Source organism: Sander vitreus, chromosome 5 (genome assembly GCF_031162955.1).
Source record: "Sander vitreus isolate 19-12246 chromosome 5, sanVit1, whole genome shotgun sequence".
NCBI lineage: Eukaryota > Metazoa > Chordata > Actinopteri > Perciformes > Percidae > Sander > Sander vitreus.
This window is the reverse complement of record NC_135859.1, coordinates 34880282-35024460: the sequence shown is the minus strand read 5'-3', so window position 1 is coordinate 35024460 and position 144179 is coordinate 34880282. Positions and strand designations below refer to the sequence as shown.

General features: G+C 41.7%; 3 protein-coding genes and 1 long non-coding RNA gene across 5 annotated transcripts; 1 reads left to right on the top strand and 3 right to left on the bottom strand.

Moving 5' to 3' along the window:
- Positions 1-10282: 10282 nt before the first annotated feature.
- On the bottom strand, positions 10283-22398 carry LOC144518753 (uncharacterized). Its single transcript, XR_013502027.1, has 3 exons — positions 21999-22398; positions 14709-15781; positions 10283-12463 (listed from the first exon to the last, which is right to left on the bottom strand). It is a non-coding gene; the product is annotated as an uncharacterized LOC144518753 (long non-coding RNA).
- Positions 22399-23064: 666 nt separating this feature from the next.
- Positions 23065-23960, top strand: LOC144518752 (dual specificity protein phosphatase 18). The gene has a single exon (XM_078251652.1). The coding sequence runs from the start codon at positions 23199-23201 to the stop codon at positions 23742-23744; it is 546 nt and encodes a 181-aa protein (XP_078107778.1). The 5' UTR covers positions 23065-23198; the 3' UTR covers positions 23745-23960.
- Positions 23961-30166: 6206 nt separating this feature from the next.
- tgoln2 (trans-golgi network protein 2) lies at positions 30167-39766 on the bottom strand. The gene is made up of 4 exons (XM_078251651.1): positions 39551-39766; positions 34139-35016; positions 32266-32349; positions 30167-32163 (listed from the first exon to the last, which is right to left on the bottom strand). Exons 1-4 carry the CDS (start codon positions 39603-39605, stop codon positions 32158-32160), a joined length of 1023 nt encoding a protein of 340 aa, XP_078107777.1. The 5' UTR covers positions 39606-39766; the 3' UTR covers positions 30167-32157.
- Positions 39767-52566: 12800 nt separating this feature from the next.
- On the bottom strand, positions 52567-123970 carry tcf7l1b (transcription factor 7 like 1b). Of its 2 annotated transcripts, none has more exons than XM_078251648.1 (12): positions 123036-123970; positions 122597-122669; positions 122333-122460; positions 86771-86854; positions 68490-68625; positions 65949-66051; positions 64657-64740; positions 59040-59177; positions 58176-58338; positions 56931-57038; positions 56218-56269; positions 52567-53388 (listed from the first exon to the last, which is right to left on the bottom strand). In XM_078251648.1, the coding sequence occupies exons 1-12, from the start codon at positions 123219-123221 to the stop codon at positions 52910-52912; spliced, it is 1734 nt and encodes a 577-aa protein (XP_078107774.1). In that variant the 5' UTR covers positions 123222-123970; the 3' UTR covers positions 52567-52909. The 2 variants fall into 2 exon arrangements, with proteins under 2 accessions (XP_078107774.1, XP_078107775.1); XM_078251649.1 differs by having other exon boundaries at positions 58176-58335.
- Between the last annotated feature and the right edge of the window lie 20209 nt (positions 123971-144179).

Genomic DNA, 144179 nt, shown 5'->3' with positions numbered 1-144179 from the left:
GCTGACCCATGAAGACCCCGGGCCCCGCTGCTCCTACCTTCGGACCCCCGTCATCTGGATCACATTGGGCTCAAATGGGGGACAGAGCGGAGCCCCCCCTTCCCCTTCAGTTTGACACAGGCGTAAGGTGTCTGTGTGTGTGTCTGTGTGTCTGTGGGTGTCTGTGTGTGTGTCTGTGGGTGTCTGTGTGTGTGTGTGTCTGTGTGTCCGCGTGTGTCATAAACATGTATGTCATTAAGTATAAGGAGTATAATACCGCTAGGGTAAATCAAATTATTTATTATGAATTGATAAAAATGGGTCATTAGGGGTGGGAATCAGCAGAGGCCTCACGATACGATATCATCACAATACTTATGTCACAATACGATATTATTGAGATTTTAAACATATTGCGGTATTCTGTTGCTGCAAAATGGGATTGTCAAGCAGATTTGACCAACACATATATAATAATAGATCCATACTTTGGCGTCTGTGTATCGATACAGTATTGCCATGGAAAATATGGCGATACTGTGCTGTATAGATTTTTCCCCACCCCTTTCAGTCATGGCTGTCCATATTGGTGGATCTAACGTAGGTGGACACTGCTGCAGTCTGCAGAGATGCCATTTTCTCACAAATATAAAGATTTGGGCGCCTGGGCTGCTCACCTGATAGAGCGCGCGCCCATATAGAGGTTTAGTCCTCGATGCAGCAGCCACAGGTTCAACTCCGACCTGCTGCTCTCTGCTGCATGTCATTCCCTCTCTCTCTCCCCTTTCATGTCTTCAGCTGTCCTATAAATAAAGGCCCAAAAAGCCCCCAACTATATGTATATGTACTCCTCCAGTCTGAGCTGATGTCTCCTGTAGTCAGGTGTGTTCAGCAGTCTGAGCTGATGTCTCCTGTAGTCAGGTGTGTTCAGCAGTCTGAGCTGATGTCTCCTGTAGTCAGGTGTGTTCAGCAGTCTGAGCTGATGTCTCCTGTAGTCAGGTGTGTTCAGCAGTCTGAGCTGATGTCTCCTGTAGTCAGGTGTGTTCAGCAGTCTGAGCTGATGTCTCCTGTAGTCAGGTGTGTCCAGCAGTCTGAGCTGATGTCTCCTGTAGTCAGGTGTGTTCAGCAGTCTGAGCTGATGTCTCCTGTAGTCAGGTGTGTTCAGCAGTCTGAGCTGATGTCTCCTGTAGTCAGGTGTGTTCAGCAGTCTGAGCTGATGTCTCCTGTAGTCAGGTGTGTTCAGCAGTCTGAGCTGATGTCTCCTGTAGTCAGGTGTGTTCAGCAGTCTGAGCTGATGTCTCCTGTAGTCAGGTGTGTTCAGCAGTCTGAGCTGATGTCTCCTGTAGTCAGGTGTGTTCAGCAATCTGTGATGCAGCAGAGCAGCAAACTGTAGCAGCTTGCAGTGTTTCTGTCACAGAAATAGACTGCGGTCAAGCTCGCCGTCCGTCACTCGTATCTCCGTGGTCAAACCAGCTGCCGCTAAAATTGGAGACAGACGCCGTCAAAGCAGAGCGAAGTCTCGGTGACCAGAGCAGACGTAGTCACGTCTCTTGCGAAACAATGTCTGATCATTTTAATGAAATGAGCTGGTTTGACCACTAGACCAGAACACTGGACCTTCTATTTACTTTCTTGCACAGATAAGAGTAAGAAAAAAAAGTAGATAAGGTTAAAAGAAAAAGGTGCCGCTACTGTATACAATGGGTGGTACAAATGCAGTTGGGGTACGGTGTGAACATTAATAAAGTCCAGCGTGACCTTAATCACGCTTTGACAATTTCTCACGTCAACAGCATACGATGGAAAAATCAGTCTGATAACATCTGCATTACAAACATCTGTCATACAGCGGATCAGAGAGAAAGCTCACACACGTAACTCAACACTCCTTCAGTCCAGGTGACAGATGTATAGAACTGTGCACGTCTTCAGTGCTGTGTCTTCAGTTTTAAGGTGAAAAGGTGTTTAATGACGATTGAGCAATGATTTCACTGCTTTAAAGCTTTAGTGCGTAACTTTTTGATATTAACCCTTACGTTTTGTCTGTTTTGTCTGTTTTTATAAAGCATAAAGTATACATTTTCTAATTCTAGCTACATCTTCTAAGCCAACTTCATTCCAACTTATCACTGCTAGTTTTACACTTATGTTTGGAATTCATGGTCAATAAACCTCATTCATATTAAAATATGCCTAATTTTGAGTTAAAAAACCCAGAAATTATGAATTACTTTAGCTAATAATTAAGATCAGAGGAACGTATGTTAATGCATAATTACAGCCTGTTTCGTGTATGGAACCATCCATGTTATTGTTGGGCAATTTGGTTGAAAGAAACCCGTATTATTGATACAGAGCTTTGAAAACGGGTCAAATGTGACCCGAGGACCACACAAGGGTTAATGAACGTCCGTTACATTCAAGCCGTCGCCAAATGAGTTGCTACAAAGCTAATTAAGACCATCAGCTCCCACCAATGGTTGAGAGAACTGGGCAATGTTATCCACATGGAAGGCCTTCGATATAAGCTTGCCAATCAAGAGAGGGTTTTTCTAAAAGTATGGAAACCGCTTCTTGACAAATGGTCGATAACCCAGCAGTCTCATGACTAGTCGTGTCAAGTTGTTGCCACGAGTGTATCGCCACCTTTTCTCTTTTCCCTGAATCATTGTTGTTGCCATGTTAGTTCAGGTGTTTTATTTTATTTATTTATTTATTTATTTTTTATATTTAAATCTTTTCTGTCCTTCTCTCTCAGGCCCAGTATAACACCCATCACTTCTAAGTGTATGTGTATGCATGTCTAGCTACACTGTGTGTGTGTGTATGTCTGTATGTGAGTTTACGAGTATACATGCATGTGGATGTTTGTACTGTGTATATGTCTATATATGTTGTGTGCGTGAGCGTGTGTATGTATGCGAGTACATGGCTATGCATGCACATATGGGTACATCTAAAGGGGGGGTGGGGGGGGGGGGTTTGGTTGTTCTATATTTCATTACTGGTTCTACAATGGTTTGCTTGTTTATCTGGACATTTCTTGTACTGCCACCACGTAGTATGTGGGGTGCTGCTGTAATGTATATTATGTTTGTCCTGGAAAAATTCAATAAAGAGATCTGGAAAAAAAAAACAACTCTCTCTGTGTTTCTCAGTATGACTATGTTCAGAAGATTGTGGCGTCTGGAGACTTTCCCGCGCAGAAACTCAAGTGAAAATAATGACCTCTTCTGAAGAGTCCATCATGTTTTTTTTAATCCTCCGTGTCCTTCTTGGCTACTAGCAGCTGTGAGATCACAGAAGGCTTGTATCATGTGGACGCGCCGACAGTGTTGTTGTCATTACTTAGAATTCCTCATGGGGAAGGCAGAAACTACGCACTATAGCTTGAAAATTGAGGATTTACTGTGCATATTTCTCAAAAAAAGAGACTTTTACACACTGATGTTAATAATCTCGCCCGTGGCACTGACAGCCAAATATATCTCAAGAAGTATTATGTGGAATGAATCATATTGTTAGAATTTTGATCGTAATCACGATTTCGGCTCCTAACGGCTAAAAACGGTTATTTTGCACGTTACGTTTTGCAAGTAAACTTTTATTTTGTCTCGTGTTCTGAATGAGGCGCGCACTGCTGCCTTTCTATTCTTTATTTTAAGGGGAAAACGTTTGACAGAGAAAAGAATGAAGGGAAATGTCACAGTTCAAAGTGTTTTCACTGTTGATTTGTTGAACTGTGTCGCTGATTTTTAACTTCAATAAATGCAACATCTTTCAAAAGTCAACGAGTAATAGGGTTAAATAATCATTTCAATATTGACCAAAACAATTGTGATTATGTTTGTTTTTCTCCATAATCGAGCGGCCTTACATATTGTAATTCTTTCACCCTTGTGTTGTCTTCTTTCTACGCTCTTTTAGATTTTTCTGTCTGGGTTTTTCGATGTTTTTGAAGGTTTTTTAGACACGTTTGTCAATTTTTGTGTTCTTTCACCATTAAATGCTATAAAATTGAATAAAACACCCAAATTCAATGAAAGTAGTGAACTGAACCATTTATTATTTCTTTTGACAATTTGGTTGAAAGGAACCCAAATTTCTGATGTAGAAACTTTTTGAAAATGGGTCAGATTTGAACCTTGGACAAGATTAAAATGTAGTTAAAACTGAATCAGAAAAGCGTAGTTTTTACCCAAATACAACAAATATACAGTCTATACTTCAATCAGATAGTAAACCGTATGAAATCATTGCACCTTCTCATCCATTTGTCCAAATATAAGCTTCAGAGCTTTCATTGCACCAAAAAACATCAACTCCTCCAACCTGATGAGTTGCTGCCCCCTGCTGTAACACTGCACACATCAACATGTATCACATATACAAAGAAGAATAAGGCAGTGGTGTAGTCTAATGTATTTTAGCAGGTATACTGTACTATATAAATATATGGACCAAAATGGACATATCATAGTGGGGGGGGGGGGGGTCTGGGTGTCCTCCCCCAGGGAAATTTTGAGCGTCAAAGACTTAATTTCCTGCATTCTGATACACTTTTTTTGCACCAATTTATGGTGGAAATCCCTTTATTTAGCCTATGTGAAGGAAAACACAGATGACAATTCAAAATATATCATAATTATAATGGAAAGCATGTTGTTACATGTCATTGCACATTTTTAAGTGGGTATATGGAAATCCTGGAGATTTCTTAGTGGGTATACTGCGTATACCTGCATATCACGTAGACTACACCACTGGAATTAGGGTACATCCCATGTCCCTTATCTGATAGCTCCTCAACGTCTCGGTCCTCGGGCTGAACCGGAAGTTGTTGTTGTTGTTGTCGCGGAGCGAGCATCAAGAAGGGATCACCGATGACCGAGGAGGAGCGAGGAGCAAGCATCGAGGGGGGATCATTGAGGAGCCAAAGGAGAGGATACAGAGAGCAGCCTTCCTGGAAGACGTGCAGCTGATGGAGTTGCTATCTTCGTCCAAACAGCTGACGTATTCATGTGAAGCTTCAGAGGAACGGACGTCTCATCTCTCTAAAACACACATTTGCTCGTTGCCTCTCTCCTCCCGTGATTTCCTCGCGTCTCTCCCGTGCCTCCTCGGTGGGAGGGACTAAGACGCGAGGAAGGGAGGCAAGCGGAGGACTCGAGGAGGCGATTCAACGGACATGAGATACAGCTTAAGTCTTAACCCTCGTGTTGTCTTCACGTCGACCATGAACCTGTTGTCCTTCCGGTCGCAATTGAAAATGAACTTTTTTTTGGCGCTTTTCCCGACGTTTTTGGCGCATTTTTGGGTTGCTTTTGAAAATGTTTTTGTCACTTTTTTCAACGCTTTTCTTGGTCATATAAAACCCCAAATTTAAATGAAAGTGAAGAATGTTGTATGGGTTCCATACAACATAGATCCATGCATCTCTGTTATTTTTTGGGGTAATTTGGTTGAAAGAAACCCATTTTTCTGAGATTTCAAAGGTACACAACATTACAGCGGTCCTTAAATCCTTGCACTGACTTCCTGTATGCCAGAGGATAGATTTTAAAACACTACCTAGAAAGCACTAAATGTCAATGGCCTTAATATAATTTATGTCTGATTTGAAGCACAAGAAATGAAGCAGCCTTCAGTTTCTGTGGATCAGGTTCTCTAAACACCTTGGTCTGCTAACACACTCAGGTTTTTTAAATCTGTGCGCAAAACCTTACTGTTTAAGGTGGCTTTCAATTCAAAGTTATTTTGTATGTACTGTATATATTTGTTTTATGCATTTATTGTTTATTTCATATTCATGTTTAAAACGTTTGTTTCTGTTTGCACCAATCACCGAGGCAAATTCCATGTAAGTGTACTTATTGTGGCAATAAAACCTTTTTCTGATTCTGCTTTCTGAATCTGAAATGGTTACATAACTTTATTTTACTCTGTAACTATTTATTTATTTATGTGTTTGCTTTGTTTTTATTGTCTTTCAACACATTTTCTTTAAAAAAAAAGTCGAAAAATGTCGAAAAAGTCATAGTATAGTAGTAAATCTATCACTAACTCTTGATGGGAATCATCCTCTCAACCTCGTTCCCCAACCCCTCATCTAACAACTGAGCTATAGTACCACATAGATATACAGGGTAAAAAGTCATATTTCAGTATGTCTAAAGAAGACATTAAAAAGTCATAGTATAATATGTCGAAAAAAGTTATAAAAAAGTAATAATATAGTATGTAAAAAAAAAGTCATAGTATAGCATGTCGAAAAAAGTTATAAAAACGTAATAATATAGTATGTAAAAAAAAAAGTCATAGTATAGCATGTCAAAAAAAGTCATAAAAAGTCATAGTATAGTATGTCGAAAAAAGTCAAAAACGTCATAGTATAGCATGTCAAAAAAAGTCATAAAAAGTCATAGTATAGTATGTCGAAAAAAGTCAAAAACGTCATAGTATAGCATGTCAAAAAAAGTCATAAAAAGTCATAGTACAGTATGTCGAAAAAAGTCACTTCCTCTGGACAATTGACTTCAAATATATCACTAACTCATGTTGGGAATCATCCTCTCAACCTCACAGTTTCCCAACAACTGAGCTATAGTACAACATACATGTACAGAGTAAAAAGTCATATTTCAGTATGTCTAAAGAAGATATTACAAAGTCATAGTATACTGTAGTATGTCGAGAAATCTCATAAAAAAGTCATAGTATAGTATGTCGAAAGAAGATTACAGCATTGTACGACTTCCTCTGGACAATTGACTTCAAATACATCATTAGGGCTTGATGGGAATCATACTCCCAACCTCATCTTCCCCAACCCATCTATCTAGCTACTGAGCTATAATATAATATAATATACACTTACAGAGTAAAAAGTCATATTTCAGTCTAAAGAAGACATTATAATTTCATAGTGTAGTATGTCGAAAAATCTCATAAAAAGTCATAAATAGTATGTCGAAAAAAGTTATAAAAAAGTCATAGTATAGTATGTCGAGAAAAAGTCATAGAAAGTGATACTATAGCATGTCGAAGAAATCATAAAAAGTCATAGTATAGTATGTCAAAAAAAGTAATAAAAAAATCATAGTATGTCGTCATAGTATAGTATGCCTGATATCATACTCCCAACCTCAGACAGCTAACAACTGAGCTACAGTACACCACAGACATACAGCGTAAAGTCATATTTCAGTATGTGTAAAGAAGACACGACTCCCCAACCAGTCAGCTAACAACTGTAGTATAACTTTAACTAAAGTACAGTACAGTTTATAAAATGAAAAGTCATAGTACAGTATGTTAAGGTCCATCTCTGTAGGCATTTTTTGTCTGTTACTTGTCACACCCCTGTATACTGCTCAATTGTGGTCTATCTAGAAGAAAAAGAGTATGCAGAGACTCAAGGTAGCATACAATGATGCAATGAGGCTGCTGCTCCGTGTCCCTAGGTGGCATAGTGCCAGTCATTTGTTTGTGTCCACTAGAGTGCCAACTTGTGAGGCACTTTTAAGACAACTGATGTTTAGTTTTATGCGTCGCCTGTACAAGTCAGAGAACCACGTAATTGAAGCTCTAGTCAGCCCTCTGAAAAGCTGTTAGAGATACACATCTAGGTTAAGCACCATTGGTGCAATAGCTTGTATATCCTATAGGCTAATATGCTATTTGTATGTATTATTGTATATCCTATAGGCTAAAATGCAATAGTTATGTATTTTTATATCTCTTTTTTATACTTCATATATTGTATTATGTGTTATATGGACCTGTGTCTGCAATAAAGCTTTATCATTTTAACGTTCTTTTAACGTTCTATTTTTAGTGAAAAAAAAACAAAAATCTCTTATTGATGATTTGAGTAATACATAAATACATTTTTCAACTAAAGTAGATTCTGCAGGACTGTGTTGAGCGTGTTGCGACGCTTCAGTGTGATTACAGCGGTCAAGACAGTGAAGATAGTCGGATGACGGCACTGCTGGAGTTGGCATAGAAATGAAATACCTTGTAACAAGAAACCATGTTCCTGGACACCACTCTGCTGTTCCTTCTGTTGTTTGAATGCTTGTCTGAAAGACATCTTATATGTTGGACTCTGTAGGTTGCAATTTTCCATTTAAATAAATGAGAAAAGCGACAATACAATAAAAAACGTCTTTTATTTATATGTCTATTACAAACGTTTGTAGCAAAGACAAGTGATAAATTAGCAGTAATGCACAAAAATAGTTTGTAGTGTACATGGAGTTTATTTTTCTTTACATGCATTATTCTTCCACACAGTCTTTTGTTTTAGAGGAATGAAAGAGTAATTGTGGATACATTTGGCTAAAACTGCTCTAATGAATATAATCTGCATCGATATGTTAAATTATTGTATGAGAACACACACACACACACACACACACTCTTGTGCTCTCTCTCTCACACACACACACACACACACTTGTGCTCTCTCTCTCACACACACACACACACACACACACATGCTCTCTCTCACTCACACACACACACACACACACATGCTCTCTCACACACACACACACACACACACACACACACACACACACACACACACACACACACACACACCCCCTAACTCTTAGAAACTTAATTCTGTTAGTACATTCAATAAGTGATGCGACTCCTCAAAATCAGGGTGCTTCCCTAATTCTGACACTCAGCACACAGTTAGTGATTTTAGTTAGTTTTTGTTAATTATTAGTGGGTTAGTTTGTTAGTTTGCAGAGAGCTAATACAAGCTCTTTGGTTAGTACTTTACCTTTAGATGTTAGTAGCTTGTGGAAAGAACAAAACGTGCCTGTTTATAAGGATGTTATAAGTGAGGCTCATAGGACCTAGTTCCCTTTGCTAAAATGCATCCAGTCATGGCACAGGAAGATATTTTGGATAAAAGCTTCCATGTCATTTAATAAGCATCACTTGTACCACGAGGCATGCTTTGATTTAATCAAAGATGAACAAAGAGACTGGATCATTTCATTACAGACGTCCAGATGTTTCAGTCAGAAAGAATACAGATGTTAGTAATACGCTGTTAGTATCCACACCGTGAGGAGTTGGCGTAGTTGCGGTTATGCTTGGCGTGTGGTGACAACAAGCCAGGCACTCACCTGCGAGGGTTGACCACACGCAGACATGACGCTCTCTCAAGACGGGAATTTGGTCTGTGAAGTGTGACACAGTGCGGCGGTACCGTTTGGGATCAGATCAGAATCGCCTTTGCGAGGATTCTTCTAAAGTGTGTGGTCAACCCAGCTGCTTCTGCTCCTCTTTTCACCTTAGTGGTTAATAACATTTCCCTTCCCAAGTCCTGAAACCCTTCTCCACTTGCTCACTTTGACACTTTTTATTGATTTGTTTTTCTTCGTTATTAAATCAGGGTTCAACAGTTAAGGTTTGCCCGATGGCCCGGGACGAGTAAAACGCCACGGCGGGCAAGTAAATATAACAATCATCGTCATCATATCATAAATGACGTTATCGTTCACTTTCCCCCGTCGGAGACCCAAATGAAGAAGTTTCAAGACCAAGAACATACTGTGTGAATCACACATTGTCACCATGTGAGAAAACTACTCCTTCTCACACACGTAAGCAGATCTCACAGGCTTTGAATATCAGAGCGTTCCAGTTCTGGATCTGGCCAAGATACACGCTGGCTTCAGTGAGACGCTAACACACGTTAAAACACAACTTTTTAGTGAATGTAAATGTCTAATACCAGGGTTTTTCAGACCAGAATAAGGCTTGGACGCAGCAACTTTCCCCCGTCGGAGAACTCTTGTTGAATGATTTGATTTGAATGGGCCATTGGCCAATCAAGAATTGAGTTGGTGCTAGTGTCGCTTTTTATATATATATATATATATATATATAGAGAATATATATATATAGAATATATATATTCTATATATATATTTATTTTTTTTTTATTTTATTTTTTACAGTGGTCTTTGAAACTTTTGACGTTTTTTAAATATTTTTTAGATATTTTTTTTAAATGTTTTTTTTTAAATATTTTTTGTTTTAAAATGTATTCATTTTTAACACTGTTTTGATGTTGTGTTTCGAAGTTTGACATCTGTTTCTGTGTTTTTTATGTTTTTTCCAAAACTAGGTGCCAGTAAAAACTTCTGGCGAGTAGAATTTCTTTGCACTTGCCCGACCGGACACGTGACATAAAACCTTAACGTTGAACCCCGTTAATCCATCTAACTGGGGATTTCCACCGAATGCAGAACGGCTGCGTGTAGGCTCCGCTGCGTGTAGGCTCCGCTGCGTGTCGGCTGCGTGCTCCGCCGTCCTTCAATACCCACCAGGTCCGGATTTGTTGCGTAACGGCTGCGGCCATGACTGACAGCTGTAGTCACGAGGACCCACGAGATCTCGCGAAATCACGTAGAACAGAACCACAAAACCAACATCAGTTTGTTTCCATCCAGAGGAGTAGAGGGGAAACAGCTCTGTGCTGTGTTTTCAAGGTGTGGTGCAAGGAAATTATTTTGCTTCTGTGCTCGACTTCCTGTCCATCTGCCGTGTGCTGAAATGCTGCGGAGCTCTTCGGCGTCCGGCAAAAACAGAAGCTCTGCGTATCTGCTCCGCAGGGCTGCGGACCGCCGGAGCTGGGACGGAGTAGGGACGGAGTAGGGACGGAGTAGGGACGCAGCCGTTCGGCAGTCAGTGGAAATTGGGGGTAAGTTTGTGATTTCTAGCAGAAGGATTGCAGGATCATGAGAGAGGAGTGTGTGCGTCAGACTGCGGGGGCATCAAATAAAGCAGAGGGTTAGTCGGGGGGGGTTAGATAGATAGAAAAAAAAGCCAGCCAATGAGCATTCAGAATACAGGTTAGTAATCATCCCACTGTTAGCAGACATTAGTATTGTTAGATATTAGTCAGATACTGTTAGTAGAATCCAGACCTGGGTAAAAAAATAAAAATAAAAAAAAAAGAAGCTATTTGCACATAATTATTAGCATTTGCTGTAATTTGCTTTAAGTATCAGACGATGGGGCTGTTGGCATCAGGACAGTTTAATTACCGCCAGCAGAGGTCATTTAGAAAGCCACACACCATTCATTTCCAGCGACATTCTTGTGATTATCTAAATCGCAAGAGCCCCCACCTAACTGGGACTTCAATGAGGTTGTAACAAATGCTAAGAATCATCTGTAAATACTATTTTTTATTTATTTTTTATCCCCGGTACATCCAGTGTGCCAAAAGAAAGAGATTCAGGCATTTGAAAACTAATGCAGCGATTAGAAAACCATTGGAAAGCAGCTAGAAGCTTCAGGCCTTTTACAAATGTGTTTAATCAGACACACACACACACACACACACACACACACACACACAGGAACAAACACACACACACACACACACACACAAATAGAGCACATGCACACAAACACGTGCACTCACGCGGACACACACATACACACACACGCCCAGACGCCCACACGCTACAGTAAAAATACACAGAGTGCTTATTAAAAGGTAGTTTCACGACCAACACATTGTCACTACTCCTTCTCACACACGTAAGCAGATCTCACAGGCAGAGCGTTCCAGTTCTGGATCTGGCCAAGATACACGCTGGCTTCAGTGAGACGCTAACACATGTTAAAACACAACTTTTTAGTGAATTTAAATGTCCAATACCAGGGTTTTTCAGACCAGAATAAGGCTTGGACGCAGCAACCGAGCCGTTTTGGGCACCACCTAATGTAAAATCAATGTGAGCATCAAAACTAACTAAATTACTTTTCTATTTAGCAAGTTCTGTCTTTAGGCTTGTTGAGTGTTGTTATTTCATTATCTGCTCTAGCTTTTCCAACGTTTTAGACCCAGGTATGGTTACAATAATGGTCTAAAATCATGTGAAACTGCATGTTGTTTTTGTAACATTTTGTTGAGGGAGGACCTCTGAACCCTCCGCAAAATATGTGCACCCAAGTCCTCTACAAACCCCGGTAAAAGACGGTCTTATGCAGGGAGAAGTGGCCAAAGTGTTCGACAGGTCACTGCACACGGCAACTGAAGAAAACAAGCATGAGAGGTGTTTGATAGCTGCAGTGTCTGTGTTTTTCATCAGCCAATAGACAAAACGTGAGAGTGGGGGTGGATGGAGCTATATTAGTAGCCTGTTACTCACAGCCGGCCGGGAAAACACGCACAGTCGAGAGAAACAGGAAGGAACGCTGCAGTACATTATTTGGGACTCGAAACACCACACGTGAAATACCTTCCTGCTAAATCGGATCTCGCCGACACTGACTACAAAGCAGCGGTGGCGTTCTGAACTCTTCTAAGCCATTTTCACGGACACACAGCAGCAGCAGAAGTCGTCTCTCGGCGGGGGAACACTTGGACGCGGATCGTCTCCTTCCGAAGGCGCAGGACAGCAGTGATGGCGCCGGGCATCCATCGCTGCAGGAGCAAGGACTAAGGAAGAAATACAGAAAAGATTTTAGGATTTTTAGGATTCCTGGAGACTGACCTCACCCCCAAAAAACACCCGCATAAGTCGGTTGTTCAAGCAGCAATTACAACCTATATTTACGTTCATAGTGGCGGCGCCCTCTGGTGGCCGTACTAATTATGAGGGGAGGAAAGCAGGAAGTAAAGCGACGAAGTACAACCCCTAAATCCCATAGCTAGCTACTAGCCAGCTAGCTAGTAGCTAGCGCTAGCTACTAAGTCCAATACCATGGACTGCAGCTTCATCTCTCACAGGTTACAGGCTTTACAGCATACATCCCTCGGGTGTATCATGAGATAATACTATGGATGTATTAACACATGGTGAATTACAACCATAAGCGATATCCATTATTACAGCTACAGGACCTCGGGAGAACAGTCATATGAGCATGCGCAGTGCAGGGCGACATGGGCAGTCCCGCGGGTCTGCTCACGTCCATTATGCGCGTTCATCATGCCTAGTTTAACAACTCTGGATTCGGCTACTAGTAAAAGTTAAACATTTAAAAAATGTTAAAAACGTGACGTTTTAAACAAGGACCCTTTAAGTGTTCGGGCTGGTAAGTTGATGTTTCCCCAAAAAAAGGATCCACTGAAATATAGACTTTTTTTCGCCATGCAAAGTCTATGGGCAAAGTCTTTCTGGGCCAGAGGGGTGCAGTTCCACCGTTAACCGCTAAGCCCATGGTTGCTTTAAGACATGGCGCTGTTCCCGGGGGCTTGCTAAATCCCAGCAGGCGTGTCTGTGCAGCGTAGGGCTGGGGATCGTTCAAAGATTTTCGATACCGCTGCCGATACAAATAGACTTTGATACCGTTTACTAAACAATACTTTTTTCAATACCATTTTTATAAAATCCATTTTAACAAAAAGAAATCATTACAGCCCAAATCTTTTTATTTATTTTTCAGCTCCTCTACACGACACCGTCTCTGTGTGACGTAGAGTTTTTCCTGCGTGTCTCTACACAACGTGTAACGTTAGACAGCCAATCACAGACATTGTCAGATCTTGGTAGAAGCATGCTGCGTGCTGATTGGCCTACTGACCGACGAGATTTACTCCTTAGGTATTGACATTGGGTATTGAATGATGAGGCTTTTTTCGATACTCTATACTTTAGCGGCAATTTGGTCGGTGCCTAAAAAGTATAACATTCGGTCCCAGCCCTAGCACGGCCTTCCGGAGGCAGCGCGGCTGCCGCCACTCAAGACAATGGTTGTGATTCCACCAGTGGCGATGCAGCGCGCCGTAGAAGCGCCCCAGAAGCGTCTCTCTGCTAAAAATACACGCCAGGTCTATTTTCGATGGAACTGCAGGGCGTTCAAGAGGCCGGGAAGGGAATGGAAGAGCTTGGGCTCAATTGGGCAGGCAAAACGCTCCGTTACTGCAATCTCCCTGCGTGGTACGACGCATCCGGACAACGGAACAATTTTCGTGTAGTAGGAGGTAGTTTGGGGAGATGGATGGGTCAAACAACCAAGGCACTTTCACCCAGGAGATTTTTTAGCCAAACCATCATCTTTTTCTGAACTTGACTAAGTCGTTTTGGCGCCTAAACCCAACCAAACTGCGAGGTTTCACAACGTTACAGAGGTGTTAAAAACCATGACTGGTCTCTGGTTTAGAGGGTTCGGGTTAGGTAGGGGCGCTAATTTATGAAACGCTCCTCTGGGTCGTGTTTGAAGGTAGGAACAAAACGGCCGATATGGTCGTATGGTTTTGGAGGACTTGTTGAATTCCAACACCTTGAACACATTTCCGTTGGCCTCTTATATAAGACATATTTTTTTTGTCCTGGTCTAACAACGAATCAGCAAGGCTGATTATGCTAAATCTGATTTGGTCTTGGGATCCACTTTCAGGTGGGTTTTTATCTCCCCTCTCAACCATAATCCCGGAGAAGGATAGCAGCATATAGTGTCAAATATGGCAGCGATTTCACACTCAACTAATCTCCCATGTTCTATCTGCTCCCCGTTTATCTGCACTCTCAGCCAGCACAGAGGCTTAACACACATTCACAGGGGGGGGGAGGGGGCACACATCCCGTGTGTGGGCAACAGGCAAGATAAGAGTCTGTAAAAATTGCCTCTGCAGTTTATATTCATCTAGACCGATATAACGAGTCACAGTGCAGAGTGTAAAGTGAATATGAGGGGAGTAAAAAGTCCCAGCGGTGTAAATCTACTGACAGATCCTGTACCAGTGTGTGAGGCGACGCAGCAGGGCGCGATGGAGTCGTGATGGCGCTCCGGAGGTCCAGCCGGCGCGTGCCTCCCCGTCTGCTTCCTCATCAGTGGAACTGGAGAGGAACACACAACACAAAGCAGCAGGAAAGAAAAGTGGGACGCAACCCAACCGTCCCTCCCAAGGTCACCCAGAGATAACTGCTTCTTGGGTTTTATTGTTTCTCCTTAGCGCTGCTTTATTTTAAGACACATTTCAAACAATGATATACAGCCACTGCTAACAAATATAAGTCCCGGTATCAGACATCAAGTCCTTGAAGAGGTTCCAGGGGGTCCACACCAAAAGGGGCATTATTTATTCTTAACTGTAAATCCATCAATAAGTAACACAATGTTGACTGTGTTGTAGCGCTGCAATTAACGATTATTTTCATTGTCGATTAAGCTGGCGGCTTATTTTCTCGATTAATCGTTAAGTCTATAAAATGTAAGAAAATAGTAGAAAGGGTCTATCCCAGTTTCTCAAAGTCCAGGCTGATGTCTCTTTAAATGTCTTGTTTTGTCAGTCCAAAACCCAAAGACGTTCGGTTTAATATGATATCAAACAGAAAACAGCAGGGAATGTCCATATGTGCCATGTTTGCATGAAAAATGACTTTAACGATTAATCGATTATCTAAACAGTCGGTTGTTTGTGTTTCTATTGATCCACTAATCGATTTGTCGACTTATCGCTACAGCTCTATTCTGTTGGTCATGGGTTTCATACATTTTTCTGTAATAATACATTTCAAAGCACAAATTCTATCAGATGGGGGACGCCGGGGGACGAAATCCTATCAAACGGGGGGTCTAGTTGGGTCAGTTTACGTGAACTAACCGACTCAGTAAAGCTATTCAATTCTCCATCTGATATTGTGTGCCGTTAAAAACTATGCTCCATTACTTGAATGAAGATAATAAACAGCCTGTACACATAACCTGTCCTGCTGCTGCTTCCCATCTGGATCCTCCCAGCGTCCCGACCGCCGACATGTCCGCAGCGCCAGAGATGAATCCGGAAACACCGACCCGAGGTTACCTGAAACTATAAAAACATACAGAATAGTGTGGAAAATTTTACATCTGATCATAAATATCTACAGTTGATGTTTTCTGAGAAAAAAGTCAGAATTCTGAGAATAATAACAATAATAAAAACTGAAGTTACCTTTTAACAATTTGAATAAAACATGAATAAAAAATAAATAAATGTAGATCATTTTTGGGGAATTTTAGGCCTTTGTTTTTATAGGACAGCTGAAGACATGAAAGGGGAGAGAGAGGGGGGATGACATGCAGCAGAGGGCCGCAGGGTGGAGTCGAAACCCGCGGCCGCTGTGTCGAAGAGTAACCCTCGAGATATGGACGCGCGCTCTACCAGGTGAGCTACCCAGGCGCCCTAGAATTCTGACCTAACCCTAACCCAGAACTCAAATACATTTTTCACATGGCCCTAATAGTCTTCTGTAGTTAGTTATTGATTGAATAATAGATATACAATGGCGGCGCGCATAGTCGCAGCGGCTCAGTGCTCCCTAAAACAATGCTGTATGTGGCTGCTGTTTGTATTATTCTTTGTTGTTAAGACAAGCCGGAGTACACCAAATATCTTCTACAACAGAGAGGAATGATTGTATATCGGGAGAACATGCGAAGCCCCTATAACAAGTGACTTCCAACACTCGCACAGCATTCCACCGGGAATAGCCAGAGCACCGGCGTCGCCATGGATTGCTTCACCGAGCGGCAAGCGCCGGAGACGGAGGAGGGATCGTAAACAAAAGCGGGGCTGCAGGTCTGGCACCTTGTCTAGGCTAAAGAGGGCTCCTAACAGACCACCATTGCCTAGCCTTTTCGTCGCGAATGCCCGATCCCTTGGGAATAAGATGGACGAACTACACCTGGATATATCAAGCCGGTCAACCATACGAGATAGCTCTGTGATAATTATCACTGAAAGCTGGCTACACCCGGGGATCCCGGACGCAGCAGTTGAGCTAGCGGGTCGCTTACTACATCGTAGCGACAGAACAGAGGACTCTGGTAAGGACTTTGCATGTATGTGAACAAGGACTGGTGTACAAACTCTTCTGTTATTGATAAGCATTGCTCACCTGATCTGGAGCTGCTAGCAGTTAAGTGTAGACCTTTCTATTTGCCACGTGAATTTTCTGTTACCGTGGTAACAGAGGTCTACATTCCACCAGACGCCAATGCTAATCTAGCACTTGGCCATGTACTAGCAGCTATAGACAAACAACAAAACAATTACCCAGAGGGCATTTTTATCGTGGCTGGTGATTTTAACCATGTTAATCTTAAAACTGTGCTACCCAGCTTTGATCAGCATGTCAAGTGTGCAACACGAGTAACATACTGGACTGCGTATACTCCAATATTAACAAGGCATACAGAGCCTCCCTCCTCGCACACCTGGGCCAGTCTGATCACCGGTCACTATCCCTGATTCCAGCGTATCGCCCCTTCATCAAAAAGCAAAAACCTACCGTCAGAACTGTTAAGAAGTGGCCTGGGGATGCATCTCTACAGCTACAGGACTGCTTTGAACGAACAAACTGGACCTTGTTCTTTAATCAGGATATGAATGAATATGCTTTTGCTGTCCTCTGTCATCAGGACCTGTGTTGAAAACATCACTATCAACACACAAATCAGGATTCCCCCTAACAGGAAACCTTGGATGACTGCGGAGGTCCATGCCCTTCTGAGGGAGCGCAACACAGCCTTTAAATCTGGGGACAGAGCATTATAGAGCACAGCCAGGCACAACTTGAAAAGGGCATCAAGCAGGCAAAAGCTGTGTACAAGGAAAAGATCGAGGGCCACTTCACCAACAAAGATCCAACACGGGTGTGGCAAAAAATACAACAAATCACCAACTACAGAGGCAGCCGTGAATCACCTACAAACATCAATGCCTCTTTGGTAGAGGAGCTCAACCATTTCTACGTCCGCTTTGAAACATCTGGACTAGATAACGGAGCCGCTCCTCCCCTTGTTGACACAGACCTCACACTTAAGGTAACAGCAGAGGAAGTGAGACGCACCTTTAGGTCTGTGAACACTAGGAAGGCCGAGGGACCTGATGCGATTCCAGGAAGAGTACTCAGAGAATGCGCCTACCAGCTCGCAGATGTCTTTGCAGACATCTTCAATATGTCTTTGGCCACAGCAACTGTACCGACCTGCTTTAAAACAGCAACCATCATTCAAGCAAAGCCACATTAGCACTCTGAACGACTACAGACCTGTGGCACTCACCCCCATCGTTGCCAAGTGCTTTGAGAGGCTGGTGATGAAGCATGTTAAATCTTCCCTCCCCCTCAACCTGGACCAGCATCAGTATGCCTACAGGGAGAACAGGTCCACAGAGGATGCTATCGTTACAGCCCTCCATAAAGCGCTGACACACCTTGACAAGGGGAAGACATATGTGAGACTGCTCTTCATAGATTACAGCTCAGCGTTTAATACCATCATTCCTAACCAGCTGGTCACAAAACTCCTTGACCTGGACCTCAGCAGCAGCCTGTGTATGTGGCTCAAGGATTTCCTGACAGATCGGCCACAGACAGTGAGGCTGGGCCCATACCAATCCTCGAGCCTGTCCCTCAGCATTGGAGCACCGCAAGGCTGCGTGTTGAGCCCGTTGCTCTATTCCATCTACACGTATGACTGCATCTCCACCCACCCCTCAAATACAATGATAAAATTCGCAGATGACACAACTGTGGTGGGAGAAATCTCTAACAGCGACGAGAACGCCTACAGAGATGAAGTTGACAGACTGACAGGATGGTGCAAAGACAACAATGTGACCCTGAATGTCAAAAAAACAAAGGAGATTATAGTTGACTTCAGAAGGTGTGAGGAGGACCCCCGACCCCTCATCTTGAATGGTGAGGAAGTGGAAAAGGTCTCCTGTTTTAAGTTCTTGGGGATCATGATCTCAGAGGACCTAAAATGGGAAATAAACACAACCGCCATGCTCAAAAAGGCGCAACAGCGGCTCTACTTTTTACGAATACTCAAGAGGAGCAACCTGTCGGCTGAGCTGCTTAAGATCTTCTACCACTGTTCTATCGAGAGTGTCATAACATAATGTATGACTGCGTGGTATGCCAATTGCACAGCGAAGGACAGGAAATCCCTCAATCGAATCATGAGATCTGCTGAAAAAAAACATTGGACTTCCCCTGCCCCCACTGGACGACATCTTTAAGACCCGCTGCCTCCGCCGAGCACACAATATTCTGCAGGATGAGACACACCCCTCAAACCATCTCTTCTCCCTGCTTCCATCTGGCAGGCGGTATCGGGCTTTTAGAGCACACACCTCCAGGCTGCAGAACAGTTTTATCCCCAGAGCCATCACAGAACTGAACAATCATGCCCCCCCACCCCCCAGCACAGTTGCACTTTCTAGAAAGGGATTCTATGAAATGCGACTATTCTATGATATGGCAATATTGGATGCCTTGATAATGTTTTTATATTTTTCTTATTTTATCTATTGTGTGAGTGTGTATATGAAAGTGTGTATTGTTTTAGAGGCTGCACAAGCAAATTTCGTTGTATGGTTCTGCTGCACAATGACAATTAAAGTCTATTCTATTCATATTCTAATAGTGAAAATAAATAATTCCCCTTACAAATTGTTTTTTTCGAAGAAAGAATAATAATTGAAAAAAACGTCAAAAGCGCCCAAAAAAAAAATGACAATCAGAAAAATTGCCAAAAAATGTTTAAAAAAAGTCGAATAATAATTCCCCTTTGGCTGGGGATTCCCTGAAACCTCTTCAAGGACCCTGGGGGGGGTCCCCAGACCCTACTTTGGGAACCACTGCTTTTGTCCATAGATAGAATAGGGTTGAGTTAAAGTTGTTTGACATTTCTATTGTCCAAGCAGCGCTGGAAATACAGTACAGTGGTGCAGCTCAGATACTAGCTTAGTTTCCATCCACTTAACACTTACAGACACTTCACGGAAACCCTTTGGTTGAAGCATTTTCGGATTTGAACTGTTGTGTAATTTCATTGGCCCGTCCCTTGACCCAGATAAGCCATGGACCTCCGGTTCCAACCGAGAAGTGTATCGCCATTGCGCTCTACAAACTGGCTACATGCGCAGAGTACAGAGTGGTAGGCGAAATGTTTGGGGTCAGCAAGACCACCGCGTGTTTACGGCGTGTGCAATGCCATACAAACGAGGAAGATGCGAAGGTATATACCTACCTGGAGTGGATAAGGCGCATGAGATCTTGCTGCGTAACTCCAGAGTGCACCTTGTGCCACAGGTGTATGGCCAACCCGTACTCACTCCGAACTCGTAAAATACGGACGTTTGGGCAGTGGCTGTCAGCGTCAGATACGACGTAAAAAGCGCCATACAGAGTGTTTGTAGAACGCACCGGGGCGTTTGAAGATGACGTAGCACTAAGAGCGACTAAGGTAGGGAGTAGTATGAAAGCCCGAAAATCCACATAGGGATGTTGGTTGGGGGAGTGGATGGGTCAAACAACACAGGACTTTCACCCAGGAGACCGGGGATCGTGTCCCGCATGTCACCTTCCCTAAACCCAACCGTCGCTTTCTTCTTTACCTAAACCCAACTGTCCCGTTCTTCTTTACCTAAACCCAACTGTCCCGTTCTTCTTTACTTAAACCCAACTGTCCCGTTCTTCTTTACCTAAACCCAACCGTCCCGTTCTTCTTTACCTAAACCCAACCGTCCCGTTCTTCTTTTCCTAAACCCAACCGTCCCGTTCTTCTTTTACTAAACCCAACTGTCCCGTTCTTCTTTACCTAAACCCAACCGTCCCGTTCTTCTTTTCCTAAACCCAACTGTCCCGTTCTTCTTTTCCTAAACCCAACTGTCCCTTTCTTCTTTACCTAAACCCAACTGTCCCGTTCTTCTTTTCCTAAACCCAACCTTCCCGTTCTTCCCGCGTGTCATACAAACACACCCACGACCTTTTCCTTAACCTAACTACGTCAAAAGTGACGCCAATAGTCCCGACCCAGCGCGTTAAGATAAAGTGCGTTTAAATCTGACACTAAAGGAGACTTTTAGCGCCAATAACAACGCCAAAGGCACCTGACCAAGCGTCCGTATTTTACGCGATGGGACTGAGAATGTGTTGCTATGGCACCTTAGACGGGACTCACGTCTGGATTAGATCCCCTGCTGAAGGCTGCAGTGATTTTGTCAATAGAAAGGGCTGGCTATCAATTGTATTACTACAGGCTGTAGTAGACGGTCGTTGCATTTTAAGGCACATTTGCGTCAGCACTCCCGGTAGTGCGCATTGGGCGCGCGGTCTTCACCACTTCTGACCCATACAGGTGTCAGGTGTGTCTGTTTAACCATAAAATGACCTAAAACTTTATCGCAATTCATTATTTATTCGGCAAATAACGTTTCCATCAGCGTTTATCGCATAAGCCGTATATGGATCGAGAGAAAATCCGATGAGACCGAACAACTTTGAGTCGATATTCATGAAATTCAATCGAATGTTACTGTTTCCATAAGCCATTTTTCATTCGATATCACTTAATTTGCATTAAAAACGTGTGGATGAAATTGGAAACATAGCTAGTGTCTACCATACTGTATACTGTAGTAGGGCTGCAACTAACGATTATTTTCATTGTTGATTAATCTGTCGATTATTTTCTCCATAGTTGTGTGGTCTCTAAAATGTCAGAAAATGGTGAAAATGTCAACCAGTGTTTCCCAAAAAGCCCAAGATGACGTCCTCAAACGTCTTGTTTTGTCCACAACTCAAAGATATTCAGTTTACTGTCACAGAGGAGAGAAGAAACTAGAACATATTCACATCTAACAAGCTGGAAAAAAACAAACAGATTAATCGATTATTAAACTAGTTGCCGATTCATTTAATAGTTGACAACTAATCAATTAATCTTTGCAGCTCTACACTGTAGCACTGCATGCAGAAACATATTGTCCGTGATTAAATAAATCTTCAGTCTAATCTGGCATTTGTCTAACAGAACCATATTTTCTATAAATAAGCATGTTTTTAATATCCATTAACACTGCAGGGCTGTCAGGTTGAGGAAAGACAGACTACAGTATAGGCCCTCCTCTGCAGGGCAGTACATGACTCCATGTGTATCTAATCTAACAACAGATTAATACGATTTAAGTTTGATAAACCAAGCACAACAGCGTTGGTTGTAAAAACCAGAAACCAGAATATTTTTCTTCCTACCAGATATTTCCAGGTTCCACATGCACCTGCCGAGCATCAAACGGCGCGAAAAGATCACTTCTTCTTCCTCTTTTTCCTTCTTTTACCTTCTTCCATTCTCGGGACAAGCTGCCGAAGCTGTAAACAGGTTCCACGCCGTGTGTGAGCAGTGATTAGCCCGCTGTAAAAGTGCTGGTCGTCGCCCCCCTGGACGTGCACGCTCCGCGGCGGAGCTTCGTCTACATGGCTGCCGAGCTGAGACAAGCAGATGTGGGAGTGCCGACAACAGCTGCGCACTGACGGGAGACCGGTGCAGGGAAAACAGGCTCAAGTGGAGACGAAAGCTGCGCAGGACAAAGAGAAAATGAAGTAGGTATTAAAAGAGAACAGAGACGCCTTTGACTAAGCTGGAGCAGCACACAGCTGAATTAATCAGCGGGCTCGGTCTCCAGCTGCCGCTACAGGTTTTACGGTCCTTTGTATGCGCGCCCTTCATCCACCATCTGTGTTTCCCGGGCAACCGAGGACTGCCTGCAGGCACCAGCAGATACACAGCAACCAGCTCAGAGCAAAAGGCAGTATACTGCTTTTAGTTGACTTAAAGCTTAAAAGGGACAAGAAAGAATATCAGTATCACGTTATTATGTGAACAGTTTTAGACGTGTTTCACGTTATAAGTTATTTTTAACGTAACGTAACACACAAACTTGAAATGTTTCACGTTATAACAATACATTTTGACATTATTGCGTGGAACTTCACGTCTTAAAATTGTAAAGTAGGCTGATATATAATACGAAGATCTTTTTTGTTTTAGTTTTTCATTATAATAAGTAGTAGTAAAATAAACTGTCTGGCATGTCTCCCTTTGAAACCTCCATCCAGAAGGAGGCGACAGCGACAGCGTGTGCGTTCACACCACACCAGGGTGGCGAAAGAATGTCCCGCCCCACTCTGCCTCTGATTGGTGTACCCGGTATTCTTACACTAACCCTAACCAATCACACTCCTCATGCCTAAACCTAACCAATCCAACCAACGAAGGCAACGAGTATTAGCCAATCAGAGGCGGAGTAGGGCGGGACATTCCTTCCCCATCCAAGGAAACGAAAATTGTCTTCCTGCGTTGTTTTCATTAACTTGTCCCGCGGAGGTTTAACTGTGGTACTTACAACATTTCGGTAAGACATCTTTGTTGCAGTGGTAACTTTCTCGTCGTGTATGCATCAGTCGGGTCTCGCAGGTCTGTCAGGCCTGTGCCGAGTCACCGACCATCTTTATCTCAGTAATGGCAGAGCGGCTAATGATGCCTCCCAGGTGGCTCGGTGCAAGATAGCGTGCATCGTAAACGTGACCGAGACCAAGAGCCGCCGCCGTCTTCATCCCGGGGTAGAGTACATCCACATCCCGCTCGCTGACTCCCCGGTGTCTCCCCTTAGCGAGCACTTTGACCAAGTTGCGGATAAAATCCAGCAGACTGCAGACCGCGGTGGCCGTACTTTGGTGCACTGCAAAGCGGGAGTGAGCCGCTCCGCCTCGCTGTGCATGGCCTACCTGATGAAGCACCGCGGCGTGTCTCTCCTGGAAGCCCACAGGTGGGTGAGGACTTCTCGGCCCGTGGTGAGGCCGAACAACGGCTTCTGGAAACAGCTCATCCGGTACGAGATGGAGCTTCGTGGGTGCACCTCTGTCCGAATGGTGTCCTCCTCCATGGGAGAGCTGCCAGACATTTATGAACACGAAACCAGAAATATGATGCCACTGTGAAGAAGCCACTGCACTGCTGTGTGAAGCATTAATATGCTGTTTTGTGTGTCGCATGTACAGGGATAGAGTGTTGTTTCAGGGGTCAACGTTGTTTTGTTTTTTTTAACTTGTCCGGTTGGGCAAGTGAAAACAAATTCGACTTGCCCAAAGAGAATTTTTACCAGACCCTGTACAAATGGTCTTTTTCAAAGAAGATAAAAAAAACATAGAAAAGAACGTTTGAAAAATGTCAAAAGGGCCAAAAAAGCATCGTCAAAAACGTCAATATAGTAAACAAAAACAAACATGGGAAAAAAAAAACACCATTAAAAGTCAAAAACGTTCAAAGCGTCTTATCAGTCCCTCCAGAAAAACGCGATGATGTGATCGCGTAATTCAATGCATAATCAGCCAAAGTCTGCATATTTATGCGGGGGCTGCATTTTTTTCAAATACGCCGCACTTTCGCCGCATAAATTGCCGATTTCCGCGCAAAATATGCGGGGCTTGCATAATTTCATAATCCCCGCAAGGTATCAAAGGTATAAACAAAACGTCAAGCACCAACTCAATTCTTGATGGCACATTCAAATCATTCAACAAGCGTTCTCCGATGTGACTAATGTGATAACTTAATTTATGATACGATGATGTGATATGATAATATGATATACTTACTTGCCTTGGGCCATCGGGAAAGCCTTACTGTTGAACTCTGTGTATAGTCATGTAGAGAAATATAGAGGTGTAAATTATTTTATATTTTACGCTGCGTAATGTGCTTACTAAAAAGTTAATATGGGCTCCACTACATTTCGAAAATAAATATTTTACTCCACTACATTTATCTGACAGCTACTAGTTTAAGATGGTTTAGCCCAGTCATTCCCAAACTGTGGTCCGCGGACCACTAGTTGTCCGTGAGGGTACTGCAGGTGGTCTGTGGAAAAGCCTAATAAAATAAGTGTTTTAACCTTCATTTTACCAGGAAATTCCCCTAAAAGTTAATATGTATATTGATATACAATTTAACTTTAAATTATGAAGTTATTGTGTGATTACTAAAATAGGCTAGTGGCGCTCGGCCCTAACCCTAAACTCGCCAAAGGTTTTGAAATTTGGACTACATCCAAGTGTTCTTATAACTATGTATTTAATACTCCATTGCTATGGAAATAAGCCTGTTGTTCAAATGAACCTGATTACGCCCTTGGGCGCTTGAGTAAATTAATAAATGAAATATGTGGCAGCCGTTGTGTGCAGTAAACCTTATTTTAACGAGCTGTTGTACTGATGAGATGACTCGTTATAGTTGTAGTGCCAGTAGGCCTATTAAGAGGTGCAGATTAATTCATGTAGAACTGTGTGTAGACACATTTTATTATGTGTATTATGAGGTGGTCCGCGAAAATTCTTCATTACAAATAGTGGTCCACACACACAAAAAGTTTGAAAACCCCTGGTTTAGCCTACATTAAAAACACAATACAAAACACATACGCTTATGAAATACAACGCTGATTAGTTGACTAATCTGTCGTTTGGGTCTTAGTTGTTTTTTTTTGTTTCATAATGAATTATTTATTTCCAAGTAACTTAAAAGCACATCTCTGGTAAAACAGGATTTACAGAAGTGGAGCTTTTGCATGATTCTTTGTGGAGAAACTCAGTTTCGCTGATCTCTCGATTGAATCAACTAATCGATCAGAAAATAGCGTTACCCCTATTTTTCACCGTATGCCCCTGCGCTACGTTCCGCGGCCCCTCCACGAGCAATCGCGACCATTCAAGTCAACGCTTAATATTCCACACAGAAGCGTGCGTGAAGCGGCCCCGCTAAAGATACACGCCAGGTAGGGCTGGTCGACACGGAGAAAATCAAATATCACAATATTTTTGACCCAATACCTCTATCAATACCGCGACGATATTGTGGGGTTGACAGTTGGTGCTTTCACAAAATATTTTTACAATAAGATTTTTGATATATAATCATCAGTAATGTATAATGACTACGTGGGTAAAGGCAAATAATAGAACAGCTAGAACACTCTATGTTCACAAAATGACATTTTACTGTAATGCAACTAGAGCTGGGCAATATATCGATATGATGTTGATATCGTGATATGAGACTAGATATCGTCTTAGATTTTGGATATCGTAATATCGTGATATGGCATAAGCGTTTGTCTTTTCCTGGTTTTAAAGGCTGCATCACAGTAAAGTGATGTACTTTTCTGAACTTACCGGACGGTTGTAACTGTTCTATTATTTGCCTTTACCCATTTAGTCATTATATTCACATTACTGATGATTATTTATCAAAAATCTCCATTGTGTTTGTGAAAGCACCAATAGTCAACACTACAATATCGTTGCGTTATCTATATCGAGGTATTTGGTGAAAAATATCGTGATATTTGATTTTCTCCATATCGCCCAGCCCTAAAAAAATCAGGAAAGACAACACTCCAAAATTTAAGATGATATCTAGTCTCATATCACAATAGATATAATATATTGCCCAGCCCTAGCGCCAGGTTTATTTTCACGTGAGCCGCGTGGCGTTCCGACAGCCGAGCAGGACAACCTGAGCATCCAGTCATTTTACCCAGAAAACAGAAGGCATGGAGTTTAACTGTAGGAGTGCTTGAAGTTGAAGGTAGATACTAGCTCAATAAACACAAGATGGTTCTGTAAAGTACTTGTAGAGACGATAAAATCTGCGAGTCGGGCAGCAAGACGCTCCGCTTCTGAGACGCTCCCGGTGTGGTATGGCGCGTGGCGGAGGACGCAACAAAACCTGAACGCAGCACAGACGTACCCAGTGGAAAATGGGGGTTAATCAAGTAAGAATTGCTTAAGTCGAGGACAGCCCCAATCCTTGTGGCCCTTTACAAGTTACTAGTTGCGGCCCCTTGTCACATTTCTTTAAGTTGTTAGACAAAAGAGTGATATCCACTAGACTTCTCTAGATGGTTTAAAAAAGGTAAAGCTATCCAATATTTCACAAAAAGCACAGAGTAGAAAAAAAAAACCCTGTCAGCTTTTCGGAAAGGCCCTCAAAACCTACCTCATGTTTTTATTTATCTCGCAATTTTACTCTTATTGTCTTTATTCAAATGTTTACTGCTCGTTTTTATTTGTATCCTATGTATAGCGTCTTCGACAAGCGCTATATGACTCTGTTTTTTTATTATTATTAAAAACAAATTTGAGTTTATTCTTCTTTCCTGCGTTAATCATCTCACAACCTGTTAGATTTATCTTGTGACCCTTTGGAGGGGCCTGAGCCCGAGGTTGGGAACCACTGGAATATATTCACTAAAGTAGATGAACTAGCTCCACCTTAACAGTAAACGCTATTTAAGAGTTGTAGCGTATAGTGTTAACCAGAGCTTTAAATTAACTCTTTAAAATGTTTTCCGCCAAAGTTAACTTGTACCCGCATTTGGTGGGTAACCAGTGGTGTAGTCTAATGTATTGTAGTGGGTTTACTGTACTATATGTATGTATATGTGTGTATATATATATATATATATATATATATATATATATATACATACACACACAATGTGATTTTCTGGATTTTTGTTTTAGATTCCGTCACTCACAGTTGAAGAGTACCTATGATAAAAATTAGACTTCTACATGCTTTGTAAGTGGGAAAACCTGCAAAATCGGCAGTGTATCCCCACTGTATGTATGTATGTATATATGTATGTGTATATACATATGTATGTATATATATATATGTGAGTATATAGATATATGTATATGTGTGTGTATATATATATATATGTGTGTATATATGTGTATGTGTATATATATATATATATATATGTATGTCTGTATATATATGTGTGTGTATATATGTAACTGTGTATGTGTATATATATATATATATATATATACACACAAGGCCTTTCCTTTTTAGAGTTTTGAGGAAATACGGTCTAGGTCCTGGCTTTGTTAAATGGGTCCAACTGTTATGCTCATCTCCAAAAGCATCAGTAAGGGTAAACGGGTGTTTCTCACAAAAATTTCAGTTGGGGAGGGGTTGCAGGCAGGGGGACCTTCTTTCGCCTCTCCTTTTTGCCCTCAGTATAGAACCCCTTGCACAGTTAATACGAGATAGCACAGATAGTAGTGGTATTGAGGTGAGCGGAGAGGAACACAGGTTGTCGCTATATGCAGACGATGTAATTGTGTATATCTCAGACCCTTCAAAGTCTGTCCCAAATTTAATGAAATGTACTGAGACCTTTGGATTTTACTCGGGTTACAAAATAAATGTGACTAAGACAGAAGCACTCCCCATGAACAATTTAGTTTCCCCACAGTTGAAATCTTTCTCATTTAGGTGGCCCAAGGAGGGAATTAGGTATTTGGGAATAAATATACCCTCTGACCTTACGGTCAGGGGGTCACGGAAAAAGTTTAGACCCGTTTAAAATGATTTAAAACTTTAGTGCGTAACTTTTTGATATTAATGAACGTCCGTTACATTCAAGCCATTGCCAAATGAGTTGCTACAAAGCTAATTAAGACGTTCAGCTCCACACAACTCTCTCTGTGTTTCTCAGTATGACTATGTTCAGAAGATTGTGGCGTCCGGTGACTTTCCCACGCAGAAACTCGAGTGAAGATGATGACCTCTTGTGAAGAGTCCATCGTGTTTTTAATCGTCTGTGTCCTTCTTGGCTACTAGCAACTGCATGGAGGAGGGGGGTGGGGGGTTGTGTGACCACGGAAGGCTTGTATCATGTGGATGCGCCGACAGTGTTGTCATTACTTAGAATTCCTTAGTTTATATCAAAGTAACTATATTAAAGTAATAGATAAAATTAAGCAGGATTTGAACCGCTGGACTGCACTTCCTCTTACTTTAATAGGCAGGGTGGAACTTGTACACCCTGTGACTATACAAATCACAACATGTAAATAGGAACATGTTGGCATTATTTTGTCACTTATTGGGAGCAGTAGGCTAGATGGAACTGGTTACCTTCAGGATCCGTGCTAGGCTAAGCTACCGGTGGAACCGTCGGACAGAGTTACGACACACACGGAGATGAGAAGGGTATGTATGGACTTATCCAACTCTAGGGGATACGGTGAATAAGCTAAAGTCCCAATAAGTCAGCGTGTTCCTTGAAGACCCAACATTTAGATTTTTGAAATTTTAGACTTTTTAAGTCCCTACCGAAACCCTGTTGTATATGACCGGCCCTGGAACTAAAGCAGCTGTGATACCGAAGGCAATCGAAAAACTAATTTAATAGAAAGTACAAAGAAAAAAGCTTTTATTTTAGAATCAATATTCATCTCAGTTGATTCAGAAGATACAGGTTTGTGCATTGAGACACGTTTTTTTATTTTTATGGACAGCCATTCCTAACAAACTGAAATAAATACGTGTATGTGTATTAAACCGTTTGAAAACATGCTGATTTCATGCTAACTGCAAAGGATGACTCATGACGTTTTCTATCTAAGTGTGTTTGTTTCACATATAAACGGAGCAAATTAATTATAAAAATGCTGCGTTTTCTTTGCAGATTTAACAATAAAATATATTTTATATGGACTTTAATTTCTTCCAAAAAACAACTGGGTTCTATTTAGTTTCCTTCTTTACAGAAATGGCTTTCCATTATATTATATTCTAATCAACCACCTAGTAAAACTATTATGTTAATTAAAGAAACAGGCACAATACAAGAATCACACATTGAATCACAGTAAAATTATTCACAATTTGGCACAAATCTGTCACATCTGAACATACACATCTACTCTAAAGCAAAAGATTAAATCTGACATTAGTGGTCAACATTTCCCCAGAAAGACTTTTTCTTTCATCTGCAGCTTTCTCTTACAAAACAGTTTTTAGGTTAACATTTCAGACTGAGGTTTCAATGCAAAGCAACACGTGGATAAGTTAGAGATGTTCATCTTAAAATAGGAAGCTACAGGTGTTGTGCAGCCACACAGGAACCAGACTGACAAGTTTCCAGAAACTCAACATTTCAACGCCAGTCCCGCCTCAGAACATTTGTCATTCAGTCTGGATAATTACGATAAGAGGCATTTAAATGTGTGACCCAACACCCTGGCAGCAGTTACAACGTCATTTAGGTTTATATTAAGGGGCTATAGTTCAACATTTGCCCCAAGAGTTAGATGAGAAGAGTTTTAATTAGTGTCACCTTGGGACAGAGCCCGGCTAGCTGGTTCCGGTTTTCCAGTCCTTATGCCAAGTTTACCGGCATCTGGCTGTAGCCTAATGTTATATTTACCGGAAATATTTAAGAGGAGAGCTGCAACGAGTAGTAGATCGATAGAAAATTATCTGCAACTATTCTGATAATCATTGAGGTAATTCTTTGATGCAAAAATGGCTGAGAATGCTGTTTACAGCCTCTCAAAGTTGGAGATTTTCTGCTTTTAAATGTATTGTAGGCCTATCACATTCAACTGAATATCTTTTGGCTTTGGACAAAACAAGACATATGCAGACGAGAGGCGTTTGCATGTGTCCAACACCCTGATGGCAGTTTAAACATCATTCAGTTTTTTCTTAAAGGGTAACTACCGTTTTTTTCAACCTGGACCCTATTTTCCTATGTTTTTGTGTCTAAGTAACTGATGGGAACAACAATCGCGCGTTCGCTAAACCCACCAGAGTCCATGTAAAATAACAGTAATTTTAGCATCGTAAAATACACTTAATTCAAAGTCGGCAGAAACTAAATAAAACTATGAAAAGCCGTTTTGGGTCGTCTATCCACTTTTCCAACCATCACAACTCTAGTGTGGGTTGAAATAAACAAATAGTTTACCGTTTTACATGTGAAAATATGTTGGCTCTATACACGCTAAAAGTATTGCTTTTTTTAAATGGTGTCTGGTGTGTTCAGCGCTAGCGACTTCAGAGCGGTTTCTGGTTAAACAGAAAGGTCTCAGAGAGGTTTTAAAGGTCTATCTCTGAAGGGATCCTTTCCATAATGTTGTCAGACACTTAGAATAATAATCTGAGTCTGTCAGCGGCAAAACGAACACTTTTGTAAAGGTAAATACAAGCTGGACAATTGTCCTATTAACTGACATTGTAGCTTGTTTCGCCGCTGCAGACTGCAGCGATCTCACTTAATACTGGACTAATGTCAGAAATTGTTGTTCCCATCAGTCACTTAGACACAAAAACATAGGAATATAAGGTCCAGGTTGAAAAAACAGTAGTTACTCTTTGAGGGGCTAGTTCAACATTCTTCTTAAGAGTTAGATGACAAGAGTTTAAATTAGTGAGCTTTAAAAAAGGTGGTGAAAGGCAGGTTTTACCACCTCTGCATAGAGCCAGGCTAGCTGGTTTCCCGTTTCCAGCCCATATGTCAAGTTAACCTGCATCTGGCTGTAGCTTAATGTTATATTTACCGGAAATGTTTGAGAGTAGAGTGGCAACGATTAGTCGACTAATCGGTTAGTCGATCGATAGAAAAATAATCAACTCTTTTGATAATCGATAAATCGGCAATTCTTCATGCAGAAGTGGCCCAAAAAAAGTTTTAAGCCTCTCAAATATGGAGATTTCCAGATTTTATTTCATTTATTATATTATATCATATTAAACTAAATATCTTTGGGTTTTGGACAAAAGGCATTTAAAAACATCACCTTGGACTTTGAAAAAATGGGATCGACATTTTATAGACGGAACGATAAATGGAGAAAAATAATCATAGTTAGTTGCAGCCCAATTTTGAGTGTGGTTTTGATCTTCTCGTCTAACTCTCAGCAAGTAAGCAAGTTTTCCCAAAACTGTTGCTTTAAGCACAGAGGTTTATTTATCATGTTAAAGTGGTTGAGCACTGTGCTCGCATCTCGTTTGGAAAATGTCGTTACATTCATCTGGCCAACACCATGTGGTTATAAACACTGGCGGAAATCCCACTGTGGTAATTTAGTACGTCTAAACCCTTGATATATATTTCATCTTTAAAACAACCTCAAAGTAATTGTACACAAAGATTCAGATGGCTTATTTAGTGCACAGTGCAATCACTAAACGTACTGTACGAACAACACTTATATTATTTTTCATCTGCTACTGAAATAGCCTGAGTCCGGACCTTAGTCAGGTCGCCTTAAAAGTGGAATTACGACACAAGTGCCAAAAACAGCATGCTTATTTTTACCTTCACTGCATTTCACTAGTTCCCTCAATAAGGCAACAGTGTCATCTGCATAGTCACACGATAAGCATCTACGGGTATAAAATAGAAGAATGTCCGTTTAGCAAAAAGGGTGAAATCAACACAGACTGCACCGGGGAAAATATCTAATGCCAGTATCCGTTCACTCTCTTCTCACACAAGCTCTCAGTGTGTTCAGCAGCGCGAGGCTCAATGGCTTCAAGACAGAGTCCAGATTACATCTGAAAGAAAAAGAAATCATTCAAAACTCACTAAATATTTAATAATAATGTATTGTAATTTAATAAAACGGGTGGATGTGTTTCCTCATTCCAACAGCTTACATGCTGCTCCAGCTTCTGGTATCCTGTGGATTTAGGTCGACGTGTGGATTTGGATTTCTTCCCCTCCAAAAGAAAAGCAAGTATCTGGGGGGGGGGGGAAGAGGTTTTTTTAATTTTATTTCTAAAAACACAAAGAGACACACAGAGAGAGAGAGAGAGAAAGACACACACACACACACACACACACACACACACACAATATATGTTTGTATGAAGCCGGACTTCAAAACAAATCTGGTTATAATTAAACTAGAGACAGCACAGAGGATTAATCTCTCTCGGTAAGAAAAAGTCCTTTGAGATTGTTCCTCTCTGTTGGCAGGTGCTTGTTAGGGTCTATCTGACTGAATATAAAACAAAAGTCTGCATCACATCTAGCTCAGCAAAAAAAAAAAAAAAATATCACAGACCAAAAAGGGTGACACATTTGCAACTCAAATCAGGGTCAGTGGAATCTGGATCTGGATAGTCTGGATCAATGGAACTACATTTTCCGGATAAAGCCTGACATCAGGCACAGAGCTCATGCGCAGGATGTCCGCTCTCTGTGTGTTGCTGTTCTCAAAATCCCTTGGCTTCGGGAGTTTCTTAAAGTTTTGAAGAAACTTTGGATTGTGCAACAAGGCAGGCCTGCTTGGTTCTTTCAGGGAATGATTTTAAAAATTCACTAAGAACATGTTTATGGTATTTACTCTCTAACTGTAGCCTCGCATTGCTAGACCTTCCTCCACAGCGCTGCGGAGGGGGGTCTGGCTAGTCCACACAGCATTCTGGGATGGGAGAGAAACAGGCTCTGGTTTATTGGCATTTTTTTAAACTAGGGCTGTCAAAATAAAGTTCATTTCAATTAATTAATCTGAGAAAAAAATAACGCGTTAAAAAAATTAACGCAGATTAATCCATTCCATATTGACGTTTGCATACAGACGAAAATCTGGTGCCACTGATATGTCTGCTCTTCTCTCTGATGCTCTGAAACAGACGTTACAGGAAACACAAACCCCGCTGCATGTGACGCTAGCTAACACAATACTCAACAGCAGCTAACGTTAGCCTACCGCTAGCTAGTAGCTGGATTAAACACGGTTAAAATGCTGACAGCTAACACTAAACGGTGTAAAGTGTGACTGTGTTTTACTGTAGAGGATTCAACACCGGGATGTAACAATCTGCAGCTGCCGTCGGAGAAACAACACAGACGGTGCGTTCAATGAAACTGGTAAACTACAGCCTCGTGGTGCATTTGAAGTTATTGTAAATGTCCTTTTCCTATCTGGTTGTTGTTTTTGTCGTTCAACAGCAATTTACTAGTGAAATTAGTTATTGTTATTGTTATACATTATTATTAAACATTTAATTTTGACCATATGGCCTTAGCAATAAACAAGCTGTTCTTTAATGTCACCAACTGTTGTTTAGTACCCTTTCTTTTTCTTTTCTTTTTTTACTTTCTTAAAAAGTATCGGTTCAGGCACCGTTAATTATGTATGCGATTAATTTCGATTAATTAATCACAGAGTATGTAATTAATTAGATTACATTTTTTAATCGATTGACAGCCCTACTTTAAACCAATCACAATTGACTTGGGCGTCGCTAAGCGAAGGACTTAATGGCGGTGCCTCTGCAAAATAGTCGGTGTTGGTGGAACATGTGTACGTTCAACGTTCATATTTTAGCCGCTGCGTCCGGAGCTTAGTGATGCCCGAGACGACTGACAGCGGTTTAAAAAAAAATGCAAACAACCCAGAGCGTTTTTTTTCTCCTATCCCAGAATGCATCTGTGGTGTAGCCAGACTTTACTCCACGGCGTTGTGGAGATAAAGGTCTGGCAATGCCAGACTAGTGGAAACACAGAAGTACGCTTCAGTACCTTGCGCTTGTTGTGGTAAGCGATGTAAATCACTGCTACCAGCACAGCCGTAGAGACCAGGTAGGCAAAGAAGTGACTGCTTTCTGCCTCGTTCTTTAAATCAGTCGGGTCATACGGGTTTCTCCCTCCTGCTTCTCTATTTCTGGTGTCCTCTTCTTTGAGGTTGTCCTTCTTGGCGTTGTCTCCTTCTGTCTCGTCCTTCTTGGCGTTGTCTCCTTCTGTCTCGTCCTCGTCGTCGCCTTCTGTCTCGTCCTTCTTGGCGTTGTCGCCTTCTGTCTCGTCCTTCTTGGCGTTGTCTCCTTCTGTCTCGTCCTTCTTGGCGTTGTCTCCTTCTGTCACGTCCTTCTTGGCGTTGTCTCCTTCTGTCACCTCATCTTTCCCTGCCGACTCTGCAGGTGTCGCTGCAGTAGCTGTAGGTTGTACTTTTGCATCCCCTGCGCCGGCTGTCAGTGTGCCTGCAGGCTCCTTATCATTGGTTTTCCCAACCTCCGTCTCTTTGTCAGAGGGACTTTTTGGATCGCCCGGCAAAACAGGCACCGGATTAGTCATGCTTTTAGTTTTGTTGCCGCTTTCACCCCCAGGACTTTCCAGACTTTGGGTCATTGCTAGCCCTTGCTTGCTGACTTCCGGCTCTATCTTTTTTTGTTCTGGTTTGCCATTTTCACCTGGAGCTTTCTTGACTTCAAGATCTGGTACGTTGTCCCCTTCTAGCTTTACTGTAGAATTCACATCAGTTTTCTCCATTTCTTTTTCATTAGGTTCACCTTCCATTTCATTAGAAGCAGAGAAGTCTTGCATCCCACCTGCACTGACTGCCATTGGACTCGTATTGCTATCTAGCTGATCTGGTTTGCTGATTTGCTTTGATACTGGAGCCCCTGTAAATAAAGACAAAATAAAATGTAACCAGCAGAACACAGGGCATGGTGACAAGAACAAACAATCAGAGAATATAATGCCAGCTTATAATTAGGGATGGGTATCGTTAAAAAAAAATGGCCATACCGATTAGGGCTGCACGATGTGAGAAAAATATCTAACTGCGATTATTTTGACTGATATTACGATTGCGATATGATCCACGATTTTGGAGGGAATTTGATTTTTGTATCATTATACTTATTTTCCTAGAAAAATATTAAAATTAAACAAAAAACTAAATGATTATAATGGGATTTTTTTTCAAGGATGTGTATAAAACTAAAGATTTTTTTCTTTAGTCTGGAGGATACAATTTGTAGGCTGAAGCACCACAATACTTAATTCAGAAGTGTTTGACACATAACAGATATTTCCCCCCCTGCGATTTGGATAAAATTGCGATTAATTTTGCAGCCCTAATACCGATACCTATACTGTGACTTTGATAACGGTAGATTATTCTAACAGTTTTTTTACTTGTTTGAACAAGAAAGAGCTTTTCGGTCTACAGGTTGTTCAGAACTCCGCCGCAAGACTTTTAAATCGCACAAGCAAACGTGGGTACAAGCGGCCAAAATGGGTTTCCTCAGGAGGGTAGCTGGCGTCTCCCTTAGAGATAGGGTGAGAAGCTCAGTTATCCGTGAGGAGCTCGGAGTAGAGCCGCTGCTCCTTTGCGTCGAAAGGAGCCAGTTGAGGTGGTTCGGGCATCTGGTAAGGATGCCCCCTGGGCGCCTCCCTAGGGAGGTGTTCCAGGCACGTCCAGCTGGGAGGAGGCCTCGGGGGAGACCCAGGACTAGGTGGAGGGATTATATCTCCAACCTGGGCTGGGAACGCCTCGGGATCCCCCAGTCGGAGCTGGTTAATGTGGCTCGGGAAAGGGAAGTTTGGGGTCCCCTGCTGGAGCTGCTCCCCCCGCGACCCGATACCAGATAAGCGGACGAAGATGGATGGATATTAAATGAATCTCCAACTATGTTGAGTAATTCTTTTACGAAAGAAAAGTAAAACATTCTCTGATTCCAGCTTGTTGAATGTGAACATTTTCTAGTGTCTTCTCTCCTCTGTGACAGTAAACTGAATATCTTTGAGTTGGGGACAAAACGAGACATTTGAGGACGTCATCTTGGGCTTTTTGGGAAACACCGATCCACATTTTAGAGACGAAAAAACTAATCTGTTAATCCAGAAAATAATCGACAGACAAATCACTATTGATTGTTCTGTCCCACTTTGTTAGTAATGTCCTCTATATTCTTCTCTTCAGCTCCCCCCCACACTTTAAATAAATAAGCCTAGAAGCTTTCATTAGATGATATATTAGTTATTAGAAAATAAAGGCTGGAACATTTAGGCCGAGGAAGCAGCCTCCGCGCACAGGAAACCGACTTGGAAATACGTAAACTAGGTGTACTGGCTGAACAGGAACAAATGACAATATAATGAGGCACAATTACTTAGTTAGGTTACACCTATTTCTGAGAGGGATTTTCTCAAACCATAGAAGAGCGATTTTTTTTTTTTATCTTAAAAGAGATTTCATTTTGACATCTTGTTTTTCTAATTTCACCAAATGTATATGGATAACAGATATTAGTGCTGATTATAATACAGGAAGAGGGCCATTGAAAAAAAGTGTCAACCAATGGAAGTTCATGCATTAGAATCTTCAGGCATAGGCGTAGATTATACCGGTCCCCCTCAAAAAATATGAAAGACAACCCACTACCGTAAAGGAGGTAAAAAAAAAAAAAACTCAGGTCATGTTGCCTTATGCTGAAGAGGAAATGCCTTTGAAATGGGTCTTTCAACAAGACAATGACCCAAAACACACCAGTAAGAGAGCAAAGTCTTGGTTCCAGATGAACAAGATTGACGTTATGGAGTGGCCAGTCCAATCCCCAGACCTCAATCCCATAGAAAACTTGTGGGGTGACATCAAAAATGCTGTTTCTGAGGCAAAACCCAGTAATGCAGAGGAATTGTGGAATGTAGTTCAATGGTCCTGGACTGGAATACCTGTTCACAGGTGCCAGAAGATGGTCGACTCCACGCAACACAGATGTGAAGCAGTTCTCAGAAATAATGGTTATGCAACTAAATATTAGTGCACTGATTCAAAGTAAAGCAAACCCTTAGGCATTTTTCAGTTTATACAGTAAATGTTTGAGTTGGTAAAGAAAAATGCAAATACTGCTATTCTTTTGAACATCCTAATATTCATTTTTCTTCACTTTCTGTAAAGGTATAACACAACCTTGATCTATTTTGGTCATGTTTTGATTTGGAATTGAATGTGCGGTGTTCCCAATGCATTGATATTATGGAATTAAAAGCTATTCTAAGGATTTTCAACATTATTCACTTTTTATACACACACACTGCTATTATTCTGAACACAACTGTAGATTTAAACTTTGGAGCTTACGGCTTTAAATAGGTCTCATTCTCTAACAGATTTCTTGTTGTAGATGTTCATGATTCCTAAATAAAAAAATCTCGAAATACGTGTGATGTTTTTTGGTGTTTTTTTTTAATATGAAGAAAGTTACTTTTACATAAATAAAAGACATTTGCACCGTAAATTGATGCATTTAAAATTCACCAGAATGCAGGAAATTAAGTGTCGCACTCAAAATGTTATGGGGGAGGAGGACTTCATAATTTCCATTCCACTCCATTATAGACAGAATACCAGCTGATCTGAGTGGGTGGCTGATCTTTAATGCAATATCTACATTGCCCATTATCAGCAACCATTCATCCAATGCTCCAAAGGCCCATTCTGTTTACTAATCTGATATCATTTTAAAAGGCTAACTGAGAAAACATTGGAGAACCCTTTTGAAATTATGTAAGCACATAATGTCATCTGAAAACTGCTGCCCTGGTTAAAAAAACAATGCAACTGATCTCAGCTGGTATTCTGTCTGTAATGGAGTGGAATGGAAAGTTAACACACAAAATAATTGTCTTATTGTAAGACAAAAGCTCTGATATTTACACTGGCTGCTGTGTAAACAGTATTGCCGGATTTACGTGTCAGAGGGTCTGGGACGCCACACCCTCATCCTACATCTGCTGATTTATGGATCCTGTCACTAAATTCTCCTTGAGTACAGAGCACACAACAGGCTACGTACAGCAGCTTCATTACACACCCAGATAACCAGTACCTTTATTTATAACTGGCCTCAGTTTATTTTTAATGTATCATTCAGTTTATATACCAATTTGAGTGAACACAACTTTAGTTGGGAATATGTTTGAGAGCAATATAAACTGAATTAATAAAGCTTTTAAAACTGGGATTTGTCTCTGCAAGACATATCACAGGATAAGCTTATAATGCAGGAACCACTTTAGTTGATAATATCCTCAAATGATCAACTCATCAAATGATCAACTGACATGTAGAAACCCAGGGACCTCTGGGCCCACGGGGCAGTTCCCTTCCTGCTTTGCGTGGTATATAATCCAGCCATGATAAGTAGGTGTATGAATCGTACGTATTGGACACAGTATGTCACAAACATAGACCGATTCATGCCACTTTATTTTCACCGTTCACCAGGTTTTTCACCTGTAGTATCTACATTTTGCAATCCATATCTTTAAAAAGGTTTTGTTCTCAGACTGAGCCAGAAATCTCCACTTCAGTAGCACTTACACACACCACACTTAACGGTCATTCCTATCTCTATTCTGAAGCTTTCTATACTGGGTTTTGTTCATAGATCATTCACAGTCTGATTTATACAACATTGTATTCATAAAAACATGGAGAAAAATTAGGTTTCTTTATAGCTGTTGACAGTATTTTCTGATTTATGGAGTGATAAAAAGATAGCAAAAATCCCCTCTGTAAAAAAACTTTGACTCTAATATGTCAACAACATAAAACAAGAATTTTGAACTTGGCTTTACCCAATGCTCATATTCCTGTTCTGGTAATGTATGCAAATGAGCACATATTTAACAAGATAATGCATCATTTGCATATCTAAACATACCATTTCAGAAAACTTGTAATACAAAAAAACAACTGTCCTTAAGTCAGTAATCAACTGGCGAAGTTGTCATGTCCATATCTCTTTATATTTTCCCTATTCACTTGTAGTGTAACGTTACCCTTAATTAGCTTATTATGCTAATTACTGAAATTGCCCACTTTTAGCAGCCAAGCTTAATTCAACATTTCAATCATAAAACTTCATAGGAAACATTTCTGGGTGCCAAGCAATGTCCGGTAGACTAATACAGACAGTGAGACACTGAGATTAGCGCATCTTCTCTCAGTTAAAACAAAAAAACCAAGCTTTTAGTGCGTTCCATTTTAGAACTTTCGAGTACAAAAGGAACGCACCGTTAGTGATACAGCAACAGCGTCAACTAACGTTAGCTGAATTGGCTAGCAAGGATTAGTGGCGCAAACATTTCTCTGAATAGCCTCATGAAGATGTAAATATCCAAATGAAACCAAACTCTACTCACCTCTGACAAGGCAGAAACACAGACATATTGTGAGTGTCAGGAAAGCCGTCCTCATTGTGTCCGCGCAGAGATAGAAAAACACAAACCAAATGTATTTAACCTGTCTGTCCTTTGAGCTCGCGCCACAATACGCGTTGATAAATGCAGATCGACAGGTTGGCTGGACTATGGCTATGGAGGAGGTGTTGACAACCTGTTCCTGCTTCCGTGTACAAACAATCCTGCTCTTCTTTTCTTGTGCAGAAGAACACACAGCGGTGTGGCTTACTGTCGCCTACAGGCTGTGTGCTGACATTGCAGGGCTATGGTTTCCATGGCATATGGGTGATGTGTGCTACACATTTTTGAATCAGTAGTTTTAGCTAATTATTTGAACTGTTTAGTCAGTAGTTTTAGCTAACTATTTGAACTGTTTAGTCAGTAGTTTTAGCTAACTATTTGAACTGTTTAGTCAGTAGTTTAAGCTAACTATTTGAACTGTTTAGTCAGTAGTTTAAGCTAACTATTTGAACTGTTTAGTCAGTAGTTTAAGCTAACTATTTGAACTGTTTAGTCAGTAGTTTTAGCTAATTATTTGAACTGTTTAGTCAGTTTTTTACACTCAAACATCAATCAACACGTAGTGTTTAGGTGTTAGGCTACTCTATCTTTCCATTTAGGCTACAACACACAGGAGCTATCACCTTTCTATGCATGGTCAGGTGCGTCAGAGGGGGGCAAGCAGGTCAAAAGTTGTAAAAAGAAAACTCCCGCACACTGTCTGACTTGCAAAAAATATATGAAGTTTAATAATAGGCAACGTGTTGGTACTAGACCATCTTCAGGCAAATGGTGTTACATCCATCTTTTGTAGGAGGTGACTGCTTTTGTGCACCATTCAACAACTTCCACATGAAATCAGGCATTATACATAACATTCATTCACATACAGTACTATAGATAGAGCTTAAACTTCAATACAGCCCCTCTAAAGTATAATAGTAGTAGATATATATATATATATATATATATCATACCAGAGCAATCTAAAATAAAGTAGATGGATGTTGATTTCTGTATAATGAATCCACACAGAATTATGTAGAGTATTCATATTTAGGTATATTTCCAAAACCTGCTGGTACCTTAACCATTAATAGATAAATAGAGGAAAAATATCACAATAAACACACAAAGAGTCCTCACAAAAAATCATTGAGTATCAGTGGTCAAAGGTTTCATATAAAACAAGTGTTAAAAAAGAGAAATACTGGCAGAGACACAGAAGTATTCACAGTATAAACAACCGTTTCTAAAAGAAAATCAAATTCTTTAGACAGAAGGGTATTTCTAAGACTATTTTTTGGAGGAACTCCATTAAATGTACTTTTTCATTCCAAAAAATAACTCCCCAAAATGTTATACAAAGGAAGATGAAGATAGATTGTCAGCCCGTCTAGTTTGGTAATTGGAGCAATTTCCTCTGAGGCGCTTGTTGTGTCAGTGTTTGACCTTATCAGCAGATGGCAGTGTTGATATGCAGTGCAATTGAAAAAAAATATCACATCATTGCCCCAGATTACTTTATGTATTTGTGGAAATGTGTGGGTATGCAAAAACTACCAGCCCAAAGTTATTATATTTGAAGCACATATAATTGTATTTATTCCAAAGAGTAAAATAGCATTGAGTAAAATAATGAACACAAAGTCACGTAACTTTACAGCAGAACACCATGAATAATATCTATCTATACACTATTGATTGAGTGCAGGTTGATGGCTTAAAACAGTGGTTCTAAACCTTGGGGGTCGGGACCCCTGAGGGGGTCGCGAGATCATTTCTGGGGGTCGCCAGATGCTTGGGGAGAAAAAAATGAAAACAACATTTTAGACTTGGGGAATGGTTTTTACATTACTGTGTGAGTTCGGTACATTTCATGTGTTGTATATTTAGAGCTTCATTCGTAAAGCAGGACGTCCTGGAACACAGAAAGGGGTCTGAAGGCGTGGGGGGGAGTCACAAACGCATCCAAAATCCACAGAGCCTGGGGCACTTGGACAAGGCTAGGTGCTAGCTGCTAAAACTAAAACTAAACTGTCATTAAAGCAAAGCATTATACAAAAGTCACCCAAAATCAGCAGGGGGAGGTGTGTAGAAACAGCTTTTTGCACCGGTTTGCAGCTCTCTTTCTCTCGTTCTGGGGGGGGGGGGGGGGGTCGCGAACACGAACCTCATTATTCTGCGGGGGTCGCAACTCGAAAAGGTTGAGAACCGTTGGCTTAAAACACTAGACAGGCTACAACAATGCAACACGTAAGCATAAAACAAGAAGACACAAGCATGGACATGGAGTAAAATGACACAACCACTGTTACAGATCATGACAGCTGGCAGGTTGATGGCATGAGAAAAACATAACACAAATAACACGAAAACACGTGTGAGGTTTTGGATATGCAATACAGGAGAATAATAATAATAATTTCCTTGACATAAATAAAGACATTTGCACCATAACTTGATGCAGAAAAGGCACAAATTGTTGCAGAAAAATTCAGCAGAATGCAGGTAATTAAGTGTTAGACAGCACAAAGTTTTCTGGGGGAGGACACCCAGACCCATCAGTTATAATGTGCTCCCCCACCCCCCAATTTTGGGTAGAGCCATACCTTCCTCAATGCCTATGTATATGTTATTCTATTTAACCTGAATTGAATGTGTGCAGTAGCTTAAGAGATGAGATAATCATCCAAATGTTAATTGGGTGTGTTTTACATCTCAGCTGGGTGTGTGTGTGTGTGTGTGTGTGTGTGTGTGTGTGTGTGTGTGTGTGTGTGTGTGTGTGTGTGGGGGGGGGATTCCTGGGGGGATTCCCTGTAATGAATGTGTCTTAATTGTGGCATACGGGCTATTTGACATTTGAAAAGTCTGATGATCCCTCTTCATTCTTCACAGCCATTTGCATTTCCGTCTTTAAGGTCAAATGGGTTTGAATAATACATTAAGGAGGTTGTTAAGCTCACAGCCAGCCATACCTGTCGCCACAAAGACACCAGCTGAGTGTTGCTGAGCTCACTGAATGTTACAGAAGCGGTCAATTTAATATCACATTGGGAAGCAAACACAGCATCCGGTTATTAACCGCAATATAAGGTCAAGAGTCAGTAGAAGATATTGTCATTTATTAGGGCTGGGATGATATGCTTTTGTTGTAACCCCCCCGCTGTAAATTACACCTATGCATAAAAAATACAAAATGACTCAAAATAAAACAGTACGTACAAAGTAGCCTACATACAAACAAGAACAAGTGCTGACAGGTCAACCAAAAAGCCTGTTTAAATGTTATTTTAGTGATTTATGAAACGACCATATTGTGCCATATTTCTACGTATGTATGTGAACTATCAAAGGGCTAAACCTGGAATAAATTCAAGATCAAAGGAAGGCCCAAATTAGAAACCTTGGCAGGAGATTGGAAGAATTTAATGAGCAAAAATTAACATGTATTAAATCTGACCCGGTGCTTACATGGCAGATGTTGAGCGGAGCAGCGAGCACACACGGTATCAGAGATAAACAGCGACGGGGAGCATGGGAACGTCCACATAACATACCTTTTATAACATTATACAGATACAGATACAGCGTTTGGTCTGAGGATGACACCAGTAGTCTCGTCTCTGCAGATGTTTCAATTACAATAATTTAAGATAAGTTTGTCTGTAATAATCCCACACTGGGGATATTCCCTTGTTATTATGAAACATTAAATATAATCGTGTCCTAAAGGAAGGTGTTCTGAGTAGTCAATGACCAAAATGAAAGCAACTTTTCAATTTCATTTGCTTTAATTATAAAAAAAAATTAAAAATGTTTTATTTGAGACAACCTAAAATTATCAGATTGATCCAACCTTCAAAAAATGGTTGCATGGAGTTCAACAATTCAGGTTAATGGATTATTCACGTTAAATCCATAAAGACAACTGTTGTTTTTTTAAATAATTGGTTTGCTCCACATTAAGAAAATAGTTTGCATGAAGTTAAAACATATAAATTAAACTGAATACAGTTTTTTTTTTACATTGAGTCAGCGTTTCGTGTGATTGATTACTTTGATTTCTTGTAAGTTTTAAGGTAGTTTTTTTGCCGTGTAGATATTGTGTTTCAAACTGAGCAAAACGCTGTGAAATCCTACTTGCTCGTATGTATTACGTCACTTATGATCAATGTCATATAGGGCTGGCTATCTAGCTATACTCAGATTCTAGTCAGAATATGAGTCTGATACTGCTCCATTGGGCTGTGATTATGGGGCGTGTTTCAACCGAACCAGGACAAAAAATGCCTCTGCACTCAATTGGATAGACCTCCAACCAATCAGAGCGTCCCATCTTCTTAGCGACCATCGGGGCCAGCTGATGAATTAAACTTTTGCCGAATCCCGTAGGAAGGACGGCAAAAACATCTTTCCAATCGACAAATGCCTTGATTGCGGTTCTCTGTTCCTCTTTTAAAATGAATGCGCTGTCGATATCTTCTATAACAGACGCCATGGTGGAATCTACACATCTCAATTCTCCAGCGGCAGCCATCTTTATTGTAAACAAATTCAACCCAAGCGCTCTTTGGTGACGTGGTTGATTCCGTTACTGTTGATCATCTGTCCATCATCGTATAAAGCCCGCCCTGACAATTTGATTGGTCCGAACAGCTCTGGTTTGAGCATATTTGCTCCCAAGCCCCCAGGAAGAGCACCATGTCTAAAAGCCACCATGGGCTTAGCGGATAACGGTGGTACTGCACCCCATGGCCCAGAAAGACTTTTCACATAGACTTTACATGGCGAAAGAAACGTCTATATTTCAGCGGATCATTTGTTTTGGGGTATATCAACTTACCAGCCCGAACAATTAAAGGGTCCTTGTTTAAAACGTCACGTTTTTAACATTTTTAACATTCACTGGTAGCGAATCCAGAATTATTAAATTAGTCATGATAAACGTGCATAATGGACGCGAGCAGAGCCGCGGACTGCGCCCACCCGCTCACTCACGGGACTGTTCTCCCGAGGTCATGTAACTAGCTGTAATAATGGATATAACTAATGGTTGTAATTCACCATCTGTTCTATTACGTCCATGGTATTATCTTATGAAGTTATGATACATCCGAAGGATGTATGTATGCTGTAAAGCCTGTTAGCTACGTGGATGTAACGTCATTAGCATTACCCAAACTGGCGGGCTATCGGCTAGCTAGCTAGTTGCTAACATCAGGGGTAGCTAGCATGGCTGTATTAAGATCTATAGCTACATAGCTAGCTATATGCCTACATAACGTTACTACAGACATAGTGATTACATCGCCTTGGTTCTCTCTTATGATACATCCGAGGGCCGTATGCTGTAAAGCTTGTAACGTGGATGAGAGCTGAAGCCATGGCTGAGCTTTGTTCACAAAACTGCAGGCTAACTGCTAGCGCTAGTTAATAGCTAGCTAGCTAGCTAGTAGCACAACATAATTATTAAATCTCCTTGGTTGTCTAGCTAAATACATCTATCATTTATTTAGCTAAGCATGTAAACAATCGAGAACAACGAAAACACAATGTTTAACGTTAGTGAATATTTTAGACAATGAAAACGGCGAGTTCGTGAGTTTGCCACTTGTAAGAGACACGAGAGATAAGCTCATGAACGAGCATGTTGCTACTGGTTGCTAAGACAACACAAACAAATTGTTGCTAGTGCGCGTGTCCATCGTGACATCATGGGCCAGCAATGCGAAAGAGCCGTGCTCCATGTTTGCTTTATGCGCTTTTGAGCACTCTCATTGGAATGTACGGGGCTTCCCGCCGAACACTGTATCCAGTTCTCTTAATACATCCATGGTTGCTCCACAACGGATTTTAAGTCCAGACCAAACTTCCCGACCTCAAATGTTGTGGGCGGGGCTAAGTTCTGCTGGCATCCAGGCTACTGGGTATCGCCACTGATTTCCTAAATCGATTTGATTCCGATTCACAAGGTCCCGATTTGATTCATTATCGATTCATCCATCCATTCATCCATCCATCTTCATCCGCTTATCCGGTATCGGGTCGCGGGGGTAGCAGCTCACACCTCACACACTGGGCAACTCCGGAGAAGAAAAGAGTCCAAACCACGGAGACTGGTGCGTAGAGAGTAAGCCCCACCAGATCCAACTGGTAGCGCTCCACCTCCCGCACAAGTTCCGGCTCCTTCCCCCACAGAGAGGTGAGATTCCACGTCCCCCAGAGCCAGCCTCTGCCGCCCGGGTCTGGTCTGTTGAGGCCCCCTGACTTTCACCGCCACCCATGTGACAGCGCACCCGACCCCAGCAGTTCCTCCCACAGGTGGTGGGCCCATGGGATGGAGAGAGGGTGCCACATAGCTTTTACGGGCTGTGCCCGGCCAGGTTCCGTGGCAAACCCCGGCCACCAGGCACTCGCTGACGGGCCCTCCATCTGGGCCTGGCTCCAGACAGGGGGCCCCGGGCTTCCTCCAGGCAGGGTCACTCTATCTCTTCCTCGTTTATTCATAGGGTTTTTTGAACCATTCTTTGTCTGGCCCCTCACCTGAGACCACTTTGCCATGGGAGACCCTACCAGGAGCACAAAGCTCCAGACAACACAGCCCTCAGGTTCATAGGGACACACAAACCTCTCCACCACGATAAGGTGATGGTTCCCAGAGAGGATTCAATCAGGGATATTTCAGTTATGCAATACCAAAGATTCTCAGAGATATAATGCTGTAAATTATACAAGGAAACCCTCTAACCTGCTGCATTATTACAAATATTAATGTTGTCATTAAGAATTGGGGCATCTTTGTTATTTTCCTCAGACTGCTGTCCGCCATCCCGTTGGAAACCTCTTCCTCTTCGGCTCATCAACTTCTGTTCCAAGTTTCCCTCGTTCATGTGTTGAGCGCCGCCACAAGGAGCCATAAAGCAGCGACGCTGGGCAACCCGTTCTCACTCCGAACTCGTAAAATACAGACGTTTGGACAGTGGCTGTCAGCGTCTGAAGCGACAAAAAAGGCGTCCTTCAGCGTGTTTGTAAAACATACCGGGGAGAGCAGCAGCTACCTGGGGTTTAGCGAGTAGTATGTAAGGCTGAAATTCCGCGGAGGGAGGTTGGTCGGGGTGGTGGATGGGTCAACACAGGACTTTCACCCATAGACCGGGGATCGTGTCCCACTTGTCATGTTTCCTAAAGTCGCTTTCTTCTTTAACCGTCCCGTTTCCGCATGTCACGGAAACGTAAACCCACCCACGACCTTTTCCTTAACATAACTGCGTCAAACAGGACGTCAAATAGTCCCAACCAAGCGCGTTTAGTTAAAGCGCGTTATATGACGCTAAAGGACACTTTTAGCGCCAATAACAACGACAAAGGCACCTGACCAAGCGTCCGTATTTTACGAGATGGGAGTGAGAACCTGTTGCACTGGGAGCAGGGAAATCTATTCAGAGCGCCTTATTTTATTCATTAAAATATTGATATTTGGCGCCAACGTATTGATTCTTGTATCGCGAGAAGGACAATGAGAAATTGCTGAATTCAGTGGCGTAACTGTTATTTCAGAAGTGGGGGAATAGAGACTGTTCAAGAGGAGGACTTTTATTGAAAAGATCCTCTCCCATTTGTCTCTCCAAAATCGCAGATTCCAAGTACGTTTCATTTATGATTGATGGAAACACTGACATTTCCATAAACTGTTCCATACTGTTTTACTGCTGCATCTCGCCCAATGGGAGCCCTGCTAACATTTTAATTTGACCAACGAACCAAATAATGTGTTACTAAGGCAGGGCTGTCAAAGTCAACTTCACTAAGGGCCACACTGGACAAAAAGAATCCCATCAAGGACCAGACATGTAGACTTTATTGACATGCTTTGATTTCATCGAAAAAGTCAAACATCTTTGACTGTGTTATTGCACGTCTCATATAGTCTTCTCACTTACAGTTTGGTCGACATAAAGTCCCAAAAAAGTATGTTAGCCGTCAAAGAAATAAGCTACAAAAAGGTTAAAAAAAAAGTGCTAAAACCATCAGAAAAAACGTCGGAAAAACGTTTTAAAAAAGCACCAAAAGCTTCGGCAAAATTGACAAAAACTTAAGTGTGTGTGTGTGTGTGTGTGTGTGTGTGTGTGTGTGTGTGTGTGTGTGTGCGTGCGTGTGAGAATAATTTGGCAACAATTTGGCGGCCTCTGGCACATTCTAATGCCACTATTCCATTATATACACTGATCTTAATTATTGCATTTAATGTCTTTTCCTCCCTATATTCTTTTGATTTATATTGTGTTATTTTATCATTGCCTATATCTGTATGCAAAATATATATACATTTTTACATTTTCGAGGAAAAATGTTGGAAAAAAGGCAAACTTCGGTAAAAAAAAACCACCAAAAATGAAAAGAAAAAAAAAACTCAAACGTTGAAAGCATCAAAAGTGTAAAATAAAATGCCGAAAAAAAACGTCAAAAGCATCAAACGCCAACACAATTCTTGATTGGCCAACGGTGCACTCAAATGAAATGATTATGATACGATGATGACCAAACGGGCCGGTGGGTTGTTATAGTTACTCGCCCCGGGCCATCGGGCAACCCTTATAGGCTGTATTGATATTTGTTCCCACCCCTAATAACGACATGTAAATATGTACTTATATATAGAGAGATGTAAACAGTTCTTAAGTGAAGTGTATAAAACAGATTTCATGATATTTCCTGGGATAAGATCAAACTAATATGAGATGAATATAAATGAATAAGCATGTACAGGCAGAGGGATGTATTTAACAAGTCGATCATTGGGGGGCTGAGTTTCATAATAAGGCTTCTGTCTTAGGAGGACTGAACATTGCTGTGGATGTATAGCCTTGAGGAGACAGATTTCTGGCTGTTTTTGACAACTCGTTACCTGTAATTTCACTGACGGATCGGTGAAGTGGCTCCGAGCGGGCAGACTGTGCTTTGTGCCTGGAGTGATGTAAGATGCAACAGCAAATAAGCAAACGATTTATTATGGTTAATGATTGCTTAAAACAGAGAGGGGGGGGGGGGGAGACTTGACAGTGTGGTGTCTCTACGATGAGGGGGGGGGGGGGGGCTGACACATCCTCAGATTAATCAACAATGAAAACAATCGTTAGCAGTGCTACTGATGGTGCTGTCTACTCTCTGGAGACACATACCGATTAAATACACAAACTGAATCTTCCAATCAGCTCCAATACTGTTGAGAGGTAATATTTCCCAGCTTCCCCACTAACCCTAACCCTGTTGGTTAGGCAACAGTGTGCGCATCCCCCCCCCCCCCACTCTCCCTCTTGCTCCGACATAATTGGTCCATCCCTGGCACTACTCCTCATCTCTCCAAAGCCACCAAAAACTATAACCTACCTTGTGTATTTTTCCCTAATTGAAATGCCTAATGAGGTCCCAGGGGCTCCATCCCATTACCTCGGAGTTAATTAAAGCCTAAGCAGTGTGCCAAACGGTGAATAAAGATGCAGTGAAAGTGCAAAAAAGAGGAACAGGGTTCGGTGTTCTGCTGGGATGGCACTGACCTGCTTTATTTTTTTGTCATTGTTGTGGGACGTTACACTCCGAGACGGAGCAGATGTCTATTATTTATTTCAGGGCTTTTAAATTTTCATTCAGGCTGTTGTGTTAGAGCGTAATTCTGCTTTATTAAACATTAAGCTGGCTGCCATACGCTAACATACAGCAGGTATGTTACGGGCTTTTATTTCATATACAGTGTGGCCACTGGTGGAAGAAGTATCCAGATCCTTTACTACTTTAGTAGAAGTACTAATACCACACTGTAAAAACATGCACGCACGCACACACACACACACACACACAGGCTACAGTAAAAATAAAAGTACAAAGTTACAAGTTAAAGTCCTGCATTTAAATTGTACTAAAAGTAAAAGTACTCGATGCAGAAAAATCCTCCCATTGTAGAAAGTGTAAAGGATCCAACCAGTTGTGTGTTTAATGGTCTGATCATGTCAGCTGGACTTGTAGGCCGTCATATTGTTGGCTAGTTTACTTTATAATAAAACATCAGATTTTATAAACTAAAGATGGTCCGATACCCTTTTTTGCTTCCTGAACTTGCGTATCGGCCGATACCGAGTACTGCTCCGACACCAGCGTGTCATATATATTATTATGTTTTAACATAATAATATGTATAGTATACTACTCTCCCTGTATGGATGTGATATGACTTTGTTGTCAGTCTGGCTCAGGTTAAACTCTTTGTGAAACATGAACAAACACAAACAATGAATGCCAAAGAACTTTCTTTTATTATCTAGTTTGACAGCGTGTAATAACGGAAAAACAACATAAATAAACTACTTTAACGTAGATTTTCTCCAGGACTAAATTACGTGGTATGAGATCGGTGCATGAACTCCAGTACTCACCGATACCGATGCCGGCATTTTAGGCCGTATCTTCTTTCTGATCCTGGTATCGGTATTGGAACATCTCTTTTATAAACTACTGTACATGTGTTTTGAGTAGGGATGCAGGAATCCAGGATTTGGACGAATATTGGGCTTTTTAACAGGGTTAAGAATTTTTTTCCACCGAACCAAACATTACTCGGCTGCTGCTCGTTAGCTAACGTTAGCTTTCTAGTTTCACCGACCCAACATGCCTTCTGTGGTGGAATGGCTTCGAATGACGACTAAAAACGCCTGTCTTTTACTGTGAACATTTACTATTCAATATGTCGCAGTTTTACACACAAGAAAGTGAACAACTGCTTAAAAATTTGTTTTTTTTAAACTATATTGCCCAAAAATAACATGGATGCATGGATGCATTCTATACAACGATCTTCGCAGGTAAAATCAATGATTACTTTCACTGAATTTTGGGTGTTTTTATAGCATTTGAAAAACAAGTTTCAATGGTTTCAATGGACAGATACCAGTCTGTGATTCACTCAACATCCTCTGATCTTAACTATTATGCAAAAATAATTCATAAGTTCTGCTTTTTTTACTCAAAAAATAGGTATAATGCCATTTGGACTAGGTTTATGGACCATGAATAAAAAAAAGCCTTAAAAAAGTGACAAAAAAGTTTTAAAAAGCGTCAAAAAACGTTAATATTCAATTTAGACCCGGAAGGTTCATGGTCGACAGGAAGACAACACAAGGGTTAAGCTTGACGGACATGGTTTACATCTACCGTCACGTTCATCTCAGTAAGCTAGCAAGAGTACCCGACAGACAACTTCCGTGTAGGCTACTTCAAAATAAAAGCACTTCCTGTGACGGTTCGCAGTAAAACTAAATGACTGTTAAACAAATAAGGTTGTGTACCTTTTCACATATCAGCTGTAAATCAAGTACTGTAAATAATGTAAATAGTGAGTTTTAATCACACTATAATTGACCATTTCCTTTAGACTGTTTTAAACTAAACAACATGAAGTTCTTATTTAACACCATCATACACTGGTTAGCCAAAAAATTGTCACTAATCTGGTGATAGCGACTTTCCTACGATGTGAAAAGAGCGTGTGGATTCAACATTAAGTTGTTACATTTAACTATTTTAGAGGCTGTGGACGTTGTTTACTTCATTAATGTGTTTACTGTGTTCATGGACTGAGGATGGGAGGAGGATTGGGTAATCGGTTTCGGATTCGGCAGAATCTTAACCAGTGGATTCGGTATTCAGCCGAACCCCAAAAATCTGGATTTGGTGCATCCCTAGTATTGAGTGCAAAACTCTTAATTTGCAAAGTAACTAAAGTTGTAACAGATGAATGTAGTGGAGTGAAAAGTCCAACATTTCTCTCTGAGATGTAGCGGAGTAGAAGTAGAAAGTGGCCTGAAAAGAAAAGACTCAAGTAAAGTACCTCAACATTTGTACTTAAAGCACCCATATTATGCTCATTTTCAGGTTCATAATTGTACCAGTAAACAGTAACCAATAAACCAGAATAGGTTTACATGGTTTATTTTTCATAACACCATATTTTTGTTGTACTGCACAGCTCTCTCTCACTGCTGCAGATCCTCTTTTCAGCTGGTCTCTGTTTTAGCTACAGAGTGAGACCTCTTTTCTTCTTCTGTACTATCTTTGATTGCACTCGCACATGCTCAGTAGCTCAGATGTAGATCATGTCAGCTAGCTAGCTCCATAGACAGTAAAAGAAAGGCTGTTTCTCCACCTTCAGTCAGTTACAAGGCAGGATTAGCTGGGAGACTTCTAAATGAGGGCGCACATGGAAGTAGTTTTGTAGATTATGGTGAACTTGTGTGTGTTGTAGCAGTGCTTTGCTATTGAGAACGAGGTAGCATGCTAGCGTTAGCGTTAGCATGCTAACACTACGAGCTAACGGTTGCGGTTAGCCAGCACGTTTTGCAGATGTTGACCAGCTGACCCAGAGACTGAAGGCAGGACACATTCAGAAACCGTATCTCACTCAGAACAGCATGGAGGGTTGTTTTTCAAAGTTGGTATGCGTGTGGAAGCACCAGAGACACAAAAGAACACCCCAAATCCCAGAAAATGTGTTTTTTTCATAATATGGGCACTTTAAGTGCAGTACTTGAGTAAATGTACTTAGTTACATTCCACCACTGAATGTGGCAGTAATAAAATGATACCGCTCATTAAATGTTCATTTGTAACACCTACGAAGGGCAGTTATCGAGTTGTTTAGCACTGCGGTCAGTAGCGCGAGAATATGAATCCAGACCACATGACCTCGTTAAAAAATGACAAACACACGGGCTGGTCGAAACGTGAAAAGACCAAGACGAGACATTTGCTTTTAAGAAACAATTTTCAAATGTTTATTTTAACATGTCAAAGAAGGGTGGGGGGGAGGGAGGCACACACTCGTGAATTGAAAAAAAGGGGGGGGGGGCCGGCTGCAATTATTGGCCAGTACTATGACTTCAACTTAACACTAACATTAATCAGCTTTTGGCTAAAAAGAAAACGTGTTTTTGTTCCTTTTTTTATATAAAGAAACGTTATGTACAATGGTTCTTTTATACAAGAGGTTCATTTGATAAATGTCTCATCATCAAAACAAAAAGAAAAGAAACCAGTTCTGCTGTAAAACTTTACAAAAAAATACATTTTGTTTTCATTGAGAGATGGAGAGAAGGAGACGGTCAAATATTGACCAATAATATTTTCTTCCTTTTCATTACATTTATTTTTTTTTAATTTTTTTTTTTTTTTAGAAAAAAAGCAGTTCTAATAGCTATTTTTTGTAAAGAAAAGCAACATACAGCACAACACGCGGGACAAAATGGCATTCTTTTTCTTCTCCTGATTCACTCAGTCGGATTGTTTGGTAACCAAGGAGAGGGGCTGCGACTGGAACAGGGCATGATGGGAGTGAAGGGCTGCCTGATGGAAAGGGGAAGGGGGGGAGAGCATGGAGGGGTGCAGAGAGCTGAAAGGGATTGGCCGGCTGAGGATGGGCGTGGTCGAGTGGCTCCCTGAAGAACCAATCGGGATGGAGAGATGGGAGGAGGAGGAGGAAGAGGAAGAGGAGGAAGAAGAAGATGTGGATCCAGAAGCCTTGCCGGGCAGGGAGAAGTGGTGGTGGTGCATGCGTCCCTCCGGTTTGGTGGTGAGCGACAGCGGCTGGGCCTGCTCCGAGTGCGTGGCGGCCGGCGCGGCCGGCGAGGCCAGGGCGGCCGAGGGCGTGGCGGGCGAGTCCAGCATGCTGCCGTGGGACGACGCCGGGCTGTCGCACATCTTCTCCGAGGGCAGGTACTGCACGCACTGCTTCTTGCTTCGGATGGAGAAGTCTGTGAGGAAAGAAAAGGAGAAGCGAGGACGCTGAATTATGGATCGGCTGCTGGCTGCAAAAATCTGGTTCACGTCCCTCAGGGCTGCCGCTGACAGACGCCAGCGAGCCGTTGTCACAACAGTGAAGACGATGGCAGTGAATGGGACAACGTTCAAATCAAGTTGGAAACACGTTGCAACAGGGAGCGGGTGAAGAAGATGTTAAAGTGCTCATATTATGCTCATCTTCACGTCCATAATTGTATTTAGAGGTTATATCAGAATAGGTTTACATGGTTTAATTTTCAGAAATCACCATATTTTTGTTGTACTGCACATTGCTGCAGCTCCTCTTTTCCCCCTGTGTGTTGAGCTCTCTGTTTTAGCTACAGAGTGAGACATCTCACTTCTGTTACTTCTTTGTTGGGAGTCGCACATGTGCAGTACCTAGGTAAGGACTACTAGCCAGTCAGAAGCAGAGTATGAGGGCGTGCCCTGACAGTAGCTAGGTAAGGACTACTAGCCAGTCAGAAGCAGAGTATGAGGGCGTGCCTGACAGTACCTAGGTAAGGACTACTAGCCAGTCAGAAGCAGAGTATGAGGGCGTGCCCTGACAGTAGCTAGGTAAGGACTACTAGCCAGTCAGAAGCAGAGTATGAGGGCGTGCCCTGACAGTACCTAGGTAAGGACTACTAGCCAGTCAGAAGCAGAGTATGAGGGACGTGCCCTGACAGTACCTAGGTAAGGACTACTAGCCAGTCAGAAGCAGAGTATGAGGGCGTGCCCTGACAGTACCTAGGTAAGGACTACTAGCCAGTCAGAAGCAGAGTATGAGGGACGTGCCCTGACAGTACCTAGGTAAGGACTACTAGCCAGTCAGAAGCAGAGTATGAGGGCGTGCCCTGACAGTACCTAGGTAAGGACTACTAGCCAGTCAGAAGCAGAGTATGAGGGCGTGCCCTGACAGTAGCTAGGTAAGGACTACTAGCCAGTCAGAAGCAGAGTATGAGGGCGTGCCCTGACAGTACCTAGGTAAGGACTACTAGCCAGTCAGAAGCAGAGTATGAGGACGTGCCCTGACAGTACCTAGGTAGGACTACTAGCCAGTCAGAAGCAGAGTATGAGGCGTGCCCTGACAGTACCTAGGTAAGGACTACTAGCCAGTCAGAAGCAGAGTATGAGGGCGTGCCCTGACAGTACCTAGGTAAGGACTACTAGCCAGTCAGAAGCAGAGTATGAGGGCGTGCCACTCTAGCAGCTAGGCGAGCATTATAACGTGTGTTCCAAAGTGACCACGTTTGTCTCTGAAGTAAAGGCTGGACTACAACAGAGCTGTTTGGAGCAGTTTGTGAACAGTGTTTTCTGTTGGAGATGGTAAGTCCCTTTGGGGGGGACTTTGGGCTTTTTCACTTTGTAAACCTATAACATGCACAAAAAAGATATATAACACAATAAAGGAAAGGGAAAAAGCCAAAAAGCATAATATGAGCACTTTAAACATGCTTGCAACCACGCATTATGTAATAAAATGTCAAAATGTGATAAATGTATACTTCCATTATGTAATAATCTGACGCATTTTGTAAACCCTGAACAAAATGTATAATACATTTAGTGATGAAAGATAATACTAATCTACTGAACAAATAGTTTATTTTTGAAATGAATTTGGAGTTGCCGTGATTCACGCTACAATTCATAAAATAAACCTGACAATGTTCTAAAAAAATGGAATGAAGACATCCATTTTGGTTTGTTATTACATAATACACCACGTTACATGTTTGTGCAACCCTCGCATTTTGTAGAAAGACATTTATAACATATATCGGGTTCAGGTATTTATTACAAAATGCGGCAGATTATTACATAATGCGTTGTTACAAGATGGTTTGCATTTTAGAGCTGCAAAGATGAATCAATTAGGAATCTATTAAATGAATCGCCAACTATTTTGATAAATCAGTTTGAGTCATTTATTATGATAAAAAAGTCAGAAATCTCTGCATGCAGCTTTCTTAAATGTGAATATGTTCTAGTCTCTTCTCTCCTCTGGGACAGGAAACTGAATATCTTTGAGTTGGGGACAAAACGAGACGTTTGAGGACGTCATCTTGCAGCCCTAGTGCATGTATGATGGGAAAAAAAAGAAACATGACATCTGAATGTGCACTGAAGGGTGGAAGGCTGTCTTATTTTGGACACATTACAGCAGACATACCTGCCACTATTAGCACTGAACCTCATAAGCTGCTTGTCAACGTACAGAAGCAGGGAAAGAAGTCAGGACGTGTTAGTGAAGGAAAAGAATCCATGCAGGAAAGGTAGATAAACAAAACAAAACATAAAGCCCTCGCTACAGTTATTACAAGGTAGCCCCAGGTTTCCACAAGTTCAATTCTAGACTTTTGAAGACCTTTTTAATACCATTAAGGCTATGTATAGAGAGAGAGAGAGAGAGAGAGAGAGAGAGAGGGAGAGAGAGAGAGAGAGAGAGAGAGAGAGAGAGGGAGAGAGAGGGAGAGAGAGAGAGAGAGAGAGAGAGAGAGAGAGAGACGGAGAGAGAGACAGAGAGAGACAGACAGAGAGAGAGAGAGACAGAGGGAGAGAGAGACAGACGGAGAGAGAGACAGAGAGAGAGAGAGAGAGAGAGAGGCAGCTAGCAGATAGTGAGGACATGTTTGCTGTATGTGACAAAAAAAATTTTAGCCTAAAAACGTGTGACATCGCTTAGAGCACCTTTAAGACATTTTTAAGACTTTTAAGACCCCGCCGGTACCCTGTATTATCTCTTATTCCAGTTTGTGAAGAATAAAATCCAAATAAAGAAAGAAGAAAAGGCCCCTTACCTTCTGGTTTCGAGTCAGGTTTGTTGTCTCTCTTCCTCTTTTTCCGCTTTCCCTGCACGGAGAAAACAATGCTGTTAAAAACATCATCATCATCATCACAGTGATAGGAAACCCCTTCAACCACCTTGACGTATAGACCCAATCACAGGGTTCGTTAACGATAACGTCCGTCCCGTGTGTATGTAGGAATGAGAACACGAGTCTGCCGTTTCCCAATCCTGTCTGACATTCAGTTAGAAGCCCATAGTTCCTACTAAAGACGTACTGTAGATCTAAATAAAGTGTCACAAATATGTAGTTTCATTATTTCAAAAGGCTCAATCATTTTAACAGCTGGGCTCTGTAGATTGAATCAAACGTTAAGACCCGCGCGGAAACCCTGATCAAAGCAACACAGAAATACAGAAAATGATCCCAGCAGAGACCACAGACAGGTCAGACCCCCGTGCTGAACTGGATCTCTTTAAACGGTACAGTTACGGCTGAATATGACAACAGAAATGAAACAGCCGATTTCACATATCTCCACGATTCAAATGGACGGCCTTTTGTCTACCCGGAAGTTGACTGTTCTTTCAGCGAGACGTCACGGTGATTTGGTTTAGAACAAAAGTGTTATTTCTAAAATGAACTAACAGAGTCGTGTTTGACTCAAACTAACTTCCTGTACTCCTGTGTGATATAAAAGCTGATGATGGAAACGTGCTACTCACATAGTTATCTCGTGCTGACCAGCCCGGGTAGAGCTGCGAGTGCAGTTGCCTCTCTTTTCTTGCCAGCTCGTAGTATTTGGCCTGTTCCTCTCTGGACAGGGAATGCCACTGTGGACAGAGACAGCACATATCTCAGGGCTGCTGAACACACACGTCACACAGGCAACCTATACACGCACGCACGCACACACACACACACGCACACACGCAGAGACACACACGCACGCACGCACGCACGCACATACACACACACACACACAGAGAGACACACACACACACACAAAGAGACACCCACATACACACACACAGAGACACACGCAGACACACACACACGCACGCAGAGACACACACACACGCAGAAACACACACACAGACACACACACACACAGAGACACACGCAGACACACACACACACGCACACACACACGCACAGACACACGCACGCACACACACACACAGAGACACACACACACACACACACACACACACACAAAGAGACACCCACATACACACACACAGAGACACACGCAGACACACACACACGCACGCAGAGACACACACACACACACACGCAGAGACACACGCAGACACACGGAGACACAAACGCAGAGACACACACACACACACACACACACACGAGACACACGCAGACACACGGAGACACAAACGCAGACACACACACACACACACATGCAGAAACACACACACAGAGACACACACACACGCAGAGACACACACACACACACACACGCAGAGACACACGCAGACACACACACGCAGGCAAAGACACACACATACACGCAGAGAGAAGGACACACACACACACACACACACACACGCAGAGACACACGCAGACACACGGAGACACAAACGCAGAGACACACACGCAGAGACACACGCAGACACACAGAGACACAAACGCAGAGACACACACACACACACACACATGCAGAAACACACACACAGAGACACACACACACGCAGAGACACACACACACACACACACGCAGAGACACACGCAGACACACACACGCAGGCAAAGACACACACATACACGCAGAGAGAAGGACACACACACACACACACACACAACCTCTTTTGGGGAGTGGGTTATCTTTCACATTTTTTGATGGGGGACAAATCTCCCTCTTCTAAATATTGGAGGAAGACATATCCCCCTGCAGCCCCCCCCCCCCTAAAAAAGAAATCGAGGCCTATGCTCCCACGGCCGTCCGTGCTACTCACCCGTCTGCCGAGGATCTGGTTGATGGCGGCGCTCTCCTTCAGAGTACACTCCGCCACTACTTTGGCTCTCATCTCCTTCATGTACAGCATGAAAGCATTCAGGGGTTTCTTGATGTGAGGCCTCTTGTCCTCTTCTTTCTTGGGAGGAACGGGGGATTTCCTGCTAATCCCAAACGTCAAAAAAAATAAAATGCCGTTAATAAACCCTGAGCGGTGGGAGAGGTGCGGTAGGGCTGCACGATACCAGGGAGAGGATTCTGTGAGCCGAGATGTAAAACAAACAGACTTAAAGTGCTCATATTATTATATTATGCTTTGTGGCTTTTCCCCTTTCCTTTATCGTGATATATACAGTATCTGTTTAGTGCAAAGCCCTTCCTTCATGTCCTACGATGTCTTATGTTGATCTTATGTTGATTTGACGTCAATTTTAGAATGTTTTTTTCTGTTACATGTTTGTGTTGTGAAGCAACATTGTCGGGGACAATAAAGTATGTTCTATTCTATAAAATATGGGATACGTGAGAACGTTGTTGAATATCGCGATAACTACATTACTAGCGAGAAATAAACAGATATTTAAGTGTACTCAGTTCTGCTGCTTTCAGTATTCTGCTCCAATATAACAAAGTGCTCGTTGACTTTAAAACAAATGAAAGGAAATAATATCTAACATCATTGCACTGAACACATTGAACATTGAATTGAACATAAAGGCTCCACTAAAAAAAGAATGACAGTTCCATTTTAATGTGCAGTTTTCTGACGATATTTTCTTTTGACTAACACCGCGACGTGTTGGTGTAAACGACATGTTGTGCGGCGATAACAGCAGGGTTTGAAACAGGTTTTAAAGGTTCTTACGCATGCATGGAGGGGCTCATGTCGCTGGGCTCCTGTTTGATGGCCGGGGACACGATGGCCGGGTGGGGGATGCCCGTCTGGTGGAGGCCGTGCGGGGGCGGAGTCACCATGTGAGGGGAGAAACGGCTGGACACCAAGCTGTGATGGAGACAAGGTTTGATCAGTCGGTGGGAAACGTATTCAGATGGTATGCATTTCAGAGCTGCAAAGATGAATCAACTGTTGAATGAATCGCCAACTATTTTCATAATCTGTTATAATCTTCATAGTCATTTGTTTTATGAAAAAAAACAGTCAAATGTTCTCTGATTCCAGCTTCTGTAATGTGAATATGTTCTAGTTCCTTCACTCCTCTGACAGTAAACTGAATATCTGTGCGTGTGCGTATAGGTTGCCTACTGAACATGTCATAAGGTGTGTGTGTGTGTGTGTGTGTGTGTGTGTGGGGAGGGGTTACATACTGAACATGTCATAAGGTGTGTGTGTGTGTGTGGGTTACATACTGAACATGTCATAAGGTAAGTGTGTGTGTGTGTGTGTGTGGGGGGGGTTTACATACTGAACATGTCATAAGGTAAGTGTGTGTGTGTGTGTGTGTGTGGGGAGGGGTTACATACTGAACATGTCATAAGGTAAGTGTGTGTGTGCGTGTGTGTGTGCGCGTGTGTCTGTGTGTGCGTGTGTATAGGTTGCATACTGAACAAGTCATAAGGTGTGTGTGTGTGTGTGTGTGTGTGTGTGTGTGTAGAGGTTGCATGTGTGACATGTTAAAAGAATTAAAATGGAGTCATTTTCCATACTGGAGTGTGTGCCAGTGCGGTTCGTTACAATGCTCCATTGTGCTAACAATTGGAAATAAAAGCGAGACACTTTTGTGAAAGGTGTTCTGTGTGTGCACGGGGCTGTCGGAGCGCTCTCTGGAACGTGGTAAGGAAAGTGGTTTCAGGTGTCACGGCCATGCTGTCGCCATGGCAACAACACACTCCACTTTTCCGCAGCCATTGCTGAATAAAAAGGGGCTTTTGAAGAACTCTTTATTTGGACAAAAAGGCAGGCATGTAACTCATTGTACGTATGAGTTTAGTCCGGACGGACGCAGTGGGCACTGATAACCCCGACCGATTAAACGTTGCCTCCTGTTGCCTTCACAGAGCCCTCCACACTTCAGTGCACGTTTTGATGTTCTTTTTTTCTATTATAAATGCATTAGAGCTGCAACTAACAATGATTCATCTGTTGATTATTTTATGGATTAACAGATGAGCTGTTTAGTCTCTAAAATGTCAGAAAATGGTGAAAAGTGTGGATCAGTGTTTCCTAAAAGCCCAAGATGACGTCCTCAAATGTCTCGTTTTGTCCCCAACTCAAAGATATTCAGTTTACTGTCCCAGAGGAGAGAAGAGACTAGAAAATATTCACATCTAACAAGCTGAAATCTAAGAATTTTTGACTTTTTTTCCATAAAGAATGACTCAAACCGATAAAATCTATTATCGAAATAGTTGGCGATTTATTTTACAGTTGACAACTAATTGATTCATGTTTGCAGGTCTGGAATAATTACACAAGTTTCCACGGTTTCCTTCTTAAAAAAGGGACTCAAACCGATTAAGTTTGAGTTTTCTATAATGACCCTGACTGATTCTAACCGTTGGAGTCCAGGCTGCAAACACTCACACACAGACTAAAGTTAGAAGCTCGTTTTGACTCCTCGTTCAACATTTACTCTCTGACTGAGTATAAAATCTGACCTAAAGGAAGAAATGGGTTTAAATACATGAGGTCTAATAGTATATCTGTTGCTAGGAACTGATATTTGGCTTTATTTTCCTCCTTTTGCCTTGAACCACTCAATAATTCATGCTGTATAAACAAGGAGGTGCCACATGGTTCCCTGGGTGATAAACCTATACCGACTAAGTCTGTAAACATCCCACTTGGTCCCTGATGAATGCTGCTCCAAGGGATGGCACGCAGTCAAAATAATGCTCCCAATGCAGTCTGGGTAAATTATAGTGTGGTCTAGACCTACTCTATTTGTAACGTGTCCCGAGATAACTTCTGTTAGGCTTTGACACAAGAAATAAAACTGAATTGAAATAAGATTGTATTCATTCTTTAATTCTTTCTTGCTTCATTTTATACCTCATTATATATTAACAACTTGAACGTTACATCTTCTAGATACAAATAATGTAAACAATTAACCATTCCGACTTCATAATAAAGTTGAAATTAGGTTTTTTATTCCTACTTTAATTGCTTCATTTTTTACTTAGTAATAATCACACTTTTAAAGTGGCCATATTATGCTCATTTTCAGGTTCATAATTGTATTTAGAGGTTGTACCAGAATAGGTTTACATGGTTTAATTTTCAAAAAACACCATATTTATGTTGTACTGCACATTGCTGCAGCTCCTCTTTTCACCCTGTGTTCAGGTCTCTGTTTTAGCTACAGAGTGAGACCTCTCACTGCTGTAACATCTTTGTTGGCAGTCGCACATGCTCAGTAGCTAGGTAAGGCCTACATGAGCTAGCTAGCTGTTTCTCCAACTTCAGTAGTACAAGGCAGGATTAGCTGGGAGACTTCTTCTAAACGAGGGCGTACTTCCACCTTTGTGTTGAATACCTGCAGAACAGGGACATTAAGTAGTTCTATACAATTTATTTTGTAGATTAGGGGGAATTTGTGTGTGTTGTAGCAGTGTTTTGCCATTGAGAACGAACTAGCATGCTAGCGCTAGCTTGCTAACGGTTAGCCCCCTAGCCCCCTCGTCTCGGCTAGTGACGTAGAAAGCCGTGCAGATGTTGACCAGCTGACCCAGAGACTGAAGGCAGGACACATTCAGAAACCGTATCTCACTCAGAACAGCATGGAGGTTTTTTTTTCAAAGTGTGTATGCGTGTGGAAGCACCAGAGACACTAAATAACTCCCCAAATCCCAGAAAAGGTGATTTTTTTTTATAATATGGACACTTTAAAGTGATATCTTTTAGATGAACAAATGCAGACAAAGTTAAGGACAGCTAAATATTGAAGTTGGTGCGGCATTTAGCTTGCACCAAATCTGACGCATTAACAAGTGTGAAAAAAAGCTTCTGTGAGGTGTGCTGTGATTGTTGTGAGTCCGTCTAAGGACGGTGCTGCACATCCTATTGATCACAGAGACGCTTCTGAATATTTCATCTCGTACCAACACCGGAAGGCTCGCTACAAATCTGCCCAATATAGAAAAAAGAAGAGGGTCAGAGAGTTTAGTCTGATTGGACATGCAGGTTCAGATGAGCTTTGATTTGTCGTTATCGATTCTCAGCCCTTTCATCTCTGCCGTGTGTGTGTGTGTGTGTGTGTGTGTGTGTGTGTTCGTTCTCAGAACATTGCCCTGACCACAGAAGTTTCGCTCCAGGAGAAAAGACTGGAGAGGAGTGCTGAATGCCAATAACACCTTCGCACTATTTAACAAGCTGAACTTGTGCTGCGATGGACTTAAACCTCGGATCCCTTCGTGCTCCCGACGCCGCTGCCTGTTCATGATCTGACAATTTTGTCAGAAGTCGAAAGTGTGTTATTCAAAAAAGAAGAAGATTTTTCTATAAAAATGTTGCCAACACATTTTAACAACAGGGGGTGGAAACCACAGAGGACCTCACCGATAACATCACGATGCAGCAAGTCTGCGATAATCAATATATTGCCTGACAATCCTATAAAGATCCATCACGGTATCGGTCTAAATATGAATATAAAATGCCTGTGAGAAGCTTAAGTGAAGGTTTTCAGTCTGTAAATTAAAATGACACAACTATAGATCAACTATGGGTTCAGACTTTTAGACTTAAAGTGCTCACATTATGCTCATTTTCATAATTGTATTTAGAGGTTATATCAGAATAGGTTTACATGGTTTAATTTTCAAAAAAAACACCAAATTTTTGTTGTACTGCACATTGCTGCAGCTCCTCCTTTCACCCTGTGTGTTGAGCTCTCTGTTTTAGCTACAGAGTGAGACCTCTCACTGCTGTAACATCTTTGTTGGAAGTCGCACATGCTCAGTAGCTAAGTAAGGACTACTAGCCAGTCAGAAGCAGAGTATGAGGGCGTGCCCTGACAGTACCTAGGTAAGGACTACTAGCCAGTCAGAAGCAGAGTATGAGGGCGTGCCCTGACAGTACCTAGGTAAGGACTACTAGCCAGTCAGAAGCAGAGTATGAGGGCGTGCCCTGACAGTACCTAGGTAAGGACTACTAGCCAGTCAGAAGCAGAGTATGAGGGCGTGCCCTGACAGTACCTAGGTAAGGACTACTAGCCAGTCAGAAGCAGAGTATGAGGGCGTGCCCTGACAGTACCTAGGTAAGGACTAGAGACACCGCCTACCAAGAGTCTGGGTCTGTCCGAGGTTTCTTCCTAAAAGGGAGTTTTTCCTCGCCACTGTCGCATTAGCTACTGCTAATATTTGCTCTTGAGGCAATCACTGTAATAGCTGGGGCTTTGTAAATTACAGAGTGTGGTCTAGACCTACTCTATCTGTAAAGTGTCTCGAGATAACTCAGATGCACGTTTGTCTCTGAAGTAAAGGCTGGACTACAATAGAGCTGTTTGGAGCAGTTTGTGAACAGTGTTTTCTGTTGGAGATGGTAAGTCCCTTTGGGGGGGGCTTTTTCACTTTGTAAACCTATAACATGCACAAAAAAAATATAAGATATATAACACAATAAAGGAAAGGGGAAACGCCAAAAAGCATAATATGAGCACTTTAAACGTAGCTGGGGCGTCTGTTATTTTCCTCAAACTGCTGTCCGCCATCCCGTTGGAAACCTCTTCCTCTCGACTCGTTAACTTCTGTTCAACTTTCCCTCGTTTATGTGTTGAGCGCCGCCTCGAGGAGCCATGAAGCAGCGACGCTGGGAGCAGGGAAATCTATTCAGCACTAGGGCTGGGTACCGAATTCAATACTTTTTAGGCACCGGCCAAATTGCCTCTCAAGGGTCGAAAGATGCCTCGCCATTCAATACCCACTTTCAATACCTAAGGAGTAAATCTCATCAGCATCGGTGAGCCAATAAGCACGCAGCGTGCTTCTGCCAAGATCTAATAATGTCTGTGATTGGCTGTGTAACGTTACACGTCGTAGAGACACAGAGCCGTACTCACGTAGTAGAAGCTGAAAAATAAAAAGATTTGTGCTGTAATGTGTAATGTTGTAATTTCTTTTTGTTTTATAAAATTGCTATCGAAAAAACTATCGTTTAGGACCCGGTATCAAAGTCACTGTGTTGGTATCAGTACCCATATTGGAAAACCTTTGATTGATACCCAGCCCTATTTAGAGGGCCTTTATTCATTAAAATATCCATATTTGGCACCAGGGTATTGATTATCGTAGCGCACGAAGAAGGAAAACAATATATTGCCGTATCGATATTTTGTACCAACGCTATTTAACAATGCAAACAATGGAGGTTTAAAAAATGCACAGCAGCCATTTCTTTTAGTGTTTAAAAAGGCTGGCGCAGAAAGCAGGAGAAACATGATTACAGCATATCATAGCAGCAGCAGATATTACATGTCTCCCTTTGGGAGGGGGGGGGGAGTGGCCGAACATGATCTGCTCACCTGGACATGGATGCATTCATCGCCAGCGCTGGGTAGGGGTGACGGAATCCCCCCGGAGGGATGGAGTACATGGGCTGGCCCTGCCTGAGAGACGGAGGGAGACAAGACAGTGATTATCTGGTTTACTTCTATCATTATTATCATTATTATTATATCAGATGTATGTACTCCTTGTTATTGTTGTTTGTTTGTTTGTTTGTTTATATGCTTTGGCAACACAGATGTATTGATTTTGTCATGTCAATAAAGCAAATTGAAAATGGAAAAAAAAAAAAGGAACTAAATTGACAGGGAGACAGACAGACGGAGACAGAGAGACAGACGGAGACAGACAGAGACAGAGAGACAGACGGAGACAGAAGGAGACAGACGGAGATAGACGGAGAGAAGGAGACAGAGAGACAGACGGAGACAGAGAGACAGACAGAGACAGATGAAGACAGAAGGAGACAGAGAGAGACAGACGGAGACAGAGAGAGACAGCGACAGACGGAGACAGAGAGAGACAGAAGGAGACAGAGACAGACAGACGGAGACAGAAGGAGACAGAGAGAGACAGAAGGAGACAGAGAGCGACAGAGAGAGACAGAAGGAGACAGAGAGAGACAGAAGGAGACAGAGAGAGACAGACGGAGACAGAAGGAGACAGAGAGAGACAGAGAGAGACAGAAGGAGACAGAGAGAGACAGAAGGAGACAGAGAGACAGAGAGAGACAGACGGAGACAGAGAGAGACAGAGAGAGCCAGACGGAGACAGAGAGAGACAGAAGGAGACAGAGAGAGACAGAAGGAGACAGAGAGAGACAGAGAGAGACAGACGGAGACAGACAGAGACAGTGTGCTGCTGACAGCTAACCCAGCAGCACTAATCCTCCACTCATCACCTCCAACCCTCTGCCTGTGGAACAGCAGCGTTGCGATTGATTACGAGAGCCGTACCAAAAGCCATAAATGTTCACAAAAATTCCTCCCGCTGAACTCAAATGTTCCCATTTATTTTTGTTCCGATACGGTGCACCTGCAGTCTAGTTTTAGCTCTAGATGGGGTGGGACAGGGGGACAATAATGTCTGTAGATTTGTATGACTTTATGCATCTGTATTGTATATGTTGAGCTGTAAATACTTTGTCTGTATTTCATTGCACCATCTACTTGCCCAGGGACTACGGGCGGAAACTAGCAACCTGGCACAAGACATCTATTCATGTATGTTTGTACACTGTCCCTGTTCAAAGAAATGCATTACAATTACAATCTGGCTGAGTGGACAGCTGACTATAAGCGTGACTTACTGCTGCATGAACCAGCCCAGAGGGTGTGCGATGGATCCGACCGCGCCGGGAGATAGCGGGTAGTACGGAGAGAGCTCTGACGGGTGAGGGGTCCGAGGAATACCTGCGGGGGGAGAGACGGAAGAAAGCAGCTTTAAAAAAAAAAAAATGCAGCTTCTTACATAGAGGACTTACTGAAAACAATATTTACCATCATCTTTGATTGATTGATTAACTGAGGAGGTTTTATTTCAAATATGTAAAGAACAGAAACAGCAGACAACAAATAAAACAAAATGCATGAATAATAATGTAAATAACTAAAAACGAAATGTTTCGAAACTGAACCGGACTGAACGTTGACATATACCCTTCTTTGATTATCCTTCCTTTAATATTAGTCTATATAATTCATAATTCCTGCTTTTTTAACTAAAGAATTAGGTACAATTCCCTAAAAAGGAGGTTTATTGACCATGAATTCCAAAAATAAGTATAAAACTATATAAGTTGGTGGTGGTGTTCATACATGGTAGTGAAAGTAATATATTTTAAAAAAGCGCCAAAAACATTGAAAAAAAAGCGGCTAAAATCGAAAAAAAGAGACAAAGACGCCAGAAAAAGTGTTGATTTTCAGTTTTGGAGGATGACGCATGGTCCAAAGGTTAAACTTATTATTCCACCCCCGTGTCCAAAAATCACTGATTGTTAAATCGGCCCTTTCTCATACCCAAAATCATTTTCAAATTGACATTTATTACAAAAAAAGAGGAACATAAAATAGGAAAGAATACATTTCAGAAACTCAAAAGACAACAATCGCTGTACTCTTGGTACTCCGTACTCTAGGGTTGAAAGGGTCGCTGTATAAAGTTTGTAGTTTCATCCTTTCACTCTGGGGATTACAATACTGAGTTTTCAAGGTGAAAAAAAGTAACAAAATGTCCATAGAAACTTGCTCTGTACGTTTCAAACAGAAACAGTTTCCTTTTCAGACGTCGTGACCCTGTCAAGCGTGCGTTTGTTGGTGCACGTCACAGTGTCTGCCTCCTGCTTTCTGCGGATGATTCAATATTTCTTCTCAGCTTGGTCACGTTGGTTACTATTTGAATTCATCTTAACTGATGCTTTGACAAAATGTAGCTTTTACAGCCACCTGTCGAGATTACTGACAGTCTGTATGTGGAATTTCACTTCGGAAGGTAATTTGAAAGGTCATTTTCCAATACTATGGTGTCTGAGTGACTAATGTGAAGAAAACATCTTTTAAATTGGTCCTGCGAGAACTGCAGCACCTGTAAACCAGGCTGAACACCAAACCCACCAGACTCCATTTAAATAAACAGCCATTTTAGCGTGTATAGAGCCAGCATATTTCCACATGTAAATGGGTGAAAAGGGTTTATTTCAACCAAACCAGAGTGGTGATTGTTGGAACAGTGGAAAGACGAACCAAGACGGCTTTTGATAGTTTTATTTAGTTTCTGTTGACTTTGAATGAAGTGTGTTTTACAATGATAAAATCACTGTTTATTTACATGGAGTCTGGTGGGTTTGGTGATGGGGATTTTCGGGGCTGTTTCATGTTAAACAAAAAGGATCTTTTTCATAATGTTGTCAGACACTTAGAATAATAATCTGAGCCTGTTGGTGGCAAAAACAGAACTTTTAGTGGACGGAAACTAAGTATGTATATTGACAAAAAAGCGATTCAAGCTCTACCGATTCAAAATCGATTCATATTTTTTAATAAAATAAAAATAAAAAATGTAATTGTATGTCCACTGCAATCACATGGAAAAAGTAACTACATTTACATACTGTGAATCGTTTTTTGAATCGAGAATCGATTATGAATTGAATCTTGAGCCTAAAAATCCAATCGTGAAAGTTTCTGAATCGTGCACGCCTAACAGCTTGTGCTGGGGGCTTAATACTGGACAAAGATTGTTATTCCCATTAGACATAAAAAGATGGGAAAATAGGGCCTAGGCTGTAAAAAACAAAACACAGTTACACTGAGAACAGTGGTTCTCAAACGTTTTCAATAATGTACCCCTTTTGAATTGTGTTTTAGTACCTCTGACCAGCGATAGATCTACCAAACAGCAGCCATGTGACTGAAAAACATTTAAACGCTGATGAAAAAAGGCAACAAAAACTGGAGTCGGTGGAAAGAAGGAAGTAAGGCAAGAATAGGTGGAAAATAGTATCAAAAACTTCGCAAAAAGCGACAGACTTGTAAAAAAAAAAAACACAGTAGAAAGAAGGAAGACAAACGTCGAAAAAAGTGACAAAAACCTTGAAAAAGGCGGAATTGTTTTTTGAAAAAAAGCGAAAAAAAACTTCGACAAACAAAAGGAAGGAAGGAAAGAAGGAACGAAGGAAAGAAGGAAAGAAGAGGTCGAAAATAGTGACAAAAAGCGACAAAAACCTTTTTTTTAAAAGCGCTCCCGTACCCCCTGCAGTCCTCCAAAGTACCCCTAGGGGTACACGTACCCCCATTTGAGAACCACTGCTCTGAGATGTACAGTGTGCAGTGAAGTGGATCCGAGCCATTACCTGTCTTTGGGTCGAGGATCTCTGGGGAGAGGTGTGACGGTGGCGTGCCGGGGGAGAAGTGTTCATTGCTGTAGGTGATGAGGGGCGTCAGAGGGTGGACGTGGTGGGCGTGCTGCACCACGGGGACCTTATTGGACTGTTGGTGAAGACAAAAACACAGACAAACACACACATGGCAGTTAGGAGCAAGAAGTGAGCAACGTGCAACACGTGTCTGACACATAACATTGACAACAGTTGGATTTGAGTTACCTAGCACATGTTGAAAAACACCAAACAATGATTCTTTCAAGACAGAGATATTCAAAAAGGGGTCTGTGACCCCTAGGGGGTCCTCAGAGTAAATGCAGGGGGGCCGCCAAATTATGTTTAAAATGTTTTTGAAAGTTTCTTTTTTCAAAAGTTCAAATATGTCTGGGGGGGGGGGGGGCTCGGCATGTTGGCTTCCCTGCAACTATTCAACAATACATGAAGAGAGAAACATAAAAACATATAGTGTTTACATATAAATAAATAAAAAAGGGACAGAGGAAAGAAAAAGAGGAGAGAAAAGGACAAGTAATCATAAAAACAAAACAAATATGATGTTAGGACACTGATAATGTAAATTCTTTTTCCCAGAATATTTGAATGTTAAAGGAGAAAGAGGGAATGTTATCCATCTACGCCAAGGCCAAATGAATGTTAAATCTGTGTGAGCATCAAAACGAACTACATGACTTTTCTTAGATCTAACTTAGACTTTTGTATTTAGCACATTTTGATTGTTATTTATTCATCATCTGCTCGTATCATTAACGTTTTAGACACACACGTGGTGATAATAACGGTCCAAAATGATGTACAATTGCGCATGTCTTTGTTCGTATACGTCACATTCTCTTGAGGCAAGAAACACCTAAGCCCCCCCACCAAATACATGCCCCTAAAGGCTGTTTGATGCTTCTGCGTCGAATCAACGGTGTACCCCAGCAGACCCCTCTGTGTCGGAGCTCGACGTGCACCTCCAAAAATGTGTAACTTTGACCGCAAGGACTGTGATTGGTCAGCTGGTCCTGTGTGTTGATAGTCGGTGTTTCAAGCAGCCTACTGTGGGGAGTAGCAACATGCTAGTTCACTGACATCAGCTTTTCAAATAAACTCAGACATATTGAGGGGGTTATCTGTTTGTAAAGTGTCTATATATGTCAGTAACGTTTTGAAATTAGCACTTGGCCAGCAAGCAGTACTTTGTGGGCAGTTGTGCTAAAGTTAGCTTGCTAACATAACATAAACTGGCTGGCAGGCACCTCGCAAATAACCTCAGACTTATCGCCCCCCTAGCGTTATGGCGGTGAGATGCACCGCGATGCAAAGCAACCCCGACGCAGAACTCTGAAAGGGTCACGACGCCGTAGGAGCGACGGCGTGGCTACGGCGTGGCGTTGACGCAGAAGCATAAAGCAGCTTTAAGTCTTCCTCAAACCTCGGGAAAACAATGAAAGCTATCATGCTTGTGGCTAAAAAAAAAAAAAACGAGCTTATAACTATCCCTCAGTGTAGACCACAACTCTGTTGCCCATTGTTCAAAAGAAACACACGGTGTAAGGAGAGGGCATCATGTGTGAATGCCCTCTCCGGTAAACATCACATCAGACTGTGTGCTGTGTGCGTGTGACCGGCCCTGTGATGCAATCTGGACCGGCCCCAAGGAACACTAAAAAGCCCTGCTGACACATGCCAAGACCATTACGGCTGTTTAAGCCGAGAACTGTTTGTTCAATCTGAGAAGAAAAACAACAGAGCCACGCAGTCCAAAAGTCACACCACGGAGCCACAGACCAACACAAGCAGCCGAAGGTAAACTGGACAGCCGTAAACAAGTGGAGACATCATCATCCCACTGTGTCTCACGGAAGTCACTTGATGGGGAAGAAGAAGCAGACGCCCATTGGGTGGATTACACCACCACGTTACACTGCAGACCACCCTAACTATTACAGTTAGAAAAACACTGTGTAACTTTAGATAAAGTGGGAAAGAACAGGAAATCCAGAGCACTGGTGGTACTACTACTCAAGTAGTACGTTCATGTGGATTTTTTTATTTTAGTGTCTTTTCTTTTATTGTCCATATTATTCATGTGGATTTGTTATTTTATCATCCTGTTTATGATGTATGTGTATCTTGTGTGTGATGTCTTTAAGCTACTGGGACCTTGAATTTCCCCTTGGGGATCAATAAAGTATCTATCTATCTATCTATCTATCTATCTATCTATCTACTGTACTTAAGTACATATGTTGAGGTACTTGTACTTTACTTGAGTCTTTTCTTTTCAGGCCACTTTCTACTTCTACTCCGCTACATTTAAGAGAGAAATATTGTACTTTTTACTCCACTACATTACTCTGTTACAGCTTTAATTACTAGTTACTTTACACATTAAGATTGCTGCACACAGAACACATGTAGTTTATAAAATCTGATGTTTTATTATAAAGTAAACTAGTCAACAATATGACGGCCTACAAGTCCAGCTGAGATGATCAGACCATTAAACACACAACTGGTTGGATCCTTTACACTTTCTAAAATAGAGTACTTTTACTTTTAATAGTAACTAAAACTAAATCGGTTTGAGTGAAAATGTTCTCTGATGTCAGCTTGTTAGATGTGAATATGTTGTAGTTTCTTCTCTCCTCTGTGACAGTAAACTGAATATCTTTGAGTTGGGGACATCATCTTGGGCTTTTTTTTTTTTCAAAGATTATTTTTTGGGCATTTTTAGGCCTTTATTGACAGGACAGCTGAAGACATGAAAGGGGGAGAGAGAGGGGGAATGACATGCAGCAAAGGGCCGCAGGTCGGAGTCGACGCCGCGGCCGCTGCGTCGAGGAGTAAACCTCTATATATGGGCGCCTGCTCTACCAACTGAGCCCATTTTTTGACATTTTTATAGACCAAACAACTAATCGATGAATCCAACAAACAACCCACAGATTAAATCTGTAAAATAATCAGCTAGTTGCGGCCCAAAATGCCGACGCACAGACTCCCCCAAACCCCCCATCACTGCTACGACCAACACGATGAAGACAATAATAATAACCCGCGTCTCTACTTTCATTAGGCAGCGCTCCGTCTCGCAGTCATTTCCCCTGGCTGCCCGGCTCAATGGAGCACTTGTTGGCTCAACTTGTCACATGGGAGGGTCAAGGGGAGGGAGGGGGAAGGAGGGAGGGAGGGAGCGGGGGGGAGAAAGGAGTCTTGTTCCTCCAGGCTAACCTTTCTTCAATATCCCTCCTCCTCCTCACACCCCCTTCTCAACCTCTCCAACGTGGTCTGCCGAGGAACAAGGTTTGCATTGAGACGTCCGTGCACTCTCTTGCTTCACGCTGCTAAGAATTGTTCCAAATCTTTTGCTTTTATTTTTTTATTTTTTTTCCTCTGCCCATTTTTTAAAAAAGAAAAAGAAAAGGGCCAACCTTTTCCTCCCTTTTTGAATCTGTAGCAAAGTGGTGTTTTTTTCCTTCCTCCCGTGTGTAAAGCACACTTTGATTCTGCTAATGCCAGACGGAGTGAGGGAAAATATTTACTGGTGTTTAAACACGGCTATATTAAGATCTCTTTGCTCTGGACTTTATTTTTTATTTTTTTAGTTTCTCCAGACTTAAAGAGCGCATAAGGTCATGACGACGACGCGCAGAGAAACACGGTTTCACCCAACACAGAGAAAACAGGCTTTGATGAAGCTTTCGCGGCAGAAATAGTGTTGACCTGCTGGCTCGAAAATCCCAACTCCCACATGTCATGTATATTTGAGTTGTGCTTTGTTGTTCTACTTAATGTACAATGTGCCTGGATTTTTTCTCCCTATATTGTGAGGGCTGTTTGAGACCTCTAGACCCTGGTGCCAACACATTTTTTGGAAAGCACTTCAGTGAGAATTTGAAATGACACTTATTAATTATTCATATCCTGGAATACACCAATCGTGTGCTCTACACATATTTTTCTAAGTTTGAAGGCACTAGTTTCAACCTCGGTGGGGGGAGGGGGGGGGCTGCCTTTTCAGTTCTGCAGCCCCGAACCCAAAATGTGGAGAGAGGAAAGAGATGGAGAACGCAGGTTGCACATATGCAAAACTATTCGGACCTGAATCCTACCTGCCAGAGTGTCTCCGTTAGGTTAGGAATAAAACATGGCTACTTCATCAAGCAACTCCCTCTCCTTAAATCACATTTCGGTGTGGAACCGATCAAAATCAGCGTCGTTTTCTGATCAAATTCAAATGTATAACGCCCTGCAGAGATCTGAAGAGAATAACGTGTGGTTTTGTGGAATCACAAAAATTAAATAAAAAGCCAGACTAATGGCTCAATCATGAGTTAAAACCAAACAGGGACACATCAATGCCTTCTTTCACTCGCTTCATGTGTGGAGGGAATATTCCTCCAGCCCATGAGAGCTCCATACGTCTGCTTTCACCATCCAACAAGCAGAGTGTAATAAGGAAACCGCGAGGAACACGAGCCGTGTTTTAAATATAAACAACATCTACGCGATAGGACGGATAAAGGGCAACCTGGAACCAGATGGTATCTACATCGACAGACGGAATCCGTGCTCTTTACATAGACGTGCTTGTTGCAAACAGGCCTGCAGTGGTGCGTACTTCTCCGCTAGCGAGTATTAAACACCCAGAACTGGTGTTAGAGACATAGGCGGGGTGGAGGGGGGGAAAACTGGCCAGTGCAACCCCCATCTCCCCTCCCGACTCCCAGAATACTTAATAATAACTACCTTTACATAAATAAGAAAAAGACATTTGCACCATAACTTGATGCAGAAAAAGCACAAACTGTTGCAGAAACATGTACCAGAATGCAGAACATTAAGTCTTTGACACGCTCAAAATTTCAATTTTGCTCAAAAGTGGAGATCTCAACCCCCCCCCAATGTTGAACCCAAAGTTACGTCCTTGGTTAGAGCGCATTGGACATAAGCCATACAGCAGGAAGCTTTCCTGTCATGGCACAACCGTCTGACAGTATTGTTTGACAGTCTTTTCACAATGCACTACAATAGCATTTGTACAATCCATTGTTTCAGAACCATTATCTTTTTTACCCTAATTTCACTTTGCTTTTACTTAACGTTTTTATTTCTTACTGTAGCTATGTTACTTTATGTTGCTGTATACCAGTGTTTCCTTTAGGATTTTTTTTAAGCAGTGGGGGCAGGTCTGTCCGAACAGATATCAGGACGATGAGCTGACAGAACTGACAAGTTGAACGTTGTCCAATTAGAACAGGGCCACCGCGGTGACGGTTTTGGTGGCGCTGTTTGTTTAATAGTCGAAGAAAGCGAACGTTTTGGCAACAAACTCCATCAACATAACAGTATGTGGAGTTAAACTGGACGGGCCCAACAACCTCTGAATAGTTCTACTAGTTGTTAAACTGGACGGGCCCAATAACCTCTGAATAGTTCTACTAGTTGTTAAATTGCAATGTGAGCGGCAGCCAACATTATGCATTATGTCGGCAGGATCATTTAAAAGGCAACCGCGACTACATTGTGCGTCTGCCCTTTTTCTGATACCGTGGCGGCAGAATTTGTGCCACGGTGGGCCGCCACTACAAAATCAACATAGAGGAAACACTGTTTATACACTTATTGACTCGCTCTTATTTTACCTTAAAGTTGACTGTTAGCAACTGCAACTAAACAATTTCCCTGAGCGGGATCGATAAAGTATTCTGATTCATTACAAAGAAATGATGTTGGTACTCCCCGAGTATTAAAAAAACACAATAAAAAACACTAAACATGGGGGAAAAAAGGCATTTAAGTAGAGCAAGAAGTGAAACGGTCCCAGCAGTAGATAATGCACATTAGAGATAAGAGATAAGGATAAGGTATTGCACATTCCTGAGAAGTTAGCAGCCTCAGTAATAAATAGATAAGGTGTAAACATTGGTTTGATAAACTGGACGTTTGATGAATTGGGACGTAGTAAGAGGAAGGTTTAAAAAAGGGGGCTGAGCCAGTGCAGAGAAAAAGATGTCTGTCTCTTAAGAGGGTTTGAAGCTTAAAAAGGGCCGAGGTGGCAGTACCTCGCCTTGCTGTCCAACTTGGAACGGCGCTAAGAAAAGCACAGTCCTTGGTCAGTGTGGGTGGAGGGGTGGATTTCATTCAAGCAAACATGTTTTTGGATCCTGCACATCTGAATTGAATTACTAGGCAAACAGCCGATGGGGAAGAGAGCTTAGAACAAACTGAATAACCCCGCAGCTTTGTGTGTCTTTATGCTCGGTGATTCTGGGTGGGAGGCTTCGGAGGCCTTTCAAAAACTCCAGGAAAGACGGGGCTGAAAAGAATGCCTGGCATGCTGAGAAATCCAAGCCTTGTGTTTGTCAACGCCAACAGGAAGCGGACGTGAGAGGGGACTGACCGTGTCGTATGTCTTTAAAAAAAAAATAAAAAATCCCAAACTCTGCCATTCATCCATCACAGACAATGTGTGCTTTGCATCTGGTCATCGCCTTTAAAAAAAAAAAAGGGGTTGATGGGAGAAATATTGTAGTTTAAAACAATGCAGCGCAGAGCAGCGTCATATCCTAGGGCTGCAACCAAGGACTGTTTTCATGGTTGATTATTTTCTGGATTAATAGATCAGTTGTTGGTAGGGCTGCACGATATTAGGAAAATATCTAATTGCCATTATTTTGACTGATATTGCAATATGATCCACGATATTGGAGGGAATGATCGTTTTTGTATCATTATTCTCATTGAAAAATATTTAAAAGAAAATCTGTACCAAACAAAGATGTTGTCATTAGTCTGTAGGATAGGACTGTAGGCAGGGACGTCTCTGCAGCACCACTATACTTTATTTTAGAATGGTTTGACACATATTTTGCCGTTAACAATTATTGCGCCCCCCTGCGATTTGGATATTGCACTAGTTCATATTGCGATTTCGATAAGATTGCGATTAATTGTGCAGCCCTAGTTCTATCAAAGGTCAGAAAATTGTGAAAAATGTGGATCAGTGTTTCCCAAAGCCCAAGATGAGGTCCTCAAATATACTCAAAGATAGTTTTCTGTCACAGAGGAGAGACGAAACTAGAACATCAGAGACATGTTTTTACCCAAACCGATGAATCGATTGTCAAAATAGTTTAAGCGATTCATTTAATAGTTGACAATGAATCGATGGATGGATCGAATCTTTGCAGCTCTACAATATCCCCAGTGATCATTAAATATACTTAGTGTTTTTTGACAAAATCAGCACGGGATATGGATGAACTTCAGAGGGAAATACTTTGTAAACTGACAGGTTGTCTGGTAAGTCTGCCTCTGATAAACGACATCTTGTGTAATTTCACAAACTCATTCTGCGCTCCTAAATCTCTTTACTTCAGACTCAAAGTGCTGGTTCCTCGTTTCCTATTTTCTGAAGAGGATCTAGCCTCTGCAGTGGCCCAGCAGGGCTGCAGACCTCAGATCAGTATTCAGTTCAGTCCTCCCAAAGCCTTTGATTTCATGATGGATCCCGGTTGTTCACTGCCGAATGCAAAACGAGAGAATCTCACCGGACGCCCACTCAAAGCTCCGTTGAAAGAAAATGGGTCAAAAAGCAAGCATATTTATCTCTTCGGGAAAGATTTTCAGTTAATATCTCAACCTAATAGGGGTGGGAAACAAATCGATTCACATATGTATCGTGATTATTTTTTTGCCACGATTTTTAAACCTACATTGTGTAATTCTGTTGAGTTGATTCTTAGCAAAAAAAAAACTTTGTTCTTTCACAAATATGTCCTCATTCATGTGTAATTACTTCCACCAACTAATCAAAGTATTCTCGTAAGCGTAGAATCTGCCATTCAGAATCATTCGCTGGAATGACGGCCGCCATGTAGCGCCTCCATCTTTAAAATACATCAGCCAAAGAGGGAGGACGTACCTCCATCTTTATAATACATCAGCCAAAGAGGGACATACCTCCATCTTTATAATACATTAACCAAAGAGGGACATGCCTCCATCTTTATAATACATTAACCAAAGAGGGCCATACCTCCATTTTTATAATACATTAACCAAAGAGGGACATACCTCCATCTTTATAATACATCAGCCAAAGAGGGCCATACCTCCATTTTTATAATACATTAACCAAAGAGGGACATACCTCCATCTTTATAATACATTAGCCAAAGAGAGACATACCTCCATCTTTATGATACATTAACCAAAGAGGGACATACCTCCATTTTTATGATACATTAACCAAAGAGGGACATACCTCCATCTTTATAATACATTAACCAAAGAGGGACATACCTCCATCTTTTATAATACATTAGCCAAAGAGGGCCATACCTCCATCTTTATAATACATCAACCAAAGAGGGCCATACCTCCATTTTTATAATACATTAGCCAAAGAGGGCCATACCTCCATCTTTATAATACATTAACCAAAGAGGGACATGCCTCCATCTTTATAATACATCAGCCAAAGAGGGCCATACCTCCATTTTTATAATACATTAACCAAAGAGGGCCATACCTCCATCTTTATAATACATTAACCAAAGAGGGACATACCTCCATCTTTATAATACATTAGCCAAAGAGAGACATACCTCCATCTTTATAATACATTAACCAAAGAGGGACATGCCTCCGCATTTCGCCCTCTTACGCCTATTGGCACCGTGACGAATGCCAGGGGGAGATTACTCGCCAGGGAAGCGAAAAAGAGAATTAAAATGACAACGTGACAGGCAAAGCAACAAGACCAAAGTTAACACTGCAGTGGCTAGAACAGCTGCGTGTAAACGATGGAGATACTAAGAGATCATTTTGGGTTCGGCCACCGTAGGAGGGAGGGCTAGAAAGTAATATTCAGTTGGTTCACATATATAATTTCACCGCTAGATGGGATAAATCCTTACTCAGTGTAGCTTTAACAGATTCTTTTCCCCAGAATCGATACTTTTGAATTAGGTTTTTACCAATGATTCACCTAAATATTTGACTTTATGTGGTACCGTCGACAGCAACCACATCATATCCGTTTCCAGCAAAATAGAGCGAAAGCAGAAAATGCTGAAAATCCACGTTATGTTCTTCTTTACGAATTAAATAAATGTCAGACTTATTGACTGACTGACGTGATGAGCATTCTTTTTAGAAATGTCTCATGATATATCGTCTCTAGAAGTGTTTTATTCAACTTTAGTTGTTGTTAACCCTCTGAGGTCTAAGGGCATTTTCTCGATTTTTACACATCTTAAATTCTCCTTTTAAAGGGTATTTCCATATAACCTGATCCCAGTGTGTTGCATATCAACTTGTTCAGAACAAACTCAGCTTGCTGCATTTTTTTTTCTCCATTTAATCCTCTTGGCCCCCTTGGGAGCATAGGGCGTCCACCATGGATCTCCACATCGCTCTCCTCTGCCCTAAGGTCTTTTCTTCTTGCCATGAGGTCCCCGTCTTGTTCAGTTCATCAAGCGTGGACCGCCTCCAGTTGGATTTAGGTCTCCCTAGCTTCCTCTTGTCTTGGGGATTATAGTCCAGAGCTTGTCTTGCTATGTTCCTCGGATCCTTCCTAAGTGTATGACCGATCCATCCCCACTTTCTGGATTTGATTTCAATGTGGATTTGCTCCAGCTTGCTGTATAGTGAGGCCCAAAGTTGTCCAAGAGCAATGTGTAAAGAGATCATTTGACCCTAAAGCCGAAAAAGTTAATGCTCGTTTTTTTTGGGGAATTCCTCAAATCTCATGAAGATGAAAACAAACCTTCACTCATGTCGATAAATTGTTTTGTTGCTTGAAATGAGTTTACCAAAGTCTTAGGTTCACAAAAGTGGCTTTTTGAATAATGTTTGTTGTCCAAACATCGCTGGACTCTCTGGCGCGTCCTTCGCCCTCAGAGGGTTAAAGAAGTAAAAGACAATCCCAATACTCAACACAAATCCAATCGGCGCCCATTTATCATTAAAGAATCGAATGGGGACAAAAGCATATCGTCCCAGCCCTACAACTTCAAGTGTCGTATAGTCTCCTGAGAGATAAAAATTGCACCGGACACATGCAGAGAGACAAACGGCATCTCTGGAACGCTGCTCTAGACCTTAACCACTTCAATTCACTTAAACAAAATCTGTGACTAAGTGACCTATGACACGCTGGCAGTCCCCTGATGCCTTGATTACTCCAGATGCTGATACAATATTGAAACAAAGAAGTGATTCTTGGGCGCCTGTCGAGTGGAGATCAGCCCATATTTGAGCGCTGAGTGTGCCGTGATCTGATAAGTAACGGAGGGACAGACACCCCAGGTCAGTTCCACCTCAGAGAGTCACAGCTCCGCAAGTAGCGCGAGTGACTGAGGGAGCTCAGAGAGGGAAGTCCGCAGCCTCGACATCATTATCAGCTGAGTGTTTAGGCGGATTCATGCTTCTGCGTTAAATCTACGTCGTGGGTACGTATGTAGGTACATGGAGATACCGACCCAATGCCGTAGCCTGACGTGCGCCTCTCAAAAAATTTAACTACACGTCGCTCAGCCGTGGCTTTGTAGCGTTGCATTTCCCCCGACTCATTTCCTGGTTCTCCTTCTCCATAAACATGAAATCAAGGAGAGGGTTAACTTCTCCTGCTCCAGATTTCCCACCGTGGTCAGAAAGAACAGGGGAGACTCTTTGTTTCTCTCACTATGACTCTAGAGTCATGTCTACTAATCACGTCACTCTCTCACTCACTCTACCACACACTCCCCCCCCCCACACACACACACACACACACACACACACAAACACACACACACACACACGCCGGCCCTGCTATTCTCTTAAAGAGATCGACACACACACCAAACGCACAAGTATAAACTTCAGGCCGCTTACGTAGGCTACGGAGAAAGCTCTGCGTGGAGCATCTGCAGAACCATAAGTCACGCACAGGATTCAGACAGCGTCTTGTTTCCTTTCTTCTCCTCTCCCGTTTCCTCTCTCCTCCACTTTCCCCTCCCCTCTCCTTTCTCTTCGTGTCCTCTTGTCTCCTTTCCTTTTCCTCTCATGTCCTCTCTCTCCTTTTCTGTCCTTTCTTTTCCTCTGCTCTTTTGTCCTCTTCTCTATCATCTTATCTCATCTCCTCTCGTTTCCTCCCCTCTCTTCTTTCCTTTGCTTTCTTTCCTTTAGGATTGAATGTGCATTGACTGTCCAATAAAGAGACTTTGAAAACCTCTCCTCTTGTTTCCTCTCCTCTTGTTTCCTCTCCTCTCCTCTCACTCCTGATGGCTGACATGTTATCCATACTGCATCACCTGGCCCTGCAGTGCCTTTGATGTTTTATTCATGAAGAGGCAGCCCCTCTGAACACAGGGGTCTTTTTGGCGGTTTTGGGGTGCTGTACTTCATGTGTGTGTGTGTGTGTGTGTGTGTGTGTGTGTGTGTGTGTGTGTGTGTGTGTGTGTGTGTATTGATGCTGGGGTGCGGCACGTTCACAGAAAAGCTTGTTCCCTTCTTCCCAGTGCTCCCACCACCACCATTCCTACCAAAAGCAATACAGCCTGAATGCTAAACAAACCTGTCTGTTGAATAATTGAGGCTCTCAGGCCGGCGCCGGCTCCCATTAGCATACAGGCCGTACGGACCCAATCTGCACAGCCAACAGGATGATCTTTCCCTGGACTTTGGTATCTACCAAACGCTCTGATTTCTATTAAACATCCTCGAATTCTTGTTCCACACGGAAAACAAGAATTAGCAGAAATGTCAAATCACCAACGCAGAAATAATAGACATGATATCATCTAGGGCTGCAACTAACGACTGTTTTCATCGGCGATTCATCTGTCGATTATTTGCTCGATAAATGGATTAGTTGTTTGCTCTCTAAATTGTCAGAAAATGGTGAAAAAATGTGGATCAGTGTTTCCCAAAAAGTCCAAGATGACGTCCTCAAATGTCTCGTTTTGTCCACAACTCAAAGATATTCAGTTTACTGTCACAGAGGAGAGAAGACACTAGAACATATTCACATTTAACAAGCTGACATCAGAGAATTTTTACCTTTTTTTCATTAAAAAAATGACTCAAACGATTAATCGATTATCAAAATAGCTGGCGATTAATTTAATAGTTGACAACTAACCGATTCATCTTTGCAGCTCTAGCAGAGTATTGATGCTGCTTCCTGTTCACACCGACACACGCATGGCCGGTATACTAAAATGGTCATGTGATATGTGTTTTAAGTGTTAAGGACGCAGATTACTGGATATAAAACTCCTTAATTAATCGGCAACTATTTTAATAATCGATTTGAGTCTCTTTTTCTGAAAAGAAGATTAAAACTTCTCTGATGTCAGCTTGTTAAATGTGAATATGTTCTAGTTTCTTCTCTCCTCTGGGACAGGAAACTGAATATCTTTGAGTTGGGGACAAAACAAGACATTTGAGGACGTCATCTTGGACTTTTTGGGAAACACTGATCCACATTTTATAGGCCAAACTAATCGATGAATCCAGAAAATAATGGACAGATTAACAGACAGTGAAAGTAACCGTTAGTAGCAGAAGTCCAGGTCTGCTTCAGGAGTCCCTGCTGGTGTCTCTCTCTCTCTCTGGGCAGTAATCCCCGGCCCCCCAGTGTGTGCCCATCCGCTCCCCCTGCTCTCATTAGTGCAGCGTTGGGGGCCTGGGGAGCCTGCAGGCCTGGGGGAGCCAGCCTGCCTCCCCCCCTCTCTCTCTCTCTCTCTCTCTCTCTCTCTCTCTCTGTGGCTGGCGTAATGAGCACATAATCAGCCTGGCTCGCTGTCAGCAGCAGCACACCAGAGGGGCATGTGGGCTCCTGGCCCAGAGCGGAGGACGAGCGCGGGTGGGGGGTTCACTTTCTAGCCTCCGTGCCCTGGGTACACCACGCCCCCGTATTAGCGCGCCCCACAACTTATCAAATGACCCTCTAGTCACAGGTCGTCAGATCAGGCTTGGCCACTTCCTCTTTTAGTTCACATACTGAAAGCTGTTAGACTTTTAGTGAACTTCCCTACCTTTGATTCTGCTTTGAAATAGGGCTGGGCAATAATTCAATATGATCATTTACTGTCTATGGAATCATATCCTGATGAAATCATATATGGAGATATCGTGATATACAAGTAGGGCTGCACAATTAATCGGGGGGACGACACATCGCTGTGGATCGATGTATCGATTCAAAGATCCACCACGATCTGATATTATGATACGATGCAGAGTGAAAATAGCGATACATATAGACGATGTGTCTACGTATATGCCCCCTTATTTTAGATTCCCCGCGTCATATTTACTCTTTTTACTAAAAAGAATAGTTTGTTGTTACTTTAAATGCCTGGAAGAGCAGCGTTATAAAACGGACAAATCCTATTTTAGTTGGTTTATTTTTTTGAGTTGCTAGAAATGGAACTGATTGTGTTGAATAGGCGTTAATGATATCGGCTCGTATTGATCGCAGGCCCCTGAAATGGATCAAATTGATATTGTGTCGTAACAGATATCAGTAAATTTTAGTGTCTAGAGAATCAATATGATATCCTACTGTGATACAACTTGTGATTTACACCCCTACTGTGGTCAGAGGTCGGCCACTTCCTCTTTTAGTTCACATTCTAAAAGCCGTTAAACTTTTAGTGAACTTCCCTACCTTTGATACTGCTTTGAAAATGAAAGCTACCTCGTATTCGTTTCCTGCCAATTTAACCCTTGTGTTGTTTTTCTGGGTCAAAATGTACACAAAATGTTTTGGTCGTCTTTTGACACTTTTGTCACTTTTTTCGAAGTTTCTGTCAATATTTTTCTGCGCTTTTTTAATGTTTTTTTTAAGCTTTTCCCATGTTTTTATCACTTTTTTTCGAAGTTTTTATCACTTTTTCCGATGTTTTTGTCACTTTTTCCGATGTTTTTGTCACTCTTTTCTGCTTTTTTGACATTTTCTTCCTACGTTTTTCAACGTTCTTTTATCAATTTTCAACATGCTATGAAGTTGAATAAAACACCCAAATAATAAAGAAAGTAGTGAACTGATCATTTATTTAACTCGTGTTGAGCATTGTATGGAACCATCCACGTCATTTTGTTTTCAAATTTGGTTAAAAGAAACCCACATTTCTGATATAGAAACTTTTTGAAAATGGGTCAGATCTGACCGGAGGACAACGGGAGGGTTTCATTGGAGATGTTTGGCCCGTTCTGTAGATACGTGTTATTCAACTGGAATAAAAATAGCTGAATGATCTAGAGCTGCAAAGATGAATCGATCAGTTGTTAGGTAAATTAATCGCCAAATGTTTTGATAATCAATGAATCTGTTTGAGTCATTTTTTATGAAAACAAAAGGTAAAAATTCTCTGATGTCAGCTTGTTAAATGTGAGTATGTTCTAGTTTCTTCTCTCCTCAGGGACAGGAAACCGAATATCTTTGAGTTGGGGACAAAACGAGACATTTGAGGACGTCATCTTGGGCTTTTTGGGAAACACTGATCCACATTTTTCACCATTTTCTGACATTTTAGAGAGCAAACAACTGACGTTAACACCGGCCATTACATTTAGGTTTAAATACAATAAACAACAGTATTTAGCTGATGTTTGGTTTTCAAGCACTTACGCATTATGATATCATTAGATATATAATTAGATATATAATATATAGATATATATATATATATATTAGGGCTGTCAATCGATTAAAAAATGTAATCTAATTAATTACATACTCTGTGATTAATTAATCGAAATGAATCACATACATAATTAATGGTGCCTGAACCGATACTTTTTAAGAAAGTAAAAAAAGAAAAGAAAAAAAAAGGTACTAAACAACAGTTGGTGACATTAAAGAACGGCTTGTTTATTGCTAAGGCCATATGGTCAAAATTAAATGTTTAATAATAATGTATAACAATAACAATAACTAATTTCACTAGTAAATTGCTGTTGAACCATCAGATGGGAAAAGGACATTTACAATAACTTCAAATGCACCACGAGGCTGTAGTTTACCAGTTTCATTGAACGCACCGTCTGTGTTGTTTCTCCGACGGCAGCTGCAGATTGTTACATCCCGGTGTTGAATCCTCTACAGTAAAACACAGTCACGCTTTACACCGTTTAGCGTTAGCTGTCAGCATTTTAACCGTGTTTAATCCAGCTACTAGCTAGCGGTAGGCTAACGTTAGCTGCTGTCGAGTATAGTGTTAACTAGCTAGCGGTAGGCTAACGTTAGCTGCTGTTGAGTATAGTGTTAACTAGCTAGCGGTAGGCTAACGTTAGCTGCTGTCGAGTATAGTGTTAACTAGCTAGCGGTAGGCTAACGTTAGCTGCTGTCGAGTATAGTGTTAACTAGCTAGCGGTAGGCTAACGTTAGCTGCTGTCGAGTATAGTGTTAACTAGCGTCATGTGCAGCGGTGTTTGTGTTTCAGAGCATCAGAGAGAAGTGCAGACATATCAGTGGCACCAGATTTCGGTAGCCAGGGTTGGCAGGATGAAGATTTATGATGAAGTAAATGTTCCAATTAATAATCCAGGCCAAACATTCTCGTCTCCGTCCTTCATTTTACAGTCCAATGGGGCTAGAACGGCTCCGGGTCAAACCTCAATATGGAATGGATTAATCTGCCTTATTTTTTTTAACGCGTTATTTGTTCTCAGATTAATTAATCAAAATGAACACGTTATTTTGACAGCCCTAATATATATATATGAAAAAGTTGCAGCCTTAAAATGATTATATTAAAAAGCATTAAAGTATCGTCTTTAATTTAATAAAACCAAAATACAAAGAAGCTTCTACCCACGCTAACATATAGAGCCTGTATATGCATTTATAAGTTCATATGTGCAGATATAAAAAGCATTCAATTGAATAACAGCAAAAGAACAAACTTAAAGTAAAGTACACATGTAAGCACACAAAAGTGAAGGCTACTTATTATTCTGACAATGCGAGTAACATTTTTTCCAGCGAACAGTTGGATCCCTCACATTCTCAGTCTTCTACAATGTTTCTTTCTGCATTGAGTTTTTTTGTATAGCTTTAATGACGCTCAGAGAGACGAAGGCCAAAAAAAAAAAAAAAAAAACGCCAACAGAGAGCCACATGAAGAGTAACAGCATCCGCCCAAGGACAGAACAGAAACAATTTGAAAAACAGGGAACTCAAACTCGGTCAATGTGCTTTCATTTCCTTTAAATCCAACTGCTATTATCCCACTCATTGTTTTGACTTTCTCTTAATTCCATCTCCCTGCTTTGTGGATTCACAGAGTCCATAATGTTACACATTGTCTAACTGAACTAAACAGATTTGAGCGAGTTTGCTGCAACCAAACGTCACACAGCAGCTGCTGTGTGCCAACAGGGTCACAGACAGGTCGGCGTTTATTCTATTAAAAATGGATTGAATTGGTTTCTATTGAGACTAAAGTCAGTCCTGGATTCAGCAAACACCAATTCCCCATTTGACAATGCAAACAATGAGGACGTTGTCATGTGCATCGCTGAGATCACGGGATCCAGGGAATCAGCCACAAACTCAGTCTACGTCTACACTGCTACGTTGTGGTCTTAAAAACATATATCTTTTGCTACGTTCACCCCTCGCGTCCACACTACTGCTGTGTTTCCGAGCCCCTAAAACGGAGACATTTGGAAACACTGCTGCCCTCGATTTGGTGTGAAAACTCCGGGGTTGTTTTGTAGTCTGGACGGACACAAACGGAGACCTTTGGAAATGACGACGACGCAGAACGCCGGCGTTCGTTCTTGACGGCCCTATCACGTGACCGTTCCCCGGAAGAAGAAAAAAAACACGCTGCAACGTCCTGGACTGACTATCGATGGATATCTTTCTGACTCTCAATCTGTTTTCCTCCGCCTTTATTGCATTGTAGTCACGCATTACTTTCAGTAACAGTTCCAACTAGTTGTTGCTCTGTCTCCGCAGTCTTTTCTGCAACAGAGCTACTTATAATGTAGAAAAATAACACACTGCTGGGCGGATTCTTGATTTTGAAGAAGGCCTCAGGGATGAAACGCAGTCCGAATAAATAGAGAAATGCATATATTTTGCTCGCAGCACCTGAGAAGCCCCGTGGGAGTTCGCTCAGAGTTGGAGTAATATCACTCCGCCCAAGTAGCAGAAGTAGCAGTGCTTCGCCTTCTGAGAATATAGTTCCCAGTTTGTATACGGTTAGAAGATGGCTGTGTCTCATGCAACCTTGTTATTTGTACACGCTGTGACTATACAAATCACAACATGTAAATAGGAACATGTTGGCGTTATTTAGTCACTTATTGGGAGCAGTAGGCTAGATGGAGCCGGTTACCTCCAGGATCTGTGCTAAGCTAGGCTAGCGGTGGGGGCGTCAGACAGAGTTATGACACGCACGGAGATGAGAAGGGTATGTATGGACTTATCTAACTCTGGGGGACACAGTGAATAAGCTAAAGTCCAAATAAGTCGGCGTGTTCCAGAGATGCAGCCTCAGCAAGCTCGTCTAGCCAGGATATGTGAGGACTTACCAGAACTTAGGAAACGCCCTGATACAATCAGGCAGGTGAGATGCCAGACAGATGCTCGTGCTATCTAAAAATGTTTTCAATCCCAAACACACCCATCGCTCAGCGAAGCCACAGAGCAAACAGGTCTGCCGAGGCCCCGCATTGTCTAACCCGAGTGAGACACCGGGGGTGACTAGTTCACACCTGTGTGGGAAGGTTCAAGAATGGCAAAGAGTTTGGAAAGTTGAGAGATTTATGGTGGAGACAAGGAGTGATTGTGGTAAAGACAGACAGACATGCGGGCGCTAAGGGGGGGGGGGGGGGGGGGTAGCTAACTGTGGATGGATGGGAACCAGCAGATTTACATGCGTACTATAACTTCATTATTGTGAAAATAACCACATTACGGTGATTGTGTAATTAAAGCATTTAATGTACGTATATGGTTCGCTGTGAATTGATTCCCCCCCCCCAATGAGTTGACATGATTTGTTTGATAATTAGGTTAATGTCCCGGAGGAAAAATCTAATTAGTGCCAAGAAATAAGGCGAGGGACAGTGCTTATCGTGTTATTTGTGTGTGAAATGTAAATGGGTTCCCTCCCTCCAACCGGCCACGTTGCTTTCTCTGGTTTGACTTCACAATCTTTTTTTTGTTTTTTTTAGCTTCATCTTGTCATTAATTCAATCCATTTGCGTTTTGTTTTCGAGTGTCCACTTACTAAATGCCCCGGCGTTGGAGAACGGGAGTCTTTTAGTCCTGCCGATCCAGGGACGTCCAAAAGAGGCCATTTCATCTGCAGGTACTGCGGGGGGGGGGAGACAGAAAAGGAGCCGAATGAAACAACACGTAAACATACACAGAAGAGCTGCAAAGACTTGTCAGCTAATGAATTTACTATAACTATTTTGATAACCGACGCATCGGTTTGAGTCATTTTCCACGACAGAAAGCTCCGATGTCAGCTGGTTGAATGTGAATATGTTCTAGCGTCTTCTCTCTCTGTGACAGCGAGCTGAATGTCTCCGAGTTGTGGCCAAAACAAGACATTTGAGGATGTCGCCTCGCGCTACGACTAATCCATTAATTGAGAATAACAATCAACAGATTAATCAGCCATGCAAATGACCGTTAGTTGCGGCCCTAAATACACAGTAACCAAAAACATCAAAACATACAAGATTTGACAAAATGCATTCAAAAGCAGACAGTATAGAAACCAAAAGGCATAATCTAAGGCTCTATGTTGCAGGGAAAAGGTATTTACTGTTACTAAACTGCCACATCATCGTGGGGTTAGGGTTAGAGTTAGGGTTCATGTGTCATGACTGTGACATGACACTGTCATGTGTTCATGACACTGTCACTGTGTTATGTAGATACCTTGGAGTAAAGTAAAGTGTAACCAAACTTACTTTTATAGGAAAGTGTTTAAGAATATTAAATACGCTGTTGGGTTTTAATCCTGCCCTGCCTTGCCCATTTAATGTATGTCTGTGTGCATTTACAGGTATATATGTATGTGTGTGTGTATACATGTATGCATACATATATACACATATATACATACAGTAGATGGTGCTTTATGACACCTCTGTTTTTTGTATTTTACTTCATTGTTGTTGGCTGTGTTGTTCTTGTTTTATTTGCTGTGTTTCTGGAAAGCACTGTGTAACCTTGTTAAGAAAAGTGCTACAGAAATAACGTTTGTTATTATTATATAAACCGTAGGGACTGAAGCATGCAAAAGTGTTATGACTGGGTGTGGGGCCCGCAGAGATCTCCGGCAGACACCTGTAGCTGCTGGAGTCAGACAGAGCCAGGTCCTGGCAGGGTGGGAGAACACAACGGACTGCTGGAGGACTGTGAAATTGCCGTTTGTCAAGGAAAAAAAAAAAAACAGAAAAAAAAAAAACCAAGAGGCCAGCTGTGGGCGCCCCGTCGCTGAGCCGGAGGTGGGAAGAGACAGCCGGAAGGAACCCGCGTTTACAGAGGTTGGGGCTGCGGACTCGGAGCTAACTCTGGCCTCCATCGCTTTGGCCTTTTGAACCCTGGGACACGGTCCCTCCTCCTTTTCTGTGTCAATGCTTTTTCACACATGTATCAAAGTTATCATACAGGGCTTGTGGAAGTGTTTGCTTTCCCTCTTTTTTTTTTTTTTCTTTTTTTTTCCTCTCACACGTCACAGAGATTTCCAACAAACCAAAGGATTTCCGCTGACCATCCTTTTGCCGCCGTGCCACCGCTGTGTCTTTTTGTGATTTACTGCCTCATGCGACAAGCTTCTTCTTTCTTTCTTTCTTTCTTTCTCTTTTTTTGTCCTCCAGCAATGGCGATAGCATGGAGCCCGAGCTTGGAAAGCACGGCTCAACCATCTGGTTTGTGAATCAGTTTACATACCAGACACGGCAGCTTGTCATGCATGTGGATTTTTCTCTCTGGTACAATTTGAAATTAATTAAAAGGGGGTTGATACGATAGGTTAGGTTATGTTTTTTTGCACATACAGGTCCGTGAAAATGACCCCTAAAGGTATCATAGTTTGTTATTTGAAGATTGCCTTTTGGGCATAGGAGCGTACTATGGGTTACACATTCTGTCTGTTAAGTGATGATTACACAATCTCACCGTGCATCCTCTGTTATTATTCTACAATGTACACAGTCCTTTTTATTTACATAGCTTTCCACTCGCAAATTCCTATGCCCAAACAGTTTGACGTCCACCCATAGCAAAACATCTGATGGACGGAGCATCATTTTTTCATTTTGTTTTTTTTTAAATGACTGACAAAAGCAGTTAAAGATAAATGACGACAAACAAGCAAAAACTGGAGGAGCCGTGCGTTCACGTTCGGATTTAAAAAGAAAACTTCATTCATCACTCAGGGGTTTGTGAGGAGGAAGGAAGCTTGGATGGCTGTGCAGGTTAAAAATGGAAAAGACATTATAGCAGGGGGTTGGGGGGGGGGGGGGGGGGGGGGGGGGCAAGGATAAGGGAGAGGAGGGAGAGAAAAAAAACATTTTCAGGAATGAGTTTGTCGGAGCAGGCAGAGGGTATTGTTTCCTGACAGCTGGGGTCCAACAGAGAACCGAGGCAGGGGGCGGGGGGGAGGGTGGTGGTGGTGGGGGGGGGGACCCTTTTTCCCTTTCGAAAAGAGGGGGAAATTCTTGGAGTTGACATCAGCCCTCTTCATTTTCACTATACTGCTCAAGGCTGAATCGTAGGTTCCCAACTAATGGGCCCGAGTCCATACAACTGTCAGGAGCCAGTTGCCTTTAGAGGCTGCTAGCTCCCACATTGAAACTTTACTCTGCTGTGTGCACGGCGCCTAATGAATGCTGCTCTCCGGAGAGAGAGAAAAATCCAAAAACAATGCCGTTTTTTTACTTCTCTGTCTAATCTATGTCAATCATGAGTCCTTCCACAAATGAAACGAGCGCTATTGTGAGCGTTTGGTCTTGCCCGGGCCGTGCCCACCACCGGCTCTGCCCCCCCCCGCCCAAATCCATCCTTTATTTTGACAGCTTCTGCCAGGACCGGGGAACATGCCCCCGGGCACTTTTTGGTTTCGGAGGCGCCTACTTTTCTTTTAATTGCCAGCGTTGCCCTATGGAGCAACTGTTTCGCACACACTCGCCGGAACATCCAGCTGGGTAATGCGAAGCCGCACACTGTCACATTAGCTCTAGTCCAGACTACGGCAGCAGCACACCACTCACTAACACATGAGACAGAGAGAGAGAGAGAGAGAGAGGGTGTTTGGGTCTAGGAGTTGTTTCAGGAAACAAAAGGCGAGGAATTGTGGGCCGTGCTGCTGAGCGAAAAACTTTCTCACTGTTACAGGAAAGAAAACCCAACCCAAGGGAAGTGTAAGAAAAAGAAAAGTTAGGACAGACGCAGCATTACAGTGGATGTTTCAAATAGTTATGACACGTGATATTAAAATGTTTGTAAAAGATTGAAACAGGAGATACGTTAATAACACTAACTACGTCTGATCTTGTTCTCTTTTTCCAGAAACTGCAGCTCAAGAGTCAATTTGAGTACGTCTGCTAGAAGTGTGTCTGAAAGTTGTTGGGTATTTTTTTGCTGACAGGGCACATTGGCTGATTGACTTCCTAAGAGCAGCTGACAGGCAGGAGAGGCAATGACACAATGATGCATGTAATATTCCGGTTTTTGCCCTTATTCCGTAAAAGACAATATTCCGCCTAAGCTGTTTAGACGGCTGATAAAATGTACTATTCCCCTAATATTCCCGTTTATATGAAGCAGTGTTAAATAGGATTATTTCATAGTTTTGCACCGGTGGTGGACTTGTTGGAGCGTGCGAACACAGCGTCCCTCTTTGATTACTTCAACCCCTTTCTTTAAAAAGGTCAGTGTGGCGATGTGTGAGCATAACCAAAAACCTGTTGATATCCAAGTATTTCATGACGTGTTCAAGTAGCTGTGTTTCTCCTTCTTTTCTTTTGGGCAGGCATCTCTGCCGCAGCCATGCAAACTGTCGGCTGGTTGGTTTGTGTCCAACAACCGTAGCAACGCACAGAGCTGACCGTAGGCCGTAAACAGGCAGGAAGCCGTAAACTGTCAAAAACTGCAGTAAAAACCCTAATTGAGACACAGATTCTGAATGCACTGTATGTCCAAGGAATGCCTCTTAAAACCAGAATATCATATACGTAATCTGAAAATGCTATATTTGGAAATTAGACCTTATTCTGAATATCCAAATAGAATATGCCGTTTAAATGACCTGTATCAAATTCAGAATATTAGTATGTTAACATACTCAATGTAACTGCGGGACATTAAGAGATGCTTTCCACATGCCCTTATTTTATTTAGAAACAAACACAGACATATGGTCGGGGCACATAGCAATGGGAGCTGGAAGCTTTGGGTAAACAGACTCGGACGGACTACTGAAAGAAACGAGCAACCAAAGGGAAGTTTAGCTGATCTATTTTCACAGCTTTCTCTAATTGTCTTCCAGCTTTCCCTGCTTGCCTCCAACACTCAGAATAGACATCAGTAGAATGTGCTACTTTTACAGGACCCAGATGCGACAAAGGTGGCAGTGATGCCACCGAAATTTTCCAAAAAAGCTACACTGGAGCCCTTTGGTTTTTTGAACACAGAGAATGCAACATATGCTCTGGGGCCTGTGGCCTGCCAGAGCTGGGTTCTAATTGTTACATCGCTCTCACAGAGCGAAGGAAAACACAGCCAAGAGTCTTTGTCATCTCTGAAGTGTGTGTGGTGCCATACTGCAGGCCAACATCAGAGCGCCGAGGAGAGACAGATGTCTGGACATTTTGCTGTCAAACTAAGTCAGAAACTCTGCCAAAGGGACGGAGAGAGAGAATAAAATCCCAAACTTTGCTAGCTGCTGTCTGTCGACGTTCAGGGCTGCATTGAGAAGTCATAGACCCTTACGAAGTAAACTCAGAAATAATATCAACGTAGAATTGTACTTACAGTTCTATATAATGTGCATGAAACATTTCTTGATTCTAGAAAACGGCAGATATGCGCAACAACTAGGGCTGCAGCCCTAGAAAAAATTAAAAATTACTTAAACCAATTAATCGATAAATAGTTGGCGATTAATGTCATAGTTGACAACTACTTGTTTCCTCTATTTGAGGACGGATCAATCAACTTTAACAAAAATAACAGTTAGTTGCAGCCCTATTATTATCTTAAACATTATCTAAATGTTATTGCATCTTATGCTGAATTGCATTAACTCAAGAAGTCAAGAGCAGACAAAGTCAAAGACAAAGAGCAGATAATAAAAGAGTGATTATGTAGGCTATAGAGCGGCAGCTCAGACGCTTGTCAAACGGCTTCTCCTGGCTTGTGTTGAATAGCAGAGCGGCAGGAATGCCTCGGCGGATCGCTCCGGCAGATAATGTCAATCACCTACTGTGTGGAGAGCCCCTCCCCATTGTTTTCTGTCACCCCCCCAACAGAAAACAAATGGGTCGCACAGCTTGCTGTTTGGCTGAGGTGTTAATTACCGTCCCCTGCCCCATATGAACAGCAACATTCAGACAATGGGCCCCGTCAGGCCCCCCGCTCGACTGTCCCTCCCTGGTTTGCTCTGCTGATATCACCTTCCCATGCGGGGCCACTGACACCTCAACCTGATCTATGCACGGAACACAATTAAAAGTTTTTTGGGGACAAAGACATTGTGATAAGTAGCCCCCGCCTGGCCGCAGAGTTTACATTAAGGCTCATTGTTTACCAACATTAGAGGCAATTACAGCCACAATTCTTAAGCAAACCTCGGCGGCCATTGTGCTAATTAGTGTGTAATTGATGGGGAAACGACAAGCAGCTCAGCCGCTCAGACCCACAATGCACTGCTGGGCCACTGCAAATTTTTCTGAATGGGGACCATGTCCCATTATCCGGTTCACTGTGAAGTAAGTAGATTAGTCAGGGAGGAAGTTATTAATTAAAGCTATCTTAAAGGAAGGTACAAAGAGATGAAAAAAAAAAAGAGATATATATTCAGTGAGGGTGTAACTTGTTCGGGGAAATTACAGACTTCGGTTTCTGTTTTTTCTTCTGTCGGTCTTTAGCTGCTGTCACGTCGGGCACCGGTCTCTAAAAAACTATGCAAACTACACTTTAGGGCCTTCGTCTACTAAAGAAATCTTTAGTCAAATCACACTCCTCCACAAAGAATCATGCAAAAAGTGACACTTTAAATCTTGTGTTGTCCAAAAATGTGCTCAGAAGTTTCTTGGAGATAAATCATAGGGCTGGGCTGCTAATAAGTTAATAAGTCTAAAAAGTTCAAAAAATGACATCACTTTACTGTAATGCAGCCTTTGAAACCAGGAAGAGACAACACTTAATAATCAAAATCTAAGACGATATTTAGCCTCATATCACGATATTGATTTATATTCATACACTGCCCAGCCCCAATAAATCATTCAGCAAGAAAAAAACATTTCTTTTAAATGGAGTGTGTGGTAGAGGGAGGGAGAAGTGAGAGAGTGACGGTGATTAGCCACGGCGTAGATCTTACGCAGAAGTATAAATCAAGCTTAACGCTCATATCGACTAAGTTGATTTAATCGACAGATCTGTAAAAACTCAGTTTCTCCACAAAGAAAACACTTGAAATCTTGTGTTTACCAGATATGTGCTCAAAGGTTTCCTGGAAACAAGTCATTCAGGATTTAAAAAAAAAAAAAAAAAAAAACGGATTAAAAAAAAGGACTAATCTTAGTCGACTGAGACCAAAATCTTCCGATAAGTCGACTAATTGCTCTCTTTGGTTCCTCTCATGAAGAGTTTAAAAAAAAAACATTTTCACAGAAATACTCTGGGACTTGTGTACATCTAAACTCAGAAGTTTAATGGAAACAAATCATTCAGCATGAAAAAGCTTTTTTTTTTTTTAAATGACTTATCGACTCGAGCAATCGTAGTCGACTAAGACCAAAACGACCGATTAGTCGACTAACCATTAAGAAGTAGCAGCCCGGCTACATTTGTCCGTTTTTCCGCTCTTCACTTGAGTTACATATACAGCCGAGTCTCTTAGCGTTATATTAACCCTGAGCAGCCTGAGCGGAGATAGCATCCTGCTAATGGCGAGCCCATTTGAAGTGTCCATTAGTCCATAGAGGAATGAAGTTAAGTGACTATGACAGGGCCACTCCCTCCGTTCGCCGGGGCCTCCATTGTGACCCGGTTGGTCTCCCTGCACTCTTATTCACAGCCCGGTTTAAAAAAAAAAAAAAAAACTGGGTCAAAGGTCAGACATCCAGAGTGCTGCAGTTTCTATGGCAACGTGGCCTATTAAGGCCAGGCTCATTGGCCTCTCAACATGCTCTTGTACACAAAGGAACTATTAGTGCAAAGAGGGAGAGAGGAGAGTGAAGAGGGGAGGCAGCGCCAGGGAGGTCTCGACAACACAGACGCAAGGTTTTTCCAACATTTCCAAGATGGTTACGCACTCTGCCCGCAGCTCCGTCCACGTCTATATGAAGTAGAGCTGCAGAGATTAATCAACTCGTCACTTTGCAACATTTGTCTTTTCTTATTATAACCCCAAAGTTCATTTTCACTCATGTCAAGAGTGCAATTATAAAGTTATAGGCCTCAGTTTAACAATGAGATCATTAAACTGTCTTTCTCCAGTGGAAACTTGTGTAATTATTCTCTCTCCCCTTTCATATCTCAGCTTTCCTATCTAATAAAGGCAGAAATGCCCAAAAAATAAAAAATATTTTTATTATATAAATATTGTTCTAGTTTCTTCTCTCCTCTGTGACAGTAAACTGAATATATCGGAGTTTGTTTTTTTTACCATTTTCTGACATTTTACAGACCAAACATCTAATTGCTTAATCCAGAAAATAATCGACAATGAAACCATTTAATAGCTGCAGCCCTAGTTGGATGGCAGCTCCACATAATCCCTCATCCATTTCCATGGCTTTATACCAACCCCCCCCCCGACCAAATGTGACTCATTTGCCTCACATTTAGAGTAGCTACATTAGGGGGAAAAAAAGATCTAATCAGCCTTATATGACATAGAGTAGGCCAAGGAGCATGGGAAACACACACCTTTTGTTTGACCTTTTTCTGACATTTTATGGACCAAATAACTAATGCATTAAGCGACAAGGATTTTCCAAGATTTCCAAGATGGTTGCACGAAGAATCACGCAAAAGCATCGCTTTAAATCTTGTGTTACTTGGAAATAAGTCAATCAGCACGAAAAAAAAGTATAAAAAAATGACTAAACTGACGCTTAAAGGATTCTTAGTCGACTGGGAGCGAAACGACCGATTAGTCGACTCAGAGGAAGCAGCCCTAGAGTTTAGACACTTAAAGCTTTAGTGCGTAACTTTTTGATATTAACGAACGGGGCTGTGAGATCACGGAAGGCTTGTATCATGTGGACGTGCCGACAGTGTTGTTGTCATAACTCAGAATTCCTCATGGGGGCGACAGAAACTACGCACTATCGCTTTAAGAGGAAACTGTCCGTGTGGGTTATGTATTAGGAAATCAAAAATAAAAAGGTTGAGCCGCATTTACAGTAGGGCTGCACGGTATGAGGACATTATGCGGTAACGTTGCTGAATATCGTAATAGCGATATTACTTGCGGTAAATAATCCGATATTAAAGTGTACTCAGTTCTGCAATTAAAGGAAACCATTTGGAAACCAAATGGAAAGTTGAGTTGAATATAAAAAGGAATCAAAAACTTTTTGTTTTTTAACTGATATTTTCGTGTGTTTCGCGTTGTGTCGCACTCTTCCCGATGCGTTTATTGCTTATCATTTCCAATATTCAACTCCTTAAAAGTCAACAAGCAACGCAGTCAGAGACTGTGTCCTCATGCATATTCTGTCCAAACTGGCTACTAAACTGGGTTTATTTAAAAGTGCTGGGAGTGAATTTACTGCCGTTTCAGTCATAAAACAGCATGTAGAGAAAACAAGGCCAAAACAAACGCCTCTAAAAAGATTCTTTAGCATTCGGTCCCAGTGAGCGAGCTGCCACTTCAGCAGGAGTTTGCATTTTTTTGCAACTCAAGCAATTATTTTGTATCAGGGTTGTTTTGTTTTTTTTTCCTTCTTCTTCCTTTTGCATGATGACATGATTACTGAGTTATTGCTTCCCGGATCCACAGCTTTTAAAACTCACGAGTCTCTGAATGAAGTCGCCATTGTTCTAAATCCGTCTCGTTGACTTCCAGGTACTTTGAATCAGACGTAGTTAACCCTTGTGTTGTCTTACAACTTGTCAAAATTGAAAACTGTTGAAAATTTGTGTCGCTTTTATCAACGATTTAGTCACATTTTCACAGTTTTAGTCACATTTTTCAACGTTTAGCCACTTTTTTCAATCATTTTGTCACATTTCTCAACGTTTTAGTCACATTGTTTACTGTTTTAGTCACATTTCTCAATGTTTTAGTCACATTGTTTACTGTTTTAGTCACATTTCTCAACGTTTTAGTCACATTGTTTACTGTTTTAGTCACATTTCTCAACGTTTTAGTCACATTGTTTACTGTTTTAGTCACATTTCTCAATGTTTTAGCCACTTTTTTCAATAATTTAGTCACGTTTTTCAATCTTAGTCACATTTTTCAATCTTTTAGTGACATTTTTCAACGTTTTAGTCACATTGTTTACTGTTTGTCACATCTCTCAATGGTTTCTTTTTTCACTAATTTAGTCACATTTTCCAATCTTTTAGTCACATTTTCAACAATTTAGTCACATTTTTCAATGTGTCAGTCTAATGTTCACTGTTTTAGTCACATTTTCCAATTTTTGTGTCGCTTTAATCAACGTTTAATTCACATTTCTCAATTTTTTAATCACTTTTTTACTTTGCTGCATGTCATTCCCCCTCTCTCTCTCCAATTCATGTCTAAGCTGTCCTCTCAAAAGTAAAAATAAAATGCCACAAAAAAAGCATATCACACCATAATCATTTATTTTACCTGCGAAGAACGTTGCATGCACCCATCCATGTTATTTCTGATACAGAACGGCTTAAAGGAAGCGTTCAGTCTCGCTGGGGTTAAACTTAGGAACAAGTGAGTAATTCTGTTACAGAGCAGCACAAACAGCAGGCCGTATAAAAAAACTCACTGTATAATTAGACACACAAGAAAATAATTACGCATCTGGTGAGAGCAAGGCCATCTCATAAAGACGGAGAGGAGGGTGCGAAGCTATTCAAGTCAATTATGTGCAGTCCGTTATGTGGTTTCCCGTACCTGGGAGATCTGCTTTCAATTGTCACAGACTGCTCCGTTTAATGTCAACGTGATCTGATGTCAGGACAGGCTACACCCCTAAAATGTCAACGGTGTCGTCCCTTCCCCATGTCCTGTGGCGTTGTTTGTCCGAAACGCACAGGAACACAACTTTTTATTGTTTGGGGAGTCGCCTCGTTTTCACTGAAACTCGCAGCCGTAAACGTCGGTATAATTAACTCCAGAACATGAGGTCGGCTGCAGTGGTGGAATGTAATTAAGTACATGTACTCAAGTACTATACTTAAGTGTAAATATTGAGGTACTTGTACTTCACTTGAGTCTCTTCTTTTCATGCCACTTTCTACTTCTACTCCGCTACATTTCAGAGAGAAATATTGTTCTTTTTGCTCCACTACATTACTCTGTTACAGCTTTAGTTACTTTACACATTAAGATTACTGCACACAAAACACATGTAGTTTATAAAATCTGATGTTTTATTATAAAGTAAACTAGCCAACAATATGACGGCCTACAAGTCCAGCTGACATGATCAGACCATTAAACACACAACTGGTTGGATCCTTTACACTTTCTACTATGGGAGGATTTTTCTGCATCGAGTACTTTCACTTCTAATACTTTTTCACATTTTCCTGATGATACTTCCAGACTTCCACTGAAGTAACATTTTCATAGCAGGACTTTTACTTGCAACAGAGTATTTTTAAAGTGTGGTATTAGTACTTTTACTTAAGTAAAGGATCTGAATACTTCTTCCACCGCTGGTCGGCTCGATGTTTACAGTAAAGACTGACTTAGAAATGAAGTGTCTGTGTGTGTGTGTGTGTGTGTGTGTGTGTGTGTGTGTGTGTGTGTGTGTGTGTGTCCGAGTCTACGCCAATGACACACAAGTGAGACCTGAATTTTTCATTTATGACCAAACACAAATTGACTGGAGACAGCATGGGTTAGCAATATAATGCAGCGTTTCCTGCCAAGGCATTTAGGAGGCAATAATCCAGAATGCACCCCTCACCCTGAACACGGCAAATACCACAGCGCAGCAATCACTCCAAACTCTGGGCAAAGACATAAAAATAATCTTTTTCTCTTCTTTTTCCAGAAACTGAAGATAAATATTTACCCCCACTGAAAGAGCAAATTTGAGTACGTCTGCTAAAAGTGTGTCTGAAAGTTGTTTTTATTCCTGACAGGGCACAGTGGCTGATTGTTTATTTTTTTTTTTTTTACTTCCTAAGTGCAGCTGACAGCGGCAGGAGAGGCGAGGTACGTCTACATGCACATAATGTTCCGTTTTCTGCCCTTATTCTGAAAAAGACAATATTCTGACTAAGCTTTTTACACGGCTAATGACGATGAATATTCCACTAATATTCTCGTTCATATGCAGTCGCGCAAAGTAGGATTTTTTCAAAGTTTTAAACCGGTGGAGGACTTATTGGACCATACAAAGACAGAGTCCTTCTTTCATTTCTTCAACCAGCTTCTTGAAAAGGTCGGCATAGCGGTGTGTGCGCATATCCAAAAAGCCCGTTGACATCCAAGTCTTTGATAATGTTTAAAAGTAGCTGTGTTTGGGGCGCCCGGATAGCTCAGTTGGTAGAGTGTGCGCCCATATATAGAGGTTTACTCCGCGACGCAGCGACCGCGGGTTCGACTCCGACCTGCGGCCCTCTGCTGCATGTCATTCCCCCTCTCTCTCCCCTTTCATGTCTTCAGCTGTCCTGTCAATAAAGGCCTAAAAATGCTCCCCAAAAAATTAAAAAGTAGCTGCGTTTCTCCTTTTCTTTCGGCTGTGCAAACTGTCGGCTGGTTGGTTTGTGTACAGTAGCCATAGCAATGCACAGAGCTAACCGTAAGCCGTAAACAGGCAAAGAGGCGAATATTCCAAAACTGATTCAGGTCATGTAAATAACATATTCCGTTTTGATATCCCGAAGAAGGCCTTTTTCTTCTATTCTTTGGACATGTGTTTGCGCTTTCAAAATCTGCATTTCTGGGGTTTTACTGCAGTTTGTGACACTTTATGGCCTCCTGCCAGCTGTAGAGTAGAGACGCATGGCCAAAGGAAAAGGAGAAACACAGCTACTTTTAAACACCATGACCAAAGACTTGGATATCGACAGGTTTTTGGGATGTAACATCGCAACGGCAAACATTTTCAAGAAGCCGGTTGAAGGAATGAAAGAGGGAGGCTGTGTTCACACGCTCCAACAAGTCCTCCGCCGCTGGAACACTTTAGAATAATCCTATTTTGCACAGCTGCATGTAAACGGGAATATCGGTGAAATATTCCCTTTCATTAGCCGTGTAAACAGCTTAGTGGGAATATTGTCTTTTTCGGAATAAGGGCAGAAAAACGGTATATTATGTGCATGTAGACGTAGTCAGTGAGGCATCTTGAAGGGGGAAAAGTCAGTTTTGAAAAGCCTGGAGGTGGGCGTAAGTGGGTGTAGTGGAGAAGACGAGAGAGAGAGAGAGAGAGAGAGAGAGAGAGAGAGAGAGAGAGAGAGAGAGAGAGAGAGAGAGAGAGGGCCTAAATTAAACACATTTGTTTCTGCTCTCACATACCACAAGTCTTATGAAAACAGAGGGCTGATTGTGTTCACTCCGCAAGTCCCCCCCCCCCTCCCCTCTCTTCACCACCACCCAGCTCCACACCCACCCCCACCCACCACACACACACACACACACACACACACACACACACACAGCTGCCCGCAGATGCCTCCTGTGTTTGCTCTCCGAGTGCAGGCGCAAACCTCGAGACCCCGCAGACTGCCGGGCCCTGCCTCATCTCACTTTTTACTACCTGACATCGCTATCACCCCACCGCTAACTCCACTCACTCCACTCTCCGTCTCCTCTCCTCTCCGCCCGCTGCTCCCCCCCCACACACACACACACACACACACACACACAGTCCCACTCAAACATGAAGACATATTCACACGCCACAGGTATGATTCAACCCCTCCTCGGCGCTGTTTCGCACAGGGACACACAGACGGACTGTTACAAATGAAAACCCATTCATCACAACGCTTTTAGAAACAATCAGAGACAAAAAAAGTATATAATATATATATATATATATATATATACACACACACACACACACACACACACCATCTGCATGAAAATGCATGCAAGAAAAGTAATGTCTGGTGTGACATGATGTATATCACACAACTATAAAGTTCCATATGCGTAAGAAAAAAATGGCCGCCAACTTTTATTGAATATTCCAAACAAAAAAAGCCATTAAGACCTTTAAGTTAATAAATGATTATAATATGACGCACATAACTGTGGCATTATAGAATGTAGAGGTTTTCTTTTTTGTTCCCGTTTCCTACGGTCTATGTATCTGCCTGTACCGCCAATACTAACAGACTAAATCAGACAAACTAAAACAAATAATTATCATTTCTGTTGACTGGGAACCATCTCATTTGACACAGAAAGCTCGGTCTGTTACCCGGGATCTAATTGAATAAGAAAATACTTTCAGAAGTCATTTTCAAACTTCCACAGTGTGCGACAAAGCGCACAACTTCCTACCATGACATTCCCCTGGATTAGTTATGTGTGTTGTCAGCAGACCGCGGGGAGGTCTGGAACGTCGCCAAACGCATTTTCATACCTTCATACCTTTGTAAAAGTCATTCCTCTGCAATCTACAGGTTTCATTTTCTCCCCGCTGGGCGTCGGAGCACTGAGAGCTAAATCATGAACTAGTGATAGCTTTGGCTGCAAATCCAGGGATCCTCTTACCTGTCTCAGACTTTTGTAAAGAATACATTTTCGGGGCCGGGTTGGTTCAGTGGGTAGAGCAGGCGCACATGTACCGAGAGGTTTATGCCTCGACGCAGAGGTCCAGGGTTCGAATCCGACCTGGGATGATTTCCTGCATGTCTTCCCCCCCCCCACCTAGCTGTCCTGTCAACTTAAAGTCAGAAAAGCCCAAAAAATGAATACATTTTCCAGTGAGAACGCACAGCGGTGGAATGTAACCAAGTACATTTACTCCAGTACTGTACTTCAGTCCAAATGTTGAGATACTTGTACTTTACTTTACATGCCACTTTCTACTTCTACTCCGCTACATTTCAGAGAGAAATATTGTACTTTTTACTCCACTACATTACTCTGTTACAGCTTTAGTTACTAGTTACTTTACACATTTAGATTTTTGCACACAGAACACATGTAGTTTATAAAATCTGATGTTTTATTATAAAGTAAACTAGCCAACAATATAACGGCTACAAGTCCAGCTGAGATGATCAGACCATTAAACACACAACTGGTTGGATCCTTTACACTTTCTACAATGGGAGGATTTTTCTGCATCGAGTACTTTTACTTTTAATACTTTAAGTACATTTTCCTGATGATACTTACATGTGTGTACATCTGTGTGTGTGTGTGTGTGTGTGTGTGTGTGTGTGTGTGTGTGTGTGTGTGTGTGTGTGTTTTCCTAATGATACTTAAATACTTTTACTTAAGTAACAGTTTTCCCTGCAGGACTTTAACTTGTAACAGAGTATTTTGATAGTCCCTGTATGGATGTGATATGATTTCTATCTTTGTTGTCAGTCTGGCTCAGTTTAAACTCTTTGTGAAACATGAACGCCCCAGAACCTTCTTTTATTCTCCACTTTGACAGTCAGTTATAATGGAAAAAGAACATAAATAAACTACTTTAACGTAGATTTTCTTTAGGGATTTATTACGTGGTATCAGATCGTTGCATTAACTCCAGTACTTCCCGATACCGATACCAGCGTTTTAGGCAGTATCGGCGCCGTATCGGTATCACAACATCACTAATAAGTATGAAGGGAAACGTCACAGTTCACTGTTGATTTGTTGAACTGTTTGTTTTTTAGCTTCAATAAATGCAACATCTTTCCAAAAGTCAACGAGTAATCAAGTTCAATAATCCTGATTTCAGTATTGGCCAAAATAATTGTGATTATGTTTTTTGTTTCCATAATCGAACGGCCCTAATATATTCTAGGGGACCTGACGTTGATTTATACGAGCTGTTCCGGTTTGCAAAGTTGCAGAAAAATGTCTTCATAACATAAACCAGACCTTTGACAGAACTCAAGGCTGGACACGCTTTTTAAAAACAATATATACAGCTGCTGCTATCTTTCAGTTCCAATCCAATCTAATGAGAACGGCAAGGTGATTACGATCAGGGGCTGCTGTAAATATCAGATTCCCAAGGACCGAGTTTTAGGAGAGGCCCCCCTTTTACAATTACACAGTATTCAGGAATGCAGAGCATGAACCACAGCAACATGGAGCTGGAGACAAAATGCTCACATCCCATTCTGGACGCTAAGCGCGCGCGCACACACACACACACACACACACACACACACACACACACACTGCATTCAATATGTTACTTAAGTGAAAATATGTAAGTATCGTTATATTGTTGGGAAGTTTCATTCATAATAAAACATCAGATTTTATAAACTACATGTGTTTTGTGTGCAGTAATCTTAATGTGTAAAGTAACTAAAGCTGTAACAGATGAATGTAGTGGAGTAAAAAGAACAATATTTCTCTCTGAAATGTAGCGGAGTAGAAGTAGAAAGTGGCATGAAAAGAAAAGACTCAAGTAAAGTACCTCAACATTTGTACTTAAGTACAGTACTGGAATACATGTACTTAGTTACATTCCACCGCTGGCACACACCACGTGACGGACGAGGTTTTACGAACAGCGTTAAACAAAAGTGGGAGAGTTGATCTTCGGTGAAGAGCTGTTTCTGCGAGGCTCAAATGAAATGTGCGCCACAATGCAACAAACTTTTTACTCAATGCAAACTGCACACTTCTGCAAACAATTAGTGTTAACCCCAGAACTGTACACTGCTCAGAGAGAGAGAGAGACTGAGAGAGAGAGACTGAGAGAGAGAGAGAGACTGAGAGAGAGAGAGAGACTGAGAGAGAGAGAGAGACTGACAGAGAGAGAGAGAGAGAGAGAGAGAGAGAGAGAGAGAGAGAGAGAGAGAGAGAGAGAGAGAGAGAGAGAGAGAGACTGAGAGAGAGAGAGAGAGACTGAGAGAGAGACAGAGAGAGAGTGAGAGAGAGACCGAGAGTGGAGAAAGAGAGAGAGAGAGAGCGCGAGAGAGAGAGAGAGAAAGAGAGAGACACTGAGAGAGAGAGAGAGAGAGAGAGAGAGAGACAGAGAGAGAGAGAGAGAGAGAGAGAGAGAGAGAGAGAGAGAGAGAGAGAGAGAGAGAGAGAGAGAGAGAGAGAGAGAGAGAGAGAGAGAGAGAGAGAGAGAGAGACAGAGAGAGACAGAGAGAGAGAGAGACAGAGACAGAGAGAGAGAGAGAGAGAGAGAGAGAGAGAGAGAGAGAGAGAGAGAGAGAGAGAGCGAGAGAGAGAGAGAGAGAGAGAGACAGAGAGAGAGAGAGAGAGAGAGAGAGAGAGAGAGACAGAGACAGAGACAGAGACAGAGAGAGAGAGAGAGAGACAGACAGAGCGAGAGAGAGACAGAGAGCGAGAGAGCGAGAGAGAGAGAGAGAGAGAGAGAGAGAGAGAGTGGAGAAAGAGAGGGGTGCTTGTGCACAATTACAGCAGGGATTTATGGCCTGAGAAACAATTTATAAATCACAGCGCCTGAGCTAATGTGCTCCAGATTGTTCTCCATGCAGCTGCAATTTTGGTCTGCGTGAAACGGCATAATAAACCTGGCTGGAGGACATGTTTGGGTGGGGGGAGAAAAGTTGAGCGTGTGGGTGTGGGGGCTGATGCGAGCGAGGCTGTGGGCTCGCAAACTTTTCGAAGGTGTTTGGAACAAAGAAAAGAGAACTCGTATGTGTTTTTTTTTTTCTTGATGGTTAATGTCGACGGAGAGAGAGAGAGAGAACGAGACATCTCATCCGTCGTCGAGTATATAAGCCGATTCAGTGATTGGGTTCTGTGGCACAGTAGTCGGACAGTAAACGCAACAACAACAACTGTTCCAAAACTGTAACTGAATAATTACACAAGTTTCCACTGAGGAACAGTTAAAGTTTCAAACCGTAAAAGCTGAGACAGTTTTAAGACCTCATTGTGAAACTGTGAACTATAACTTTACAATTACACTCACTGCAACTAAACTATTATTTTCATTGTTGATTAACCCCCGTGTTGTCCTCCCGCCCACTATGCAACTTTTTCTGCCGCTTTTTCTGACGTTTTTGTCACTTTTTTCCCCTTTTCCAGATGTTTTTGTCACTTTTTTTCCCCCTTTTTCTGACGTTTTTGTCACTTTTTCCTCCTTTTTCTGACGTTTTTGTCACTTTTTCCCCCTTTTCCAGATGTTTTTGTCACAACAAAAGTGTTTTTCTTCTGCGCTTTATTTATTTTCGACGTTTTTGAAGCTTTTTCCGTCATTTTTTTCAACATTCTTTTATCCATTTCTTTTCAAATGCTATACAATTGAATAAAACACCCAAATTCTAAGAAAGTAGTGAACTGATCATTTATTTCACTTGTAAAGAGCGTCGTGTGGAACCATCCACGTTATTTTTTTGGACATTTTGGTTGATAGAAACCCAAATTTGTGAGATAGAAGGACAACAGCGGGGCTAATCTGTTGATTATTATAAAATGTCAGAAAATGGTGAAAAATGTGGATCAGTGTTTTCCCAAAAAGCCCAAGATGACGTCCTCAGATGTCTCGTTTTGTCCCCAACTCAAAGATATTCAGTTTACTGTCACAGAGGAGAGAAGACACTAGAACATATTCACATTTAACAAAGCTGACATCAGTTTTAAACCTTTTTTTCAGAGAATGACTCAAACCGATTAATCAATTATCAAAATAGTTGGTGATTAATTTATTAGTTGACAACTAATTGAATAATCTCTGCAGTCTTGAGAATAATTACACAAGTTTCCACTGAGAAATAAAGTTTCAAACCGCAAACCTAAGACAGTTTAATGATCTCATTGTGAAACTGAGGCCTATAACTTTATAATTGCACTCTTGACATGAGTGAAAATGAACTTTGGGGTTATAATAAGAAAAGACAAATGTTGCAAAGTGAGCGCGCCGTTGCGGCCGCAGGCTGGCGTGGAGGTAGAGATCGGATGTGCCGAGGGGAAGCCTGGGCTTTTGTGGCCACTCAGCCAACTGGCCCCGAACCTTGACCTGTAACCCTTCACCCTGTGGGGGGAGGCAAACAAAGCTCTGAGTGACATCTGAAACTAGACACTCTGTGGGGAGAGAGTGTCTGGACGCGACTCAAATAGGCCCATTAACTCTGCAGAAAAAGAAAAAAGATGGATGGCTTTTTTAAATTTTTTTTTTATTCTGCTCTTGCAAATCTCAACGGTGATGAGTCGCGCACATATCTGTCAAAAATAATCAAGCACTTAAGACGTGTGTGCAGCACGTTTCGTCTTGTTTACTCGCCAGTATTTCTATCTTGCACGGAGATAAGCACACAAAGACACACAAAAAAACGTTCCATAATTAACGACTCGGAGTGGAGTTGTGATTAGGGGAGATGCACACACATGCCAGCAGTTAGGGTGTATCCAAATGCTTAATACGAACAACATGGAGCGGTTTTTAAGAGAGTCACTGATGCATATTCACGCGCACCTCGGATGGATTCTATACAATGGATAATAACCTAAAAACAAAAGCTTTTTTTTTTGGCGTTAGCACACTGTAAACAAAAACAGGGAGAGAAGTTGATTGGTAAATGTGCTGCGGGTGAATGCGAGCCTCCGTCGCCAGAATGCTGAAAGCCACTGTAGTATTTAAATCAGGCAAGGAGGGAGGACGACTGGGCCAAGCATTCTGTAGCTCAGCTGTGAGGCTCTAAGCCGTTGCCCTAGGGTCTTTGTCCTGCCTTTTCAGGGCAAGTCTGAGGTAGTCAAAGACCCTATTCATGACCGGCGCTCCCCCTGCCAACACACCCATACAGCCCCAGTCAAGTCAGCCGAGAGCTATAGAGCCTTCCCATTTCACACGAGAATCAGACCTGCCCCTAAAGCCTGCTTCAGGGATTTCCAATAGCCTGCCCCTCCAAGCCATGTACAAATCAAACAAAAGGGCTCCTTGGCCTACTCTATGTCATATAAGGCTGATTAGATCTTTTTTTCCCTCTAATGTAGCTACTCTAAAATTTGAGGCAAATGAGTCACATTTGGTCGGGGGGGGGGGGTTGGTATAAAGCCATGGAAATGGATGAGGGATTATGTGGAGCTGCCATCCAACTAGGGCTGCAGCTATTAAATGGTTTCATTGGCGATTAATCTGTTGATTATTTTCTCGATTAATGGGTTAGTTGTGTGGTCTCTTAAATGACAGAAAATGGTGAAAAATGTGGATCTGCGTTTCCCAAAAAGCCCAAGATGACTGTCCCAGAGGAGAGAAGACACTAGAACATATTCACATTTAACAAGCTGGAATCAGAGAATGTTTACTTGGTTTTTCGATAAAAAAAAAACAACATATTAATCGAATATCAAAAATAGTTGACAACCTATTGATATATCTTTAGAGCTCTACTTGAAATGGGATGCAAGATGCCTGCTAAAAAAACAACTCAAACGATAAGGCAATGAAATTCCAAACAATGTACATGAAATGGACACGAAACTAAACTACACTCAAAGGCCAAGGTATACTGTTTTTCACAAACAAAACTGAATGAGAGAAAGTAAAAACTGGAGTACTTTGACTTTTTTTTCATAAAAACAACTCAAACTGATTATAGTAATAATAGTTTTAGGCGATTGATTTAATAGTTGACAACTAATCGATGAATCTCTGCAGCTCTGGCTCCGACCCGCCTACGTCCATCATCGCTATCATCCAATAACAAGGTTCACCTCGCGCTGGCGCACTTTTTTCAGGAATGACAGACACAAACCTGAGTGTATCAAATGATTAACTCTGTCAGAACAAAGACGTCTAATCAGGCTGGTCATCTGAGGACGGGCCCAAGGGGGGAATCCCTCTATCACTACACAGTGTCTTTATGACTGAGGAGCACAAGGCCCTCCACCACGGCCATTACTCAAAACGTATCAACATTTCATTAGCTCATAACTTTAAATTGAGCAGATAAGGTCAGGAAAGAGTGACATTCGGTTGCCGAGGCAAATGTAAACAGATATCAGAAGCTTTTCTGCGGGTTTATTCTAACAGCCTACACCCTTTGAATAGGGAATTCCAGTATCTCCCCTCTGGACGGAGGCTAATAGTCCCTGGTTGTAGAAACACAAGATGTAAAAGCAGTTTTGTCCCAGCGGCAATCACTAAACAAACTGTAGAATTACTCGCACACAACGCACAAGCACCTTGGTCATGTACTAGCTGTAGAATGTCTGCATATGTACCGTTTTTATATCCATGTTATACTGTCTGTTGTATATGTTTGAATGTTTTGTGCGTTACATGGTATGTGGTGGTCTACAAAGTTGGAAGGATGTCCTGCCTCTTAGACTGTACCAATAAAGTAACCTGAGCCTGAGGAGTCTGCTTCCAGATAAGGAGGCTACACATTTTTAGATGACTTTGCTCGCCTTTAATCAAATTTGTTGCTCAGCGGAACATTGTGACTTCCTAACAAGTACAATTGGTTTATGAGAGTAACTAAGGGAAGCAGGGGGCACCCAAAGGTTACGCTCTTAGCAATATTAGAACGAGCAGGCGGATCTCGTGGGAAAATGGTGCTTATGCGTATGATATGTAACAAAGAACGACAATTATCCCAAACCGAAAAAATTGTTTTAAATCAGCATGACTTGAAATAAACAGACTCATGACTTAATCCAATAAGGCAATTCCAAAGTTGTTGGACAAATAAACACATTTATAGAAATGTTACCGATAACATGGCTATGTTTTGTAGAATATAAACCAGTACTACGTACAGTATGCAACGATAACAGCTAAAGAAACTAGGATTCTTATTACTGGTTTTACTTGTAAGACTTCAGCTCATCCTTTCCCCTTTTGTGTTTTAGACAAAGCGAGTAAAAGTAACCCCAAAGTAGCATGTGTCCTGCTTATATAAATGTATTAAAACATGGAAAAATCCCCCTGTGGCGCCCTTTGAGATTTATGTATATACGATGCATTACACACTCTACTTGTGTTTTTAGAGCCGGGGCTAAATTCAGATTACAGATGGCATGTCAGTCTCATCGGTTACATCATCGGTTACAGCTGGAAGTTTTTATAGCATATGCTAAGTTTTAATCTATAATCAGAGGTATTAAAAAGGGAAAGACAGATCCATGCTGCAACTTCAAATTCAATGAAATAGGCAGACGGACAATCAGGTTAAGTGTAATAATCTACACAAATGAAAGCAAAGTTAAATCAAGCATACACTGGTTACGGTCTGTGTGCCGCACGTGTACGCAGGTGCAGTGTGTGTTGACGTGACGCGCGTCCGTCGGGGGACCCGGGTCCGAACTCGGTGCTCCATAACAGGGACAACGTCAGTGGGAAGCAGCCAAACTGATTTATAACTCCAACCAGAAGAACAGCTGCTCTGCTCGCGGTCAACTAACCTCGTTCTAGACGGATATCCATCCACTTCTTAATTTAGTATGACCATTACAACCTCACTGATACGACGCACACACTGTTAGACGTGGCCTTTAGCAGACCAGGTGCACTGAGAACACCTTTCTTTCTTAGTAGTACTCAAGGGCGTAGGTTTTGTTTCAACACTGGACACTTTATAACCGGGGGATCTGGGGGTCGTCCTGGGGATTTTATTTTAAGCAACAATTTGTGTGGCACAAGTAGACACGATTATGGTTTTCCGTCAGATCGTTTATAGATCTCCACACTTGCTACCGCACTTGAAGGCAGCTTCATTTTGACGGAGAAAGAGAAAGAAAAGACACGCAGGGACTGTGCTTTTTTTTTTTGCCACTGCAACATAAACATGCAGTGCAAAGGTTAAAAATGGTACGGTCCAGTATAGGGGTGTCTGAAAACATGTGGAAACACATTTACAGGTAAGAAGGATAGATACATGTTTTGAGCCCCCTGAACTGTTATTTTTGATGATGTTTTGAGAGGGGGACAGAATCTACCTCTAAGTATTGTGGGGGGAACATATCCTGCATCCCCCCCCCCCCCCCCCCAGAAATCTACGCCTATGGTAGTAGTGATGGGCTAGATCTGATAACCTCCTGCTGTTTGCTGATTGGGCTGTTACTGTAAAGGAATGGCAAAGCATTGTGGGCTACGGTGGAGAAACTGTGTGCTCTGTGGGAGACAGAATCCCTCCGATAAGTGAGTGCCTCAAGGTCTGGAAGCCGGCCCACCTCGGGATAACAGGCAAAGGAATAGCAGGACCCGTATCTGCCCCAGTTCTCTCTCTCTCAGTTCTCTCTCTCTCTATCTCTCTCTCTCTCTCCTCTCTCTCTCTCTCTCTCTCCTCTCCCCCCCCACCCCACAGTGCTTAAACTGAAAACAGCTGCTCGGAATACCAGACTGATGAAACCCTGTTTAGAGCTTTTCTTTTTCTTCCTGCTGTACAATCTCGTTTTATTAGCATGGAGTGAAGCATTTAAGGTACAATTACAGAGGGGAAAACATTTCTTTATGTGAGCTGAACAGTAGTGGTTATGGCAATGAGGGGGCTACATATATACACTTGTGTACTTATATATGACAGTCCAACAGCACATTAAACTCCCCCCCCCCTCTGTCTAACATTACGTGTCAACAGTATGGCTGAATACAGAACTTTGATACTTTTAAAGGCACAGACCGTATTGCCTCCTTTGTATCGAGTATCGACAAATGCCTCCTCATTCAATACCAAATTTCAATATCTAAGGAGTAAATCTCAGAGTCAGTGAGCCAATAAGCACGCAGCATGCTTCTACCAAGATCTACTAAGGCTTTTGATTGGCTGTCGTCGTAGAGGCATGCAGGATAAACTCTACGTTAGACAAGGATGGGGCTTACGTTGTAATTTCTTTTTGTCAAAATGGATTTTATGTACAGAATGGTTTGTTCAGGAACTGGTATGGACACCAGTGGCGATTTCTGACGGCAGGGATCGCCCCGCTTCCCAGGATTGGACGCTTGATGGGATCGCCACTAGCAGGTATCAGTTTCTCTGTAATGAACACTGACAAGCAAAGAAAACAGGCTCCACCCTCTTACAACCGCAATGGCTACACCTGATTGGACGATTGCTTTCACTCGTGGCCTGTCTGCTCCCAGACATCCCATTTCAAAACAGACCAAGATGGCGGCCTGCTTCGAAAAAAAATTGTTCACCAACATGTGTTTAACAACGGTCAGCTGAAAAGAATTTTCGGGAGTACTCGAGAGGCGGTGAGTCAAATGGCAAACGAGGAGCAGGCAACTCGACGCCACGTTTCTCAAAAGTCGCCTCAACGCTCCCAGAATGCATTGCACAGCTGCTTACAGAGACAACGAATTTGCAGCGTGGAAATGACGTAGCCAGTGGACACGTAACTGAAGCGTTCATTCAAATGATGCCTTCGACTAGTCCATTGATAAGAAACTCAAAAACTCACCCAAGTTCACCGCTTCCAGCTTCATAACTGTGACAACTTGACTTGGAAAATCTAATGGCTGTTTTCCAATATTTTCTAATATGTTACAGCCTAAACGATTAAGCAATTAATTGACAAAATGATCATTGGTTGCAGCTATAATGTTTTCAAATCACTTGTTTAGACTGACATAAATCAAAATATACACAGGGAAGAAGCTGCAGAGAGCTTGTTTGTTTTTACGGGTCAATTATGAGTTAAATGATTAATCCATGATCAGAAAAAGTTTCAGGACTGTGGTCGCCTGGGAGTGAGTCTGTGCTGATAAATCCCTCCCCCCCTCTTGCACCGGGGCTCCAGGTTAAGACCACAGAACAGACATGACTAAGCTGGTATTCACATGACACATGATACGTGTCTCCCCCTCCCACATCTCCATCCCCCAGACTAGGGTTGCAGAATTCCAGAAATATTCAAGGTGGAAACTCCCCATGTGAATTAACTAGGAAAATTAATGGGAATTAACAGGACAAAAACACAAAATACAAAGGGTTATTTGCTCAGGCTGTGTGGACTATGTCATAAGCAGACATAATCCATTCATTTGTCAAATACATAGCCTACAATGTGTGATGTGTCCATTGACAGTAAAAAGAATGGACACAGCGACCCCATAGACTCTGGATGGAGACCAGTGAAGGATATTAGAAGCACTTTTCCGGTGATGGCTGAGCGTTACTGAGCAGCCTCCAACTGAGAGAGACGACGTAAATGTGACGTGAGCAACCTGTCTGAAAGTTGGAAGTCTTCTGGTAGCTGTGCCAAGAGAAATCTCAATCATTCCCAATCTAGCAGAGACGGAGAGCGTAGGTATATGTAAGGAGATAACATAGACACAGGCTCATTATTGATCACTAAAATGATAGTTAACATTAGTAATTACACTTAAACAGCTGATGGAAGTCCAAACTGCCTGAGAGCTTCTCCTGTACTATACGGTAACTCCTCTACTATGAGACAGTAAGTCTCGTGGTTATGACACAATCGTTAGCCTATTTTTATAAAAACGTCTGCTACGGAGCCATAACGTGAGGTACAATGTAATGGAGCCTTTTATACGTTGTCGTGTTTCTTTAGAAATAAACAACGGACAAATAGAGTCTTTAAACGCTTCAGATGTAAAGTTATTCTCTGTCAAAGTGTCGTCAAAATGAATGGCAGTCAATGGGATGCTAACGGGGGGGGGTGATGGCTTGTTAGCATCAAAATGGCGCCATAGGAGGTACGCGTTGTGAGGAGAAGCTTACCCCGTTGGGCTTACCCCATTGGATGTGCCATGTGGGGAGATAGCGAGCTAACAAGTTAGCTAACCGGGAAAGGTACTATAAAAAAAGATTTGAGCCGACAATGTGAGCAGTGTGCAAACTTTGAGGTTTTAAAGTGGACAACGAATTTATAAAAAGAAATGTTTCACGATAAAGAATGAACGGAAATAGATTCATTAAAACAGCCTCCATTGGCATTAGCATGCTCAATCAAGCTACATCCCACAGGCTAACAGCTAGCTAGCAAAAACTAGCAGGTGTTACACAAAGAATGGGACAGTTAAAGCTTTGCCGTCTCATTCTGAAAAGCACCAAAGTTAAATATTACCTTGTTCATACAACAGAAAAACTAGCAGGTGTTTAAAACGGTGTAGCCTACTTTGCTTTAGGCCACTATCTGAAATATCAGACTGGGTGATCTTTATGTATTTATTTATGTATATATTATCTTTATCTTATGTATACCTTTTGCAACCCTAACCCAGAGTTTCATTTCGTGGCAAAAACGTTGACTTTTTTGATAATGAGCAGCTGTGGAGGATGAGAAATAGCAAGAATTTGTATTTCCATTGCTTTAACCTCGACTCCTCTGTTTTTTGAGTCTCTGAATAACTCGACTCAAGTGACCATCCACTACACAAGGATTGCGATTGTTTGAAAGTGGAGACCGAACACGTGTAGACCAGCAGTTTCCTCTATAAATAGCTTGAGATTTCGTTGTTTATTGAAAAGGCTTTAATATGTAACTCTGCAACTGTTTTGCTTTTGTTTGGAATACACCCAGACGTGGTCATCTCTAAACGGTTTTTCGAAGCTATAAAAATATTTTGGCGTGAACTCAGGCGTGTTAGAGATGTTCACCTTTGGCCACAATGTCTCTCAACTCAACACACAACTTTGCCCAAATTTTCACAAGGCAAAAAAAAAAAAAAAAAAGAAGAAGCAATGTACCAAACTGCGCCGCTCTGTAACGCCGGCCAAACACAGCCAAAGAGAAAAACACATTCATTGATTAAAAAAAAATAAAACCCATTTGCACACATATTCATCTTGGCACATCAAAGGGATTCATTGATGTCGCTGAACACGGGGAGCCTGCGGCGGGAGAGTGGAAGACGTTGGATATCCTTTCCTCAAAGGGCGCTAGGATGCTCCTGATGGGCCGCGCGCTGGAGAAGCCAGAGAGCGCTATAAACAGAATTTGTAATGCCGGGCGCGCGGGTGGGTGGGTTAACGTAGTGAACTAGCGGAGCATGGGGTAGATGGAGGAACTGACGCCAGCTCATGCTTTTCCACAGAGACCGGAGAGGGAAGGATACAGACCAGGACTGACACCATTTGACACGGTTCTTTACAAGTGATGTTAGGAAGTCAGCGTGAGCGTCGACGGTCTGAAAACGACACGCGTGCTCCTGTAGGACTCCATTAGAAAGGATTTATGTGGAGCTACTAAAGCTGCAGATTATTATCATCTTACTACTGATATTAGGGCTGCAACTAATGAATATTTTCTCCATTAACTCTCCTGTTGTCCTCGGGTCAAATTTTCCATTTTCAGAAAGTTTCTATATCAGAAATTTATCTTTTAACCAAATTTAACGTGGATGGTTCTCTATAACGCTCTTCACAAGTAAAATAAATGATTAGTTCACTTCTTTCATTGAATTTGGGTGTTTTATTCAATTAAATAGCATTTGGAGAAAAGAAATCATAAAAGAACGTTGAAAAAAAGTGTCAAAAATGTCGGAAAAGATTCAATAAAACACAAAAACGTCAAAAGGCGCAGAAAAAAAAGAAGAAAAAAAAAAATCGACAAAGACACATGCGTAGAGGGATGTGTAGACACTGGTGTAGTTACAAACTTCCTAATGCCTCGTTTTATAAGTACAGGAACTATTTGTACTACAGTAGAAGTTTGGTGTCATTCCAGGCATTATTAGTGGGGTAATTTACGAGACACATACGTGGAACCATTAGCGCCTGCACTAAGCTAACCAGCTGATAACGCTAACTCGACCAACGTTATAACAAGGGGAAAAAGCTTATGGGGGGGGGTTGTTTGGCTCGAGGTCAAGGTGCAAAGCAGCCTAGGGTGAAATTACTCCGAACCATCACTGTAATAGTAACTAATCAATTCATCTTTGCAGCTCTGGATTTATACATAGTGTAAAGGCACGCAAAGTGGAACATTTGTAACAAGTTCTGGTTGTATAATCCTCACTACGTACTGCTTTGGTTTGTGTTGCACTAATTAGACCTGACCTCGATTATTTCTGTGTAACATGAAAGTAATTGCTGAGACACACAGTTGCCTAAAATACACAACAGTTTCAACTGTAATCACTTAAAATGCTTCCATTTTGAAACGTTAAAGTGCCATAACATCAGTCCAAACATCTGCCCCCTCCCCCCTCTCCTTCTTAAACTAAATAACGATTCATCTAATATTTCAAAACCAATTTTTGGCCAAATTTAATTTAATTTCCTCCAGCCTCTAGCACTGAGTTGATTACCGAAATGAATCACTCCAGGCGGGCGCTCTCAGCCAGCGATGGCATTTCTGCGGTCGCTCGCAATCTGCTTTTAATTGAACGCTGTCACAAAATTGATGTAGATGTGTTTTTCCTTTGAAAGGAAAAAAAAAATAAAAAATCTTTTAAAAAAAACTACAAACCTAGTCGAAAATATGTTAGCTCTGTTGACACAGCGCTTGGTTGAAAAAATATTTGTGCGCTTCAACATTCAGGAACACAACACTGAGGGTTGTCAGAATGTGAGGCCTTGCACACTGTTCCCTCTGTTGCAAAGTATCCACAGAGCCTCACCTGAACAACCCCCGCCCCCCCTCCTCCCCTACCCTCCCGCCCTCACCCCCCCCTACCCCCCCCGACACTCGCACACTTTACACACACACAAACGTGCGGCACGCATGGCTGCACATGTGCACATTCGCACACACATGCGCAGCAAGGCGAGCGAAATGCCAAAGTGAGCCACCTGATGAAAAGACACCTCCACACAAACAGCAGTTTGCTTATGCAGGGAGAGGCTCTTTTATTCGGCGGGACAATGTCTGTGTTGACTTTGTCTTTGTCTGCACATTTTTAAAGCACCGAAAGCAGCAGAAAAGAACGGAAAAAAAGAAGTCAGAGAGGCGTGCAACCGTAGCCGTCGACATGTTCGGACTCATACAAGCTGAGGTTCGCATCTCAATCTCAAACAATCTCCCACTCAACAACCGTGCTCGGGAGAAGAGCTGCAAAGATTAATCGATCAGTTGTCAACTATTGAGAGAATGGCCAACTACTTTGTGTGTGTGTGTGTGTGTGTGTGTGTGTGTGTGTGTGTGTCTGTGACACCCAGACCCATCAGTTATAATGTGCCCCCTGCCCCCCAATTTTGGGTAGAGCCATACCTTCCTCAATGCCTATGTATATGTTATTCCATTTAACCTGAACTGAATGTGTGCAGTAGCTTAAGAGATGAGATAATCATCCAAATGTTTATCTTAATTGGCTCAGCTGTGTGTGCGTGTGTGTGTGTGTGCGTGTGTGTGTGTGTGTGTGTGTGTGTGTGTGTCTCTCTCGAGCCCTGGCATTTCACAGCACAGGTCTGTTACAATCAAGTGAAAATGAAGGATTCTGACAAACCATTTCCTACATATGTTTGGAGCTGCAAAGATGAATCGATTAGTTGTCAACTATTAAATGAATCTATTTATTATATATATTTATAATTTTGATAATCCATTAATCGGTTTGAGTCATTTCAGGTTGTTTGTTTTTTTTTACTGGCACCGTTGAAAAAAGGTTTAAAAAAAAAAAAAAAATCGGGGGGGGAAAAAAACTTCAAAAAACATCGAATAAAAGTCAAAAAAGTGTTTAAAAAAACCCCAAAAAAACATCAAAAATCGTCACAAATGCAAACAAAACCGTCCAAAAAAAGTAAAACGTTAAAAGCATCAAACCTGTAACACTCATTTCTTTATTGGCTAACGGCACATTCAAATATTATGATTGTGATCGATGACGCTGCATGATATGAGGAAAATATGTAACAGCGATTATATTGACTGATATTGCGATTGCGATATGATTCATGATATTGGAGGGAATGTTCATTTTTGCGTTATTATCATTTTCATTGAAGAATATTAAAATTAAAATGATCATAGTGTGATTTTTTGCGAGGATCTGTACCAAACAAAGATGCTTTCTGTAGTGCGTAGGATGGGATTTGTAGGCCGGGACGTCTCTGCAGCACCACAAGACTTATTTATACTTACACATATTTAGCTTTTAACAAATATTGACCCCACCCCCCACCCCTTGAGATTTAGATATTGCACTAGTCCATATTGCGATTTCGATACAATTATGATTAACTGTGCAGCCCTACCCCGAGCCATGCATTTTCTATGGGAAACAAGTTCAAAATCTCTGCTGTCAGCTTGTTAAATGTGAATATGTTCTAGTGTCTTCTCTCCTCTGGGACAGGAAACTGAATATCTTTGAGTTGGGGACAAAACGAGGCATTTGAGGACGTCATCTTGGGCTTTTTTGGGAACCACTGATCCACATTTTTCACTGTTTTCTGACATTTTAGAGACCAGACATCTATTCCATTAACGGAGACAATAATCCACCGATTAATCGCCAATGAAAATGATCGTTGGATGCAGATCTACTCGGGAGGGTTTGATTGTCCCGCTGCGTATTTGATGAAGATATATTTGTGCGGCTAACCTCGCTCTCGCTAACGTGCCACCTCTCACACACAAGAGGCATTTCACTCCTCGGCGCCGATGATGATGATGATGTACTCGCCGAGTTATCTGAAAGTGCTGATGAAGCTGACAAGCGGTGGCGTCAAGCACAGGGTTTGCTCGCCAATTAAATCCGGCAGTAGTCTGTCACTACGGGAACAATGAGGCGATAATCACATCAATGAATAGACAAACAATACGCTGACTTGGTAGGGGGACAAAAACACCGGTGGAGGAAGTATTCAGATCCTTTACTTAAGTAAAATAAACACCACACTGTAGCAATACTCTGTTACAAGTAAAAGTCCTGCACTGAAAATGTTACTTGAGTAAAAGTCTGTAAGTATCGTCAGGACAATGTACTTAAAGTATTAAAAGTAAAAGTACTCCTCCCATTTTAGAAACTGAAAACGATCCAAACTGTTGTGTGTTTAATGGTCTAATCATGTCAGCTGTTGGGTCTATATATCGTTGGGTAGTTTAACTTATAATAAAACATCAGATTTTATAAACTGCATGTGTTTAGAGTGCAAAAAACTAAACTTGTAAAGTAATTAAAGCTGTAACAGATGAATGTAGTGGGGTAAAAAGTACAAATCTTCTCTTGGAGATGTAGCGGAGTAGAAGTAGAAAGTGGCATGAAAAGAAAAGACTCAAGTAAAGTACAAGTGCAACTCCACATTTGGAGTAACTGTACTTAAGTTACATTCCACCACTGGAAAAAAGCTCTCTGGCCCCCGCTCAGCACAGCAGGCAGAAGTCTGGTGGAACATCTCTGCAGACATAAAACCTCCTCCTCCGCTCTCAGTGGATTACAGCAGAATGTCAGCTCGGAGCAGGCTTTAAATCAGTTATGCTCGGCCCCTCGGGGGGGGGGGGAACTCTGCGCTGATCCCATGTACGCCTGTCCCTCATTGCTCATGATAGGGTTGCCACATCCAAATTTTTAAGTTCTCGGGCCTCAAATCCTTCATCATGTTGCACATCGCAGATTCAAATCACTGCTCGGTGACTCTTGTGCAACACCTCCTATCTAGTTTTGAGCAGTTTTTTTTAAATATATATATAATATATAGTTGTTTGGTCTCTTAAATGTCAGAAAACAGTGAAAAATGTGGATCAGTGTTTCCCAAAAAGCCCAAGATGACGTCCTCAGATGTCTTGTTTAGTCCCCAACTCAAAGATGTTCAGTTTACTGTCACAGAGGAGAGAAGAAACTACAACATATTCACATTTAGTTGAGTTAAATGACTCAAACTGATTAATTGGTTATTAAAATAGCTGCAGATTCATTTAGCAGTTGACTACTAATCGATTCATGTTTGCAGTAGGGGTGCTGCAATCGATGCATGGCGATGCGGACGTGGACGACTCTGCATCGATGCAGTGACAGACCATAACGGATTATTGCCTACTGATGTTGACAGCTGATTTTTCCGCTCGCTGCGTTTTTGTTTCTGCCTTTTGTCTGCTGTGTTCAGACTCCGCTACATTCAGGAAGTGTCTTTTTTAACAGCAGATACAATAAAAAGGGAAAAGGGGAGTTCATACATATCCGATAACTTGAGTTTGTTGATGAAAACCATGTGCAGTAATGCATAATAATAGTGAGGAGGTGATGCATCAGGATAATCGAATCATGACACAAAAGAAGCCGGCAGCGTTTTGGTTCCAAAAAGCAGCCGAGAGCGTCTTCTGTTGCTATAACAACAGCTACTGCTACAGTATCCTAGAGCGCTATGTGGAGCGGTGCTAACGTTAGATAAAACAAAGTGGTGGAGCGAGCTAGAGAAAGAACAGAGAGAAAGAGAGAGAGAGAGAGAGAGAGAGAGAGAGAGAGAGAGAGAGAGAGAGAGAGAGAGAGAGAGAGAGAGAGAGAGAGAGAGAGAGAGAGAGAGAGAGAGAGAGAGCGGTGCTTACGTTACATAAAACAAAGCGAGTTCCCCCTCTTTGTCACTTACTCGACTAAGAGGAAGCAGGCCTGAAAAGTACTAAGATGTCAGACCAGAAGGGGGAGTTGTAAGTAGACACATGCAGAACAACAAACAAAAAAAAGACAGTGTTCCATCTGTAATTACAGAAATATTTACACCACGCTCAAAGCTATGAAACTGAAAGAGAAAGAAGTGGATTCTATCGACCTGGCATGAATCCCATAATCGGTTTGGGAGCCGTAACTTTTATGTGTCTCATGCAGCACAAGAACAACAACAACACCACACACACACACACACACACACAAACCAAATCTGTCAGACCCAACAGGGCCTTCCAAGACACACACTACAATAAACTGGGACTGTTTGGGGAGCGGTGACGACACCAATGAGCTTACCCTGTGGACAAATATTGATCTCGCGAGCCAATTAGAGCTGCGATGATTAGTCGACTGATCGATTAGTCAATCGACCGGAAAAATGATCAACTATTTTGACAATGGATTAATCGTTAAAATGAATTATCACACAGAAATAGCAGAAAATGCTGTTTCAGCCTCTCAAATATGGAGATTTCCTGCCTTGTTTTGTTTTATATTATGTTAAACTTAATATATTTGGGATTTTGGACTGACAAAACAAGACTTTTAAAAGACATTTTTCACTATTTCGCGACATTTTATAGACCAAGCGATTCATCGATTAGTTGATCGACAGAAAAAGAACCGCCTGAAACTATTCTGATAATCGTTAAAGTAATGTTTCACGCAGAAATGGCAGGTCAGACGTGGGTGTGAACGGCTGGTAAATATCATCTGACTGTATTGAACTTCGTCCACAGGTGTAAACAAACCAACCCCCCCCCCCAATGCGATCCTTAAGAGGTGCTAAATCGAAGCTCTCCTCATCAATCAAACTCACTGCGTTCGCACTAAAAGCCAAGAGCAATATGGAGGACTTTAAGACGTCTGCTGTGTAAGCCGGCCATTGTCTGCCTGCATGTTTTCTGCAACGCTGATGATTGACACAGTCAGCTCACTCTGTCCCGTTGACCTCATTCTTTTCTTTTTCCAATATTGGGGCTTATACCTCTGAATTCGTAAGTCCTCTCCAATTATTTGCTACTTTGCCTCAAGTAACAAGAACAACGGATTTTTTTTCCAACTCTACTATGCTGCATAAAAACAAAAAGGAAGAGTGAGAGGCTTTCATACCAGAGACACAAGACAAAACAAAGCACAGACGAGATAATAGGCTGCTGAAAATTGTGTCAATTTCTTCAGTGTTCGGTTTGTTCCTCGATTATACCAAAAAACTAGGGCTGAGACCAGACCGATTAATCTGTCGATTATTTCCTCGATTAATAGATTAGTTGTTCGGTCTATAAAATGTCAGAAAAATGTGGATCAGTGTTTCCCAAAAAGTCCAAGATGACGTCCTCAAATGTCTTGTTTTTGTCCCCAACTCAAAGATATTCAGTTTACTTTCCCAGAGGAGAGAAGAAACTAGAACAATATTCACATTTAACAAGCTGACATCAGAGAATGTTTTTTAATTTTTTCATAAAAAAATGATTCAAACCTATTAATCGATTATCAAAATAGTTGTCGACTGAACGTTTGATCTTTGCAGGTCTACCCAAATAAAAATGTTCCTGCTAAAAGTCTTTCAGAAAAAGCACAGAATACGACAATGCCTTTGCATTCCTTCATGTTCATATCTCGAACAACATTCCTGCCAAATTATGCCGGCCCAAAAGCAACGAGATAGACAATCTATGTATCACCAGAGTAGCCATTTAGTTAATGAGCCCCAACGGAGACCTCCAATGAAGCCATCAAGACTGCTCAGAATAACAATGGTCAACTAACGCCTTTCTAATTGAATGGAAGGTGGAGAGAGGGAGGCGAGGGGAGTGGGCCAGGAACAGTGAAAAGGAGACAGAAGAGAAGGGAGGGAAAGGGAGGCGTCTTTTCAGTCAGATGCCTGCCAGGCATTAACGAAAGTACTTGTTTTTTTTTTTTTTTTGGGGGGGGGGGGGGGGGATGTGACATGGATTGGGGGATGGACGAGCTCCAAAGAACACAGCTCTCCAGCAGGGATTATTTCAAGGAAGTTTGCATAGTTCAATTGTATTTAGTAGGTTAGCATTCCAAATATTCCAATTGGTTAAATTGCTTAAAATCACGCACGTTTGTTTGGAATCGGTATTTGTTGTCACTACGTTTATACCCTCTTAGAGTGGGATTTGTTTTTTTATCATGAACTTTCTTATAGAGCTGCAACGATGAGTCAATCGACAGAAAAATAATCACCAACTATTTTGATAATCGATTCAGCGTCAGCGTAATATTTCACACAAAAAATGGCAGAAAATGCTGCTTTCGGTCTCATAAATATGGAGATTTCCAGCTCTTTTTTCTGTTCTATATATCATATTAAACTGAATATCTTTGGGTTTTGGACAACACGACATTTAAAGACATCAACTTGGAGTTTAAGAAACTGGGATGGACATTTTTTCCCTTTTTTTCTGACATTTCGTAGACCAAACAATTCATTGATAATGAAAATAATCATAAGTTTCAGCCCTAGTATTCGTCACTATGTTTATAACATGTTCTTTGACCTTAATGTTGGATTTTTTTTAATCATGAATTGTCTTATGTGGCTCATGTTTGCAGCATTGCCAACTATTGTAAGGTCTCCATGCTTTATTAACTGGTTGTATGGGCATGTTTAATATGTGATAGGTATGGATTAAATTGCAGAAAACCAATGCTGCATTTACAGCTGACAGCTGGTGCAATGCAACAAGTTTGGTTAAACAAAACACAAAAACTCTGCATCAACAACACTTACTTAAGACTGTCAACCTTATCTAGACATTTAAAAGTCTCTGAACAACAGTTGTCACAGACACTGCAGTGAAATGCCTCCCGTGTGTGTCAGAGCGAGATATTACGTTGTTGTTACTGTAGGATATGACTACAGGGACAGCTTTGTTTTCTTTTTCAATTTTCTGCAGAGAAATGTGTGCAAACAGCCTGCAGGGTTTTAGAGAGCTGATAGTTACTACCCTGCATGCTGAAGAAAAGCCTTCATTACAAACACAAGTACTAAATGGAAAGCAATTCAGCGACCAACTTTAAAAAATATCTTGCAATTCTAAAATACATTTTAGAAGAATACTAGCCTCTAGACTGCAAAATGTAAGTCCATATAGGAAACTTACAGTGACGTTTAGGGCTGCAACTGTTTATTTACATCATCGATTAATCTGTTGATTAGTTTCTGGATTGATTGATTGCTGTGTAAAATGTCAGAAAATGTGGACGACATCCTCAAATGTCTTGTTTTGTCCCCAACTCAAAAGATATTCAGTGTACTGTCCCAGAGGAGAGAAGACACTAGAACATATTCACATTTAACAAGCTGACATCAGAGAATATTTTACTTTTTTTCATAATAAAATGACTCAACCCCATTAATTTGATTATCAAAATAGTTGGCGATTAATTTAATAATTGACAACTAATCGATTAATCTTCGCAGCTCTAGCCTATACAATCAATATGCAGCATGAGTATGAGGGGATTTTCGACAAGGAAATGCCATAAATCCTTCAAAAATGACAAAGAAAGGCTAATGTGTCTGAACTTTGAGCCGAATGAGAAGTTGTCAAATGCGAGGCTTGTCGAAAGGGAGGGGGTGGTGGCAGCCAGGGAGAAATTTATATCCCCAAAAAAAAAGAACAAAGAAGTAGTTAGTACTCCTTGAGAGGCCACTCGGAGGGAATATGGCGGTCTGGCAGTGCACAGGGAACTTTAACGCACGGCCAAACAAAGTTTTTCACGGAGTGAAAGAGGCTGTAACGAAGGGAAGAGAGCGAAGAGAAACATGTCGACGACAAGGGGACACTTACTGTTCTTGCACTCGGAGACAGTGAACCGTTGGATATGTATGGGTTGCTGAGGTCTGGGATCATGAGAAACGGGTAGCCAGGATAGTGAGGACTCTTAAAAAAGCCACCATCTTGCTGCCTCCTCAGGGCTGCAGAAGGAAGGAGAGAGAGAGGAAAAGTCAGGTTTTGATAGAGACACAAACGCGATACATAAATGCTAGCTAAAGCACACACAAAGTAGCCTACCGAGGGTGTTTGTGTGTGTCTTTTTTTTTTTTTTTTTACCTTCACTGAAGTAGTCTCTTGCTTTCTCGTAACTTTCTAAGTCGGGTCTGGTTTGGGGGCGCCTCTCTGCTTGCTGACAGGGAAAGAAATGTACACACAGGAGGGGAAGAAACTATTGAAACTTTCAACAGCATTAAAGCAAATCAAGTCAACGTTATTGTCAATTCCCTATGTGCATACAGAGGAGTCAAAATACATTTCTCTCCGACCCACGGTGCAACATGTAGCCTAAGCTATGCACAACAAGTGACGTTAGCCTTTAAAAGATAGCCTAATGTATACAATATAGCCTACATACTAAATAGTGCAGAAGTCAGGCAAAACATAACAGTAGCCTATAGAAAAATTAAAGCAATTTAAAAACGTGCATTATAAAGAACACATATAAAAATAAAAGTGTCCCTATGGTTCTTTTATAGCCTATTTGCAGTGTGCTTACCTCTGAGTCCGACGAGCTGCTGTTGTTTTCCGACTCGTTCACTAAGGAGGATTTCACATCATCTAAATCCCTTTCCGCTGACACATTCTCGGATATCTTTTCCTCCGGCTCCCCTTCGTCTTTAAACGAGATCATCTCATCATTGGCCCCCAAATCATCCCCACCGCCTCCGTTCAACTGTGGCATTTTTGCAGAATAACGTTAGATATCAAAAGAAGGGAGAGGGGGAAACAACCGCAATAAGAAATGACTTTTCTTTTCTATTTTTTCTTTTATCAGAACAGTGTAGTCCAGACGAGTCCCCGCCGTAGTAGTGAACTATAACTACAAGAAAGTGTCGATGTTTATTTTTTTTTTAAAAGACCCTTTTCATCCTCTGAACGGGCTCCAGTAGTCCATGACGAGCCTCGCGATGATAATCCACAACAGTTAAAAGTCGCGACAGAGATCGAAAAATATCGATATCGAGTGTTTGGCGTCTGCGGCCGGATGCGCAGCAACTTGGCAAAGTTTGGTCGCCTTTCGCAGCCTGTGGACAACTTGTGGCCCCTGCGTGTCTCTCCTGGTTGTGCTGCCGAGGAATAGGACTCTCTCTCCTCCTCCTACGGAGCCCGGGGACCACATAAACTACACAGTCCGAGAGGGTTACTCAAGCGAAAGCAACAAGAAGACGCACGTCCGATTTCATCTCCTAGTATCCATGTGTGAGAAAACAATGGCTCGAGTTATGAAAAAAATAAAAAATAACAGGAAAAAAATAAACACGAGAGGGTCAGGCACTCGCTTGTTTTACCCCCCCCAAAAAAAAGAACCGCTAAAGTTTACAAAATAGGAAGAAAGAAAAAACGATGCAAACGTATAAAAATAAAATGTTCAGCTGGATGTAGTCGCCCTTTCCCTCCACATTGCTGCCGGGGAATGCGCCCTGAAAAACTACTTGGTTGTTCAAGTGGAAGAAAAAGCGCAGCCCCGTCCGTAGGGGAGGAGTTTGCACTGAAAACCGACACTTCATTCAACGCCATGTAGATCAGCTATTCTTTACCCTCAAGCCACCACACCACGCAGGGAAATGAGTACATTCAGAACAGAAAAGTGGAGGTTTGCACATGGAGAAAATAGAGATGCAGATTAATGGCATTATTATGTATTCATTAAGACGATGATTCTTCTATTATTGCAGAATATATCAAGAATAAATTGGAGAAATCAGCCAATGTTGTGACTTAGAAAATAAACACAATTGTATGTTTCTATAGTTTAAAGGTTCCATATTGTAAAAAAAAAAAAAAAAAGACATTTCCATGTCTGATTTGATTTTAAAGCAGGTCGAGGTTGCAAAGATTAATCGATTAGTTGTCAACTGTTAAATTAATCGGCAACTATTTTGATATTCGATCAATCGTGTTGAGTCATTTTTTTAATGAAAAATAAGCTAAATGTCTCTGATTGCAGCGTGTTAAATGTGAATAGTTTCTAGTTTCTTCTCTCTGTGACAGTAAACTGAATATCTTTGAGTTGTGGACAAAAAAAGACATTTGAGGACGTCATCTTGGACTTAAGGAAACACTGATCCACATTTTTCACAATCTTTTTTGACATTTTAGAGACCAAACAACTTTATTAATCAAAAAAAATTATTTAGTTGCAGTCCCATATATACTGTAAATACTCAATCCACAGAGATATGCTCACAGCCCATTTAAAAAAAAAGTGCCTTTAAAGGAATCGTCTGGACTTCTGTACGGTTGTGATGTCACAACTATGCTATGTGTAGGTAAAAAGTGTAGATACAGCGGCGTTACATTCATTTCCCGGCTGCAATGACGGAGCAGAGACTCCGAGAGCGCAGGTGCGGAAGACCTGGAAACGCTGACCAATCAAAGCAGACTGGGCTTTTTTGAGAGGGAAGGGGGTCTTAAAGAGACAGGCGCTAAAACGGAGCGTTTCAGACAGATGGTGATTACAAGTATATTCAGACAGACAGTTTGAGAAAAATGATGTGTTTTTTTAACATTAAAGCATGTTAACATGTTCAAGTAAAAATCCAAAATACGAGTATGAACCTAAAAATGAGTGTGATATAGGACCTTTAAGTCAACTTGAGCAGCAGTGTATCATGTGGTGCCCAGCTGATATCTCCTGTATTGTCAGGATACTGTAAGAGACCACACTGCCTCCATCTGTGTGAAAATGACAGACTAGGATTAAGTGAGAAAGTCCTAATTACACACTGCCGTGTAAATTGCACGTCTGCGTGTCCTGAAACAATACCCTGGGAAAGACAAAGCTCTATAACACCTGGGATAAGCACGGGCCCATTATGGCACAACTGTAGGCATGACAGAGGGAGGCAACAAGCCTCTGAACATCCAGGCCTCCCCTCTCTCTGAGTACCGATCAGAATGGCTGCAGCAGAGGAGGTATTCCTGATAGTGTCATCAACAAACTTGAAAGGAATGTAACTTAAAGGTAGCTGTTAAACAATTTCATGCAGTGAATGTGAAATATTTACTTGTCTTTAGCCACATAACGTTAGCATAATTTTGCTAGCCCTAAATAGTTTTTTTGTGAGAACGAGAATCCCATGTCCCTTTAGGGGCGCCGTAATATACTAATAGTATTATTATTATATTAGTTATAATAATATAAGTGAGAACTGTGTAAACAAGGTATCTGTAGAGTGTGTCTATGTACAGAGATCAGCACAGTGCAGATGGTCAGTGCAGGATTACACAGATGACTGTGTTCATGGTGGTTTTATTCCACTGGATGTCCTTTTCTTGTCACAGCAGCTCTCTCTCTCTCTCTCTCTCTCTCTCTCTCTCTCTCTCTCTCTCTCTCTCTCTCTCTCTCTCTCTCTCTCTCTCTCTCTCTCTCTCTCTCTCTCTCTCTCTCTCTCTCTCTCTCTCTCTCTCTCTCTCTCTCTCTCTCTCTCTAGACTGAAATACATGGCCCCATTGTTGATTTGAGGAACAGGATTGGAGGCCCTGTTTTGCAAGCAGTCTTGGAAGAAGGAGGAAGGGATGTGGTTACAACTTTTTTTTTCGTCCGTTCGTTCCTGTCGAGTAACCTGCACATAAATCACAACCATGACTTAAAGCATTAAACGTTTAAACCAGAGTTGGGTGTAACCATAGACTGTAAAATAACGGACGCAGCGTCCGTGACGTCACACATTGGTTTGTCACCATCTTGGTTTTTGGTAACCTTACGTGATGATTTTTGAAGAGAGGGTGGAGCTGGGGAGGATGACGCGGCAAAGCCAGTGTTATGTATGGTTTCATGGCGCTGCGCTAACCTAAACGCTAAAGTGGGAAAGTTGCTGATTTTCAACCCTTCTGAAGCGAGTCATCCAGCGGAGATTTACCGGCGGACCTCCGGGTACTGGTGCCATTAGTCTGCATTGACGCCAGAACAGAAAATCTGCAAAACGTTCTCTTAAGTTACCAGCTAACGCTAGTGGTAGCTAGGTAGCTAGCTTGGTTGGCAGAACAAGACATTTTTAGGCGACCAAAATGTTTCAGTTAACTTTGATGAAGTGAAAATACACAGCGGGGGTCAAAGTTTAAGATGAAAACACGGACAACACCCAAACACAAGTTGAGGTCTATTTTAATGTCCACAGTGTTAGCATGGTTAGCATCGCTAAGCCTCTGTCCTGATTGTCATTTTAAAATAAATGGGACCATCATTTACTAAATGAACATCATGCTGTATTGAAGAAGACTTGAAACTAGCGATTGAGACCATAAACTCGTTATGAAAATGTTTACTCAGGTAATAAATCAAGTGAAAAGTAGGCTCATTTTTTCATAGACTTCTATAGAGACAGACTTCTTTCTGTTTTTTAATAAACAAAATTAGATAGAATGCAGCTTTAAGGAGCTTCACGTTTAAGGGCCGGAAGCTTCATCCATTATTTTTACAGTCTAAGGGTGTAACACATAAGTTAGCTGCTATACTCTTGTGTCCCTGAAGCTCTTTTTGGAACATTTTTTTACCTCGTCCTATCTTCACCTGTCTCAGTCCGAGTCCAGTGGACCTCAGACTTCTGATGCAATCCGACAGGCTTCCCCCGTTTGAGAAAAAGAAGTCATTGATGTTGTCGACTGCGTGTCAGCAAGCTGAGGGTTGACTGACAATTCAGCAGAGTCTCCACGGGCCTCATTAGATCCACACTCCTCCTGGATGTCAGTGTGTGTGTGAGTGTGTGTGTGTGTGTGTGTGTGTGTGTGTATGTCAGTGTGGTATTTGTATTCAGTTAAAAGCAACATACTGTAGTTGCATACCGCATCTTCTCTGAATTGCATACGAGGTGGTTGTGGGTTTATCGTACACAGAGATACTCATGTTTGCACTTGCATGCGCACACAGGTGAATATTTGCCCTAAGGGCTACATATCATTGTTTTTTTCCCCTGGAATACAGTATGCAGAGAATTCATTCTCCCAATGATTCACAGACATTTGTAATGCAACCCTGTAGTTTGACACTGAGCTACAGTACAGTTTCCTACGCACAAAATTCCTCAGCGTATCACATATCAGACAAGTAATGGACCGTGTCCCGGCAGGTGTAATTACAATTATGCAGTGCTCATGCACCATAGCCTTATGAAAGATTAATAAAGAAATCAAATATTAAAACACGTCAACACAGAGAAAAATAATAATGACATGCATAAGCAGTTGCTGAACAGGAACATCTCTAAAACCGTGCTTTTTCTGTTGCTGCTCCCCGGCACTAGACAGCATCTCGTCCCACATTAAGTCATGTTCCATAATTTAAAATGTTGAATCAAATTTAAAGAGCTACCTTTTTTCACTCGCTTTTAGTTCAGTTTGAGGCTGCTTGGCTTCTGTCATGTCCCCTCTTGACTTACCCTATAGAGAGGTGAAGACCCTCCCCCTCCGGTGGACCATCATGGGACATTATTTCGTAAAAAATATGCACGGTAGTGAACGGGGAAAGACAAATTATTTTTTGATTGAGCCAAAATTACACGTATGATGTTCGTCAGTCTAAAAGATAATTTTGCAGGTCGAGTGAGTCGCAGTTTGTTGTAAAACTGTTAAAGTATAAGACTGTGAAAATACGTAATAAACTAGAAAGAGTACTCAGCCCAAAGTCGCATAAGTGACGTCTCAGTCTCGCTGAGGCTGCGATGCTTCTGTGTTTGGTACCGGGATGTAACGTTACTCAAAAAACCAACGGGTCTTGCCAGTTCTTTCGCTTCCCGGCTGATAAAAAGACGCTGGATAAAACACAGCAGGTAAGATAACGTAACGTGTTGTGGAACAGAGCTAAGCTTAGCTCTGTTCCACAACACGTTACGTTATCTTACCTGCAACAACAAGCAGCTGGCAAGGTGGCGTATATTGTGTGAGACGAGATGTAGTTCACGGAGCGGTTTTGGCACAAAACTGAGTGGTACTACAACAAACCTACGACAAACTGAGACTTTCTTGACTTGCAAAATGATCGGTTAAAATCGACAAACATCATATGTGTAATTCATGGCTCAATTCAAACGGGATCAAAATATTTGACTTGGCCTCTCTATACTGCTTTCTATCTGTTGTTTATTTTATTTCCTTCTCTCCTAACTTTCTATTTCTTTACTTGAGTTTGCCATTATCATGTCAGTTTACATTTTGTGTTGTTGCTTTCATCTTTGTGTGGTTTATCTATTTAAAGGCAGAACTTAAACCATCTGCCTCGACTGGAAAGCCCTTTGGGTCAACTTCTGTTGTTTTAAACGTGCTACAGGCTATAAATAAAGATGTCTTGACTTGACTTAAATACTGACACTTCTCACACACTCACAAGTTTCAGCAGTATGCTATTAAGCCCCATTGGCATGCAGTGAGTAGACTGTTGTTCACAGTAAGCTGTAGCAGCGCAGTGAAATATAACACTTCTGTGATAAATATATTTAAAAAAAATCCAGTGTGAGAAAAACAAAAGGATGCCTTTATTTGTTACAAAATGGTTGCAGGCATTAAAATAAAGCACGTTAATTGTTGGCTTTTAGCTTCAATTTTATTAAAGATTATTATTTGGGCATTTTAGGCCTGTATTTATAGGACAGTTTAGACATGAAAGGGGAGAAAGAGGGGGAATGACATGCAGCAAAGGGCCGCAGGTCTGAGTCGAAACCCGCAGCCTCTGTGCCGAGGAGTAAACCTCTATATATGGGTGCGTGCTCTACCAACTGAGCTACCCAGGCGCCCCAGAAAACATAATTATTACATATTTACTCAATGATAAATTCCAGGTGTCTGTTCTGTGTTGTTTGTTGGTATGAAGCCCCTCACTTGTTGTGCTGATTTATTCATCAAAGCGGGTGACAATGGAGTATTTGATGAAAAATAATTTCTTCATACCTGCAACACATGAGAGAGGATTTTATGTCCTTTAAAGATAGATAGATAGATAGATAGATAGATAGATAGATACTTTATTGATCCCAGTAGCTTAAAGACATCACACACAACATACACATACATCATAAACAAGATGATAAAATAACAAATCCACATGAATAATATGGACAATAAAAGATATGATACTAATAAAAAAATCCACATGAATGTACTAAGGGATGTATAAGCATGAGAGGCTTGCAGTGACAGGGCAGGGACTGACCCTGTGATTCAGTATGCATGGTAAGGTGCTCTATGAGAGTGGGTGTCATGCTGGTATAGTGCAAATAAGTCCACTAGTGCAAAGATAAAGTCTAGAGACCAGCATTAAATATGGGCATTATAAGGGAATAATAGTAGACAGTAGGATAGACACAAATCAACAGTCAATATTAGAGGTTTGAAATAATAGGGTTACAGCCATTGTTCAATGTACCTACGTTTCGCTCCTTTCTCTCCCCGAAAACATAATTATTACATATTTACTCAATGCTAAATTCCAGGTGTCTGTTCTGTGTTGTTTGTTGGTATGAAGCCCCTCACTCGTGCTGATTTATTCATCAAAGTGGGTGACAATGGAGCATTTGATGGAAAATAATTTCTTCATACCTGCAACATGTGAGATAGGATTTTATGTCCTTTAAATGTACCTACGTATCGCTCCTTTCTCTCTACGACTGCATACCTTTTTTTAGGAGCAAGGATTGCTTTTAACTGGGAGTTGATGAGGGGTCGTGAGAGATGCAAACAGCAGCCACAATCCTAGCCTGGGGGCAGATCGACTGGTGGCCAGAAAATTTATTCAGGGGGTGCTGTCCCTGCATCTGCCTTACTTTGAAGTTGCTCTCTCAACTCTGGCTTGTTGTACGTGACAGTGTGTTCATCCCCCCCCACCCGCCCTCACTTGCTAGAGACAGAGAGAGTGAAAAAGCAGAGATGGAGCACTCCTGTGTGTCGATATCGGAGACAAGGCTTTGCTGAATCAGTGCCTTCTTTTAAACCACTTCTTATAGACTTGCTTTTATGTGATGTTGTCATTTTATCATTTTTTTTTTTTTTTTAACCCCATCAAGTGTTCATTTTCTTTTATTTATTCATTGTCATTTTTATTGTTCTTTAAAAGTGTCCTAACGTATATTTTCACTATTACAATGATGCGTGGATATCAGGCCTTCAAACAACGTTTATTTTTATCGTGGATTATTTTCTCCATTAATCGATTTGTTTGGTCTCTAAAATATCAGATTTGTCAGTCAATAGATGGCGATTAATCTATTGGTTGACAATTAATCGATTAATCTTTGCATATGTGCTTCTGTCAAAGCACTTTGTAAACTATTGTTTATTTAAAAGGTGGACCGAAAATAAAGTTTGTATTATTTTGCATGCTTTTCCACGTGTGGTGTGTGTGTGTGTTTCTATAAGAGTGTCTGTTTGTGTGCTTGCAGGTGATATTATGTGTATAGTGCCATGACAATATGACAATAAAGATCTATTCTATTCTATGTGTGTGTGTTTAAGAGACAGAGGGTATGAGAGAGAGAGAGAGAGAGAGAGAGAGAGAGAGAGAGAGAGAGAGATGCTGTGTGCCAATCCATCCTGGCTTTGGAGAATTCAAGGTCATCCTTTCATGTTTTGCCAACCATCGGTCAATCACTTTCCAATCAAAGCGGTTCCTAATTCAGCAGTAATTCCCCATCTCCTCGTCAAGTTTTCGTCTCACTGTTCCAGAGGCGTTAAAGCATTTCCCTTGTCTTCCCTCTGATCTGCTGCAGTGTGTCCAACATGTCTTGCCAGGGCCACACCCGCCCTGACAAGCTCTCTAATGATACAAGTTAAAGTGTGCGGCGAACACGTCAGATCACACAGTGTGCGACTGCTGCTTCCATCCATCTCACTTCAGGAGATTTAGCCCTCACTTGATTGTCTTTGAAGTGTACTCAAGTCGTGTTCTTTCATTAATCCAAAGAGCCCTCCACAATGTCTCTATTTGGGGTTTTTTGTACAGTTTGAATTTAGGGAGATGGAAAAAGAAAATTGTTCAAAACTAATCTGAATCAACTATAACAGATGTGGTCAACTAATCCTCCAAACCATATGACGATACGGGTCTTCTGTTCCTCCCCTCTAATACGACCCACAGGAGCGTTTCATAAATTAGCGCCCCTAGCCGGGACAGGACATACAGCCTCATATCTAAACCAGAGAACGTTGAACACGTCTTTCACTAGCAAGGACCACACCATCAAATAGATACGTTTTTAATAATGAGAGTGGGTCTGGGCAAGCTTCATTCACAGCTCATTTCCAAAGGGGCATCACCAACGGACGCTGCTCAAATGCTCTGGGTGCAATTGGATAATCCCTCAACCAATCGCGGCGTCAACGGATAGTCCCTCAACCAAACGCGGCGTCAACGGGTTGCTGTGCTTCGGTGGCCGTCACGTTGAATGTAAACAAAAAGCTGCTTGCCGTCGCTGCGCTATCGTCACCGTGTAAAGCCCGCCTCACCGGTTGTGATTGGTGACTCAATTTGGAAATGTTTTTTCGACATTTTTTTCTATGCTTTTGACACTTTTTAAAAGTTTTTGTCACTTTTTTCGACATTTCTTTAAATTCATGGTCAATAAACCTAATTTATATGACATTATGCTTAATTTTTGAGTTAAAAAAAGCAGAAATTATGAATTATTTCGACTAATAGTTGAGATCAGAGAATGTTGAGTGGATCACAGACTGGTACATGTCAAAGTTTAGTCAGGATACTGTTTTGAAACCATTTAAACTATTATTTTTGGGCAATTTGGTTGAGAGAAACCCATATTTCTGATATAAAAACATTGAAAATGGGTCAAATTTGACCCGAGGAAAACAAAAGGGTTAATTAGCTTTGTATCAACTCATTAATGACGTTCATTAATATCAAAAAGTTACGCACTTAAGCTTTAAAATCAGACACTTGCTGAAGGTTACGCACTTGGCGTTGAAGGTAGCGTTTTACTTTTATTTTTAAACGGGACTTGAAACCCCAGGTCCTGTTTGTTTGACCTATCCACCACCCCAACCTACATCCTTACGTTTAAATTTGGTGCTCTTAAACTTCGTCACCTTACTTCATGCTTTCCTCCCGTCATAATTACTAAGGCCACTAGCGGATGGCGTCAGTATAAACGTAAATATAGGTCGTAATTGCTGCTTAAACAACCAACCACTGGGATCGTTTTCGGGGGAGGACATTCTCTTGTGGATGTTTTCATAAAAAAAAAACTGATTCAAGGGTTTTACATCATTCCATAATTGCCATTAGCCATTATATCTGGAGGCCTATATATATTTTAAATCATCCTGAAAATCCCCCCATATGACCCCATTATATGAACATAAAACGTGTACCAACTTTCTTTCAGACATCACCAAGGGATCAACTGATTTAAAAGACCGAAAACCTTTCAACCAAAGGGCAGGATCCACTGCAGATGGATTTACACACCTCTTTTGCATCACCACTGTGCCATATTCACTCACCTCCTCAGTCATCACACTAAGTCTGGATGGGAGTGCCTCATGCAATCATGGATCTCACAAAAATAACCTCATATCCGTTTTAATCCACAGAAAGGTCTCCATTCCAGGCTGGTGTGGGCGTATATGGCATTTAAGACTGTGTGAGGATATGATTAGATGACAGTTTTTAGTGCCTAAAGGGTGTAACTGAAACACTAAACTGTGCACAGAGAAGAGAAAATAAAAGACTTTACTTGCTGACTTTTCTCCTTCACGCTGGTATTTTGTTGCATTTGAAGTATTCTTTTCCTGAAGGGTCGAGAAAATGTTCATCCGCAGAAAGAAAAAAACACTCAAAGACGGCTAATGAAATGGGTTTATTTCTATATGATTAAAATCAGAATTTGACATTTAATTTAGTCAGACACAGATTGAATCAGGCTAAACCATTTCTGTCCAGTTCTTTTATCCATTACTCGTTTATCCAGTACTTTTAGCTAACTGTTTGAACTGTTTAGTCAGTAGTTTTAGCTAACTGTCTGAACTGTTTAGTCAGTAGTTTTAGCTAACTGTCTGAACTGTTTAGTCAGTAGTTTTAGCTATTTTAGCCGCTTATGCAATACTTTTAGTTATTTATTTCTACCATTTATTCATGAATTTTAGCTAACTATTTCAACTGTCAAGTCATTAGTTTTAGCTAACTAGCTGAATTGTTAGATTAGTTCATTAGTTTTAGCTGTTTATTTCTACCATTGATGCATTCATTACTTTTAGCGACCTGTTCAAAATACATGTGTTCAGGTGTTATAGCTGGTGAATTTAAAAAATTAGATGAGCTGCTCCACAATCTTTCTAAGTACCCCTGGTTGGGAATCACTGGCTTAAACTAAAGACTGGCTTAAACATGAATGAGTGAATGGATTATTTTCCTTTAGCAAAAGCAATACGGCTTGTGCAAAGGATGCAACATTATCAGACTTGAAAGACAAACATGTCTGAGTCCTCCAGCGCGGATTTACATGGTTGCTCACACCTCTTGACTGAAAATACATGTTCATGTTTTTCTGTATTGCAGAGGATGCTTTTAAGAAGCATTATTTCTGAGGACATCAAAGCCTGCCAAAAGCACTCTCCTTTTGGAGTGTGCTGCAGCTTGAAAATGTACTTTCCAAGTATTTTCCAAATGGACAGGAAGAGGCCCTCACTGGTATTGAGGTGATGCTAATGCATTGTGGCGCTAAGTTTTCATTGTAACTTACTTTACAGCACAAAAAAACTGCCCGTATTAAAGTACTATTAATCTTTTACAGGCTTTATTTGATATTAACTTTAATTTCCCATCATTTTAAATACAAGAAGACAAAAATAGTCTTTATTTTGCTGTGTCTATATGGAAATCTGACTTTTATGGTTTAAGGAAAAAAACAAGCACAGCCAACAATGCCAACAAGTCCTCATGGACACTATTTACAATGCATAGCTCTGTGACTGCCATAATTGTCCATAACGCTTGAGTCAGACTAACCAGATGCTGCATTCAGGCTTTCTGCTATCGCCTGGTTTTATTGATCCAGTTAACATTTTGCTTGCAAGGTCACAGTCTTCAACCGTCTGTGTTTTCTCAGCTGAGGACGCATAGCAGCGCTCCTCCGAGGATTGGAGATTCTTTGCTGTGATGTAAAACCCTGCTCAAGTGAGAGGCTGTTGACTTTATTTAATATGTCCTCCAGATTTTTGTTTTCTTTATGAGCATTACGCAAATGAAATGGTTTGCATTATGCGTGAACCATACGCTCCGCTGAGGCATGCACGGCTGCAGACAGCTGGAAGTAACTTGAGCCCCTCGGTCACTTATCAGCCCTGGCATCCCTGCCATTTCCCATAGCCATCTTCAAGCCAGAAGAATCCAGCCATTGTTTTCATCTCTGTGGGCCCTGTGTTAACTCAGCAGTGCCTCGTTGATTGTTGCAGAGATATTAAAGAAAATGGTAGATTTGTCTTTGTCCATATTACCCTAGTCTCGCATTGCCAGACCTTTATCTCCACAGCGCCATGGAGTAAAGTCTGGCTTAACCACAGATACATACTGGGATAGGAGGAAAACAACGAACGAACTCTGGACGCAGCCACGGTGGCTCTGCAAAATAGTCTCGGGATGGAACTTGTTTTGGTGGAACATTTGCACCCCGCAAAAGAAAACTCCACATACAATATTAAATGAAGTTAACTGTTGACACAATACAGTAACGTGAGCTATTTAAATTAGCTGATACATGGTTAAACCTCATTATCTCTTACCAGTGTATCTCCGTGTGTACTTCGTCCACAGCAATCCCACCAATCAGTCCCCAAACGTCCCAGTTAGAGAGGAAATGCCGTAAACATATTCTTTGTAAATTTTTACAATCATTCTCTGAAAGAACCAAGCAGGTCTGACTTGTTGCACCGTCCAAATGTTCTTCAAAACTCGTGACATTTTTGAGAACGGCAACACACGGACGTCAGGCTTTTTCCTGGAAATGTACTTCCGTGGATCCAGACTAGTATTACCCTGACGAATCTAAAATATTAGATTTGTCTTTGTCCATATAACCCTGTCTTGTAAAATCCAAGCTGTGTGGGTGTGTGTGTGTGTGTGTGTGTGTGTGTGTGTGTGTGTGTGTGTGTGTGTGTGTGTGTGTGTGTGTGTGTGTGTAGGGGGTTCTTGATGCAGTTGTAAAGAGCAGCTGCACCTGCCATGTATGTCAACAACAAGGTCTGGAGCAGACACTCAAGAAGAGCGGTGGCTTTCACACCACTGGCCTCACTGAAGCTGCTTACTTTCCAAAGACAACAATGACCACGCTGCTCTGCTGCGCGCCGAGCTTTCGGGCTCTATAGGCTTGGCGCCGAGTCTGTGTGGCCTCGAGATTATCTCCCGACTGAGCCCTCTACATACAAGCTTATTGGACTTCCTCATGTCCCCTTGTTTTCGTGGCTCTAAAGTTTCCAGGATGCTTTTTTGACTGTCTGTTTTACACATAGAGACAGGATCCCCCGTGGGGGTTGTTAGGAGGTTACAGGGGGGTAGTAAAGAGGTCAGGGAGAAACTGTCAGTCTATTTCCTTTCTCTGGCCTTGGGAAACTGCACCACAAGTCTTCTGCATATTTTTAGCGTCCTTGCTGAGTTTTTGTCCGTGTGTATCCACAGGAGAAGATTATGTTATTCCCAGTCCATGAGGACTTTTGTTTTTCACATGGATTTACTTATTATTAGTGTTGTCTTTTACCCTTAGCTATACAATGACCATGTCCAGCACACAGTTAAAATAATGCACAGGGTCTGGAAACCATCATCTTTATGTGTTGCTGCGTAAATCTCTCTTCCGTAGAATTTCTGCCTCACAGTTGAATGTCTACAGCTGGTAGTGTGTGCACAATCACGGGAGGCGGGGGGCTTGTATGTGTATGCATTGTATTTGTCGTGCCTACCAAAGTCTATACACTTTAACAGGAATTTCTGAACACGAGGAGGAATGAGGAGACTTGAGACATAGCTGTTAAGGAGGAGGGTTCAGTTTTTGTGATTGAGTTTTTTACAGTTTTCAGCGGTGTTCGTGTGTACATTTGTTTAAACAGACTGATCTCACTAAGTAGCGTATGTATGACACGCCAATTCGCATGCCATTTTTGCGTGTTATCAAGACGCATAATAGTTTTTTAGCGTGTTTATCAATGCCATTTAGGCTCCGTTGACCTACAGTACGTGTGAATTATCGCCGTAGCGAGTAGTATGAATGGACGGAGGTCCGTGGAGAGGTAAAACTTTTAGGACTTTCACTCAGGAGAGCTGGGATCATGTCCAGCGTGTGGTGTTTATCAAGCTTTTTTTTTCTTCTTTTTTTTTACTACACGCGTGTGATGTTGTTCTCGCGATAACACGCCACGTGTGTATGTTTACATCCACTGTATACAGCGTAGACATACACGTGGATAGCTCAAAATGCGTACAGATCCATTTGGCTTTAGGAAAGTGGCGTGTATGTTTAGGGACCGTTCGGTATTTATGGAATGGACCACCGGAGGAAAATAGGGGAGGGTCATGGCTTTTATTCTTTGTTGAGGGGAGGGTCACCCAACATTTTTTAGTCTAGGGGGGGTCACCCAACTTTTGTATTCATGAAAAAAGCAACGTTTCAAAGTGGCTTGTTTGGTGCATATTCTTTCATGTAGCTCTTAGTCTCTGCCCTCCTTCGCTACCAGATGGGTCTGACCCATGAGTTTGCTGGTGGCTGAAACGGGTAATTGCATTGTTTAAAAAATGAGTGGAATAATTAATTATATCTGGCATGACCAGATATTTTATAAAGATCTTAAATAACACAAAACAACTAAATGGTGGTAGGTAATACATCTGATTTCATATACTGCTTTAGTAAAAAAAATATTACCTGGTTGACGATGGGAGCAGCAGGACGCAAAAAATGAAAATTACTGTTGCACTAGTCTGGACGTCTTGCCGTGCCAACGTTGCAATAAAGGTTTCCTAAATGCCATGTGTAGAAATGTGATGTCAGCTTACTAACTGATTGCGTGTTTTGCGTAGATTTTGACTTTTATAGCCTATGTTTTATTCCACTTTGTTTAAACGGCGAAGTGGAGAGGCGTCGTTCACCTGTTTGGAGCTGGCTGGTGAATGTGACGCCTTGCTGGATACACCGGGACTCTGTTTGTGGATCTACTGATCGCTGTGGATTACTTTTTTCCGTGTCATTGGATTGCGGCAAAATACGGATCTTTTTTCTCAACGTGTCTTAACGTTTTATGGTGAGATTGGAGAGGCATCTCAACAGACTGTAGGTCCAACACTGATTGTTCACCGTCTATTGCGTTCCCAGACAGCCGTGCCGCGATTGGATTTCAGAAGGGCGAATTGTTAAATTGTTACAATGTAATTTAAAATCTGCTTTAAAAATAAACATATATGTTTTGGAATATAATGTTCAGCTTCTGCAGCTTTACCTATGTGCTAAAATATCAATATGTTAGTGAGTAAATCTCCTGAAATGGCCCCCCCCCACCATAACAGAGGAGTGGAATGTGTAGATGAGTATGCAGAGGTTAACTCCTGTACGTCATGGCTGTAAAAATCAAATGGCATCTGTACTTCTTTGCTAAGTGCAAGCTAGCACATAAGAAGAGGGTCATGCTTCTTTTTCAAATCATTTTGGAGGGTCATAGGAAAATGATTACTGATGAGGGGAGGGTCAAGTCTTTTCAGCCTAAAGGTCCCAAAACTCAACAGTCCCTTACGCAAAGTCAAGATGCCATGTTGGTTTAAAATCTTGCGGGAAATCTGCATCGGCGTGGCCCTGGTCATCGGCGTGGCCCTGGTCATCGGCGTGGCCCTGGTCATCGGCGTGGCCCTGGTCATCGGCTAGAACGCATGATCTAGGAAACGTCAGTCCACTTAACAAAGGTTTATTTCCACTAAATGGTGGTGCAAATGAGTGCAAGAGTGCAACACAACACACATGGGCAAAACAAACTTACAAATTTGAACTCACGCTCAAGTCCAAGCTTCAGGGAACAAGGTTACAATAAAGTTGTCAGTTAAAACCATAGACTGTGTGGTTAAAACTAACATGGATGTGTGATTAAAGTGCAAAAACAACTCATCTTACCAGCTGCCGATCCATTACTGTAACTGAGAGGGAGTGCAGTCTTAAATAAGTGACCAGGTGAACTCAATTATGTAATTAGGGGTGACAAGGGGCACGTTCAGCCCCAACAAAACGTAGTAAAATGTTTATTTAAACTCAAATGGTGGTGCGTTGAACCCGACCGAACCCAATGGGTTCGGTCAGGTTCGGGCAAAGATTTTTAATTTCTATCATTTTACACGGGCTCGGGCCGGACTCGGGCTTGCGCGGTAAATGAGCGGTCAGGTGATGCTTTTCGATTAGCGCGACAATGGATGCTGAGGAGGTGAAACAGAGGCTGGCCTCTGGAGGACTTATTTTATTTCTTTGTTCCAACTTCCAAGTGGCCGATAGCCTCCGTTAAACATGAATAAATTATGTAAAAAAAATGTATAACTGTGTGTGTGTGCGTGCGCACATTCGAATAATGTTGGGCTGTAAACGGGTTCGGGCTTTTAAAAAGACGTCAATCTAAATGTACTTTTCGGGCTCAGGCTGAATTCTGTCGGGCTCGGGCCTTGTCGGGCCTGACTTTTAAGTCCCGATTACAGCTCTACTGTGTATTACCAAAAGTCTATATACACATTGCTACTTATTGGGAATGATCACACCGTTTTACACCGTTCCGAGGAAACATGTCGTTTCCAACCCGGAAACCGTAGCAAAACAGTGCACACCGTTTTGAGATTGAATGTGCCCCAGGTGGAAGCTTAAAAAAACATGGGGAACGTTCAATCTCAAAACAATGTGCACCATGTTGCTACGGTTTCCTGGTTGAACGGGAGTGTGCCCATGTTCCCACAGCTCTATGTTCCCCCATTTCTAAGATTGTTTTCAAAATTAGGCCCCATGTTTTCACATTTCCTTTTTCATAAATTTGTATCAGATTTCATCCCCCTTTCTCCCAATTTGGTAGCTAATAACACCCAACCTATTATCCAGTAGCAATGGACTACAGATGGAATGTACTGTAGCTTTTAGCTAAATCTGGTTAATATCAGATAACCCTAACCCTAATTTTAAGAAAAACCATAGAAATGTGGGAACATAGGGCTGACCCCGGTTGAAATAAAGGTTTCCTCCGAACAGTGTGAAACGGTGTGCAACTGCTTTGATTTCTGTTTTCTTTCGTTTGGTGGGTGCGTCTCTGGTTTATTGGCTGTGTCACAGGTGTTACCCAATCAGCAGAGACAGGTCTGTAAACTCGTTTCAGTTTTTTTTAAAAACTCATTGCTACGTTTTGTCGGGGCTGAACGTGGCCCTGGAAAAGAAGTAAGTTAAAAGGAAAAGAGGAAAGGAAGTGCCAAAATAAGAGAAAATAGGATCTTTACAACAAGGTCCAACGAAATGGTTGATTTTTATCTGTGATGATTTGGGTTCAAATATCAGTCAGATTAATTATTTGTAAGGGCTGTCTTCTTTGGGGAACATGTGCTCTTTTTCTGACGTGGTAAATGCTTTCTTTGGAAAGTACAGATCTATTTTTCGTGCACTTTGAATGCAGTTATTATTTCAAAGGGTAAAATATGTGCCACGTTTTGTTGTGCTGGTTGTGTACTCTTTGCAGGGAAGTGAGTCATGTTGATCAGTCACATCCAGACTCTCAAGAACTGAAAATAGACATGAATTTAGAGGACTGTTTGTGCAGAAAAGTAAATAGAAATCCAAGAGAAATGGCATGAGATGGGTCCGATAATTAAGCAAAAGTGCAGCTCGCTCTCCTCTTTTCTCCAAGGTTAGGGCAGATATTGAGTGATTCAGCCGAGAGAGAGAGAGAGAGAGAGAGAGAGAGAGAGAGAGAGAGAGAGAGAGAGAGAGCGAGAGCTCTCATGAACCTGCGAGGCAATCATTTACATCCAGACGTTATTCACAGAGAATCACCTGAACTGTGCCACAGCCTAGATAATATTACTCACAGACATGTCTTACCTGCTGCACCACATTTCTTCCTGTGGTATCTCTAAATGCAACACCTCTCGCTCTCTTCTCTGCAACTCATTCCGTCTCGTGTGAATGACTAAAGCTGCTCGTGTGGTTGTTAAAATAGCTGCTGTATGTCTGTTTAATAACTGTAGCTTTAAAAAAAAAAAGAAAAAAAGAAAAAGAAAAATACACTGTACATGTTGTTCTGTAGTGCTTAAATCATCTTTACACCATCAGGGTTATTATCATTGTCTGGCAACAGACGCTGTTTGCGTTGTCACTCATGCGCTTCGACATCATACAGTAAGTGCTGCGAGTACAGCGTGTCTTCACAAATAGACTGTGGTGAGAACAGAGCATTTAGCTCTGAGAAAAAGAGCTGTACTGTAAAGTTGAAAAAAAGTCCTCCGAGTGAGGAAAAAAAATGCCTTGAAGATGAACATGTAAACAGAAAGCATGTTAAACCACATTAAGATTATCTTAACCAGACTGTTGTCTTGCTTTTTAATTCCACAATGCAATTATCAGACAGTGAACGGGGAAGGTACATGCCAACGAAAATAAGTCATTTCTGTTTTGCTTCTGGCCCACCTCTCTATAAAGCTCAACTCTGCAGCTGCACTTCGCTGTGGAAAACAAACAGCGCAGTGCAGCTGGGCTCCTCAAGACAGCGAAAAAGGGGAATTTTAATCCCATGTTTTTTTCCCTCTTTGGCACCAGTTAGATTTATTTGGTCATAAAGAAAGGAAAAGCACCCCCACCGTCTGAGAAGGATTGGGAAGTGGGAACGCAAATTATGTCAGAAGAACCCCAGTTGCAGACTTGGAAACATAACAGGCCAGGAAATGAATCCCCAACAGGTCAAAGTGCTCAAAGCGCAGCAAGAGAGGAGTCTAATTAAGTCAGATAGTGACACATAACTGGGGTACCTGGGAGACTTTCCTCCTCCTGAAAAACGCTCCCATAGGTCATTTGTTCAAGCAGCAATTACGACCTATATTGATATTCGTAGTGACAGCGCCCTCTCGTGGCCATAGTAGTTATGACGGGAACAAAAGCAGGAAGTAAGGTGATGAAATATGAAGCTTGATTTATGGTTCTGCGTTGGATCTACACTATGAGTACGCACGTAGATACAGACCCTACGCCGTAGCGTTATGGGCACCTCCCTAGAAATGTAACTATACGTCGTGGCGACGCAGATCGCAACAACTGTGATTGGTCCGCTCGGCTGTGGCTTGGTAGCGTTGCATTTCCCCCTACTCATTTCCAGGTTCTCCTTCTCCGCGGTCAGAAAGCAAAGGAGAGACACTTTGTTTCTCTGTCTCCATCTCCGTCTCCATCTCTGTCTCCATACTCGTTTCACAGCTAATCCCCGTCACTATATCAATCAACCACACACTAACCACACACTACCCACACACACACACACACACACACACACACACACACCTGCTCTGCTATTCTCTTAAAGAGATGCGCTAGAACGACGTAGACACATCAGGGCACAAGTCTAAATCCTCACAACGCAGTCGTGTAGTCTAATGTATTGTAGTGGGTATACTGTACTATATATATATATATATATATATATATATATATATATATATATATATATATATATATATATCGGCCTTATATATATGGGCCAGAATCTGCCTTTGGGGAAGGGGGGGCATATCATAGTGGGGGGTCTGGGTGTCCTCCCCCAGGGAAGTTTTTAGCGTCAGCAACTTCATCTTCTGCATCTGGATACACTTTAATGCACCAATTTACGGTGGAAATACCTTTATTTAGCCTATGCGAAGAAAAAGAACACATATGACAATTCAAAATATATCAAAAAGATAATGGATAGGAAGTTGTTGCGTGTCACTGGGCATTTTTAAGTGGGTTTATGAAATCCTGGAGCTTTCTTAGTGGGTATACTGCGTATACCTGCGTATCACGTAGACTACACCACTGTCACAACGGCGTAGGCCACTTACGTAGGCTACGGCGTCCGCTCTGCGTGGAGCCTAAGTACTATTATAAATCTGCCTTAAGAGCAAAAACAAACACAGGACTTTCTCCTAGGACAGCCCAGTTTGAGTCCCGTTTGAAAATTAAAGTAAACTGCAATTAGTTTTTGACTTAACGAACGTCACGTTCAGCATCACATGCGTAACTTTTATGAAGTGAAGTAACGTCTGATTTTAATCCAAACCACGATCTTTTTCTTAACTTAACTAAGTAGTTTTGGTGCCTAAACATAACCACACTGCGACCGTTTCACAACGTTAAAGATGCCTTTAAAATTGCGACCTTTACGTTCAAAACAGCGACCGTTACGTTCTCTGGTTAATCATACATCAATAGTATCATAAACGCTCCTGTGGGTCGTATGAGAAGGTAGGAACAAACGACCCAAATCGTCGTATTTCTGCTCTTATAAGGTAACTGCTAATACACTGCACATATTTATATTTAATTTATATTACTCTAAACCACCTTCTGTAAACCAACTATATACTACTGTCTACACTGCACTATATTTCTTGTCCTGTCTATGCATCACCTTCTCTATACCTGTCTACACTTTGTATATCACATTGCATTTTTCTGCTCTTTTTGCACTTCTGGTTGGACGCAAACTGCATTTCGTTGTCTTTGTACAGAATGACAATAAAGTTGAATCTAATCTAATCTAATCATCTAATGATTTGGAGGACTTGTTGATACCTGGACAACTCAGATCAGCCAGTCATACTAACAGGGAACTGCAGATGTGTTCAGAGATATGATTCACAGTAACAGTTTAATCACCATGAGGCACACCACAGCTAAAGGCTAACCCACACGTGTCTCTCGCTCATTCCCTGCAGCGCCATCTAAAAAAACAAACTATCCGGAGAGCCTGAATCATTTCCAGCTGTCACGTCCACCGCTCCGGTGTAACTCCTAACCCGATATGACAGGGCAAGACGAGGTGAGGGCCAGGCCTCCAGTGAAGATTCATAACACGTAACTCGAGCTGTGAGCCTTATATTCATAATTGCACGTGGTTGGAAAATGAAGATGGCCGAGTGCTGCACCTTTTGTCTCTCACGTTACCTTCATTAACTTCTCATCTTACATCAGACACTACGAGTCTTCGCACACACAACAACAAGGCGAAGAACAATGGCAAACCACAATCACGCAGCGGAGGAATGTAACAGGTACTTTTACTGTGCTATTGTGCTTGAGCACAATTTTGAGGTACTTTTTAATACTTTTACTCTGCTACCTTGAAAGGTAAATATTCCATTACACGTAGGGATGTAACGATGCATCGTGAATCGGTTTAAAAATGGATATACGTGTGTAAAGATGAATGAATGCCGTTTTTAAACGTCCTAGAGCGTAATCTACCTCAGATTTCACTAGTTAGACTTCAGACGTCACCACGTCTTCTTAGTTTACTTATTTGAAGATATTTCTTTCTATTTATTTAGTTATTTAATGTGGGATTTGTTTTAGAAATCTTATTATAATTCTTTTATTTAATATTTGTTATTTAAGATAAAATACAATTTCAGTGTCCCTTTGGATAAGAGGACACATCTGTTTTTTTGCACCGTTTGAAGTAA

Bases quoted from the DNA above. Each gene is read 5' to 3' on its own strand.
- LOC144518752 (XM_078251652.1), top strand. From the start codon at position 23,199: ATGCATCAGTCGGGTCTCGCAGGTCTGTCAGGCCTGTGCCGAGTCACC.
- tgoln2 (XM_078251651.1), bottom strand. From the start codon at position 39,605: ATGAGGACGGCTTTCCTGACACTCACAATATGTCTGTGTTTCTGCCTT. The intron at 35,017-39,550 runs GTGAGTAGAGTT...CTTTATTTACAG, and splicing joins GTGTTTCTGCCTTGTCAGAG to GGGCTCCAGTATCAAAGCAA. The intron at 32,350-34,138 runs GTACTGAAGCGT...CCCCCCCCCCAG, and splicing joins CTTACCACAACAAGCGCAAG to ATACTTGCTTTTCTTTTGGA.
- tcf7l1b (XM_078251648.1), bottom strand. From the start codon at position 123,221: ATGCCACAGTTGAACGGAGGCGGTGGGGATGATTTGGGGGCCAATGAT. The intron at 58,339-59,039 runs GTAAGAACCTTT...GTTTGGGATTAG, and splicing joins ATGAGCCCCTCCATGCATGC to CAGGAAATCCCCCGTTCCTC. The intron at 56,270-56,930 runs GTGAGTAGCACG...TTCTCCGTGCAG, and splicing joins GGTCAGCACGAGATAACTAT to GGAAAGCGGAAAAAGAGGAA.